General features: G+C 38.7%; 1 protein-coding gene across 1 annotated transcript; it reads left to right on the top strand.

The window, feature by feature from the left end:
- The first annotated feature begins 30,878 nt into the window (after positions 1–30,878).
- ADCYAP1R1 (ADCYAP receptor type I) lies at positions 30,879–142,461 on the top strand. Its single transcript, XM_065628354.1, has 16 exons — positions 30,879–30,998; positions 58,683–58,788; positions 87,882–87,989; positions 102,438–102,473; positions 103,114–103,155; positions 105,137–105,240; positions 105,797–105,894; positions 106,351–106,483; positions 108,650–108,803; positions 112,164–112,224; positions 116,533–116,602; positions 118,611–118,702; positions 132,820–132,903; positions 138,608–138,737; positions 138,964–139,005; positions 142,273–142,461. The coding sequence occupies exons 1-16, from the start codon at positions 30,948–30,950 to the stop codon at positions 142,459–142,461; spliced, it is 1,500 nt and encodes a 499-aa protein (XP_065484426.1). The 5' UTR covers positions 30,879–30,947.
- Positions 142,462–144,179: the final 1,718 nt, after the last annotated feature.

Genomic DNA, 144,179 nt, shown 5'->3' with positions numbered 1-144,179 from the left:
AGGATGGGTAAGGCAACACTGCTCCATTTTGATGAATAATTAAGGAATGCTATTCAGTGCCATAATGGGAGTTCAGAATAAAGTTGACATCTCTGCTTGAGTCTCGGTTGCAGTTCTCGGTTATGGTCTTCTACCTTTTTTTCCCTGTTTCTATGTGCCGAGGGCAATGGTTGCTGCTCATTCAGGACAGCTACAATTGATCTGTTATTGTACTGGCAATTTACCCCGGACATCACGAAGCGGAAGGTTTCTGTTATTTTGTTTTCTCCTACCGAAGGCATGTGTGTGGTGACTGGAGGGATAACCATCGGCACTGAACAGACTCCAAGGTCATGGGAGGCTTTATATTTACCTTTAAATAGGGAATGAGCTTCGCGATTGCTCCTTCGCTTCGGCGTTTCATCATTCATTGGAGTCCCTACAAGAAAACGAGGGCTCCTTCTTCCCTGTAGATTTAAGATGTCTGCTGTTTGTGTGGTGGTGCCACAGCCACATGGAGCTCTCTAGATCTGCTGTTGTCGGTGTATATGTGAAGCTCATAAACACGAAGGCAGAAGCTTTGTTGTGGTATGTTACCAGGGAGAGAAAAACAGAGATTTCTGAGATTGTGGGTTGCACTGTTGATCACGTTCAGACCTTTGTGCATCACATCTCTTTTCATTTGGCTGACTGAGCCAGCACGGAGATATTTTTTCTGAGGTTAAGTTCCATATGTGCCTACGCCTTTGATAAGTTGAGACCCATGTCCCCAAGCTGATTCATTTCAGTGCAGCAGATTTTGTTTTCCTTTCTTTCCTTCTGAGCACACTTAGTACAAACAGTCTAATTCCTAAATTAGCTCAGATTATCTTTTAATGAAAGCAGAATATTTGAGTTAAGAAGCATTGAGAAAAAGTAAACTCAGGACAGGATCATGCTGCAACTCATATTTGATGAAAAGACCTGCAGAAATATCAGGTCTTACAGTTAGTCCTGACTTAAGAAAGGAGTGAGTTATTTGCCACAGTTCTCAGGAGAGGTAAACTGATATCAGGACATAGAAGCCAGTGGAGATACTGAATTTCACTTCACTCCGCTACTTGGCCCATAGACCAGAGGCTCAACCTTTAAGTCAGCAAAGCATATTTTTGTGTTGGCTCATATTCCTTTGTTTCCATTCCCTGTCCTCCTTTCATATCCAGCCATCGCATACCACCTGTGAAGACAGCAGGGGTGGGATTTGTTAGACACTGCAGTCGACAGGATTTTGGAATGAATCTTCCACATCGGTGCAAAAGTAGAACAACTCTATTGAAAGAGATGTAAACGCACCAGTGTGGAACTCCCTCTTTTTTCCTATCTGCTACTTTAAAGTCATCTTTGCTGATAATATATCGTCAGGGATAGCTGTAACACCACTCTGAGTCCTCCTGCTACTTTATATATACAGCATTCCTCGACGAGATACTTTTCCAGTTCCCTCTGTGCTAAACTTGTAGTGTTTTTAAGAAATGCTTTGCATACAGAAAAGTATTTGGTAGTTTTCCACTACGCTAACAAGCACTAGAATTCATGTCTCTGTGGTGGCTGTTGAAACGCTGTTTGGATTGTAATTGAGTGGGCACAAACATAAGGAAAGAAAGGCAGAATTTTTGCAGAATGCTTCATGACAATGTCTAGTCCTCACCTCATCGCTTTGCTTGCATTTTATTCTCTGACCACCTTTTGCTCTCTCAATTTCTTGATCTGTCTTCTTAGGTTTGAACTTTTGTCTCCACAAGATAAAGAACTTGTGTAAAACCAGATTGTTTAAGTCTTACGTAATTCACTGCAATTCATTGATTGTATCCACATGCAAGCTGATGGGTTCATCTGTAGAGTAGCCAGATTAATAATTTCAGGGTAGGACTTCTTAAGAGGCACTAAATCATTCAGTCTCCCAAAGAAAAAGTAAAAGCATCATCACACAGAGCATTTCAAGGTAACATGGCTGTTGTGCTGAGGAATATTCCCTTGGAAAAATTCCTGCAAAAATATCCAGCCGCAGTTGCAGGGACTCCTGTCTGTCGTTCTGATTCTATGCTACTGTTGAATCCAAATTCTTCTGATACAATCACCTAATGAAATGAGCTGATTTGCATTTGACATTAGAGTTTATCTGCCCTGGAGACATCCTGACAGTCTCATTCCTGCTCATCCAGGTGTCACATTTTACTCTTGGGTGGCTTAAGGTAGGACTATGTTCTGCAACTGCTCTGATCTATTTATTTGACAGATTCTTTAGAAAAAAGAAATTAGAGGTATTAAAACTTCTGCTTAATGCCACTATTTAACGCCCTCCTCCAACAAATTAAAGCAATAATTCTAATTTTTGTTAGCGTAACTCATAATTCACTCTAACACTGACAGAAAAGGGGATACATGTTTATATGGTCTAATTATTCTTTTTCTTTATAGTAGTTATGGCAATAGCAAAAATAATAATTTATTTTTTAACGTGTTTGGAATATCAAAGTCTAAGAGCTCCTTACTGAACATACAACATTAAGCTTCTACCACATATGTTTGCAGGTTTGTCCATCCAGTGTCGAGGCATTTCACAAAAAGCCTCCATCACAGTGGCTTTTGCACTCCATTAGAAATGATTGGGTCACTATTGCTTGGGAGCTGCAAATGGAAGGATAATTATAGTCTGTTATCTATGATTTGTTGGACTTGCTAAATGGAGCTGAGGGTTAGGGCAGGAAAAGCCCTTTTAATCTGCAGGGTGGGTTAATAGCCTAGATTTTTTATTTTTATTCTTTAGTTCCTAAGAATGAGTCAAGTTTTGCTACTTTCTTTTCCTGCAAGGGAGAGTGTATTGTTCTATCTGATTGGGCGGGGATTCTTAAGGAAAAAATGCCTTATTGAAGGGGAATGTGACAGAATCAAGGTTTTTTTGCAGGGAATACATGTATCATTAGGTCCATTTCTGAGGAGTGAAGGAAGTAAAAATTGCCTCATTCTGAAGGGGAAAACTTGGCCTCAAAGGATCCCCTAGCAAAACTATCATTCATTTCATGTGGAGGAAGGCTTCCTCACTCAGTAGAAGTGTTTGGCAGCCTGGCTGATGTTCATCTACTCTCACTTAAACATCTGAAAACTACATGGTCACATCCCAGCTAATCACCCACAATTCACTAAATTATAAGTGGGGAGTGTGGATCATCTCATCCTGAAGTGGGTCAGACGAATCATCTTATGGATGTTCTTGCAGCAGCTGACTCAGAGATGCACATCCAAAATCAGTGAGATGAATCCTTCCACGGTATCTCAGAGATATCCCTATGAAATGTAATTCCTTTCTTGCTCCCATCTTTGCTCAGGGGAAGACTGGTAATTTCTTGCTAGCTCTTAGCAATAGCAGGTTGTGCTAGACGTTAAATTTTCTGAAAAGTCCAAGCCTGCTGTGGTGGCCCCCACATCTTCCTCACCCACATCTTCTCATAGAATCACAGAACAGTTTGGGTTGGAAGGGACCTTCAAAGCTCATCCAGTCCCACCCCTGCCATGAGCAGGGACATCTGCACCAGCTCAGGTTGCTCCGAGCCCCGTCCAGCCTGGCCTGGGATGTCTCCAGGGATGGGGCATCCACCACCTCTTTGGACAGCCTGTTCCAGTATTTTACCACCCTCATTGTAAAACATTTCTTCCTCATGTCTAACCTGAATCTCTCCTCTTCTAGTTTAAAACCATTACCCCTTTTCCTGTCATAACCCATCCTTCTAAAAAGTCTGTCCCCATCCTTCTCATAGGCTTATTTTAAGCACTGAAAGGCCATAATAAGGTCTCCCCAGAGCCTTCTCTTCTCCAGGCTGAACACCCCCAAATCTCTCAGCCTGTCTCATCTTCCCTTTATCCAACCAATGGCAGTCTCAGCCTGTCCCTTGCAGGGAGAATTCATGTCATGATGCCACGTGTCTCAGGCAACATCCTATTTGTTAGTTTCTCTTTTTTTTTCTTTTTTTAATTATTCAATTATTTTAGATCTCAGAGGTTTCCATGGCTTATCGACACTTTCTGTCTTCAGAGTACGTCCAGTTACCAAGAGGGATTTGTCAACTGAAGCTTGTATGTCATTTTGTGAACAGGTGGGGACACATCAACACAGAGGCACATGTAGGATGGCTGCATGATTTTCTGTAGGCAGATGCAAGCTTGCTCTGCCTGTTCTCCGAGCCAGCCAGAAGCTGTGCGGCGCTCCAAGCTTCATCTGATGTACCCAACTTGTGAAAAGCTACACGGTAAGCAGCTAGAAGATGGAGATGAATGCTGACCGGGCCTCATTAGCTTAGGGTTGGCATCTTCCTAAATACATTTGGGCCAGCTTGGAGCACTTGACATGCTTAGAATTAGGTGACCTAAAAGCCAGTTTTTCACTATAAATCAATACCTCAATGCTTTCTTAGTATAATGCATCCACCCTTTGTCCTAAGCTAACAAAATCCCACAGTCATTTGATACACAGACATAAATAACACCTTCCTCCTTAACTGTGGCCTTTAAAAATATTTACTGAAATCCAAACCATGCAAGAAAAAGTACCATGAACCTCTCAGAACACATTGATATGTAGGCTGAAATTAAATTTGTAGTAGTAAGAGATACACTTCTTCACAGCAGAATGAAATGGTATGTATTTGGAAAGGGAGTTTAAAATAGCCAATATATCCTCAATTATTAATTCTTTTTCCTGGAATGGTAAGGCTTTATTAAATCATAATATTTCTGTTTCTGCTCTTACTGACACTTTTTTGAAGTAAATTTATAAAAGGGTTGGTTTTTTTTTATTTCTAGCAAAAAATATAAAATGACACATTCCATGTGATAAGTAAAAATTATTTATTTTTAAAAAACTATTTTTGTAACAATGATATTTATATACGTATCTAAATTATTAAATTGATGTAACTAGTACCAAAAGTCAAATATAAGCTTGGGCTTAGTACATTTCTAAGATCTTGGACAAACAACAGAACTTTCTCTCTTAGAGTTGGCCTAGAAACCAATTATATAAAGAAGGCAGCACAAGTACATTTTATAAAGGCCCAAGTTAAAGTTAGTAAAGTTACTCATTTCCTGTGCTTTAGAGAGCTGGATCTTTGGATTCCTTCCAGGAGTTTTGTGCTCGAACTTAAGATGCAGAGATGAGAGAGCATCAGAAATACCACAGATGCTCAAGCTCCTCATGGCTAAGGCTGCGAATATGTCACAGCTGTCACTGGAGCCTTGGATTCCACAATCCACGCGCATTCATTTGAGTTGCATGGAGTTTTGACAGCATGGATGGTGTTTTTGTGTTAGTAAATGGGTTAGTTAGCTGAGATGATTATATACAGTGGGCGAACAGCTGGAACAAACTTCATTAGATAATAGTGCTTGATGACTGCAGAGGAGAGAGCAGCATGAAAAGCCATTATTAGCCATGTTGAAGTTGCTACTCTGCAGCATCCAAGTCTCTGGACACTGCTCTATATTCTCTAGTTTTTTTTTTCTTTTTCGGACTTGTTATTTGTGCCCCAGCTGAACGTAGTAATGATGGTCGTAGAAAAGAGCCTTCAGAGACTACCAAATTCTGCATGTTATTTAGAAGAGATGAATGTCACAGTATTTTTGGTCCCCCCACCAAGTGTACGCCTGACAGATTTTCACATTCATTATTCCACTCATTCCCTGTCCTCTGTATAGAAGACTTGTAGGTGTCTTTTGATAAAATAGTTTCCATCATGCTTACTAGAAATGGGATTTCAGCTCACTGATTAAGACACCTAGAGATAGGTGTGCATTTTGAAGTGCCTACCTGTATCTAAGTATATAAACTCCTGTTATAGTCAAAGGAGGTTTAGGACACAGTCCAGTCACCTAAATGTGGGTGTTAAGTGCCATCTGAGATCTAACAGAGTATCTAACATCCACTAGGGATCTATAGGTACAATGCTTATGTCCACCACATCTTTTACACTCTGTATGAGGGCTGGTAAGATATCGTGGGGCATTGGTGACACCAAACACCAGCGTTTGGGCTACTGATTCTGGCCCCAGGCCAGTGCCCATTAGATGTAGATAGATATGAGTATCTACTACAGAGTGAGCTCTGTAACTCTTTAGCCTTAAAAGTCTTCAATAAGTGCCACTGAGATGGTTTAATCTGCAGTCTGAACCCTGTTCTGCATTTCTGATCCCTCCTGATGGCTTAGAATGAGACTGATCAAATCTTGGCCTCAGTGTCTTGTCACACGACAAGTTGAGTTGTTTTTCATATAGTCTCACGCAGGGCTTGGAAATACCCATTGATATTGTTGTCTTGGGATATCACAGGTAAAATACCGAGGCACAAACAAATTCCTACATTGTAGGTGTATCTACTTATCTCCAGATCATTCCTGGAATTGTTTTCCGTGAGACAACCTTGAGATTGAATTCACCTTTCTCCAGATTCAGCTGCCACTGGTCATCCTGTGACTGAATAATCCAGAAGGTGTTTTTCTCCCTGTATCATTTACAGAAGAAGCGTTCTCACCTTCTGGTTTATCCTTCAGTATGTTGCCTGGTACAGCTCACTAGTCCATGCTGGCTCTGTGCTGTTCCCTTAGCCATTGTTCCTTCATCCGTGCATCATCACTGCCTTAATCTCAAGCAGAGGAAAAGGTCAATCCATGGCCGATGTGCTGGGGTCATAGCTATGATCGTGCTTTGTTTTCCTTAGGACAGCCTGACCGAATATTTTCACTTTACCCTGACACTTCTGTGTGTCCAAGACACAGGTCTTTCTTTGCCCAGCTTTCTTTCCTCTCTTGCTTCCAAGTTCTTTGAATATTTGGAATTCAGCAGCTTCAGTCTGGAATTTTTCATTGTAACTTCTTTTCTCAGCTTCCTTGAAATAGGTTCCCCAAGGTTTTTGCATCTTTGATGCAAAAACACATTTCCATCCAAGTTCCCAGTTTCTTTAGTGCTGTTGTCTTTTCTCTCAACTCTCCTCTTTGGAATGAATGACATCTACACATCTACTTTGGTGAAGGTTTGCATTGCCTTATTTTTTTTTTTTTTTTTGGCATGTTCTCTAGCTCCAGAAAACATGGAGCTGGGTCCAAGGTGATGAAAGTAAAACATGGCCTATTTAAAGCAAAACGCTTTAAAGCACCACACTTTAGTATTATTCCAGTAGGCCAAGCTTCTTCAAGTTCTTCTGCAGAGCTTTGTGTGCATCAGTTTGGAAAAATGTTGATGTATCTTCCCGAAAGAAGTTTTCTTAGCTTTTCAAGAGCCATTTTATCTGTAGCTTCCTGATCTGGCAAAGCAAGTCTCACATCTTCCTAGCAGAAACAATAAAAGTTTCTCCAAACTAAGCGCCTCCCTTTTGACTGTGTCTTGATTTTTATTTTTTTCTTCTGATAGCGCATTAAATTGACCTCTTGCTTTCCTTCCCGCTGTCTCTACTGAATTAGAACAACAAGGGCATAATTTAGTTACTCTACTATTCTCAAAGAGCTTCTGAGACAAACCTCAATAAGTAGATTATGTATATTTTGTAGCATTTTCATGTACATCACTACTGCATTATGCAGTACAATGGATGTGACCCATTGTCAAATCTATTCACAGCCACAGAAAGTTTAGTGTGTGAAATGTCATTAAAAATATGGGTATGAAAGCAACAATGTGATAGCTCAACCACACAGCTTAGATCAGATAATTTGTAACACATGACTATTTTCTTAAAAGGTGAAAAGGAAGCTCACATGAACATTAACTTTCCAGCCATTTCTTCAATGACTGGAGAAACTCTTACCTGATATGCTGCTTAACGAACAGACAATTTCATACTGCATGTCATATACCAAAATGTTAAAATTCCAAAATGCTCTCATTTAAATCAGCGGTTGTTTGAATTTTCAGACAATCATATATAATTTTACATTTTTTCCCTTTCACTTCTCTTAGAAGTACTTCCTCTATACATACGACATATTTGTGTTTGCAGATCTCTGGGTGGGACTAAATGGCTGTTTACTATATGCTGTCTTTATAGGCTGTGGAGTTTGATATCCTTTTACTCCAAAGTAGTTTTCTAAAATAACTTATATGAATTGGACATCCTTTTTACCTCCATTACCTCCATTTACCTCAGGTTATACTGGGCAGGGAATGCTGTAGAAGAGCCAGGTAAGCCAGACAAGACGATCCAGAAAAGTTAAATGAGATCTATCAACTTAATCTAAACTGGTCAGTTTGAACAAAATACACAGACATGTCCGACAGTATTGCCAAACTAATTCATATCTCTCCCTTTAGCAGCATGTTCAAACCTGCATTTTATAAATCAGTTTTTAGAACTTTAACTCAAAATATTACAGCTTGTGATTCAGGGCGTGTTCCAACCTGCAAAGTTTTCTACACTTTCTGCTGTGTCCTTGCCCTTTCCAAAGTGCATCACACGAGTGTGCTATTACTTCTGTGTGACTCTGAAAAATGACCAGCTTTAGTGCCTCGGTATTTACATTTAGCTTGCAAGAGGTAAAAGATCAGAGAGATCATAACCTGTGCTACAGAAAACAATGTGCTTTTGCATCAGGAATGACAAAGATGAAGAAAATAGACTTTAAATATAACTGAACCTATCTTGCTGTTTCACATCTCTCTGCAAATGCCCAAAATGTATAATAATCTCCATCTTTCCTCAAAATACATCTCAAGACCTGGCTTCCTTGGCTGGTGGAGAAATTTAGATCAGAAAGTTGTCCTGTCATCCTCCTGCCTTGCCTTTCAGCACTTCTAAACATTATATTAACCTTTGTGGCATTTGCTTCTCCTCTAAAATAAGAAGGCTGAGAAAAATGACTGAGGTAAGGGAACATGAAGAAAAGGAAAAAATCTAATGTGGTCTAAACTGAACTGATAGTAGTGACATCATCTGAAGCTGATTTTAGCCTTCAACAAAGAGCTAGTCTCTAAAAAGATATAAACTCCTCCAAACTCAGCAAAATGAACCACACTGATTTGCCAGCCCATTTAATAATCAAACGAGCAGAAGAGTAAACAAAATACCCACTCCCCCAAGTGCTTTCCTCTCCCCTATGTGCCATGTTTGTTCAGTACCTTTTTTGCTATGTGCCCTCTGTTCAATTGGAATTCAGGCTCTTATCAATACCATGACCGCAGACAACATTAAGATGAGATCCATGGCTGGCAGCTCTATATTTTCATACCTGGCTTTACGAAATGTTCTATATGACCCCATACCTTATTCTTTATCATCTATATCAATAGCCTGTTGTCTTTAGTGACCCAAAAGCAACAATACAAAGCAGGTGAAGTACAGTGTGACTTATACATTGCTCCATCTGTTTTGAGTTTTCGCCTCTTAGTTTCCTGTAAGCAGATTTGGAAGAGCTCCTACACAGTATTTTGCAATGAGCTAAAGGAGGGAACCACTGTTCTCTAATGTCAGTGATGTCGAAATGTTTATGAAATAGATTCTTCCTGCTTGTTGCAACTTGGCCTTACTACAATACCATTGAATCAACAGGAGATGACCCCCATTTCTTAATATGTCTCTCAGCAAATATCCTACCAATGTTGTTTGAATTCTTTTAAAACAAATCATTTAAATGAATCCATCTATATAGTGAAGCTAATTTGTTCACTTGGTGATTTTACTCAACAAGTTACTCCAATAGCAATGAAGCTCCATTGCAAAAGCACAACACCCTGCACGTGAGACATCTGGAGAGCTTACAGTTGAAATAGATTTCTATAATATATCTATATCTGAGACACATTTAAGAAGCTTAAGAAGATAGAGTTCAATACTTTTTTTTTTTTCCCCGAAGAAATAATTTAAAATAAATGAAATGACTTGTTCCCCAAAATGTCCTTTTTTCCCCAGCTGTCTATTAAGGGAGTCTGGGATGACTTGGTTATCTATAAATATCTACAAAATAGAAGTCTCAAGTTGCTGGACAGAAATCCACTTTGATTTGCATAAAAACATATATAAAATTTGAAGAAAAGCTAACACTTGAGTACAGTTTCTCTGAGGTTTCGTATACTGTTGCGATCAAAACACTCTTTTAACTCCCGTCATGGATTTACAAAACAAAGGCCTTCCATGTCAAGGATGGGATACCAGGGTTAATAGATTTAAAGTAAAAAAAAAATCAAAACATTTCCTTCATAGATTTATAGACTTTCAAAGTGAATACTTACCCCTCTTCTCCCAAAGGATTTCTTGAAAGCATCACTGTCATCCTAAATTGGTAGTTAATAAGGAATGATCTGTAGAAAACTCACAACCTCAGAGTTCTTAGGTGCTCAGAAAAGCACAGTCTAATCATCAAACGTTTATCAATTGCTTAGGTTTTGCAATGTGCCTTCTTATTTTTATGATATATAATGACAGAAATTTCTGTTGTCTTTTCAAGATAAAATAAATCTTCCTTGATATGGAAGAAACTGCTTTCAATAAGATCTGCTCAGCAATGGTACATTTGCTTGACTCAGCACTGGCATGCATATCAATTAGACTGGAAATGGTGAGGAAAACAGGAAGAATCTGTAGAAAGCCAGGAGAATATGATTTCCAAGTAAGTTGCTCTCTATGCAACATTTAATAAATAAGATATTTAACAAAGTAAGGCCTACACCACAATTACAGAAAATGCTCAAGGAAAATCATGGCTTAGAGACACTTCTCATAGACAGTTTGGATAAGGTCATTTTGATTTGTGGTAAAGCAGTTTATCAGAGTAGGTAAAAGTGATGACATATTACTTGACCTCAAGGCAAAGGAAGGGTCCCAAACTGGATGTATTTAGCAATGTGGTTGTAACATTAAAGTCCATTTCCTTTCCTTCCTCTGTTGTTAAACCACCATTGGTGGTTATTGGCTACTCAGTTCACTTCCTTATGCTCCTTCTTATTTGCAAACAAGTAGCTGACAAAACATTTCTGATACAAAGGTGGGTGATGATTTTTACATAAAATCAAAGACTCCTGGCTGCCTGGACAAATAGATTTTTACTTTGGTAGAGGATTGCTCAGTGGTTATTGAATTGTTGCCATTGACAGATGGATTCACTGTGGTCCAGCTGTTGACTTGGACAGAACAGCTTTGCTTTTAGACCTTTCAAACACTTTTGGTCTAGAGGCCACACAAAGGAGAGTTACAGAGAGCCAGATCATGCTTTTAAACAAAGGGGGAGGGAAATAGAAGACTAGGCACTGCAAGGAGCTGGGAACACACCAGAAGTAAACTTGTCTACAGGCTGATGTTCGGGTTCTTGGAGAAGCATAACAGTACTCCTGACACTGCCAGGGCACCTTAGGAAGTGGGGTTTGACATGGACACTTGTCATTGGTAATAAGAAATTATTTTCAAATTTTAAATGCCCTGAAATGATTTTGCATTAGCGAAGTCTTTCCACATATTCTATTTGTCCCATTGTCTTTACGTCCTGGCTGAGTCTCCAGTGATTAAAACAATTCTGTTCACTATTTGCCACCTGTTTAAACTATGTCTCTTTTCAATTAATTTAACCACCATTTGCTTCTTAGTCTGCAGCAGAACTGGTGACAGGGGATATCTGCATGCGTGCTCCTCCTTGAATGTATTTTAGCAAAATACATTGTTTATCAGGTTCTTTGGGACATAAGGGACTCTGTGAGTGTGGAATACATTAGCTATGCCAATGCTGAGAAATTAAAGACCAGAGAACATCCTGGACCTCTGGAATTTGGACACTGAGCTGTTATTAAACTATTATTAAGTTAACGTTAAATTATTTGCATGTCATGTTCCATGGGTTTGCGGACAGGTCAACCAACATTCGTATTTACAATGCCTGAGCACAGTTCAGAGGTTATCAAAGGTTATACATCATTCCCAGTAGGCTATTTGACTCTATACTTTGATATCTCATGTTGTGGCAAGTCTGGACTATGGCTTTTCTGGAGCATCTGAGTTCAGTCTCCATGTGAAGGACTCAGCTGAGGTAGAGCAGGAGAGGTCTCCCTTGGTGGGCAGATCTGGTTCTGCAGAGAGTTTAGAAGTGTCTTGGAAGAGAGAGTTGGCTGCACATCAAAGAGCCTGTATACTCAATTTGCAGATTCCTGGGAAGTCGTTTCCTTAGTGACAACAACAACAAGGACAATTTTAGAGTATTTTCTTTATGTCTGTTTTTAGTGTTTTCGATGTGTTCAGAAGTCAAAGAGTACAACTGGAACTTCCCTGCAGAAAGGGATTTTTTTTTTTAGTTTTCTCTTTTGTAGCTCACACTGGCACATACAAATTCTTGTTTATAATGAGGATCTGGCAGTCTTAATACTGTTGACATTTTTAAACCCACAGACACAGTGGGGGCTGAAAGAACAGATCTTGCAGGATTCTTAACGTGTCTTGTAAATGGTAGCATGTTGGGAGGTTATCTGTGCAATATGAGTGCTGTGGGCCATGTAGGGAAGACACACACCACACTCAACTCAAGTGAGATGATACTCACCAGCTCTCAAAACCAGGCTTGTAACTGGAAAAAACAGGAAAGCGAAGTAGAAAAAAAAACTGCAGAAAATTGTGTTTAAGAAAAAAATCTTGACAGGAGCCAGCAACCTCCAGATTTATCACTATACACATTAGATATTGAAAATTTTGGAACCTGATTCGAGGAAAAAAAAAAAGAGCTACAGAATGGGACTGCTACAGAGGATTAATGTAGCTCTGAGTACCAGCTGTATGTCCTTTGATCACCAAAACAGGGAATGAGTTACAGAGTGGGACTGCTCTACCAACGATACTAATTTTTTGTTTTAGTGTTTGCTGAAGAAACCCTGTAGGATGAACACCCACTCTGCCTCCTGACAATTAAAGACTCTGAGCACAATCAAAGGAATTTAACTTTAACAAGACTGATGGAAATCAGCACAAAAATGTGCAGTTTGGAAGCTGATAGAACTTTTAGAGGTCACAGGTGCTAGTGAAACAGAGGAATAACAAAGAAAAAGTGAAAGGACTTAAGATCTGTGACAGGAGGAATTCCTAAGAAGTAAAACCCTAAAGATGGTACTAAAGAGCAAACTCTATTATCGTGGCTGAATTGGGAGTGTAATTAGCATAGGCTTCATCTTTAACCAAAGAAGAGAGCTAGGCATCTGCAAAAAGTGACCAAAGTCAAAATATGATTCATGTCATGGAGGCATCTGGCTCTTTTTATTAACAGTAGAAAGATTTTAAAGTATCTCTGCTTATAATTTAAATGCTGATAATTAACTGGGGAGATTTCAAGCCCTGGTGACCAGGAGCAATATAGTCAGTTCACTAACACTACATGATACTCTGTTTATTCAGGACATCATGTAATTATAAATCTAATTCAATATCATGAGGAACTTTATTCTTCTTTCTGCAGTCAGGGCAGTGGGGCTTAGAACATTGGGTATGTATGCATTTCCAAATGTCTTTATAATTTCTGTTCAATTCGGAAACAGTAAATCATGGTTATATTATGAATTGTTATAAAGTAAATAAAAAAGCATCATATAGCATGGTCTAATATATCAACATTTATTTAAAATAGTAATTAAAATATGCACTTAAAGTCTTTCTTAAATACCTTCTCCAGTTGTCAAAATGATTTTCAAACTGTGTCGCAAATCAGTTATCACCAACCTTTCTCTGGGGGAAAAAAAAAAGCTAAAAAGTGTAAATGACAAATGAAAGTAGTGCTCATGATTAAAATATAGCTTGCCTGTTTGCTGTTTTAACACTTTTATTTGAACGATTAATTTTAATGGAAATCCCTGATAATGAAGCAGCAAGATTAATTAAACTCAAAGTCCCGCTTTGGGCTACTTGTGCTTATATCTACATTTCTCACCAGTGGTTTAGAACCAAATCACAGTCCCTCTAGTGAACTATTCCTTGCTGTTATGCAACTACTTTTTCCAGTTACTCACCACTGTTAAGTGGTTCCAGCCTAGACCTGAATCTTTATCCTTTCGTCAAAATGCTGATCAGGACTGACTCAGCTCTGAAACGCATGGATGATAAAATCTGAGATCACAAACTGTGCACTGCATGTGTATTTTACATTAAACCACTCAGTAGTATCTAAGAAAATTGAAGCGATTTTTCTTAGCTTCAACCTTCCGGGCTCTTTCATGGGTGAATATATTAGAGCAGAATACCAAATTAGGAATTAAAAGATTTACTAGGTTAAATCAGAGAAATCCCACATGGGATGCAAAATGATATGTTGGTTATGTATTGGGGAAGAGGGAAGTAAGTGAAATAAAAAAAAAGAGCCACAATAAGAGTTTTATAAATTAAACTGACAATGCACCATTTAATGTGCATGATAAGAATACATCAATTAGATGGCAAATGAGACAGTAGGAGAATTTGCTGCATATTTTTTCACTGAAAAATATTTATCCTCACAAAATTAGAATATAGGCATTACTAAGACCCATTTACACCTGCTCTGTCAAGAGCGGTGAAATTAATCTACCAGTTGATTATGAGCATCAAGAGTGAGGAATATTATGCACAAGAAAAAGGGAAAAAAAGTCAGTTGTGTCATAGGAAGACTTTGAGTTTGTGAGTTCTGCAGTGTGAAGTCTATGTGATTGCTGTGAAGTCCAGCAACTGTCTGAAGACACCAAATCCACCATCTTGGCACCACCTCTTGGATCTGCCAGTGGAGCTGCTTGTGAGACCTCTCCCTAAACCTGATTCTATCCCATCAACTTGGTTAGCAAAGCCTTATTATTCAAGCTAACCCAGTTTATTTGGAGTACATTGGGTTAGGCAATGCTCATATGCTCAGCTCACCAGACTGGAGGCAGTGCAGCACAGTTTAGTGTCTCTAAACTGTGTGAAAATAATGTTATTTTCAGTATGGCTATGGTTGTAGAGAGAGATATCCACAGCCTAATGCAGGTGTCAAGAGCTGACGGTTATTTCATAGAATCGTAGAATGCCCTGAGTTTGAAGACACTTACAAGGATCATCAAGTCCAACTCCTGTCCCTGCACAGGACAACCCTACGGTTCACACCGTGTGTCTGAGGACATTGTCCAGTCTCTTCTTGAATCACTCCTACAGGATTTAGACACCATGGTTGGCGTCTTATTTCTACAGAGGGTTAGTGGAAGGAAAGAATTGACGTGTTTTCATGAAGAAATCTCAATCACCTTTCAGCTGATGGAAACAATGTCTGTTAAGGTGCTGGAAAATATTTAAAAAGGAAAACATTGGGAAAGAATAATAAAGAGAATGTTGTGTTATTCCCTGTGTTGGTGATCAGAGGAGATACAGCTGGTACTCAGAGCTAAATTAATCCTATGTGTATCTGTAATACTGGAGCTATCCAGACATGGAGTACTGAATGCCCTCGTTTCTCTGGCAAGTCACTGGGAGCAGAAGTTGCTCCTTCAGTCTTCAGAAACGTAGGCCTTTCATTTGCTTTATGGCTTCATTGATATGCAAAATAGGAGTGGTAGTAGTGCAAATATGAGAATATCTTCAAAAACAATGTATTTGTCTTTGTAGGTAAAATAATCCTGAAAGACTAAGGTTGCCTCCAGGGTATTTACATGTGTGAGCAAACTGAGGTGTTTGGTTTGCTTTGGAAAACAGATTAAAAAGGCAAAGGAAAAAAAACCCAAACCACAACAACATTAGTTTCCATTATAGAGACATGTTGATCTGTTTTAGAAGACAAGGAAGATGCTGGCCTTTTGGATTGGAGCTGGATGACTGACACTGAATAATGTATTACAATACTTTGGGTTTATTCACCCATGTATTTATGACCTGTAAGTCCTAATGTTCTGGGGGTTTTTTGTGGTTTTTTGTTTGGTTGGTAGGTTTTGTTGTTGTTGTTGCTTGTTGTTGTTGTTGTTTGTTTTGGTAGACTTGTCGTAGTGTAATTATGTATTTATTATTATTATTATTATTATTATTATTATTATTATTATTATTATTATTATTATTATTATTATTATTATTATTATTATTATTATTATTTTCATTGCTGGCTTAAACATAATAAAGAATACCACCACTTCTTTGCAGAAGTTAAGCCAGAATTTTTTGTATAAACCCTGTGATCATTGCCCATCAAGGAAGATTTTGTGACCAGTTAGTGACCAGCCATGCTGCATGAACTTAAGCAATCCAAAAGATAGCTAAATCCATGCCACAAAATCTTGGTTTAATCGAAGTGAGTGAGATGCACACACCCAAAATGTGCAAAATATTATTGGGAAAAATATTCTCTGCCTCACACAGTGTTTTCATTTCATGGCTGTTTCTGAATAAGGCAGTCTTCAACAAAATATCCAGTTCTTTGTGTCTAATGGCAGCCAAGCTGTGCCCTGGAGAGTCCTCCAGCTCATCGATCAGTGACTGTGTACCATCCTACCCAGACTGCATCACAAAATTTAGCTGCTTGTCCAAAACAGCCTCACACTGCGCTGAATTCAGGTTTATTGCATTTTATTTGCCGAGAAGGGATCATTCTTTTCCTTTCCCTTATGTGTCCCTTCCCTGGTCTCCCCAGTGAGTTAGACATTTCAGAACAACACACACACTCATCCCATGCTTCATTTACTCCAGCTGGCAACAAACTCTGAGGGACAGAAGTGAACTCTGGGACATCGTGAAAGAAATAGCATAAAATGAGAACTCACCTTTCCGACTGCGTGTGGAAGATTGGGTTTTGTTTCTGTTTTTTGATGTTGTTCTTCTGCCTGGCGCCTCACATGAAATGCTGGTATTTGATGCAGAATATGCTCCCAGGGGTCAACAACAAAAGACCCTGAGCTGCCAGTTCACCAGACTGGGCTGAGCCAGAAAATAAATGTAAAGGTAATCCAGACTTTCTTTGTGCTACCACTACCTAGTTCCTGAGATTGCTTTAATATTTTAAAAGAGAAATATCTCAGAGGTTACCAGGCTAAAAGCCAATGCACAGATGAACCATTAAACTTTGGCGTATGTTTTACTAGCTGGTTCTCATATACCACTGGCGGTCTCTCCTTTACTTGTTTGTCCTGGTCCACCTTTCATTCTCTACTTCACCGGTGATGAGAAAACCCAAGAAGGCTACTTGTACGTAGCTCTTTGCCATCTGCAGGCATAAAAGTCATTAATAATGCAGCCCAGAGAAACGAGGGCTTTGGGACATCTTTATTTCTTCTCTTAATAAATTGCATCCTTTGGAGGCTGCTGGAGCAGGTCTCCCAGTGCTGGAGATCAATAAAGCTTTCTCTTTCTTAGGTTGCTTTCCTTTTTAAAATGTTTTTGTCAAATGCTGAATAGGATGGGCAGGTACTGTGTTTCTGTCAGAAACCAACCTGTGAAGCTGTGCCTGCCTACAGAAATGCTATTATAATTATTTTAAGAGCTTAGAAGAAATCCTCTCCACCGAGCAAACAAGAAAATAGGGGAATAGGAAAATAATGGAGAACTGCTGTATTATACACTACAGTGAAACTGTGAAATCTTTGGCCAGAATCCTTTGGCCTAATGGGTTTCCAAAGGGTCAAAGTTTATCTCCAAAGTGCTTGGAAGGCACATGATAATGATAGTCATAATAGAATTATACCAGTACTGTACCTTAAGGCCACCACTTTTATTTTGTTGTTTGTTTTGGTTTGGGGTTTTTTCAGCCACTAACCCAAAAAATCTTTGTCTTGCCTGATTGCTCCACCTGCTCCTCAAGCCACCATTTCTTCACTGTCATTTCTGCTGAGTTTAAATTATATATTAAACTCAAGGTGGGTACAAAAGAAGACCTGAAGAGAATTTAGAGTTGATCCAGTGTGAGGAAAATTAAGTTGGATCCACAAGAATAAACTTTATTACTGAACATTTCATGTTATTTGACCTTAACTTTCTTCCCAATGTGAGATGCTACTAGCCAGCTAAGTGTAGCTTTGGCAAAATTTTACTGTTTGGACTGAAATTTTTTATGCTGTGTGTCTGTCTCAAATATCTCTCTTCCTTCCTGTCACTCCCTCCCTCTCCCTTTACTGATAGAAAATACAGCAAAATAGGGCACAACTCATCTCATGCTTTGAAATACATTATTTAGGATGATCTAACTTGTGCTCTGAACTCTCCTGGCTGTGTTGGGTATGTCTCAGTGACTATATAAAGAATCTGTGGAAATTACCTCCGTTTTAGAAGTATACATTTTGATGAAATGACTCTCACCCAAGGCACTAAAAGACGACCCATGGTGAAAAGGAATTTTCACTGTGTCTTTAAAACACCAACCAACCTATTTAAAACTGAGCAGTGTGCATGTTGGAGACGAGGGGGATTTCAGCCTGATTGAATTTACATCATTATATCCTAGATTTTACTGGTATGCGTTACTATAAAATGTCAAAGCTATTCGATGGAAAGTAATAACATTTCAGCTGTCTTCTGAACCACATGAAATATTCTATTTCCAGATAATTTCTAAAGGAAAATGTGAATCATATCAAGTTCAGTTCCATCTGATCTCATGGTCATCTTGCCAATTTATAAACTTCATCATCACACATATTAATATCCATAATCAGGGTTTTTGGCTTTCACCTCAACAGACACATTCAATATAGCATATTAACCCAGTTTTTTATAGATCCCATTGACTCCTGTAGAACAGAAGAATTCTGATATAGTAAATTGGAGTTCCACACAAATAAAACCAATGCTACAGGGTGTTTCAAAAAGATGGACCCAATTTGAAATCTGTACTACTTTGAAATTGTGTTCATCTTTTTGAAACACCCTGTATAATGGATACAGCCAGTCTCTTCTAGTTGTGTTTTGGTGGTGTTCTTTTTCTTTTTTTTTTTTTTTTTTTGTGACACCTCTTCAGCTAATTAAAGAGGAAAATATATCACATCTCATCCAAAAAGTTTTACATGTACATTTATGTTGATGTGTGTATGTATGTTTATACTAAACTGGTTTGATCCTGCATTGTTCAAACCTTCCCAGGTATTCAATTAGAGCCATATTCTGCCACCTTATAGTGCCACTATAGGGTCACCTTATCTTCTAGAATTGTCACATGGAAATCCGTGAGCAGATCATGAAGATGAGTATAGAAATCATCGGTTTTAATCAGAGGCTGAGAAGGTGATTACATGGGAGTGAATCACTTCCATTCATTTATATTTACTTGTTTTCTGGAAGGGTAGTGGTAGTGCTGGTTTATTCAGAATAATAGTGAAGCAGTGGTGTGTGAATCAGCCTGAATATTTACATTTTCTAGATTTTAGTTTTTAAAAAGCAGTGCCCATAAGAAGTTTCAGTGCTGTAAGCCATAGGTGTTCATACCTTTTTAAGGCAGTTGGCACTTGGCACTCTGAAATGTGTCCTCAACTATGACATTGCAAGTGCTCTGAACCATGGCTGGCAAAATCAGTTTCATAGCACGGAATAATTTTGCAATGCTACCTAAGATATTAGGACTTCCTGCTTTTTCGAAGTGCAAGTTATCTAGAGACAAGCTAAAGCAAAGGGCTTAAAAGGTTGGGATTACCAGCAACGTCCTCATCATTGTGTCTTCTGATGTGTCCTTTCTTCATGAGACAGTGCAAAGGCCTTTGTAACTTGTCAAAATAAGGAAAAAAAAAAGAAAGAGGAATCCCACAACATTTTCTCTAGACTCAGTTTCATTTCCTGCTATTTCAGATTGAAGGAAAAAGGCTTGGATTGGTCTTTGTGTGAATAGAAGCCGCCTGTCTGTCCCTGTGTCTTAACTACAATCACCTTCATCTCATCACCCACTACCTGAAGAAGCTCAGCAGCCTTCACTGCCTCTAGATTAGTGGGAGCAGAAAAAGCCAAGAGCACGTTGCACTTTTCTCATTGCAGTTTTCTCTGAAACAAGAGTTCACTCCGTGCTTTAAAGCCGGCTGCATGGGAGTCAACTCAAAGTCAGAGGCTGTGTGATTGGGAACCCATGTCTGGTAGTACTGCAATAATCCACTTGTCAGAGAAAGTGGTTTACAAAATATTCACATTATCTGGAGTTCTTTGAAAAGTGTAACCTTTTTTTTACTATCATCTTATTTCTCGAAGGTGCTTCCAAGGCCTCTCTCCGCTGATGGCCCAAAGCATTCTTTTAAATCCCAGCTTAAGGTCTTCTTGTCTCAACACCGACTTTAATTTCAAATGTTTTTCTTCCTCCTTTGTTTATCCTTCTACTATGCTCAGGGCTGCCTCTACTCAACACAGGTTATTCTGTGCTAATCACACTGTTTTTCTGCTTTTTTAGCTCTCTGTTTACCAAGATGAGTAGCATGTTGTCCCAGAGCAAGGCAAACCCATGCGCTGCTGAGGTGAATTGCTCTTCTGTTCACTATAGAGGGAGCTGAAGGAAACTAACTTGGATATAGATGTTTCACTTTTAGACAGCTAAATTTATGTGATTTGAATTCCATCCCTGGTGTTGCAAGAACATGTGCTGTGGAAAGTCCTGATACTGTCTAAATGTAATGAGTTAATTATCCGCAAGATGGGATACGGCTGGGAGAACGTAGGCCATTCAAGGTGCAATAGAAAAGGAGGACAATAGGAAATGTGGGTGGAAAACAAAGGAATTATGCAACTTTCTAGTGCTTATGCAGTGGCTTAACCTTATCTTTCAGTGTAGGAATGAAACTGTTAAAAAAAAAAAAAAAAGCTTTTTCGTTTCCCTGACAGAAGAGACGCGATTGTAGTCCCAGACCTGTTCTTAGATACATTTCCCTGATAACTGAACAATATGCACTTGAGGAATCAAAAAAGTAAGGGAATAATTTTCCTACCCAGCAAGGAATCAGGAAATGTATTATATCTGTTCTTTTTTCATCACGATGGGCTGAACTTTGCCCCGTGGAAGCTTTCTATGTTGTTGTTTAGAAGTGTGGAGGAGGTCAATGGGTATTCATCTGGGACATCGCCATAGATTGCAAAGTCAAAGTGCTCAGTGAAGTACAAGCTGTTATACTCAGAATGGTTCTGCCGTTTGCATTGTACATAAGGCAAAGAAAGATCATTTGGTCATCCTCTCTGAACACCTTGGCAATTTTTCCACACTTCTAAGCATCTTCCTGTCAATTCCAAGTTTATACCAGACTGTTTTCTGCACACCAACGTCAAATATTTATTCATCTGGCATCAGGCAATTGCTCACTGTATTTACCACTTTCCAAAGCAACAGGATAGCTCCCTTTTATTGCTTATTTTATTACTTTGGTTCTGCTTTCAGATGGTGTTAGGCTTGTTTCCCAGAGACAATATGAGGTTGGTGCATTGTTCCTGGAGCTCAGAGACTGTGTTTTGCCCCTGGGTCCATCATCAGCTGCAGGGCTACAATTTTATCCTGTACTAAATAATGGAATGCCTTGTTATAGATACCCCTAGTGTTTCCTCACAGCTGAGAGAAGGCAGCACCTTGCACAGAGAGCAGCTTGGGTCTGGGAAGCAACAATAGCTTAATAATGACAGCTTTATCTCAAGATAATCAGTTCAGCACATCAACAGAGCTAATTAATGGTGTTAAGAGTGGCATCAGACTCAAGTAAATCTATTATTTCGAGTTAAGCAGTAGGTTTGAAGGTACTGGTCAAGTACTTGGGATAACCTTCAAACACAGTGGGAATGATGGGCTCTGGTCCAGAGCTTCATTTTTCTGCTCTAGCTCTTTCCTCTGGCTGTGATAGATGTCTGCTCAACAGTGATGCTGTTGAGCAGGCATCTATCCAGCCAGATGGGTTCAGAGACCGACGGCAATGTTAACAGATATGTAACAGAGTCCTTACAAGCTCCTACGTAATACTGAAAAACAATAGTTACAATGATAGTCAGGGCAGGAAATGGAGACCACCAGTCAAGGAAAGCAAATTAATCAAGTAGCTCTTGCAAAACTTTGATATGCCAGATAGCGAACACATTTTACTGGTTGTGGAGTAATGATTTTGAAGGACCTTGCCAAGCAGCACTTAAAGCTCTGCTGGAATGGAGCAACACGTAATTACCTTTATGATGCCATATTAGTTGCATATTAGCTATGAAGTACCACATACATCACAGATGCTTCAAAACAGTGATTGACCTACCTGTGAAGATGAAAATTTCTCATATCGTTTTTACTTTCCCTACTAAGGCTTCTGAAATGCACGATAGTTTATAAATATTTCCCTGCAACTGAGTATCCATGGTCTTTAGTTAAAGAAGTCATGCCATTTCAGCCAGTGTCTAGGGAATTCAAGAATGGAAGGGCATAATAAATCTGAAAGATAATACAGCAGGGAAAATAATGCCAATCAAGGCAAGAATTCCTGGATGAAGTTTATGAGTGACATCATACGGAAAATCTGCCAAGAATAGCAATCTTGTCCACAGGTAGCTATGAATTGTATTCCATAGTCTCTGCTTTCGTAAGTCTATAGCTGTTGTACTTGCAAAGATAACATAGAAAATCTTGACCTGTATATGAATGATCCACTTATTTCCATCTGAGTTTTCAGAGAGTCTGAAGAAACTGTTCCAACAGACTGACTTCCAAAGTCATTATAATGTCAAAATACTCAGATAACCAGAATACCCTTTAGATATCGATAACCCTCAATGTTTTATCATACGTGTACGAGTGAAGAAGTATAATACGAAGGAGAAGAACTGTCATATCATGAAGGTTTTTATTACTTATAAAAATGTGACATTTTAACTGGAATTTGTTTAAAAAAATCAAGTGTTGGCTAGTTTTACACACTATGTTCCAGAAGGGCATAAACTTTCAAAACTCAAGGAAGGCTGGGGTTTATGATCACACATATTAATGGTTGGGATATAGGGGAAAAGGATTTTCAAAAAGTTTTTGATGATGTTCTTACTGAAGAAAGATTCTAACTAGGAGGAAAGCAGACATCAGCTGAGATCAGAAGAACTGAGTAGCTTAAACATGACCGATTTACCTCAATTTAACAGGTTTCCACACATATACTGGCATGTGGTAACTTCTTGTGTGTGCTCTTTAACTATGGTGAATACAGCACAATGAAACTTAGTTTACTGATGAAACTAAACCAAAACTAGATTATTTTGCCTTGAATTTGATGTGAGCCAATAGGGGCATATATACTTACTGCGTATCAGCTGAGACATAACAACTTTGGAAGCTTTACAAATTTTAGCGTGTCTGAACTTTGAAAACAAAGCTGCAGGAGTGTATGATTCTTCGGGAAAATTAATAGTAAGTGCCACAAGGAGCTATGCTAGCCCAAACTGATGTAAGTGAATCTGAATCTGAAAGTGAACAAGATGTTACCAAAATGTGCAGGTGATCAAGAAAGGAGCCAGATGTTCAGAAAGTGTAAATTGGGATATCTTCCTTGAATTGGCTAGCCAACACATTTTAAAATTTGTTCTAGAAGATTTTTGAGAGGTATTTTTGAAATGTTAGGAAAATTCTGTAAAACTAGAGGAATAAGAAATACAAGAGCTGTCAGGTTACACAGAAATGATAAGGAGTGTACTTTGTAAGGACAAATTATAATACTCTTATATCACCAGGGAATTTCAATTTAATTGAAAGCACTCAAAGGAAAAGAGAAAAACACTCCACCAAAATTGGGGACAGCTGAAGTATGGAAGTTATTAGGCTGTGTTAATAAAAGGAATATAGTACTGAAAGTAAGAAAAGGCCATGACATAGACAGAAGTCAGTGCTCTCTTTTGCTTACCATGGGTGCTTTGGTGTCTTTAACTTTGGAGATGGAGTTTTCTTTATTCACCCTCATCAGACTAATTATGCAGAGGGGAAAAAAGGACTTTTTCAAAGCAGTAACTCACTTTGTCCAAAATTAGGCATCTATCATTAGGGTATAGAAATTGCTCCCCGAGGACACTTGCCTCTTCTTTACTGTCTGTAACGAGAGCCTGGGTAGACTGGGCTGAACTATAAAGGTCTAATATTTGGATGTGATCGATGTTGTTTAATGTTTTCATTAATGACCAGGATAATGGCGTAGAGTGCACCTTCAGAAAGTTTGGAGATTCTAAACATTTGGGAGGAGTGGTTGAGAGATCAAGTGATTGATTGTGTTGGTATTCAGAGCGATCTGGTCCGGTTGGAGAAATGGGCAGAGAGGAACCTCAACTTCAAGAAAGAGAAATGCAAAGTCCTGGACCTGGAGAGGAATAACTGTGTACCAGGACAGGCTGGGGATCAGCTGGGTGGAAAGCAGTTTTGCAGAGAAGGATCTGAGGCTCCCGGTGGAGATGAAGTTGATCCTGAGCCAGCAATGGGCACTTGTGGCAAAGAAGGCCAAAAACATCATCAGATGTATGAGGAAAAGTGTTGGCAGCAAGAGAAGGTGACAGTTCCTCTCTCCGAGCCCTGGTAAGATGCATCTGGAGTGCTGGGTCCCGTGCTAAGTACAAGAGAGACATGAACACACTACAGTGAGTCCTGTGAAAAGCCACAAGGATTAAGGAATTACGAGAAGAGACTGAGAGAGCTGGAGCTGTTTAGCCTAGAGAAAATAAGATCGGGGGGGATCTTATCAATGTGTAGAACTATCTGATGGGACAATGTAAAGGAGAGGGAGCCAGGCTTTTCTCAGTGGTGACCACCAACAGGACAAGAGACAACAAATACAAATGAAAATATAGGAAGTTCAACTTAAAGATAACACTTTTTTATTGTTAGAATAGTGTAGTACTGGAACAGATTGCCCATGGAACTTGTGGAGTCTCAGTGCTTGGAGGTATTTAAAAACTGAATGGAAATGGGTTTTGAATAACCCAAGTTACCTGCTCTAGCTGACTCTGCCTTGAGTAGGGAAGTTGGACTAGGCAGTCTCCAGAGGTCCCTGTCCACCTCCAGCTCTGTGGATCACCCTGATCAGTTATTCTTTCTTCTTGCAAAACCACATTGACCTGATTTCTTTCCTATCCAAGTCCTTGTGGAAGCTGATGAAATTGATAATCCTAATTCATGTAGAAACATTTGAACACCTGAACACTCATTTGCCTATGGAAGTCACAGCATCTGCAATTTACCATTCCGTATTTTTGTAATCACGCCTTTATGTTCATTTTTAGAAAGGGAGTTTTAGTAAAATTCATAGGTATTTTCTGCATGTTATGCAAGGAAAAAAGAAAAAAATCAACCAACCAACCAACCAAACAAAAAAAAACCCACCAGACCAAAAAACCCACAAAAAATCAACCAACCAACCAACCAAAAAAATAAAAACGAAACCAAAAAAGATTCTTCCAGATAGAAAAAGGACTATTACTGAGTATTGCTGACAGGCTTGGTTATTCTTTAACGCTGAAATGCTTAAGCCAGGCAGCAAGTTGAATACATTTCTTTCAACTATTTCCATGCAAAATTACTGCTAGCATTGTATCAGCTCTTTTTAAAAATTTTGTTTCCTGAAGTCAAAAGCAACAATTTTCCTTAACAGTGAAACCATTGGATATTAGAAATGACATCTGTCATTAATGGAGATTTCGCAGCACATGAACCTTACATCAGTCCACATGTCAGAAAGATGTCTGGATGGCCTGCAGGCTGTGTCCTTCCTTGTGGACAATTCTGTGATGAAATCCAGGTTGCTGGTTGCCAGCTCTTTCAGGCAAAGGTGTGGCATTTCTACCTGAGGCCCTCAAGACATTTACGTATAGCTGAAAAGGTCTGACTTGTCCCTTGTAGCGGTAAATCCTTTTTTGAAAATCCACTCCCTAGACATCCTGATGTAATCACCCTTCAAATCCTGTTTTGTCATTGACAACAGGCATGCTGAGTGGGAACAAGGGCTCTAGGAACATTTCCAGTTGCGCACACAAGGGGGGAAAGGTGAATAAATGTCTTATTGTTTTTTTAAAGGAAAGATAAAGCCAGATTCTCAGCTTCTGTGATCCATGCAGATACTTTACTGTCAATGAATTTAGGAAGATTAATGAAGTAAAAGAAAACAACCCAAAATATTTAAACTCTGAGAAATAATAAGTGGTATCCTAAAGACAGCAGAAAGGCCATGACACTGTTCTTTTTGCCTTAGTAGAGTTGCTCTTTAAAGACTACTTTCTATGGAACTGTTTAGAGCTCTTACTGTCTGGTATTCAGTTCTATTTTCTTTTAGTTTTTCTGTTACCTTAAATATTTCAGTATCAACTTACTGACGCCCTGAACAATCCAATTCCTTCTCAAGCCTTTGTGGTTGGTCAAACTTTACTATTTTGGGTTTCATATTGTTGATCTATATACTTCAGAAGAGACTGGAGGTGGGATTATTCTGTCCAGATTTAGAAACTCACAATGTAGATGTCAACAAATGAGCTAGTTGTTAAGAATTCCTTTACTGTCATGGGAGAGAACTAGAAAGTTTTAAGTAGACAGTTAAAATAGGTCACACAAATTGCTTTCTTCATATGTCTGTCTCTCCCCACTGACTATATAAGAAGAGACTTGAGAATGAGCTCATCTGTATGTGTCTTCTAGGTGACATGTCCTAGGTCACTGGAGGGTTGTTTCCTCAGTTCTGCTTACTTCTAGCAAGAGAGCCTCATTTGACATGAGGAAAGTTCACCCTGCCTTTAATATAAATTATGAAGCTGGTGGACTATGCTTGGGAAGTTTTAAGAGGGAAATGAGAAAATGCACTGGATTTCACACCTTGTGTTCAGAGCCTAAATAAGAGAGACAGAGCATCAATTACATAATGACCTGTTCTTACATAAACCAAATATATCCACCTAGCAAATTTGTGCCATAAACAGCTGTGGAATTCCCTTTCCTGGGGAAAACTTGGAAATGCAGAGAGAGTGGTCTGTGAGCCAGACTAAGTGGTCAGGGCTAGAGTATTTTCCTCAGTGTCTTTTTTCTTTTGCACCCCGTCATTCTCCTTCCATGTTTATTACTCATAGGGGAATACTCTTCGCGTCACTGGGAAGTACTGGGTTAACTGTGCATGGAGTGGGTGACTTTGCTGCAACGTATTCAGTTTGCAAAAGCTCAGTCGATCCTACACGTTTTCAGAAGCTTTCAGATTTCTACACTTGTGTGGTATCTCGGTCATGGTGCAGGAGAAGGATGTGGTGTGCAGCCCTGACGAGACGCTGAATTAGGATTAATTAAGTGCTCACATTTGATCACTGCTGGTCTAAGCCATTTAAGGTCAGCTTTGAAATTTATTGCTTTCCTTCCAAACCACTGGCTTGTGTCCCAGAGGACCATAGCAAGGAGCCCAGCAGATCAGGTTGTTTCTTTCTTTTGGGTGAGATCTCAATAATAGCTCATAACTGCCTTGTGAAGTCACTAAAAAATCTCTTTCATTTATCTTACATGGGTACACTCTGATGTGCTATATAACAATTCCACCCATTACTTGATATGATGAGGTTTGATCTTTTAAGTAGTGATTCCTTTATACCTCCCTGGATGTAGGCACGTCTTACTTGGAAAGGACTCAGTATCTGTTTCTGTTGGTTGCTGACATCGTGTCGTGCACTTGGCACTTAGGAGCTTCTTACGGTGTAATTCTCCTCACCAGGCTTTAGGCCTCCATAATATCGTCCACATATGAGCTAAGCTTTTAGATAAGGGAAAGAAATGGTCATGTGCAGCAGAACACGTTTTGCTGGAGCCTTTCCAACCTGCCGTTGAAGTACCTATGACTCTCCACTAAGTTACACAAAGTGTCTGCTGTGGTACTGAAAGTGATCAAATAAATCCACCTTCAGCGATGATGAATTACTGTCTTAAGTCATTAGCTGACCAAAACAAGGGTTTTTTTGTCATGTGTTGAAATAGAAGCCCTTCTAGGATCTCCCATTCCATTTTAGTAATAATCAACTGATTTTCAGGTTCTCAGACACTTCAGTATCCCTTCTGTTTCACCAGAGATGTTTAAATATTTTGTTATTTTGGGGAACAGTATTTTTTTCCTTTAAGGGTGCAGCCCCCATACTGTTGGCTATTCTGACTTCATTAATTTTAATTACAGTAGCAAATGCACATAAAACAACAATGTGAAGCACCAGCATCTCTAATTTACTAATGGAATTACAGGATTTGGCTATCAGTGACATCAAAAGACAATATGATAATTCAAGCTTCCTTTCAAATCCTATATTTACTCTTTTTTTTCCCTCAGTATGAATGGAAATAGAAATGCTTTATAGTCATCGCTCCTATTTTCAAAATGCTCATTTTTATAGTAAAATATAGCTGGTAGTACCTGTTTGTGAGATGACTAGCCTTTTATTGGTAATAGGTGGACTCTGCACCTATGTGTATCATACATGCTAGGAGCTGCTAAACCATATATACAGATTCTTCTGCAGGTCCAGGGCATAAGTTCACAGAACTGTTAGTTCTTATTACCTAATAAATATTTGGGTCTCTGTGGACAGTATGAAAGCCTCAGTCCGGTTTCTGATGCAGGTTTCCATGACGACCTTGAAGGCAAAAATGAAGTATATTTTTTTTTTCTTTCTCTGCAAAATGTGAAAGAAAGGCAATGAAATGATTTGCAGATGTTCTTGTCACCTCTTTAGAAGTTCCTTTGAAACTTAGACAAAACAGAAAACATCCGCTCTCCACTCCTGGAACCTAGTGAATGCTGAATTAAAATAAAACTGAGCCTTCAAATATTGGAAAGAGTGTATTCTAAAGGTTACCACTTCCCCACAGGGTATCTGTCTACCTGCTTACTCAGTCATCTTCCACCCTTCAGTTGTATTTAAATTGTATTTCTGGTGCATTACAGTGGCAGAATCCAAGGACAGAATTCAATTTCCATAACAGTCTCGGGCCTTTCTGGACAGGCCTGCACACAGGAGTGCAAATTATCAAGAAATAATTTAAAATCCAATGTCTGCTAATGCATCTGTCTGGTTTTCCGTTGCTTCTGTTAATGGAGTGACTTTCATTTTCCAACTCCTCAGTGCTGAATGTCACCATGGCTGTTTGCTGTCCTGCTCAGCTGAGATCTTATCAGTCCCTCATTATTTGATAAACCATCAGAAATACAGTTAAGTAATTAAATTCAGTACCAGAGCAGAGCAAGAGTGACTGATCGAATGAGGATGGAAGAAAGCAGATCAGTTTAGAGGGAATTTTATGAATCATTGTTCTCCATTTAGTCAAGGTCTGGACCAAGAAGACAAAGATTTAGAAAGTGCTTAATTCTCCTTTTTTAGGTTTTTTTTTTTTTTAAATTGAAAGACTCCTTTCTAGATGCTGATGTCTTTGACAGTATGTTGCAGTCAGCATAAAAATTGAGTTTCCCCTGGTTGAAAAAGTCATTTTACATTTGCCTTTGTCATTCCTTTATTTGCTTTCTGTCTCTGGTCTGTTGTATTTTCAGTCTTTTCTTCTTTGTTATATTTCCTCACATTCTCTATGATAATTTAAATGTTTTTTTCCAATATACCCTTGCTTTATTCTTTCTCTAATTGTTTGTGTGTCCTGTATCCTTGATTTGTTATTATCTATGATTCCTTTGTTTTTCTTTTTTATTTTTTTCCTCTTCTTTCAAACATTTACTTACCTGTTTTATTATAACACTTCTCTAGTTGTGAAGATGTGTCAGTTGTGTTTATGCCCACGGAGGTGGTAGGTGGTGGTGTGTAGGAAACCTAGATCAGACAAGAAGATTTTAAAAGGGGTCTCAGCATGCAAAGACTTAATTTACATCTGGAAATAAAGCAGATGAGAGATGATTCTCTGGCTCTGAGACAAACTGGTGTGGCAGAGATCGTGCCTATGGGGCTAAACTCCCATGCCTTCCTAAGCAGAGAGGTTGCACCTAAACTGCTATAGTCATCACCAGAGGACCTCTGGCCGAGCTTATCTTTGGAAGAATCAGGTCTATAGGGTAGAGGTAAGCTGAAGGGGGTCCGTCTCAAGTGATGGACAACTGGGGAAAGAAAATGAAAGTATATCTCCATGCTAAAAACCTGCTTGTATCTAGGGCATGAAACAAGACCTCCGTGTCACCAGGGTATCAATAGCTGAAGCAGGATTGTGTTTTAAAAGGTAATGAGGATTGGATCCAGCCAAAGATTGAGACAGAGAGGTTCCCTTGAGTGAAAAACTGTCTGAGGAATGATCATGGGTTGGACTAAATGGGAATTTTTGAACACTGGGTCATGGCAGGAGGTACTAGGACAGAGCTTGTGTCACGCAAGAAATTCTGTTGATGTCCTGACCACCTGCCTAGCTCCTTGGCAGAGACCAAGCAATGGAAGCCACAGATATGCATGATGCTTTTACCCATATAATTCAATCCCATCTGATGTCATCGATGAACAGTACAATTCATAGCTTTTCACCCCTATTGCTGGGCTCTCAAAAAGGTATTGGATTATTAACAACTCTGGTCATGGATCTTATCACCTGGACAAGTGATCTCTGGGAGTAAATCATGGTGTCACACAGTCTCCAAAAAACACCCAGACGGTTGTGCTTTTGAGAGACTACTGAAAATCATGACTTCAGAAATGAAGCAGACAGGTCCTTTTTCTCATTCAAAGTAACCCATCCTACCTTTTCCTCTGGGTACAATTTAGGTCTTTGTAGCTATATAACCTGTTTCAGTAGTTTCTATGATATATGTCTCTCAGACATGTTCTTTGGCTTTATATTAAGTGTGCAAGACCATCTATAATAGCTGCAATCCAGACAAGTAGTGTTGATTTCTAGTATGTGCAACACACAGTTAAATCTTGGGCTCTCTCTTTTCTGTCCATTTATTTTTCATTCTGTTTATGTTTGCAATATTTAAAATAGTTTTTCTTTTTTTCACTGCAGAGATCTGAGCCCTGATTTGAAGACCTCAACGAAAAGATCTTCAGACAGTGTGTGCTTCAGCCCTAATACTAGTGTTAAAAAGCAAAACTTGACTAAAGTTTAAAATTAAGAGAGAACATGGACATCATTTGGAAGATCTGCTTCTTCACCTGCGTATTGCTTCCCATGGTAAGGAAAGATATTTTTATTTGCATTGTACCAATTTAAATACATGTTCTCAAGGCCAGCACTTGCTAAGAGTGAAGGATCTGTTGTTGACACAGATTCTGGCTTTTTCTGTGTGGTCTCATAGGTTATATTAAGACTTTTACAACCTCCTTTGTGGATGCAATAGAACCATGATGACTGCTTGTCCTGTAGAAGGGCAAGTCAATTCCTTGAGCAGATTCGTTCACTGTTTGTATCCAAGATTAAAAAAAAAAAAGAAAAAATCAAGTAAAAAAAACATAGTGGGTCTTCTGTTTCAAATCCGTTGCCTTAAGATTATTTTTTCCAGGCAGAGGGGATGAATTATAGATTCCCATCAGCCCTGTAAAACCTAAGCCTTGAGATATTTCAGCCTGTGCTTTTGAATGCCACCACTTTCAGAAGGCGCATTTCAAGACACCATACAAGTGAACCTCTAAAGATACAGGCACTCAAACGCTATCACCACTTTTCTGGAGATCCTGGACTCCTTAAGAAGATTACAGGGGCTTATTTTCACCACAAATCTTAATTTATTAAGTAACATGCCATCCTATGAATCACTCAGTCTTAACACGTCTGGGGATTGTAACTCTATTCCTGCTCATTGTCCCCCTACCCATTGTGGCTGTATCTAGTTGCACATAAATGCCATAAGACCACTGAATAAAGCATGTTTTTTTCACTTTGTAACTGTGGGGAACAGTATACAATCCCTATAATAAACTCATCTTGCATTTCAGCTCAGTTTTTTGCTAGACTGTTGATCATAACTGTGCTTTTCATTACTTTTCAAGAAACATTGCACAGAGGGATACTGTGACAAACAGCAATAGTATTTAAATCTTCTATCTTGTTCTTATTAATAGCCTTCTATAACTTCCATGCAAATGCTTTACAATTGCTTAATATATAGCTATTCTCGCGTTACTGCACTTTAATAGCCAGGTATTTTAAGGCATTCTTGACATATATTTTGTTTTTATTTTTAAATAAGAACTACTTAATACAATACTGATGTGACTGGAGTACCTTTTAACAGTTTTCACTGAGTTGCTTGCTCATGTGTGTAGACTGTGTGACTTTACAAATACATTGTAGTCAGCATACAGGGCTTGTCTTTATTTTGGCAAACGAAAATACACATTCTTTAGTCTTCAGTCTTATTTAGAAACAATTTGAATTGACTGCATATTGGAAATGTAGCATTATTCAGCTAAATTCTGTAGAATAGGATTGGAACTGGTCATGTACTTCTGTTCGTCCAAATAGTATAGTCCCTTACCATAGAAATAGCTGGTGGTTGAATTTTTTTCTGATGCATGACTCTTCTGACTATTGCCTAGATTTTCTCGTCAGGTAGCAAGTATTGCTTATTAAGCAAGTGAGGATGTTTCATTTTTATATTGTATCTCTTAAACAGTTAAACTAAGACTTCCTCTAAGCTATTGGGGAGGGAAGAAACCTCCAACATTTAACCTGTTTTAGATGCTTATGTTAGTATGAGATTCCTTGACTATAAAAGGAGGTTAGCTCAAATTCAGATGCTGTGGTTTTAGACATGCATTCAATTAAATAAACACACCTTGTTGCTTCTGGTTTGAGACCCAGAAATGACAACTTTCAAGTCTCAGTCCCTTAGGAGCTCCCATCTTACATCTAAGCCTAGGACAGCCTCAATGTTTCCTCGTCTTTAAGTGTTGGTGAGATCCATCCTACACCAGGTGAGACTGGAAAGCTGATTGGTAGAGCTGCTGAATTCCTGAATATGGAAACATGTTTTTCGGAGAGGAACAAAATTAATTAAATGGTCTTATGAATGGAAAGACAAAATGCATTTTTTGAAATGACCAACGATCCTCAATGTTTCAAGATTTTTCGTGTTCATCTTGGGACAGCAAAGTGTCTCCTTATTTAGAGGTGAACAATTTTAATTAAGGGAAATAAATGTGACTGAATATATCTCTTGAGCTTTCAGATGAATGACCTTCCTGGCAAATGCAAAAGGACAGCAAATTTCCAATTCCTAGTATTTCAGGACATAAATGTGATCGCTGAGCTGGGTAATTAGTGATCAGCTCCAGCTTTTGGAAAGAACAGCTCTCTAATGAAATACGATGAGGCAAACCAGAGCTAATAAGAACAAATATGCTTTTATATATTCTGTTTCTGCAATGTTTATGAGAGCAAGATTTACTGTAGTCTCTTGCAGGAACTCAGGTACTGAAGTTAATGATTTTACACACATTAACTTGTGCATTTGCACACTCACTTCTTTGGTCAGTGAATCAACTTATGTCTGTGACAGATATTGTATTGTAATTTGTGGATGGTATTAATTCCTTATTATATCCCACATAATACAATATAATTAATGCAATATAATATTCCTTGTAATATTATTTTCACAGACTGAAGTACAGGAATGATACAATGTTATTTATGGTTCTTCCTTTGCTGAGACTCTTCTGTAATGCTTGTGGTAACAAATTTTCTCTCCTTTGGAACACACACATTCTCTTCGAACCACCCCTGATGTACTGTGCTGATGTCCTCAAATTGGTATTTTTCTGCCATGCAGATTTTAAGATTTTCTACCAAGAGAGTGGATGTGACTTTTAAAATAATTAGAGTAAATCCGAATGTCATCCTAGCATCCAAAAGTTCCTGGAAAAAATATTTTACACTGCTTTTCTCCAAACACATCTGGTACTGCTCGAGAAAAGTCCAATTACTCTCAAGGAGAACTCCTGTTCTCAGCAGTTGGGTTTGATGCGCGTTTTGTGGCACACCGCTCCATCCCTCACAGTCCATGCGGCTGCATTAGCTCCTGAATCTGTACACCTGCTCGGATGCACCGTTTTTGGCTTCACCAATGTGCAGACCCGTTTTATCCGCAGAAACCCAAAGCACGCAGACTAAAGTCTGCACTCATAAACAGGTTAAGAAAAGGCAAAAAAAGGACAAAAGGTATTAACAGAAAATTTGAGGTGACCTCGAATATGGATTCATAGCAGACAGCAAGAAAATAATAGGCTAATAAATAATTAGAAATGGGAATGTTAAGCCAATTCTAATTGTCAGAGACCAGCGTGGTTAGAATTTTCCTGTGTGTAACAGGCTATTCTGCATCTGCCTATCACAAAGGTATTTCACCTTCTTATAGATCACTTGGAACTAAAGGCAGGATCTAGAAGCATGATACCTGCTAGGCCTTTTAGAGGAATCCTTGAGCTTTATTTTTTCCCCATTTTAAGTGCTTTCCTAGCTTTAAATGTCTGTGTTGTTATTTTAGCCGGTTTTAATCCGCTTTTTATTAACTAGCCGCTTCTTTTCAGCCACTCTCATTCTTTTATTTGTTTTCTCTGAACATCTTTTATTTGTACATCAGTTTTCTTCATCCTAGCTATTTTTTGCTTTTGAATCCACTTTCACTGCCATTTTGATTGATTTCTCATTTCGTTCATCTATGATAGCAGTGGGCTTGATTTTTATAGGAAATATTAACAAAAGTCATCATAAAATTATTGAGGAGATAGGATCCTAAACCATCCTTCCTTTGTCTGGTTCCAAATGTACTTGAGAAACAATGAAATTCATGACTCACAATGTTGGCTTAGTATATGAACTGAATTTTAAATGTAACTGCAATGCAGGTGTTCTAACTGTCTGTAATAATTCAATCAGATGTATTTCTTTAGTTAATACTTGGAATTTCTTGTGGATGCATTTTTAATATTGCTAAACTTTGATGTTTCAAATTATAAGATATGATTTGTAGTGCTTTATTAGCTGGCAAACATGTCCACTGACTTCCTTTTTTTTTAAAAAAAAAAGAGATGGAAAAGAAAGGTGTAAGTGATGCCTTTTGTATACCAACATTGAAGTGTATGAGCGTCAGGTGGGCAAATACAGATTTGGAGATCAGAGAACGAAAACCTTGATCTGATTATGTTTTAGCAATTCATTAAGAGGCCAAGATAGAAACTAGACCTGTTTGCTCAGACCCGGTTTATTGAAGGGGATAATATTTCTCAATCTTTTAGGGATGTGTGCAGTCTACAGAGCAGAGAGCTGTCTGTATCCCCCATTATTCATCCCTAGCTGTCACTTCCAGTGCCAGGCTATGTTCAAATAGGGTCATCTATATTTCCATCTCTGTCATTTTTTAAAGATGGGAGACAGCGTATTCAGACACACTGTTCAACTAGTTTCTCTCCAACCCTGCTATGTTTGTTAGAGCATCCATTTTCTGCTGCAGCCCAAATATGAGGTTCCTCAGGCACAAATATAGATGGTTGTGTTGGTCCCTGCTCTTTAAGCAACCCATTTCTTCCATGCGGGGCTTAACGAGACAGCTTTTAATGAGTTTATTTGCCTTGTGATTTGTAATGTCTCATAACCCTATTAGAGAAGTCAAGTTCTCTGTAGGATTGCAACTGTCTTTAAAATAATGCACAATTATATGGGACTTCCCTGTTACTTATGTAATCCAAATAGGAACTTATAGAAATATAGCTAGGGAACTGCTGCGACTGTTCTTCAGAGGAGAAAAAAACTCAGCTAGCCAAGACATTACTGCTGCTACAGCTTTTCTTTTTTAATATAAGGAGACAGTGCTGGGAGCAATCAGAATGTTACAACCTCTTAAAAGCCTATGCCTTTTTAAAAAAAAATAATTAAAAAAAAATCTCGGGATCTATAATATTGGGTAAGGTAGTTTCAAAAAGAAGGTTCAGAAATTCTGGTAGGGTGTATTACAAAAACCACATGAGAAAACCAGTGTTGTAAAACAGTAACAGTCTCCTTGATACCAACAAAATTCAGGCACCTTTCAGAGGCACAAAAATTAAGATCCTGGGCTCCAGGTGGTCCTTGGGCTGTCAGCTGGGTGGGATAGGTACTTACAGGGAATGATAGAGGAATAGATATCTCAGGGTGATATCTCCTAAATCATAGAATGTCCTGAGTTGGAAGGGACCCACAAGAATCATCGAGTCCAACTCCTGTCCCTGCACAGGACAACCCCACAGGTCACACCGTGTGTCTGAGGACGTTGTCCAGGCTCTTCTTGAACGCTGTCAGGTTGGGGCCGTGACACCTCCCAGGGGAGCCTGTTCCAGTGTCCAGCACCCTCTGGGTGAATAACCTTCTCCTCATGCCCAACCTGACCCTTCCCTGGCACATTTTCCTGCCATTCCCTCGGGTTCTGTCGTTGGTCACTAAAGAGAAGAGTTCGGTGCCTGCCCCTCCTGCTCCCCTTGTGAGGAAGCTGTAACCACCATGAGCTCTGCCCTCAGTCTCCTCTTCTCCAGGCTGAACAAACCCAGTGACTTCAGCCGCTCCTCATACGGCTTCCTCTCCAAACCCTTCACCAACTTCATAGCTCTCTTGAGATACTGGGTTTTTCTGAGAAAGCCCCAGCACGTTGACACTCCTAAGATGCCTGAAGCTGGTGGGAGACCTTAATGTTGTGTTGGTGCTCTGTCTAGTACACTGGTGCTTGTAATCTCGCACTAGGCACATGGCAGTTATGGTTATTGCAGAAGTTTAAAAAAGACACAATTGATTAAAATGCTTTTGAGCTTATTAAGCCTATTCGCACAAAACATTAATGAAAATCAAAAAAAGAAAGTCTAGAAATACACATATTCTACCACTGCGTGCTTCACAGCGCTATGCAAAAAACCCCATGTACCTACATGCAACTTTCCTTATATAGGCAGACAAGATGTCTAGGTCTTAGAAACACATGACAACAGGTTACAAAGAAGTAAATGGTTGCCCTACATTAATGTGTTCACTTTTTTGCCGTATGCTAGTAGTAATAATTTCTGTGACAGGCAAATAATATGATGACAACACTGATTTAAGGGACATTAATATGATTCTTTTCCCTGCTGGTTTTGTATTCATGAGCTTGGAGAAGCATTGGATGAGCAGTCAAATAATAAATTGGGAAATTTAAAAAAAAGATCTTTTAGAAAAGGAGGCCATTAAAAAAAAAATCAGCATCAGTGATTTTTCATGTTGCTTAGATATTAATATCCAGCACCTGGAGGGATATTATTCAAGCTTCTAGCAAGTGTGCTGCTAGCTTGCTCCTCCTTGGGTTTGCTGAGTCAGCAGCCTAAGAAGGTTTACTGTGGAGTCAGCTTGAAGAGATAGCTGCGATGCAGAACCAAAGCATATTAAATATAAAGGAGAAATTGAAGCAAAAAAGCAGGAAGAGAGGAAAAGGATATGAAAAGAAGCACATTTGCATCACGGCATCGTTAGGGATTTGGTCTTTTATATGCTCTCCTGCCCCTCTCACCATGGTTTGTGCCATGAGGGCACCCTAAAATGACTCCTAGCAAACAATGAGCTTAAATCAACTTCAATTTGCAACTGAAACCGAAACCAAATACAGACCTAAACCAGATGATGGAAACCGATGAACAGCCAAGAGGTAATCCAAAATCAGTCAACACTCTGAAAACATTTCATAAACTGCAGGTTCAATATTTCAGTTGGAGATATGGTTACCATATAACCACACAAGAATGATCGTCTATGGCCTGGATGCACTCACTCTAAAGAGAAGCCTCTCGCTCAGGGGTACCCAGAAGAAATAATTGCTTGTCCAGGATGCGACAAAGGCTCACTCAAGGATATATCCAGCAAAAATAATCACTCACCAAGGAAAAGGTAAGGGCTCTCAATCCCAGGAAGTCTCGTTAAACAGGAGGGCTCCAACCATGCTCCCACTGCTCCAAGAAGACCACTCAAAAGGGGTCTTTGGCACGGGCTTCATTTAATAGCCTGGTCAGATCTGAGCTGTGGTGATTACGAGCATGGTCCAGAAGCTTCTGGGCCTGGGGCACCTCACTGGATGGGGACCCTGTTTATTGACCCCTCCTAGCTTCCCAGCCAGGGGAAAATGTATGTGACCAGAGTCACCATACCCTGTGAGAGACAGGACATGGTTGTTATCATCAATAAGGGTGAGAACAACCATGATAGGGCACAAAAGGTGCTAAAGAGCCATCAACCATCTTATTTAAAGCTCTGGACCTTATTGGGCTGTGTGCAACTGCCACAGCTCATAATAAATAATTTCTTCTGTGAAATAAATTCTCCTGCTTCTCGGAGTGAATGTATGTCCTACGGCAAGAACTGGGGTCTTCCCAAGGATCAAGTAGCTCTGCTGTAAGCCTGCCTGGGGGAGCACACAGGATCAGTGCTTGCTCCCGGGTTACACACCACAAAGCACTCCAGATGAACCGTCCAGAGGTTGCCTGTGCAGTAACCATAGGGTTAGGAAGTAGGTGCAAAGCAGAGCACACAGTGCTTCAGGCTGCTTCCAGGGCTTCTTTTTCAAAGCAATAGAGACGTGGCTATTTAATCAAAATCTATGAGGTCCATTAGAAAACACTGCCAACCATAAAGCCTGAGTGTTGTTGTCATTGCGGTCCCCAAGGGCACAGAACTCAACTCAACAAAACCCTCTTTGTTTCTCTGGGCAAGGGGTGAATAGCTCACTCCAGGCTAGATTGTGCTCATTCCCCTGAAAAGAAAGTTGAGTTTCTCTTAGATTCTTTTTTTTTTTTTTTTTTCTCCCCATGTGGAAATCACTTAGAAGTGAGGATTTGGGAGATGTGGGTCCCCTTCTGTACTAAAATATGGTAATCTCTGTGATATATTTATTCCATGCCATATAACATTAGTTGTGCCCCAAAACAGAGAACATCACCTTCTTAATGTATGGGACCTGCATCTGTGTTTTCCTGCGCATGTTAGAGCTGTATTGGGTACCTAACTTATGTCAGGAAATGTACTTAGGCTAGTATTTAATCATCTACATGCTGGATGTCTAGATTGAGACATTAACTTTTACTAATATGTACTAATGATGCTTCTACAGTCACTGGCAAGGGACAGGAACCTCCAGACATTGATATAACTCATCCTAACCCTCCCTAGTGCTCTCCTTACTGCAGGGTCATTAAAAATTAGCTTAGACTAGACTTTGTCGGTTTTTTTTAGTTTTTAGAAATCTCATCTTTATTGAGCAGTATGTTATACTTTATGAATGTCACGTGGATGATGAATAGATGCCAGTAGGTCTCTGTTGCCCAGTTGATCGTCGTGCATTATGAAAATCTTGGGACTCCTCTTCATAAGGTGGTTTGTAAAGTTATCACAAATGGTGTTTACTACCTGTCCTGGAATATGTTTTCAAAATCAAATATTGTATGTGTGTTCCTGTATGGGTGAGGGCAGATGCCAATGAATCATAGTGTCTGCAGTAAAAAAAAAAGAAAATAAAAATGCATACTATTAAATGCTTTGAGATCTTTAAGATAAGAAGGAAGACCCATTTTAGAGAGAACAGGAAACATATTTTCCCCACACAGTAACGTTTAAAAAATATTTTGTAGTACTTTGATAGACTTACTCTTTTTGGTAAAGTTTAAATAATTTAATCTCAATTTCAACCACTTTCCCCCTTTTACTTTACAAAATAACATTTCTAAACAAATGATGTTTTCAAACAAGACTTACTGTATAGAAAGGGAGAACTTGATAACTCTCCTCCCTCTTTTTAAAAAGGAAAAAATGATGAAATGATGGCTTTTTTTTTTTTTCCTATCAATATGGTTTAGACTGTAAACTTAATTAACATGTTGTTCCCTGCGGGGAAACAATCTTTCAGCCAAATTTCATTTGTGTCAGTTGGTGGTTTTAATGGTTTCCCAGCCTTTGTAAGCACTCACGATTCCAATATACTTATATATATATGTACACTTATGCTGAAAAATTCTGTCGAGGATTGCAAAGTGATAAAGGTGTTGCTGTTCCTGGCTTTCCAGATAACACATTCATGCAATGTCCTTTTCTGTCAAACATTGCTCAGTTGGCTTCTTTCGGAGTGTCAAATTCTTATTAATTATCTAAGAGTTTTAGATGGAAAAATAAAACACTTTAGCTTCTGTGTACTCTTTTCAAATGCTTTTCATCCTACGATCTCACTCTTACTCAGCAACTGTGGCAAAAGTGTGTTATTCAGGGCTTATTTAAGCTAAATACAGGCTGGTGATTTGATTGTTTGAAGAATCCTAAAAGAGTACATCAATAATTTGAGCTACTGGTATTTACAGATTTGAGAAGGGAAAGTACAGAGATAGATATATTTTTAAATTATTCTTACATGACAGCCACATCTGAGCATGTTACATATTTTGACATAAAACTGGTTTAGATCTTTATTTTAGCTTTCTTGTTTGCTAAGGGCTTGCCAGATAACTGATAATGCAAAAGGCATATTGGATAAGATTAGAGATACACTGAAGCTCAAGGGTATAAATTTGTTTACTTCCTCACAAATATTAAAATCGTGCTTTTTTCTTGCTGCCCTCTGGCTGAGCTGATTTTAGTTATTATATCTCTGTTAGCCGGTTTTATGGTTATTTACTCCATTACTTAAAAAGCATAACAAAATACACGTCATTTTTGCATTGCAATAGAAATGAGATTCTCACGCAATTACAGGCTAAGCTAGTCATTTTAGTTTCTCTTCCAGCAATGCAGATGTGCAAAATCTAAACCTTTTCGGCCATCATGTGTTGTTTCTCATGTCTGAAAGAATGCAGAAACACCAGTTGAACAAATTGTATGCTAATTTAAAATAACAGTTGAATTTCACTGCATGTTTTCATTCTATCTGCTTTGACATCAAAATTAAATTACTATTCTCCCTGTAGCTGGCCACAGCTGTAGACATTCCCTTGCAAATTCCATTTGCAAAGCAGCTCCAGGAGAGCCACAAATTCTGTACAGGTAGTCAATATTGGTGGGAATGCACTGTAAGATGCTGAAGGGCCTTTGATACCCTAAGGAAAGTAGACGAATGTGATCACATCTATGTGTATGTATTTATTTTTCCATTCCTCCAGGTTATCTATCAATATCTCCCCCAAAATTCTGAATGCTATGGGTGTTTTCAACTAAATTTGAAACGAAGACCACATTCTCAGGCAAATTAATTTTCTAACCGTTTCATGATAGTGTTTAGGCAAAGACAGAGATAATGTTAATTCCCTGCAGAAAAATAAACTTCAAGTTAAGCTTAAGCCTTGCTAGACAGCCGAGTATCCAAACAGGAGCTCATCTAGGAGACACTAATCCACATGATCAATGACTAAAGCCTTGTGTTACCACTCACTATTCGTCAGCTTTATTTATTCATTCATTTTAAATCTAACAGCTAATTCAGGTATCTGGCAATTCAGGATCACTGGCAATTAGAGCAGTAACCTAAGGCACAAGAGCCTGAAGATCAAATATTCTTAAAACCCCAGCTTAGTGCTCGATTTGAGCAATACTGCAGCTTCTTGTTTCTCGCTTCTCTCTGTGTCAAATGAGACCAGATGCACAACCCTGTCTCTAAAAGGTGTGGAAAAGATAAATCCACTTAATGCCAAGGTATGCTCAAGTATTAGAGGGAAGGTACCAAAGACAAGATGTGTGAGATATGAGAAATTTGGTTAATATCAGTGCTGCACTGTGGAGAAACACGCGCTGGTGAGTTGCCTGGAGATCTTTCCAGGGTTAAGGAGTTCTGTCAGACACTTGGCTTTCAGACATTCTGAGACCACTAACCTGAAAAAAAAAAAAAAAACCAAAACGGGCTCTGTATTCCACCTATTTTTGCAGCTCAACCCATAAGTAAATTCACTAGTCATGTCTGAGTGAAACACGACTTTATTTCGTCAGTTCATTGTACTGAGGTGCCAATCAAGCATCCCTCTTTTTCTGACATTTCTCTCACATTTCCTTTTACATGGCCTGGTATAGAGCTTATTCTCACCCATGAAATCCGTGTACGTGTACTGATAGCACATGGTATAGCAGCCACGTACCCTGGGTGGTCTGGAAAAGCACAGATGGGGATGGCCAAGGCACAGCCCAGTGCCTCCTGCTTTTCCATCACTGGTGTGCGGTCCCACATAAATTTTCATCTGATGAATGCCTTCATGTCTGCATTGACATACTTATTCCTTCTCCACTTCACAGGAGCTTATTTTTTTTCTGTTTATCCAGCGGTTTACTAGCTGCATTTTAAACTCTTAGGGATTTTTATGTGAATAAAAGGAGTAGATAGCGACCAGAAATGATAAGGTTTATTTTGCTTTGGTTTTCACACTGTAACCTATTTGTTGCCACATTGATTCTGCAGATATTTTATTACAGGACACAAAGATGGAAATTTGACTTTTTTTCCCTTTTGTGTCTATGGATTTTTCCTGTAAGTCTGTTAATGAAATTCAAAATAACACCTCGTGAATGACAATATTTGAGAGGCAGGTCATCTTGTACTGAGCTCAGCTCCCACTACATGACACTGCTTACAAAGGGAGGCTTTTGGATGTTGAGCAATGTGAAGTGACGATCTTCCAGCTGTGTTCATGGCTTTAGGAAAAAAAAAAAAACAAAACCAAAACACCAAACAGCTGCAGAAGCTGGCAGACGCCATTGTGAAATCACACCATCAAAATTATGGAAGAATGGAATCCTAAGTTTAATGTAATGTAACAAAAAATAAAAAGAAAGGTCTTGCATTTTGGGGCAGTGGATGTTATTCTGTTTATTTTTTTCATAAGTGAAAATGTGAAATATTTATATCTGTTGTCAAAGGTGTAATGTAGAAATTCTGAACACAGTAATCCTGAGGATCAAATAAATGACAACTATCATATATTGGAGTCACCCACAATAACTCACGAAGGACAATATAAGATAGGTTCCACCAATTTTGCTTTCAAGTCTCTGTTTACCTTAAGTATGACAGCAATTTGCTCTCATGGCGGAGGAATCTTGTCTTTTTCTCTCTCTTCAGTGTGTATTAGACATACAGTATTTATCTATGTTAATGTTTTCTTCTGATAGCAGGAAAACCAAAGCAATCTAAAATAGCTGCCCCCATTTCTGACCCTACCTTTCTCCATGGATAAAGAAACCATCTTTCTATTAACTTCAATCTGAATTAAATTAAAACATTACTGCAATTTAATGCTACCATTTCAAGGGCTCAGAGCTATACCTCTTTTTGTTGCATGTCATATCACAGTTCAGAAATAAGTGGAGTTATGAAAATTCAGACCATTTACCTTAGAGGAAATGCTTTGCACATCTTTATTCTATTGCACATATATGGCTGTAGGGTGGAAATAAGGTCCTGAACTGCTTGAGAGTAAAAATAGTATACATAGTGCAAGCCATTTTTCTTTCTGGAGGTAGAAATACATTAGCAGAAGATAAATTAACTTTTTGGAAGGAAAGGATATGAGTAGGAGCTGAAAATAAAGCTGTTAAGGTTAATAACTGAGGAATTCTGGCCACTTTAGGTCCTGCGCAGGCATTCATGTGGGTAAATTCACCTGAACCTGAGCAACAACCTTTTCTGAGGCTTTTGACTGACTAAGAACAACAACTGAGGAAAAGACAGACATGAACTCTGCACAAAGCCTCTTTTCTGAGGCCATATTTCATGTATTGCGTGGCTTTCAGCAGCTGCCACTGTTAAATATAGAGGCGAAATTTGGCTTCACCGTGGAAGCACTCCAAATCAACTCCAAGCAAATGATGAGCTTAAACCAATTCTAATTCACAACTGAAAGCGAAACCAGATGACAGACCAAAACCGATGATAAGCAAAGAGTGCAGTTATCCCAAAATCAATCAGCACTCCAACAATATTTGATAAACTACAGCTTTGATATACCAGTTGGGGATATTGTTACCATACAACCACACAAGAATGATGATCTACAGCCTGCACGCACTCACTCCACAAAGAGAAGCCTCTCTCACTCAAGGGTACCCAGAAGAAATAATGGCTTGGCCAGGATGGGGCAAGGGCTCATTCAAGGATATGTCCAGGAGAAATAATCACTCACCAAGGATGAGGTGAGGGCTCTCAGTCCCTGAAAGTCTCCTTAGATGGTGCCCCACTCCAAGGGGAGGGCTCCGATCACAGTCCCACTGCTCCGAGAAGACCACTCAAAAGGGGTCTTTGGCAGGGGCCCCATTTTATATCCAGGACAGATCTGAGCTGTGGTCATTACGAGAACATTCCAGAAGCTTCTCTGGGCCTGCAGAACCTGGTTGGCTGAGGACCCTGTCTATTGACTGAGGGTCTTGCTCATCCTCCTCCCCCAGCCAGGGGGAAGGTGTACGTGATCATAACCACTGTGCCCTGGGATGGGGCAGAGGGAGGTGATGGTTGGCATCATGTGATGCCTCACATGTATGTGAGGACAGCCACAGTGGGGCACAAAAGGTGCTAAAGGGACAGCAACTGTCCTATTGAAAGCTCTGGACCTTACTTGCTTGGGCGTAACTGCCACAGGCTTGCACCGCTGCGATGCATACTACACTATTTCAAGACACATCAAGATGTGTGAGAATCTAGGATGGCTGAAAATTTCGAACCAGGTATCGGTGAGGTTATAATGTGGTCATTGTCGCAGATGAAGTAGGATCCAGGATTTTCAAGCCCAAATACATAATATTAGGCTCTCTTAGTCAATATAGAAGGACCCTATTAAATATGGCATTCATAAATACCCCAGAAGAATACCTTTTTTCTCCAGGATGCCTGTTTATTGATGCTTCCACCCATTTAGCAAATTAAATTTGGGAAGAGATGCTTGAACGTATCAGCCAGGACTTATTATCTTTAGTGTATAGTAGTAACCTAAAATGCTCAGACTTTAAAGGTTTTGTTTGTTTGTTTTTGGTTTTGTTTTTGGTTTTTTTAAAAATTTTTCTCCTTTTGGTGACACTGAAGAATTGTCTCTTGTTTAAATATGCAAAAGACTCTGAGTCCTAAATGCCTGCGCATTGCAGTCAGCTGCAAACAGCACATCTGAAGCATCTGTTACCCTTGGACAAAGCCCCTGTGCCACCCAGTTCTGCATCAAGAATGTCCTTGTACCTGCCAGAGGAGGCGACTGGCTTAACACTTTAGATGCCTCCTGCATTTTGTTGGGGCTGAGAACAACAGGACATGTACCATGAGGGTAATAAAATCCTGAATCTGTCCTTATTCAGTAATATATCCCTTATCTGAGTAAATTTCTGTATAGTAACAGAGCAGAAAATGCTGGAACAGAATCTGGGTCATGACAAGACTCTGAAAGTGAGACCTGTGGCTTATCTGTCAGGGTCTGAAATACATCCAAGTCCTGCAGGTTTATTTGGAATGAAGTCACCCTTTAAGGGGGAGATCTGTTCTTAGAAGAAGACTATCTCTATCACCACATGTTGTCCCTCCTTAAATCAAATCATGCTCTGCGGTGATAGAGTAAAATACAAATCCGAGAGAGCGTATGTCATCTGACACTGTGTTTTGTTGTTTTGTTTTGTTTTCTAGTAATTTTGCGATGTTATTTTGTGACACCTCATATATCTGAACTTGAAACCTGTTTGAGGTTCAGCTCATGAAATATGGTATAGTCACTGGCAGGAATTTCTGACACCTCATGAACAGTGCACGTGTGATAAATTCATTGCTGTATGCATTTTATGCTGCTAACAGAGAAATTAGAGCAGGGTCTGGGTCCCACCTCTCTCCTACCCGCATGATTGTCTCATGGACAGTCTATGTGCAGTTTGTCTGTCCTCATACCAAATCAAGCAAAGCAATAAGATAAGACAAGCGATAGGATGAGGGGAAATGGCCTCAAGTTGCACCAGGGGAGGTTTAGGTTGGATATTGGGAAAAATTTCTTCCCAGAAGAGGTTGTCAGGCATTGGAACAGGCTGCCCAGGGCAGTGGTGGAGTCACCATCACTGAAAGGGTTTAAAAGATGTGTAGATGAGGTTCTTGGAGAGATGGTCTAACTCCAGAGTTAGGTGAACAGCTGGACTCAATGATCTTAAGTGTCTCTTCCAACCAAACTGATTCTATGACTCTATGAAGGAGTAACACAGGGATAGGAGTCCCACTTTTTGCCACAGATGGTAGCATTCTTGTATCTTGGTTCATAAGAACTTTGAATTAGTGTTTATAATGGCAGAGTATTCTTGATACAGTAATTGCTAAATAATAATATTAGCACATAATTTTTTAGGAAAGAAAAAAAAATTAAAAAGAGGAAACTTTGGGAAGGAAAAAGAGGGAGCTGTATGTCTAAGGCACCGGCAGCTAGAACTAGTCTCAAATGCATTCTTCCCTGCCAGCCCAAACCCTTTACACAGTGTGTTAACCTTTCAAAACACCATCTCCTTTTGGGGATCCTATCCTACAACAGTGTGGGGAAAAACAAACAAACAAACAAACAAAACCAAAACCAAACAGGAGTCTTCAGAGTTGGTTTCTAACAGGGAAGATGTACTGGGGTGTAAGAAGCCTATAGCTGGTCCACTGTTAGTAGGTAGCACTGATGAATATTCTGCCTGGTGTGTGATTTGGACTGAAGATCTCATAACGCATTGTTGCTTCTTATTTCTGTTCTCCTTCCATATAGCTACTGCTCTCAGCTCCTCAGAAAATGTATTTATGTTGGTGGGTCTGGATTTTTTATAGTGTGTAAAAAGAAAATCTCACTACATGTCACAGCTCATCTTAAGATGTTCTAGAGTTCAACTCTTGTGATTATAGAAAGGAATTGGGTGCGATTTTGTTTCTATATCTCTCAAGTTCCTGTGAAAATGTCAATTATTGCTGTCTGTCTATTGTGTTTTCACTGTGGCTATTACATGGGTCTCTGCTGATAGTGAGTCTGGGCATGTGCTTCTCCTTTATGGCATATATGAAAGCAATATATTTTTATTGTTCTTTTGAAAGAGCAGGAATGGGGAATTGAGGTCCAAAATTGTTCACTGCATGTTCTTGAGTGGAGCACATTTGAACTGCATTAAAAACACAGGGAATGGTCCTAGTTCAGAGCTGCATGTTCTCAGGTTCTGAAAATAGAGGTTATAGTGCTAAAGACAAAGGGAAAATCTCCCATTGCAAGGTATTATTTGTTAATATGCATTAGTTGAGAAGTTGAGTCGTTTACTTTCATAAGCCAAATACTACAGAACAGGTAATGTGGCTTCTTACATCCAGTGATGTCTAGGACATCTTTAAAAGGTATAAATTTTAAACTTACAATTGCCCAAGGCGGAAATACTGCATGTGGCTAAATTGCTATGAATCACAAATATGCCAAATACATTTGCTGCATCAATGGAGGGAATTGTGTTGGTGGAACTGATCACCACTTTGGCAATGATTTGTCTACTTAGAATTTAGTTATTCACTGTCATGATATAACTGCATATCGCCAGAGACTGTGTTTTCTGAGAATTACATTTAAATGTTACTGTTAAAGAGCTCTTGCCAGATATTTAAGTACTGATGATCAGCCATGATTAGATCCCGTGTCCAATGATGGTCCAATACTTCTGCTGGTCTATAAAATCTGGGATGATTAAGGTAGAAAAACACTGCACAGATACCAGTTTCCAAGAAGGATGGGGATGAGACTCATTCGTGCAATATCTACAGGTTCACAAGTCACCTTGGGCTCTCACTTTAGTTCCCAGCAAGAAGCAAATGCTGACACTAAAAGTCTCTCTCCATACCATGTTTTTCACACATATAACTTAGACCATAAACCTTGACTGCCAGAGTGTCCAAAACATTAACCCTCTGCAAGAGGAGTGTCTGTTGATGCTTTTCAGCAGCACAACATTGACGAAGTCATAAATACAGACATAAGGTATCCATTGCTAGGCAGATAATAAGAATAGGAACCCTATTTTATTAGATAACCTAATACAAGTAGCCTTAGAATCATTCTCTGTAGTATAAACCCAGACTGAAGGATTACAGCGGTTAATAACTTTATACAAGAAAATTTTGGAATATTCTATCATTTGGAAAACTCAGTTGTTTCAATATTTTTTATCATCCTGCAGGAGATGTTCATATAGCTAGACTTTTTCCTTTCTCCTTTCTCCTTTCTCCTTCCTCCTTCCTCCTTTCTCCTTCCTCCCTTCCTTCTCCCTTTTCCCTTCCTTCTCCCTTTTCCCTTCCTTTTCCTTTTTCCCTGCCTTCTCCATTTTCCCTTCCCTTCCCTTCCCTTTTTTTTTTTTCTCCACAGAGTAGACTGCATTACCTTTTAAAATCTGGATTCCAAAATAGTGAGATATTTCACACTGACATCTTTAAGCAAAGTAGAAACTTTCCTTACCCCCAAACTAGATTACTTGAATGACACCTCAGTTACTCAACTGATCAGTGCATCATTTTATATTGTATTTTGTATTCATATCAATGTTAAATGGCTGTGAATGTGGCCGAAACATGGGAAAGCACAGCTACATGTGAAGGGTCTGATGTGGAGCGGCTGAGGGAGCTGGGGGTTCAGCTGGAGAACAGGAGCTGAGGGGAGACCTTCTGATCTCTGAACTGCCTGAAAGGAGCTTGGAGCATGGAGGGGTTGGTCTCTTCTCCCAAGGAACAAGTGATAGGACAAGAGGAAATGGCCTCACGTTGCACCAGGAGAGGTTTAGATTGGACACAGGGAAAAATTTCTTCGTGGAAAGGGCTGTCGGGCATCGGAACAGGCTGCCCAAGGAAGTGGTGGAGTCACCATCCCTGGAGGGGTTTATAAAGATGTGTAGATGAGGTTCTTAGGGACATGGTTTAGTGAGAGTGTTGGGTTAATGGTTGGACTCAATGATCTTTAGGGTCTTTTCCAACCAAAATGGTTCTATGATACTGTACATCATACTCTTAGCAGTCATAAGTTGGGACAGCAGAGGAGGATGGCAGCTCATGAACCGCGGCTCTGCCAGCCATCCCCTTCCAGCCACTGCTGCACTTTCCTCCCAGGTAGTGTCTGTAGCCCAAGGACAACCAAAGCTGGTCATATATGCCTCTTAAGATGACTCTTCTCTTTCTCTGGTAATTTGGTGCTGGTGTTTTTGATGTGTATGGCCTCACTGACCATTATTAGGAAGTTTTCCTACGTTGCCTCTCTTCCTCTCTAATCCCTTCTGCTGAGCTCCACGCTGGCTTGTCTCACTGCTGCTGCTCTGACACACCATTCAGGCTGCTCCCTTCATTCCTCCATGAATATGTACTTTATTCCCCTCCATGAGTTTTCACAGTGAAACAGCGGCAAACCGCTCCAGAGACGGGAAGGAGAAAGAAAGGTTTGTTGAGAAAGCTACTCTAGGCACAGACTTTTGTGCAAAGCTTTGATTCCTTGTGGGATTTGAGTGGGTTTTTCTGTTTTGTTGGGGTTTTTTTGTTTGTTTTTGGTTTTGTGGGGTTTTTTTAAATTTTTTTTTCCTTCCACTTGGGCACAATATCTAAACCAATGTCTCTTAGCACTGAAAGGAGAAGGAGGGAAATTGAGAATGAGCTTGAGTACTTCCCATTACCACTGTTGTAATGACATCTTTGCCTCCGTTCTTCAGTATTGTCCCCAGTCCCAAAGCCCCTTTGGGGAATATTAGAGTGAGAGCTGTAGCACGACGCTTGCTGGAGCTGCCTGTGGGGAGGAGTGAAAGGGAGGAATGTGTGTGATAGTTGAGGGCAAATAGCTTTAATTTAATTAGTGGATTAATTAAAGCTTTCTCCCTTGGGTCGGGTATATGTGTGTGTGTGTGTGTGTAGAAAGTGTTTCTGCAGCCTCCTGTAGCTGTTCATCACGCATTTCTGTTCCAAGTGTGACTCAGATGGGGTTTCTATTGAACTTGCTGGGAGCCTGCACAAAACAAATTTCCTGTCTAAGATCTTTTCACTTCAGGGTTTTGTTTAAATGTAATGAAGTATAAATGGGCAAATAAAAACGAGTAATAACAAGAACTTGCCTTGCAAATGAATGTGGTATCTGGCAGCATAAGAAATGCAGAACTCCAAAAAGCTTCTGTTTCCCAGTGGCCCCACAGTGAGAGAAGTTTTATGTTAGCACAGGTTCCCTCAGCCTTCACTCAGTGAAACTCATCAAGAGTTTTTTTTCAATGTAATAAACCATTCAAGGATACTTGGTAGCCTCGACTCTGCATACTTTACACAGATCAAGAGGAAAGCAGACTAAGGCCAACAGTGTCCTGGGCTGTATTAACAAGACCATAGCTAGGGAAGTGATTATGCCCTGTACGCAGCACTTGCTGGACCACTTCTTGAATATTACATCCCATTTTAGGCTTCTCAATATACAAAATATGTTAGCCAATGAAAGCAAGCTCAGAGGAGGGCCACCAAGATGTCCTGTGAGGAGAGGAGGAGGAAAATGGGCTTGTTTAGCTGGTGGAAGGAGTGATGCTTTTGGAACAATCTGTTAGCAGCCTTACAGTGCCTATGAGGAGACCATCAAGAAGAAAAAAAAGACTCTTCATCATAGTGCATGGCAGAAGAAAAATGGACGACAGGCATAGAAGAGGCCCTTTTACCCCAAGGAGAGTTGAGTATTGGAGTGAGTTGCACAGAGAGGTTGTGCAGTTTCCATTCTTGGAGGTCTCCAAAACTCAGATGGAAAAAACCCTGAGAAACCTGGGCTGATCCAATTACTGATGCTACTTTGAGTGGGAGGTTGAACTGGAGACTTCTAGAGGTCCCTTCCAACCTGAACTATCCTGTGGTTCCATGATTCTGTCTGAATGACATGTCATAGATAGTTGCCATGGTCTTGCCATCAACAGAGGCAAGGATGTCTGTGCGAAGGCAAAGCTCTAAACACAAATTCTGTAGACCAGGAAAAAGAAGATTAAGACAGCTTTAGGCTATCTTTTATATCCTATTGGTTTTGGGTTGTTCTGACACCTGGTACAGCCTTCCAACTCTAGTTTAGGCAGGGAATATTCCTGTATTCCACTACTGCTTGAAGACTGAGAGTTATGCCTTTCCCAGAAATCCTCTGGACATAATAGGGGAGTGGAACAAGCCTTTCTCTGTTGCTGTTGCTCTCAGAAAAGACAACTCCAAGTATGGGGCAACTCTGAGGATGATAGTCAGGGACCTTCTTAGGTATCAGCTGGAACGCTCTAGTCAGAGTTTAGGTGGGAACCTTTAGGCTTCAGAGTAGACTAGGGGTTTTTTTTGTTGTTGTTGGTTTTTTTTTGTTTTCTTTTTTTTTTTTTTAATTGCCAAGACAGGAGACTGCTTTAACAGAGAAAATCCGGGAGCTGGACAAGCAAAATCATTGTCATGTACAAGCTTACCCCATTGGATCAGTGGTTCCTCAGATCAGATGAACAGTGTGTCCTAGAGTGGTCAAAATTAAAGAATTCCTCTTTCAGGTCCTTCATTGCTGGCCTTCATCTGAATCTGAACACCGTATCCCAGACAGCTGTAAATATAACTCCTCATTTCTCAGCCGGACATAATATGTTAACAAAGGCAGATCTTACTCTCCAACTTCCCATTCAGTCACTTTTAGGTATTCAAATCACCTGAACTGTTGTGCAGAATCTGCACAAAATGCAGTCTGACCACAGAGCCCAGAGAAAAAAAAATACTCATTACTTATCCTCCTTTACCAATCACAAACTCCACCAATTTACATAGGCAGTACTTGCCTGTAACCCCTGTTCAATGAATTTCTGGTTGCTGAGGCAAACACTCATGGAGGTTTGGCTAAAGTATGGATCTACACTGGCTTGCTCTATTGCCAACAATTCTGCCATGTTCAAGAGTTGGAGAGTGCCCTTGGAAGCAATTGACCATGCAAGCCCTGCACCACTGATGTCCCACAGTGAGTCCACACAACCCAATTTTGCTCCAAACTAAAAGCTCTTGGAGGGGTGAGAATCTTCCCATGAAGTTTCAGTCAGATTTGCAAGGGGGTAGACCTCGATTTGGACACTTACATTGCATTGCTCTTGAATACTTTTGAAAATAAGTGGGAGTTGCAATGTTGACAGGCAACTGTCAGCTTTTCAGCCCTAAGTTGACCTCCAAGGAATGAAGTAGGAAGACATCTAGCTTGTGTTATTGGGAGTTGCACTTCTAGGAGTTTTACCTTTGGAGAAGAAAGTCTGAGGAAGAATGGGAGAAGGACATTTTATGTTACAAAATAGCAACCAGAAAGGGCTATGGAACATTTCATTTCATCTCAAGAACATTATGTCTAGCAAGACTTTTAAACAGTTTTCCAATGAGTGGTTGCATCCTCCTGGTACAAGGCTTTGAGAAATATTGCTTGATATTGCCTGCTATTAGAGATAGAATAAAGGTGTACTTTTGTTTACTCCAAGATGTCAGCCCCTGTGGAAGTCATCAACTATACTGAGAATGCCTCACCATGCTCAAAGAGAGATTTTTCAACTGATCTCCAAGATAAAAAGCCAGTTCAGGCAGACTCAAAAATGGGTTTACCTCATGTTGCATAACATGCCTTTTATCCAGAATTACCACTTCAGAGGATATGCACTGAGTGAGGGGAACTGTTGGTTATGCTGCTACTATTTTCTTCTACTCTGCAGGGAGACATGCATCTCCCCAGGAGACATCAGTGTTAGAAGGTAACCATACCTTAAATTCATGTAAACCAGTTTGAAAGGGATCAATGCCTTTTTTTGGCAGTGTGTTCTGTTTGCGGGGTTTTCTTTGGTTGGTTGTTTGGTTAGTTTTTGTTTTGGTTTTGTGGTTTCTGTTTGTTTGTTTGTTTGACGTGGGGTTTTGTGTGTGTTTGTTGGTTTGGGTTTTGTTTGTTTTGTTTTGGCTGGGTTTTTTTGTTTGTTTTGGTTTTTTCTCTGCACAATTTGACTAAAGCATGGTGTCAAAACTGTGCTGCAGATTGTACAATTGTGCCTTGATTTGAATAAGTTTCTGGTAGCCTTACCCTTTCACTTGGTCTGAAGGGTTTTGCAATTACAGTAGTTTGGGTGCCATTTACACAGGCAGACAAAAAAGCAATCAAGTAACAGTGTAAGACCTTCCTGGAGACAACTTGTTTGACTGCCAAGCCAGTGTTGTGGGTACCAGTCATGATGTAAGTCAGTTCTTAAAAAATCCAGATAATCAGAGCTCCCTCCCAAACATCTCTATTTTTAACACAATGTTTTGCAAGTTTTGGCCCTGGTTTGACCAGTTGAATCATTGCTTGATAAGCGATTAAATCTAGTAATGTTGTTTTCATGACAAGTAAGCTTCTTTCTGTGTTGCTCACATGAAAATGTATCATTTTTAAAGCTAACTTTTTAAAACTGAAAGTCATATTCGAAATAGTAAGAAGTGCCATTCGGTATGAAGTGAATATTCTAATATAACTAGGGGTTAAACTCTTGCATTACTTTAGAGACAACACTTGGACAAAACATGAATCAGACTCTTTTTCATCTCTATATTGATGCAAAACACTTTTCATGAGGGATCTAATGAAAGTTTTTTTGATGTTGTTTTTTCTTTGCTTTTTCTTATCTGTATTTCTTTACCCCTCTTCTTATTGTCATGGTGTTTGATATGACATATCCTAAATGGAGTGAAAATACTCTCATTCAGTTTGCAAAAAAAGAATCAGGACTTTACAGGCATAATACAGAAATGCAGAAGAGGAAAGAACAGCTAATAATTCTGCATTGCTATATCTGACCAGGTCTTTGTAGAAAAGAAAATGCCAAACAAATTGCACAGTTCACTATCACATCTTTACAATTGCTTCAAAACATATTTTCTGATCTTGCAGTTTCTCAAGAATACTGGTGACTTTTCTCACTTCTGTGGATCGACTGGGTTTACTTGTGTAGTGAAATACTGGTTTAAAGCAATGGTGAATGTTCTTACAGAGAGTAAAATGAGAAGAGCAGTATTTTTTGAATGATTGTATGTAGTCAAAGGCAGTTCAGGTTTCTTGGTTAGACCGTTCTGCACTGTTGGCCCACAGGATGATTATTTCAGATAACACTGAGACCTCTTTCATGCCCAGCTTTGATGTGTTAAAAAAATTCCAAATCCTTCCAGCCACCCAACCTTCTCTCCTATCTGCATCTTTATCAATGACTATGCATGCGGCACAAGAATAATGTCCCATTCATAGAGAATGCCCTGGTTTTATTCTCAGAAGACCTGTATCCACTTGATATAACTGAGGAAACTGGAAATTATTCAAGTGCTAAAACATAAATGTCTTTTGCCATTAGATATAACCTACAGTGTCCAAAATATCCTGACAAAGGGCAAACATAAAGGCTCAGGCAGCCAGCAAGCAACTGGAGGTCAAGTGAAATGCCCAAAGGCACATCAAATGGTCTAGACATCTGTGCTTAGACTTCTGACCTGTTCACTTTGGGTATAGCAGTATGTTGGTGTCATATACACCGTGCATATCAGGACAGTTACCTAAGCATGGTGTTCCGTTTAACTTCATATCCCTTGTCCGGTAGTAGAAGTGTTTAGGAAGCCTCTTCTTAGTGTGGTCCAGTCCTGTTCTCTCAGCTGCCTAATCACAGCCTTGCTCTGTGCTTTATTGCCTTTCTAGTATACAGATCTTGGGGAAAGGAAGAAGTTGCTCTCGAGGTTACCTTCGCCTGCCTTGCTCCCAGCACTTGATATACTTGAACCAAAACAAGGAGAAAGAAAGCTTATTTATATTTCCGTCTGAAATAACCTGGCAACAAGTATTTATTTCCATGAGGAAGGAAGTGTCTGGTAGCCTACTGATCTGCGCGGTTCCTCCCGTGTGGTTACTTCTCTGGACCATCTATATGTTTGAGCAATGCCTTGCTTAAACACATGACTCCAAAATTTGATAATCTGATATACACATATAGCTAGGGCAGGTCTGGAAGCAGTACAGATGTGTTCACCTAGTTCTCTGCTCAGGTTTATGTATTAACAATGGCTTTCTTAATGGAACAGGTCACAATAAAGCAGCACCTTGAGAGTATATGTCAGAGAATATATATAGGTTGTAACATAATAAACTGATTGTTATTAACATTACCATCATGTCAAGGGAACAGAAAGGAGTAAAGTACTACAAGTTATGCACAGCACATGCCCTTTTATCTCTGTAGTGGCCACATTAGTATAAATAAATGAGGGAAAATGAAAACTCTCAAATTTTATTGCACATCTATATTGTCTTAGCTAGCTGCGTTTGTCTTGTTGTGTTCTTTCAGAACCAAACAGACATTGATTGTTTTTACAGTATTTGTATCTATACAAATACTTGCCTTTTCAAAACTGGCATGAGTCTATCTCTTTCACTCCATTAAGAGTATTTTTTTTTTTAAAAAAAGAGTGAATTTCATGCACTATCGCTTGGTTTCTTGATTTTCCTAGTATGTGTCAAAATATTCTTTAACTGCACATATCACTGATATCTTCTGGGAAACTGAAACCAGACTGTCTCTGCTGAACTCAGGAAATTGCAAATGTCCTTGAGGCAAAAGAAATGAAATCAGGAGGCCATGAAGTTCAAGCTTACGCTTCCATTTGAATTGTGCTCTGCTGTTCAGTTGTTGAAGAACTGACTCGACAGATTAAAGGCTCTACCAGCACATAGTTAATGGAGAAACATGAAACATGTGGATCCATCCAGGAAAACATGGTCACGTTAATGCATCTTTGCATTCAACAGAGAAACCTTCTGTTCTAAACAACACAAACTTGGTTTTATTATCTCAGATAAGGCATTGCTAGTTAGTGGAGATGGCAGGCAGCTTCTAATCTCTCCTCTGGTGCTGAGGTTACCATTTCCTCCCTTTCTTTGTTTTCTGTCTCAGTTTCTGTATTCCCCAATATTATTTTTTTGAAGTCAGCTGATGGAGACTATGTAACTCTATATAACATAATATCATAAAGATGGTTATGATAAGTCACATGAAAATATCCTGTCAATAGTGAGAGCTTAAGGAAGGCTGCAGGGATGGGTGAAGCACATCACTCCAGCGCTCTCTCTGTGCCCAGCAGTCATGATTTCAAATATCTCCTGAGCCAGAATTACTGAGATACAATTGACGAAATTTAGTCAGTTTAGTGAGATATGTATGACCAGATATGCCTGTCTGCAAGGAAAACAGTAAAATCTGAGCTTTTAACCTTAGGCTTTTTTTATAGTCAATCAAGTTCTGACTTTGATTTATGTCTTACTAAAGAAGAAAACAAAAGTTGTAAGGATAAATCACACTCCTTCATCCTTTTGCTACTGATTGAACCTAAACCTTCTTCTTAAAGGCCTAGGGTTACCCTATAGGGCATAAAAAGTTGTGCATCAGGGGTTTCTTGTTCTTAGAGTTTAGTATAGTTTGACAGCCTTTCCATACATACATACATACCTATTTATAAATGTTTTGAACTCCTTTAGCATGTAACATCCACAATATCAAGCTGAAAAGAGTCCTGCAGGTTAACAAGAAGTATGTGAAACATTTCCTTTTGTTTATTCATCTCCTCCTTGTATAATTATTAAATAATAATAATAATGCTAATTATTATTATTATATGACAGCTTTTCTAACTTACGCATACTAAACAGTATAGAAACTGCCACATTCACTTACTGAGACAACCACTGGACACTCCTTTCAGACCTAAGCAACTGCTAAGAGTGAACCAGTACTAGCAACGGAAGCCTGAATTACTTGATATTTCTCTTTTATCTTTTTAAAAGATATTCTGAGAACCTGAACGTCAGCCAATGCAATTTCCCTGATCTTTGGCAAGGTTTAGGAAATGATGTAGCAAAAGCCCTTATGTTCTTGGGAGATCCCAGAGACTGGTGACTATATGTATTTTCCAGGCTCTTGAGAGTCCTTAGAACAGAACAGTGTTTGTTTTGAAGATAAACAAATCTAATACGGTTATGCCTGGTATACCCCATGGGGAAAATAGCTGAAATTTATTACTGGGATCTTGGAGATGAAATTATAGCATTATCATTTCCTACAAATGGTGAGGAAACTAGTAAAGTAGGAGTTCATTAGGAAACCATCTCTCTCTTTGAAATAAGGGTGGTGGCTTTTAATTGTTACAAAGTCAAAAGTGTGCAAATGGCTCCCTGCCTCCTCACACACACAAAAGCACAACACAAGCGCCACCAAACTACCCTGTTTCCCCCAAAATAAGACCTATCCCAAAAATAAGCCCTAGCATGATTATTCAGAATTTTTGAGGATGCTCAAAATAGAAGCCCTACTCCAAAAATAAGCCCTAGTTACAGTTCATAAAAAAAAGCCAATTTAAATAGCGTCCAGGCAGCTATACATGTAAAAAAGTAATAAGTTTTGGAGCAAAAACTCATATAAGACCCTGTCTTATTTTCAGGGAAACAGGGTAGGATTATGCATGCCTTGGGATTTACTATGTGTATTGAGTATTGCACACAAGTAAAAGTAAGTGTGTGTATTTCAGGCTAGACATGAAGAAAGTTTTTACGAGGGTGGTGAGAGCCTGGCCCAGGTCGCCCAGAGAGGTGGTGGATGAACCATCCCTGGAGACATCCCAGGCCAGGCTGGACGGGGCTCTGAGCAACCTGAGCTGGTGCAGATGTCCCTGCTCATGGCAGGGGTGGCGCTGGATGAGCTTTGAAAGGTCCCTTCCAACCCAAACTATTCTGTGATTCTATGTGGTGGCTGTTCGATGCACTAGTCACCCAAACCATTCCCGTCATTCCCTCTGTTGGGATGTGAAGGAAGTTGAACTGTGCAGAGAGGGCTCCAAAATAAACTGAAGTAAACTGTATTCAGGTATTGCTTTCCCTGTGTGCCTGTTCCTACTTGTCAGTTAAGGGAAAACAGACCACTTCTGTAAAATACTCTACTTCCCCTCTAGTTCTCCATCATCAAGAGTGAAGGAAAAGGGGACGGGAAATATGAAACAGCAAAACTGGTTGCAGAGAACCAGGGTGACCTATCCCATCTTCAAGCAGTGCACTGATTTTCACGGTGCTTTCCATGGAGCGTGATTTGAACCTTAGCTGTGCCCCTATAAATGATCTAATAAAAGCTGAGATTGTATTGCCCTTGAATTGATATCCCCTGGCCACTTTCTGCAACAGGAATGAAATCTCATATTGATTTCTGGGAATGGGTCTTGTTCTTATTTTGTTGCCGCTTTGGGATTGCTTGCATTCTGTTGGCCGCAATTTTCCTGTTATAAACTCTTGATTTTTTAAAATTTTTTTTTTAAACTCACTTTTTTTTTTTTTTTTTCCGTCATAGTGGGCTGCCTTAGAGCCTTAAAGATAGGGGGAAAAAACGGATCAAGTCACTTCAGTTTAATTGGCATCGCACTCTCTTTTGGCAAGAAAGTTGCCTTATATTCATTTGGAGTAAAGGAAGAAGGAAACATTAAGGAACGGATAGGGTGAAAGACCTTTTAATTTGGATTTGAGTCTTGAGTGAGTTTAATGGACTGTGCAAGACTCATAAGAAACTGGTGTGAGATCGATCTGAGCCTTAATTGATTTCTGATTCCTCTTTAAAATATTGCTTTATTTAGAGATACCTTTGTTTCAGCCTTATATGAGGAAGGAATACAATAAAATAAAGCAAACATATTGGAAATTACACTTTGACAGAGAGACCAATATTTTCTCTCATCTCTAATGATGTTTTTGTTTCTTTTTCTTTTTGGAATGAGACCTCAATACTTAGTAATGTTTCAACATAAACTCATTAGCTATTTTAAGTTTGTAATTGTTATTTCTCCATATTTTTTTCCCCATGTTTCAGGTTACAGCAACCCATTCCAACTGCATCATTAAAAAGGAGCAAGAGACTTGTCTGGAGAAGATACGGAGGGCAGCTGCCCTGAACCCTCTCAATGACTCTTCTCCAGGTGAGTTTCAACTTGGGATAAATCATGTACGTTGAACTGATAGTTTCTAAACCTTTCCTGTCATGTCTGCAGGGCTTTCCAGCAATGTCAATGCAAACATCTTACTGTAAAAGGTGCAGTCACTGCAGTTGAATTGAGCATATACAAACATTATAACGACAAAAAAATCAATAAATGGGGATGTACCGGAACAATTGCTGGTTATTATCAGAGGTCAGGACTTTGCTTCTGTACTTTAGGTGATGCAGTGTCATGTATCTACAAAATTAATTCAAAAAGAAAAAAAAAAAAAAGTAAGAAAAAAGAAACACTGTGCCTGGAAAGGCCTTGATAATGTTGATGTCTTCTGCTGGTGTAGGTGACAACAACTGTCATGGACTGGACATAAGATTAAGTGCGTCACTGGTCTGGTGTGTAATAGCTCATTCTGCATCATCGACTCGGTCATAATTTGTGCCTCTCTCTCACATGATCTGAAGAACTTTACAGGGATTAACATTGTGATGACCGTAATCTTGATAAAGAATACTTGTGCTGTTGCTGAGATAAGAAACTGAGGCAGCAAGCAAAGAAGAAACTGGTCGTTTAATATCCTGTCTCATTTACCATTGACTGCAGCAGGAGCTTCCTATGGCCAGCACGAATGAGAGAAGGGCAAAGAATAACAAAGAAACTAATTGGATATCACGGTCTATTTTCTGAGTCCTGTCCAAACTGCTTCTGCAGTGACTAGAATTGGTAAAATTGTGGAGAAAAGCAGATAAAACACATTGTGTGAGTGAGAAAAGATGGGGGATTTTGCTTTTCCTCGCCACATATTTTAGCTCAGAAGCAAGGGAGGGCAGGATGCAGATCTGTGTGTTATCAGAGCATCCTCTGAAGCAAACCATTCCTGCTTTTTAGCTGCTAGGACTATTTCCATCAGAGTCCTGCTATTCATCTTATATATAAGCTCATTTTTGTTCAGCTTCCCAGCTTTGGGCAAAGGAACCGTGTGGTTTGGTGGAACTGGGGAAAGCATGTAATTCAGACAGTTCGTTTCAGCCTCAGGGATGTGCTTTTGAGTTCCCCTTTGTGCATTACAGAAGAGCTTCCTAATTCTTCCCAGGTCCAGAAGTGGCAAAAGCAAGGACAAAAGGGAAAAAAAAATCCTGCTTCTCCTCCCTTACCCCCAGAATGGTGTCAGAAGCAGACCATGAGTCCTACTTCTTATAATTATGCAATGACTATTATCTGGATTCAGGAATTCATAGCTTTTCCCAGGTCAAAAGAGACTGTTTCGCCAGCTGGTTTGTTCTTTATCACTCAAATCCAGAATAACTCTGGCAGTTGGGGGACTATTCAGACCGAACTCCTCCCCACTACCTATTCCAAATGCAAGAAGCACAGCTCAGAGACAGGAGTCCAGAGCCATTGGAAAGGCTTTTGCATCTCAATGTGATTAAAATGTGTCACCCACTCAGGCAGCAAGGGACTGAATCTTGTCAAGCAGCAGAACTCAGCTGCTCTTTATACTGTTTCCCCAGTATTTTTTTGATTGAATCACTCTAAAGAAGTTTTTCCCAGGCTCCCTGTGCATCTTTTAGTTGTTCACCACATCCTGTGGCAACACTTTCCACAGTTTATGTGGCTTTGGATAAAGAAGCCACATCCTCTCAAAGACTTTCATTTTCCAGTGAAGAATTCCGGCATATTTCTTGTTTTAAAGCCATTTCATTCTATGAATCCTATTTGTTGCCCTTTCTCTTTACCTTTTTGAAATTATTATAGACATGTTTTACATATAATATATTTCATTTCACCTCCGTGACTAGTTTATCCGCTTTAATTCCTGACATTCCAGACTCACCTTTCATTACATGGTACTTATTTCAAGGCAGATCCTGCCACACTCATTCCCAACAAAGCCTTATCTCCATAACTAAAGGACTGGACATCAACAGATACACTGCAGTATTTTGGAAAATACCACAAATACCTTCTTTCTCCAAAAGTACTTTTGCCCCTGCTCTGTTACTGGAATGGAGCACTATTCACCACAGCTGAACCTGGTTTTAGGTTAAGTTATCAAGCATCATTTGGAGAAGTTTCATTATGAAACTCCCTGATAAGTAGTAACTGCCCAGAAATTATTCAGTAATATATGCAGTGTGTTGACTCTTCCCAGTTTTCACCTGCTGTGGACAACCTATTTTTCACTTGGGAGAAGTGAAAATTGCCCAACATTTGAGTTTTGTTATTCATTTGTAACAGTAAGACTTACTAATGATGGCAGGCAGTGGGGAAATATGTTATTACCTTGTTTCCCTCAAAGAAAGAGAAACATAGGAAATAACTCCCTTGCTTGTTAGAAAGAGCCAAAGGAAGGAAGATGTCCCTCCTGGCTGGTGAGTAAACTTCTGTTTATTTGAGAACAAGGAGAAGCATAAAAGTACCTCTTCCCTCTTTTGACTACTTCTGCATGCAATTTTCTATAGAACAATTCAATATTTGAATTTTCTGAAGATTTATTTATCCTCAAAGGGGCTGCAAGGTATGACATGGGCTTTTGAGTTTTTAGAGTCTGTGGAGGCTCGAGCACATGTTCAAGTTATCGTGGCTTAAAAAAATTTCCATCAAATTAGCTGACCTACCGTAACCTCTGTAAGCAAGGTAGCTCCACGTTCTGTTGCAGGTGTCACAAAGTCAAATGATCATGTATAAAACTTGAATTTGGGACATGAACAGTCTTTGTGATCTGTATTTCTACAGGATCTAGAGTAATAATGTTACAGATAGTGAATCCTACTCCAAGGTACCCACATGGTGTAAAAAACAGTAAAAGTAATAGCAGGTTCTCTGCTCCTGTTTTGAGAGCTTCTCTTCTGCACTGATATTTCTCTTGCCTAAAAGTACTGTGTGGAAAGCAATACACTTCAAAGTCAACAGAGGAAGAACATCTTTTGAGTTCCTACATTTTTCAATAATTCAACTCTCTCGTCTTTGCTTTGCCCCCTTGCTGCGCTCAGCATCTGTGAACACAGACATAAACTAAATGGTTCCCCAGAGCTCCTCTGGGTGAGGTCCAAGACAAGCACAATGTTGATGCTGCAAGAGCAACCACAGCTCTTGAAAAGCAAGGCTGGCACTATATTATGGAAAGTATCCAGCCCCGACTTGTTGGTGCTCTGATGTTTTCCCCTTTCCCTCCCCCTCTACCTCTCATGCCCAGATGTTGTGCTCATTACTGTTTTATTCTTCACAGCACTGTTTTTCCTCCTTCTGCTGCTCTGTAGTGCCTATAATGCTTCAGAGACAATGATTGCCTTGAGATTTTCTGTTTGTTTCTTTTCCGTGGGTTTTATGATAGCTTCTTCCTCTTAAATGCTTTAAATTCTTCAGGAGCTTTTATATAAGAAAAAATAAGCAGAAGCTGCTGACCCTGTGTGTCCATCCCTGTTCAACCATCACATACAGGCTGAATGGAAAAGAGAATTTGAAGAAAATGAAATCTCAGCAGGACACAGATCTAACTCTTTTGCTGTGGAGGTGGAATTAAAGTGATAAAGTGAAATAATGAAAGCCAAAGGCGAAAAAAAAGAAAAGAGGGAGCGGAATGATTATTTCATACTCAACTTCCCCAGGCAGAGGAGCCAGGCTATTTATTACATCAGTGTTTCCAACCTCCTTTGCTTGAGTTTTTGACCTTGTTATAGCACAGAGTTGCCTCAGTTCCTGTTGGACCCTCTTCTAGCTGCCAGCAGTTCTCAAGGGACTTTCTATCTGATAAGAACTGATAAAGCTCACTGCTGATCCATATACACCCTTTTTCATTTTTATTTTTTCCCATCCAGGTTCTGTTGACCTGTTCCCAACCCTGGGGCTAGGAAAGAATGGCACAGGAGTTACTTAGATGCTGAATGACAGTTTCCTGGGTCATGTACACTTAGCATGGGATTCATCTAATAAAATGATGATGCCTGCAAATACATCTACACTACAAATGAGCAAGTCACCTTTGCTCATTTTGTAGCTCTGAATATCTAATAAGTAGAGTCTGAGACATGAATCATTTTATCTTCAAAGTAGATTATATGATGCCTTTTTTCTCTACAGACATGTATGGAAGTCAGGGTGACCATCTCAGCTATATATATTTACACTGTCGATATGTACATTTTATCAGACAAATCCTACCTGGATCTGTTATACTGACTAGGTCATTCTAGAGGTCTGGATTACCGCAAAAAATATAGACCATGATTTTTCCCAGGGGATGTTTTGATACATAGATGTCTTCATACCATCCACGTGCTTAACTGTAGTAGATCTACTTAGAGTTGAGTGAGCAAGTTTTGCAATCATTGCTTCCTTGAGTGGTGACCTCAAAAGACAGGCAGGTGTCCAGCAATCTGCACGTTCACACTTGCCACGTGCATGCACTCACTGAGAGAATCTCCCAACTGTCTTCTGCTTCATGGTGGGCTTGTATCTCATGGAATTGTAACTCCAAAGGCCTTGCACATTTCTTGCTTGGTCTGGGATTTAATGACCAGCTGCATCTGACACTGTCCATGGGGGCACAAGATCACAGCCAGGAAATATGCCACTCAGAGAAATCCTGTGATGGAAAGAGCCCTGCTGATGAAGTGTAGAACACTTCTCCAGCTGTAGATTGGCATAACAGAATTTTCCCACCCTGTTACCTGTCTTGCTTTCCACTGTTGGAACTTGATATTCCAGATTTGTCCCCTGAATGTGTCTCTCTCTCAAATGGTAGGGGGGACTTCCCTGAGTGGTAGGATGAGAGGTAATGGGCACAGACTGAAGCACAGGAGGTTGCATCTGAATATGAGGAGAAACTTCTTTCCTTTGAGGTGCCAGAGCCCTGGACCAGGCTGCCCAGAGACGTTGTGGAGTCTCCTTCTCTGGAGACATTCAAACCCCCCTGGACACATTCCTGTGTGATCTGCGCTGCTAAGAATACATCTCTACACCTAAATGTTTTCTACTTGGCTCCTCTTTGAGCCAGGATACTGACCCAGACAGCTTTGATCTGCCTGAATACATCTCTCTTCGGTCAAAGATGCTTTCTTTGCTGATGGATTTCTCCCTCTGACACAGCATAAAATGTATTCTATGAACCTCATGTTAGACATGGTAGAAAAAAGCAAGAATTTCAAGGCAGAAGTTAGGGATCACGTGATAACCAGGGTTAGGATCTGTGCTCATTTCAAACATCTATACTGTAGATGTCTCTACCTGAATAAGATACCTGTGCAACCATCAGTACCTGAGCTATGATCAAGCTTTACTTTCTCAGGCAAATACAAGAAAAAGAGCTTCACTGGTCTCTGTTTTCCAGTCATTGATTCATTCTTTAGCTCTTTGCTGAATGTCCCTAAGTTTATCAACACTCTTTTTAGAAGTCTGTTCATCAGATATAAAGGGTGGATGCATGCCACCTAACTATGGTTGTATATAGTAGAGAGGCCTTTATTAATGCTAGTTATTTAAACGGAGTTTATAGTCAATAGATCAAAACAAGTACTTAGAAGTCACTTACACTTACAAGTACTTACAGAACTTAAACTTGCCCTGTTTTGGACATCCATCTTACATTGAGAAGACTATATCACAAATGTCCATTTCTCTCCAATGCTTATTAAAATAATTATTATGGAGGTCTGAAGTTAGATGGCATGAATTCTGTCGATAATAATGTAGCAGTACTGGAATGAACACAACCTCCACAATCCAAGCATAAACCAAGCTTCAGGTTCTAGAAATAATCTTGTTCTCAAATAGAGGAACAGCAGGTTAAAGAGATGTTACGACCCTACTGTGAATTCAGTCACATTAGTGAAGCTGAAAGCCTGGAAGAGCATCATCATTTAAAAAGTTCAAGATCAGCAGTGACAAGGGAAAGAAAGGGAAACTGCTTTGAAATGATCTGCTGGAGAGGAGACAAACCTCCAATGGGTGAACCAGTGGTATGTTCCTATTTTTGGTAAAATTCTCTAGCTTATTTCTTTCTCATTCCTCTATAATATACAGCCAAACTATACTTATATATATGGTCTGCCTGGGAAGACTGATAGTATAATAACAATAATTTTTCTGGTGAAGGTTTCCTGGTAACAGGAATTAAAACCCCATCCACATTGTACCCTAGACATAATATGAAAATGCACATATTAATACCAGTTGAGCAGGGATGTTAATTTGGCATCGTAACTCTCAGCTGAGATTGTGGTCCTGGGTGCAGAAATAATTTGCTGCAGGGCAGTTCTGTGGTTGTCCAATCCAACAGCTTTTCCTTCAAGATCTAGCTGGGTTGCCATTAGATTTGGGATCTCCGTACTGTTCTTCATTAGGGATCACAGTGTCTTTGGTAATCCTATAATAGATATAGATACTTTAGTCTCTGTCCTAAGAGTCTTAACCCCAAATCCCATTACTACTTATTTACTCTTTTGTCTCCAGGGATGTGACTAGTCTCTATTGATTTTAGTAACTAACACCTAAATTGTCTAGTCTAAACTAAGTGACCACTGAAGAGCTGTGGGTCCTTCCTTAGAGCTATTCCTTTCAAACCGTTGTGCGTTCTTGACATTTGTGGGATAAGTTGTTCTCTGGAATGACCCTTTACTCTCTACTGACTCAAGAAAGAAGCTGGGGATCAAGTTAAACTATATGGACTGTCTAAGATAGTTAAAACTTAGGCGAGGTGATCACCAGCCTGGGAACGGTCAGTTAAGATGACTCAGAGAAAAGATGCAAAAATTGCGGTAATGGAGCAGAAATTTCTATTATCTCCTTGAGCAGCATGAACACATTCTGCCAACATGTTCAGCAATGTTTTGGTGGTTTGAATCAGGACTGCCTTATTTGCAAACTCTGCTCATAAGTCTCAGTTTAGTCATCTTTTCAGCATTAGCTGGACTTCCGTTCAGATGCGAAACGAAGGGAAGGGAAACTCCTGGAATTTAAGACCTCCAGCTCTGAAAACACTGTTAACTGCAAAGCATATGTATGAGCAACTATTCCCATCCCATAGCATATTCACTGTAATAATTCTTACCTGTTTTTTTCAAAGCTATTACTTTTGTAATCTCCAGAATTGCTGAGAAGTCCTTCTTTAATAACCAAGGAACATAAGTTAAAAGAAAATAAAAGATGGAATGGAATTTGTCCAGGCAACTGGCTAAGATACTAGAATTATAGAATCATTTTGATTGGAAGAGACCCTCAGGATCATCGAGTCCAACCACAACCTAACCTAACTCTAGCACTAAACCATGTCCCTAAGAACCTCGTCTAAGCACGGTTCTTACGGACATGTCTTATTGACATAGATAAAATTAATTACAGGGAGCAGGACTAAAGAAAAGTATTTTTCTGCAAACAGTATAGTCACTGAAAAATGCAGGTTCAGGTTAAATTTTTAAATAATTTAGGCTGAAATATAATAACAATTAACAAATTAGGAAAATAATAACACATTGACATTTCACGACAGAACATTTTTTCAGAAGTATTGCTAGTTAAATTTAATTAGGGTTAAAAAATAAATAAATTTTAAAATTAAAAATGAAAAGCTAAAAATGAAATTTCCTATCTGCCTGTCCAACTCTCTGCATTTCATGACAGCCAGAAAGAAGGAAAATATCTTATTTAATTGAACAGAATTTTTTTCCTCATTTTTGTTTTTTTTAACCATTGAAGCAAAGTATCAATTATTTACCCAGTTCCACTTGTGAGCTCCTTGTTTCTATGGTGACAACTAGTTCATTTTACCATGCCACTTATCTGTTTTTGTCTGTAGTTAAATAGTATCGAGAAGCCCAGTCTTACCTTCTGCTACCTGGCACACGTGATGTTCAATGAAAAGCTGATCTAGAGTAAATAGAGACAGCTTTTTTATAGTATATGTAGAGGTTATCAGTAAGTGAGAGTTTTCCCCATATACCTATTCACTTACTTTTATTTTTTAAATTACCATTTGCAAATGCATAGTGTGGTAGATGCATTTGCAATGGATTTTACCTGTGGAGCAGGGGGATTGTTTTAATCCATGCTGCCCTAAGCTGCAATTGTGAGCATTACATGTAATTGCAAGCATGATATACCAGGTCACTGCAGTCAAAAAATGAATGACAGATAGCAGTAAAACTTAAGTGATGAAATAAGTGATAGTCTTTCCTGTGCTGCCGTGATCTGTCGGTATCTTCAGAGTCATGGACAGCTGGATCTGTGACAATTTACAATAATTTAGCTTTTTAAAATCTATGGTATTGTGGCAGAAAAAAATCCCCAAAGGACTATTAACATGTCATCTGAATTATAACTGAGTGACCTTCTGTGATTTCAGTATCATTTTCATGAGATATTTGTGCCTCCTTTTAAACTGTGTGCTTTTGCTGTATCCCATCAGGCAGCTGCTGCAGTTTTCTGCAGAAGCGGATACATTTCTGTGCTGAATTCGAGTGGTTCCTTGCATGCAAACAGTATTTTCACAAAGGTCTTGAAAACATTATATTTCTGTAAAAATGAGTGAGTCAGGTGTCAGACAACTGGATATTCTCTTAAAAGATAATTCTGTGAAAATGCTCTTTTGTTCTGATTCCCATGGTATATTCTGCGGCTGTCTGCTGTATTTTCTGACAAAAGTGAGTCTTTATTGTTCCTTCAGCTTTTTAGTCTCACTGAGAAAAACAAAGAGAGTAAGTTCGATTCTTGCTGGAATCAATGACACAGTTGACTGGTTTCTAGGATTGTTACTTCTAGTGATGGAACACGGATTAAGACAGCATGGACTGAATTTCCCTATATTGCCAAAGACTACAGAGAAATCTTAAATGAAAACTAGACTTTGACTGTAAACTGCATTCTAGTGTTCAATAAATTCCAGAAGCAGGAGAATTAGGGAATGACTTCAGAGATTTTTAGGACTGGATTCAGGTGCATATAAACAGCAAGTGTCTCCAAGTTCCTTAGGCCATCAAGACATTCTGACCTGGGGCCTACAGAAGATCTCGATCTGTCTGGACTGGCAACTTTGAATCAGTCCTCTGAAACATCTCAAATTGCACTAAAAACGTATCTTTATGAAAATAAATTAAATTTTTACAGTGGAAATACCTAATGTAGCTACCTAAAAATTCCATTCTCCCTCAACAGTCAACGATGAAAACAAGAACACTTCTGAGTGCAGATCGTTACCCACAGACATCTTCATTTTATCACTGGAATTACTTTCACGACTTCAGTAAATATATTGGCTTTGTGGACCATAGTGGAACTGGGGAAAGGGTTTTGTTGTGTAGACACATATCCAGTGCCACTTGAGATGCCTTGGGTATCTGAGACACCCACATAAGGCTGGAGGATATGGCACAGACTTATTGGAGCAACAATATTGGAATAGAAGCAGGAGGTCACATAATAGCTCAGGTGGCCCTAATGGCATGAATTGAAGCAGTTGAAACTCACCTCAATTTGCATGCAGACGTATATATTTAGGTTTCTTAGTGTGAACCAAAAGAGCTATAGGACTCACTGAATCAGGGTGTTGAAACACTGGGACAAGTTGCCCAGCAAGGTTGTAGATTTCCCATCTCTGGAAACATTCAAGGTCAGGTTGGATGGGGCTTTTAAACAACCTGATCTAGTGGAAGATGTTGCTGCTTATGGCAGGGGGAGTGGACTAAATGTCCTTTAAAGGTCCCTTCCAACCCAAACCATTTTACAATTCTATGGTTCTATGAATCTCAATGGAAAGAGATAGGCATCTTCAGAGAACCAGTCATGTTTCCTAAAGGACTCCTCTGAAAAAAATTAAGGAAAGTTTGTTTGCTGAAGGATGTTAATCAACCTAACAAAAAATGCCATTTTTTTCACATTGATTGTGGAGATAGAGAAAAAAAATGTTAAGTATTCTGAGCAATGACTAACAGACACGTTTGGTTGTTTTTAACAGAGCAATCACAGGATAACTACACACACATCCACCAAGTTTCATTTTATTAATCAAACTACCCAAAGGCAAGAAAAGGACAATACAGAAATAATTTATGATCTCTGCTTGAGCTCATAAAAGCCTGTAAAAGATACTGGTACATATGCTTATAGTTAATAAAGACAAAATACAGATGTTGATCCTTTCTATATTCCTTAGGTTTAGGTTTCTGTTGCTAACGAATACATAAAGTAGGTCAAGTGGATATAATAAGATCTACTAAAACAGACAAAGTAGGATTCTTGGCTATGTTAAGGGTATATTTTATCACCCTGGTATGATGAAGGATCCATAATATATTCCCATTCTACCCCACAATAGCTCCCCATATATCATGATGTTTCCTGTTGCTAGCAATGACAGTCAGGATCCTTATTCCTTCTTCTGGCTCTGTGTTGGGAAGGGGCACAACAGGGAACAGAGACACTAGAGCAGAGACAGAGTCTATGACACTGGTTTTTCATGAGCTGACAGGATTATAAACTTGTGGAATGCACAAAGATTTTCCAGGAGAATTGTGTGGGAACGATGCTCCAGCCCGTGACCTGCTGCAGAAAAGTATGGCCAGACCCCCGCTTTTACATACACGTGGAGACTGTGGTCACCCAGTCAATCATTTGCATGAGAAGACTATGACAGTCACCAAGCAACATGCAGTGTCCTTCCATTTCTGCCTTGTTTCCATTCAGTCCTTCATTCAGTCTGTCATTAGAAGTAGATTTAACAGGTGACACAGCCCAGGAAGTAACTGGTTGGACACTATTTTCTGGACAAAATGGGACTTTTGTGAGCCTGCCATTATTTGAACTTCCTTGGTTATTCTTCTGTACCTTGATATGAAGATGAGAACAATATCAGGTAGGGTGTTGTTTTGTTTTGTTTTTCATAGAGACAGCATGGTGATTTTCTCATGGAACTTGAGATTTCTATGCCATATATATTTTTTATCTTGGCTCGTGTCCTGAAGCTGCCTTCACAATCAAAGGACAAAAGTTGGCTTCTTGAGGGAACGACTAATCAGACCTATTTCAGATGTTTGCTTTCAAACGAGAGACATTGTTCTCTAGGATTGTCTATTTCTATCTAATCCTACGAAAAATTTGAAAACTATCCAAATGTGGATGTTGGCAATTGGTCAGTTGAATCACACTCTGGAAAACACATTTGCCAGTTATTTCTTGCTTTGTTAATGGGAACGGTTGCCTGTACTTGGGCCACTAGTTGGGAGAAGAGTAAATGTGATGGGAACAAGAAGGAGTTAGAACCAACTCCAATGACTTTGCATTAATAAATTCAATGGGAAGATTTTCTGTACAGTCTGGAGAATCACCTCCTTTCCATCAGTGTATGGGCTTCTGGAGGAACATTCTGACATACCACATTTTGTACAGTTAGAATCACTCCTTTTGTTATATGCATTTATTGTAGTATCACTTGGAAAGCTCTAGTCGTGGATCAAGTGTTGCTAGACCAAAGACTCAAGAGAGTCTTCTTATCCTGTTCTTTACTGTGAAATGTTTTTTTTCTGATGAAACTTCACCTGGTACTGATGTTCTCACATAGGCGATCAATGACTAAAATTGCCCAATTGTACAGTTTTGTTTCTTGTTTCAGCTTATTCTGAGCTACATCCCCTACTTCTTAATATACTTTACAAACTTAAGCCAAGAACTTCATTAGAGGAAACTGCCTACTTAATAATATATGCAGTGGAATGAGTGTAATAATTTGGACTCCTGATGGATTGTGCATATTGATTTTTCCTCAGCAAAATAAAACTGAAAAACAGTAAGTTAAATCATCTTCTGACAGAGGAGCAAGTTACAGTACTATAACAAATTATTAACTACTCCATCTGCTAAGCAGTAGAAAAATATCTGTATGTATTCCTCTCACCATGGCAAAAACGGGATAACTCAGTTTTACTTTCCTTCAAAACCAGAAGTGCAAAATAACTTATGTGCATAATAACAACTTGAATATCAATTCCCTTAGCCCCTACTAAGCCCTGTTTTATTCAACAAAGTTCTTCATATTTCTCTTTCATTAGACACTTAAGCTATGCCCTTTCTTTTGTTGGAAATTACAATGGATCAGATTTTGATCTCCTCCACAGGATGCTTAAGAGATTTAGAAAGTGGAAAAAGCTCTGCAGTATCTGCTGAACTTCATGGCCTCTTCTGTCACTTGAAGAACAAGGCAGCAGGAACTGCATGTCCAATATTTGTACTTTTTTTAGTTTTTAGACAAGAGAGGGTGGAGGTAGGGAAAGGGAGATCCTTGGCCTTACCCATAAGCTGCTGGACAGCACGAGTGACTCCGAATGTGCGTGGTAATTTGCTCCTAGAAAAAGGGGAGCAAAGGAAAATGTGCAATTCCTTCCTCAAAATTATCCTGTGAAATAGAAGGAACAGGAAAGGAAAAAGGGAGAGATCTCTCCATTTCATGCAGTTTTCCAACTTTTTGTAAAATAAACGAAGCAAAGAACTCAACGCATTTTGTTTTGGGAGTCATAAAGCTTAATGGGTTGGAGTATTTCATTCTAGAGAGAAGAATTTTGCATGCTATACTAAAAAAATAAATTAACTTGGCCTATGCTGTTGTTATGCTTCCCAGCTTGAGATTTCATTTTCTAATTTGAATTCCACCACAGAAATAGGTTATTCTGTGGTGCAAGAATACTTCAACAATATCGCGCTGAAGTCTAAAGGTGAAATTAATCTCACATTAGTTGGTTGAAAGCAGAACATTTGCTTAAACTGGACATGTAGGCTCCTCCATAGGAGGAAAAAAAAAAAAAGAAAAAGGAGGATAAAAGTTCATTCCACCAGCCTTTCTTTAATATGTATTTTTGGATAATTTGTTACTTTCAGATACTTCAGAAGCAGGACAGTATACCTTCTCTCCTATTGATGTGTGACCTGGTTTTCCCACATTTCATATCTACAGGAACATTGAATGTTACAATTCAATGTTGTTTTGTTTATTTTTTCAAATATATGCATTATTCCTGCCAGATAGTTCGAAAGGAACATAGTTCAGAAAACTCACCATCCAGACATCGGATTGATCTCAGTTAAAATAAATGTCCTTTCTTCCTCTTCTCATTTCTGAATTTTGCTCCTGGATGCCATGAAGCTTCATGATTTTGACAGCTTGATGAACACATAATGTCTAATAAATGATTTACAGATGAATCAAAGTAATTACTTCTCTGTTGCACCATACTGTAAGCATGTAGCTTAGAGGCACTTTCGCTTTTAACATGGGTAGTTTTGTGCTTCAAGCCATTCGGAAATATCCAAATAGACTCAACGCCCAGCTAATAATATATTTACAGCTACCACCAGCTTGTTTTCTGAAAAGGTCACTAATAAATCACTTTTATGATTTTGAGAAGTCTTAAACTAAACACACCTCTTTTGCCAATATAAGTGCAACAAATACTCAACCTGCGGTGGGCGGGTTCTGCACTCGGCAGCAGGAGCAGTTCTTGCTCTTCTCCAGGTGTAATTCTGCTGCTCTCAATCTCCAACCTCAACTTCCACTGACTTCAAGAGCCATTTTTTGTACATGTTTCAGTAAAGACAACTGTAGTGGGCTCTGTATTTAGGGGAAAATGACATCCTTGGGGAAGAATTGCATCAGTGGATGTTAGGCATCTAATTTATGGGCTAAATTAGCTGGCTAGTCTCCCAAGACTCCTTGTACAGTTGATAGATACTGAGATTTACATTCTTTTTGCATATTAAACCACCTAAATTAAGGTATCTTAATATGAGAGCTGAGTCCTACTCTAGGGTGTATCCGTAATTTCAAAGTTGCCTGTTTCCTGTCCTGTATTTCCTCTTTCTCCATAATTCATATACATTATTTTATTTTCTGGATGTGGGTTGTTTCTTTGTTGTGTGTTGGGGTTTTTTGTTTGTTTGTTGTTTTCTTGTTGTTGTTCTTTGTGGGGTTTGTGTTTTGGGGGTTTTTTGGTTGGTTGGTTGGTTTGGGTTTATTGTCTGTTCGTGGGTTTTTGTTTTCTTTTGTTTTTCTGTGTGTGTGACATGTAAACCACATCTCTGAAGTTAGATGGTGCAGTTGCCACCCTTCAAGAACAGATAGTCGAGTCTCGTGGGCAAGCACCTGGACGTGCTCTACTTATTGATCCTTTTCCATGCTTTTCTGATTACCCTAAAAGCCATTTCAGATGTCCTGCATGCCTGCCATTCCAGAGCAGCTTGCACTTTTGATAATCAAGCCATACATTTTGTGTTCACACAGTTACTAGAATTGATTGGTTTGTTTCCTTTGGAGAAAAACAAATCAAAGCAAGAGCAGTGAAACAATGCAACTAGAAATCACAATCAAAACAAAAGACAAGGTTAGAATAATCCATAATTGAGTGATTAACCAGGACCTGTGTGGAAAAAAAAATACTGCAAATAGAAGTCAATGCACAATTAAATGCTTTAAGAGAGAAAAACAATTATTAGGTGGTGTAACAAGAGTATCTCCAAACCATGTGACAAGAGCAAAGCCAAACTAAAATAACGACCACAAACAATTAATTAAAATGCACTCAAGGACTGTTGTATACATTTTGAGAACATGCCTCATCTTTGTTCCCAGGATGTGAAAGTACTTGAATCTGCTCCAGGTTTTTGGTCATACAGCCAAATGACATATAATTCTACCTCTTCTCTGATAACCTACAAACTACTTAAAACAGAACCCATTGTTATTATAATTGAATAAGCTAGAACAAAATTAAATACAGTACCCCCAGTTAGTAGAACTATTTCATAATTGTCTTCATACAGGATATACCAGAATCACTGATTTGTTTCCCATTATTTTTCTGGATTGAGAACAGATAAATAAAATTTGAATGGCGTGATTACAACAGCTGATCATTCCTGTATGTAGGAATAAGATTTCTCACTTAATAGAGCATTTTTTGTGCACTTTCTATTTTTCCTTCTACCCGTACCCCTAAATAGTCTATGGACAGAGTAACCTATCTGAGGATATATATAAATATATACCTATACTACTGTATAAATATGCGCCTATACCTACAGATAACTGCTACATCTAATTGGATTTTACAGTAAGGGTTAATTTTCTATCTGTTAAGTAACAGAACAGGTGTTCACTCTGAGAATATCATGAAAAGTCTTTAAATATAACAATGATTCTATCGCGGTCTCTGCAAGTCAAAAATTATCAAATGATTAAAACATAAAAAAGTTTCTGGACCTTTACTCTATTACTCAAGTGTGCAGAATTGTATCCTGTAACATATTATTTTTATCCTTTGTCCAGAATGTCACAGAAAACGAGAAGTCTCAAACTTCCTTTTAGATATTTTAGTCGTGCTTTATTTTGCCTGGGTGTGTTGAATAATGTTTATGACCTCCATGGATCCCTTTAGCCTTATTTTCTGTTATTTTCCATAATTATTCCACAGTTCAATAAATGACACCAGTAAAAGAATATTGATTATATGCATGCAAATTTTCATAGTTATTTATTACTTCAGATAGGAGTGTAATTACCTGCCCACACATATTTGTGAGCAACACCACAGAACAATTTCTCTTCCTACTAGGTCTTTAACCTTTTCTAGTTAGAAGCGAGGGAGAAGGAACAATATACTTAAATAATTTTCATATTTATTTTTTTAACCCATCTCTAAATTCTCCAGACCAAATAGTCTCCAACTTATAGCAGCTTTATACATGGAGAAACTCATTGGCTTTGTTGGAATTAACTCCTTACTTATAAGAGTAAGCAAAAGGAAAATTAAGATCTGCAGACACTTTTTTTCCCAAGTTCTTCCCAAAATATCACTTCCTATAATGACTACTTTAATGGCTTTGATGGAGGTAGTGACTAAACCAGTAGTGTTGGAGGTTGGATGCATTTCTCTTTATGTCTGGAAGTTGAAACTGATGGTACTGGACCTCTACCATAAATCACCCAGTAGTGATAACATCTTCAGCACCCTCTGATGACTGCTTCCCATTGCTTCCTGGATCCTTCCAGTCTTTAGACAAAGAAAGACACATGTACCACACTTGTTCTCCAAGGATCTGATCTTAAGGCAAGCAAAGGGGAACTATCTCATCTCTAACAGTTCAGATTTTTCATTACCACAACTAAAATTTTGGGCCTTCCTGTGTCCACTTCCTATGGTTTTCTGGGCACTTTCATCTAACATGTTTCACGTACCTAGGACATCAGAAACACTTCTGTCCTTTTCCTCTGTCTCATTATGATGTTTATGAGTTTTATTTTTTTTGTAATTTACTACAGGCTTTTGGGACATCTTGTATTTTGTAGCCTACACAAATGTATTTGGTCTGGCTGAAATGGAGTTAATTTTCCCCATAGCAGCCCTCACAATGCTGTGACTTTTACTGGTGACTACAAAGGTGTTGAGAACACACCAGTGTTTTGGCTACTGCTGAGCAGTGCTCGCACAGAATCAGGGCTGCTCTCCAACATTCCCCCTCCTCATCCAGTAGGCTGGGGATGAGCAAGATCTTGGGAGGTGACATAGCCAGGACAGCTGACCCAAACTCACCAAAGGGATATTCCATACTGTATGGTGTCTGCTCAGCAATAAAAGCTAAGAGAAAGAAGCAGGAGGGGGGAGCTGTTCCTTACTATGACGTTTTTCTTCTGGAGCAACTGCTATGCACACTGAAGCCCTACTTGCTAAGAAGTGGCTGGACATCACCTAATGATGGGAAGTAGAGAATAAATCTTTGTTTTCCTTTGCTTTCATGCACAGCCTTTGCTTTTGCTTTATTAAACTGCCTTTATCTTGATCCACAAGTTTTTTTTCCTAGCTCATTTTCTCCTCACCCCATTTTGCTGAGGATGGGCGTGATAGAGCAGCTTGGTGGGCATCTGGCATCTCTAGCCTAGGTCAAGCCACCACAGTCCTTTCTGTTTCCCAACATGGGGCTTGAAACCACGACCCTGTGTTTAAGAGTCCTTAGCTAAGTTGTGAGTAGCGTGTACACATTTACTTGTTTTGGATTAAGTTTATGTGGCATCTGCTTCCTGGTGATAGCGCTGGTCTGGATGTGATGGCACAGTGGTTCCTTCCCAGTCTACATTCCATTCCATTTTTTTCCCCTTCTGTCTCTGTTAAAAAAATCTTTCCAGAAAAAAAAAAAAAAAAGTGAAAGAATCTACTGTTTATTACCAGGGAGATGATCATGATAGATCTTCATGCTTCACCAGCATCTCCTTTTTCCTTATTCATCATGCATTCTACCTCCATTTTCATCTATTGATATCCCTCACATGGTGTTTTCACTGACTCCAGATTATAACTTGCCCAGGTCAAAGCATATGTCTTTATTATATCTTTACTTTTGACAAGCAGGCATCTAGTAGCTGGGAACTTACTGGACCGTAATATCTTTCCTTTAGTCTCTTTCATATTGACAGAAATTTCTCAGATGTATGAAAATCCTTGTGAGGTTGGATTTCATTTATTTTTTGGTCTTATTTTTTCTACTCTCTGAATACATTGCGGGCAAAGTCAGAGAAATTCAATATGAAACAGGAGAAAGGCTTTGTTAAACTCTGACATTGTTATCAAATCACACCTTTGCTTCAAGGTTTCTTTTTAAGTTGCTCTAAAAGCTTGAACAAAATGCAGCTTCTGTCTTCCTGTTCAGGAGTATGAAATATAATGTGTTAACATGTCTCTTAACAGAGTATGAACCGGCTTTTTATAATTTATTTATTTCCTTTGTTTCCTATACTAGATCATAAGGTCCCACGGGCTCTAATAAGGAATTGCTTGACTCACCACTAGAACAATTTCCAGGAGAGATTATGGAATTTGCACACTGGAAGAAATTAAGTTATTTAATTCAGTCATTTCTCATTCTTAGAAGATTTGAATGAGTAAACAAAGAATAAATGCCTCTCAAGAGGATTCACATTGGCGTCACTGTGATTACATCAGGAATGAATTTGGCCCAAGATCTGTTATAACTTATATTCTACTACAGATATGTCTTTTCCACTGAGATAACTCTATTTATAAACTAGAGAAAAGCAAGAAAGTAGGGATGACAGGAGTCTGAATATAAAGGGACAACTTTCTTCTGAGCTCTGTTACAACTCTTGCTCTTGAGAGTCTTTAGCTTTCAGTATCACAATTTATTTTGGTTTGGTTCGTTTTTTCCAGCTGTAAAAAGAACAGAAAATCTTCTTAGCCCCAGAGCTACCATGAAACAGAATGATGATAATTTGTGAATACCTTTGAGGGAAGTTAATATCTGTGTAACAGAATTTCATATAAGTTCTAAAATTCTCCGTCATATAGACTTGGGGTCAACTGTTATTTTCAGTTGTTCAATGTCTGTCTCTTTTGTTTGGTCTACTTATCCCTTAAGAAACAAGTCAAAATTCCTGACAAATGTTATTAACTAAGCATCTGTTGATCTGAGGTTTTGCCTGAATAAGTCCCATTGAAAATCCTGTTCTGCTATGTTGGGATTTTTTAAGATTGGTGCATAACCCAATACCCAGAGAATGTTTCAAGGTTTGTGTCCCTTTTTAGCCCGACTTCAATGCTATTGTGAGACTAATTAGAAACTAACAAATCAAAGCAACATGTTACCATTTTTTTTATTCTGTGACAAAACAATTTTGAAGCCCTGAATTTATTATATTATTGGGAAACCTCAGTGCTCAAGAGAACTGCTACGAAATCTTCTCATCTTCTTCCATGCAATCAAATTCTCTCTCCACTTTAAAAGGAAAGTAGGCTCCAAAACACCAAAAAGACATGCTGTAAAAATTTCTACTTTCTCTGTATCCATGACAACTAATCCTAGTGATTTTTACAGATGTCTTCTTCACAGGCCCATGAATCTTATAATGGACCAAATAACACTACTCTCCATGGGTGGAAAAAGTAGATAAAGTTCAGCTATACAGTTTGGAAAGATTCTTTACCTACAGCCCTAGTTGAAGACCAGGGTTCTCCCTGAGGCACATTAGTACTTGTGGGGAAAATACATGTATAGTATTTTATGTATATTATATATATTTATATAATATTTTATGTTATATATATATATTTATACCCAGCTCCTCCATCACCTGAACCAACTGTAGACTTAGTTAATATTGTTAATTGAAACTCTTCAAAAACATAGGATGCAGCTGATAATGCTCCACTCTGGTGTTCTTTGTCAATCACTTTTTATGGGTAGGTTATGCCAGTGAAAGGGAGGGTCCGTTTAGGAAGGATGTGACAGAGAAAGGTAAGGCTTTCTGGAAGAGCAACACATCTTTCTGTTTCTTACTGCATTGCTTTCTTCTCAAACTCTGTCTTAACTCTGCAGACTTCATCTGGTATTTTTAGTCTGGTCTTCCTAGAAATGACTTTGATATCAGTCACTTAAGGATTAAGATTTGTAGTACTGTGAAATATGCTAAGCTTTCTAGGCAGTGGTGGAATAGCCTCCCTTTCTCCCTTTCTATCAGGTTGGAGAATTAATAGAAGACAGAACTGATAAAGAAAAGTGCTGGGTCCTGCACTTGGGACGTAACAACCCCAGGCAGTGCTATAGGCTCAGGCAAGAGTGGCTGGAAAGCTGCCCGGCAGAGGGGGATCTGGAAGTGTTGATGGACAATGGCTGAATATGAGCCAGCGTGTGCCCAGGTGGCCAAAAAAGCCACCAGCATCCTGGCTTGTATCAGGAATAGTGTGGCCAGCAGGACTAGGGAAGGGATTGTACCACTGTACCCAGCACTGGAGAGGCAAAACCTTGAATCCTGGGGTCATTTTGGGGCCCCTCATCATAAGGACATTGAGGTACTAGAGAGAGTGCAGAGGAGATGACAAAGCTGGTGAGGGGCTGGAGCACAAGTGTGATGGGAGCGGCTGAGGGAGCTGGGGCTTCAGCTGGAGAACAGGAGCTGAGGGGAGACCTTCTGATCTCTGAACTGCCTGAAAGGAGCTTGGAGCCAGGGGGGGTTGGTCTCTTCTCCCAAGTAACAAGTGATAGGACAAGAGAAAATGGCCTCAAGTTGTGCCAGGGAAGGTTCAGATTGGATATTAGGGAAAAGTTCTTCCTGGAAAGGGCTGTCAGGCATTGGAACAGGCTGCCCAGGGCAGTGGTGGAGTCACCATCCCTGAAGGTGTTTAAAAGGCGTGTAGACGAGGTTCTTAGGGACATGGTTCAGTGCTAGAGATGGGTTATGGTTGGACTCGATGATCCTGTGGGTCTCTTCCAACCAAAATGATTCTATCATTCTATGATCTCTTCTTCTCCTCCTAAGAAGGAAGGGAAGTGAGTCAGAATGGTGTGGTGCTGGGGCAGGACGATGACAGTTATTTCGGCTGCCTTCAGCAATAAAAGAAGTGGGGGGTACCAGCTGTTCCAGGCCAGGCAGCCTCGAGCACTACCCCATGATCTCACATAACCCATGTCCTGAGTGATGCCTCATTATCTGCAGCTGGTGAGCTTGGCACTGGCTCACGTTCTGGCAGCTTGTTAGTGTCATTCTGTCCTCCAGCAGTGCTGGCATAAAATCTCCCATATTTTTTTATTACTAATTTCTCAGTGTCTCTCTGCCTCCAGAGCAGCAAAGTGATGACTTGCTCATAGATGAATAACCAACTTTTTTTTTAATTATATTTAAACAAAGTTTTTAAAAAACCCGCGCCTCTCCATTTCACAGATTATTGGCTTTTTACTTTTCTGTATAATTAGACGAAGAAATCTTCCAAAGATTTTGCCAAACTGAAGTTGCCCTCTAAAACTCTCCAAAGCTTACCTAATGCCAACTGGTTGGCAGCACTTAAAGGATTCTGGAGATTTTCTTGGATGAGGTTTTCTTGGCAGGTAACAATGCAAGAACAGCAGTAAGTGTAGCTTAGAATAAATATCCTGTGATTGTAAAGAATCAAAAAGCTTTAAATGAAGAAAAAACATTTACACCTCTCTAATTATAGATAACAGCTCCATTCAAAAGCTGATCTTTGATATGTATAAAGTGTTCAAGAAAAAAACAAAATAATTTAGTATTAACATTTCTTTTTGAGATGTATTTCATGTGAGGCGTAGACAAGAACCAATCACCCTCTTGAAGAGAATAGTTCTAATGGCTGAATTTTTCCACAAACGAGATCTTCATTCTCTTTTCAGCTCTGAGACAGATTATGGTCAAATGGTAACTTGTGTGTGTTTTTGTATCTATTTTTTTCCCCACCATAATAATAGGAATAAGGATAGAGTTCTAATTTATAATTCATGTGGCTCATTCCTAAGGTGGTCAGAAGGTGAACCAATGTGCTAGAGTGATGCAGATCATGCGAAACTCTTGTCGAACTCTGATAAAAAAATACTTGCTCTCCATTCTAAAATATACAATTTATGTTTGGCAAATGCAAAGCACATGCACTTAATATTTTGAGAGCTAAACCCTGCTATCTTCAGCTCATCTTTTTCTACTGTTATGCTATAAACCCCACTGTTCCAATAAAAGAAAAAAAACCTCTCTGTTTCTTTCACTTTAGTTTTTAATATAATGTTGGATTAACTTAGTAGATAAGAAGTGAAATATCTCAACTAATTTCTTCCAATATACTCTTTCATAAATTAGGCTGATATTTCTTTGAAAACAGTGCTGCACTTAGTACGACTTAAGTCCCTGAAAATGTAATCTCATAAAACAACTCACTTTACTGATAATGACGTACCAGTAGAAAACGTTATCATCGTTTATACAATTGTCATTACATAAACCACAGATTCTAAATAGTCATAATATAGTGTTGAATAACTTTACACCACTGGCAGCAGTTATCTAGAAAAAGGTAATGGAAAGTATTAAGGTGGCTCAGCTGCTGGTAAGCTTGACAACAGTTTATTTTTCTTTACATACAGTCCTATCTGAGTCACTTGGAATGTACATGTAGAATTCCTCTGCTCTAATTCCAGCTGTTTTAAGCCTGAGATTCACGTTGCTCTTAGTGCCTTTTCTAATAAGTGGAAGAAAATATGCATCTCCAGGGGATAATTTATCTTAGAAAACTCCTAGAAGTGCCCTCTGGAGGTTTCTGTTTTTCTTCTTGTATTGTAAAAGAAATGCAGAAGAAGTTAGTTCAGAGTTATATATATACTGTTTATACTGTTAAAGTGAATGAATATCATGTTAGACAATGCAAGGTGCATCTCGCATGCGTCTTGGATAGAGGAACACATTATTAGTGTAATAACTGGTTCAGATCACTTATGCTGAAAGAATACGTAGACTTTGTCCAAATAATTCCCAAATCTCTTAGGAGCAGAACTAGGAAGGAAAACAACTTTCCCTTTTCTCTGCTCAGCTTCCCTTTGTACTCAATCTTTCATGCCTGCGTTCTACATAAGACATTTTAAGGAAGGAATGACTTTTTTTTCTTTTCTTGTGCATGATCAAGTATTCTCTTTTCCAACACAGAATGTCTTCCTTTACTGTTTTTTTCTCCCCTTTGTGTTTTTTCTTCCCTTCTATAACTTTGGAATTTCAGTTGTTTTTTTCTTTTTACTCTCTCATGGCCTGGATTTTCAGAAGAGACTACTCAACCTGACAGTGTTATAAGTTTGCTTCCCAACTTGAAACAACTACAGAATGACTATTTTGGTCATAGGAGCTCCTATAAGATACCTTTACTTTGAAATAACAATTACTTTTGAAAATCTAGGCCCCATACCCAGGCCTTGCTTAAGCCTTTATTTATTTTGGTATTTACTTAGATTTATGAAAGAACAGAGAGCACCTATCTCATATTCTCCATCTCTCTGAAAGGCTTTATATGTAGTATGCCCTTTAAAAGTTCTTGTACATCGCATAATTCAGTTTAATATGCTGGCTTGTAACATTACATTTCCTTTGATATTACTCTCCTGAAAGCAATATGACCTTGAAGGTGATATTTTAAACTAATAAGAGGAGAGAAACTGAAAATCAAATTGAATGTTGCAAGTCAAAAGGATGGATTCCCAGCTCAAGCCTTTATTTTTATATATGAAAAAAACAGAAGTATAACATTTATATATTTACATTTCTTTTTATTTCCCAAAGAAACAAATTTTATGCAAATTCTCGTCCATTCCCTTTTGTCTGTGTATAGATCCATAAATCCCTTTGTCCCTTGTTCTGCCATTCCTTTTTTTACTCCACCCCTTCACCCAATAATTTTGAGTCCACCGAATAAAGTCAGCAACATTTGACAGGGGTATGGTAGTCTCAAAGCTGAAATTTCCTGTATGTTTTGTGAAAATGGTGTGCTGAGTACAATAAAGATGTCAAGATAATTCTTTTCATGGAGAAGGGGACAGGTAGGACTTATCCCCTTTGTGAAGAGGACTGAATGAGTGAGCAGTGATTTAGTACACAAAGTATTGCCATGCAAAACAAATGTCTCTGCTTTTGCACTTTCTCTAACCAAGAGGTTAGCAAAGATGAGAAGGAGGCATGTTGCACTAGGTACAGAATAAGGACATGGTACAATGTTGTGGATACAGTTAAGGGCATTTAAATATAGTGAATGTAAATCAGGGTATTGCAGTAGAGGCACCACAAGAAAATAAGACATAAATCTATAGAAAAAGAACTATTTGTACATAGTGACATATTTGTACTGGTGACATAGTGACTATTTGTACTGGTGACATAGTGACTCTATGTTGGTGGAAGATAACAGGTTCTATTCTCAGTGGATTTAAAGTGAGTCCCTTCTTTGAACTTGTTGAACTTCAACTATGGGGTGGCCTAAAATCTGGTTTTATGTCCAGCCACTATTAAAACTAGGACTCTCAAGACAGCCCTAGACAGAGGAGAAAAAGAAGATAATGTATGGAAAGCAAATTCAGAAGAACTCTTTATCACTGCTATTCTGCTAGCATGGCTTGCTATATTTTTGGTTTTTTTTCTTGGTGCTTGTCCAGACATTTCAGGCAAGAAGGGAGCCTTTCAGCTGCCAGGAGTATCAGATTAGAGAGAAAGTGTTTTGCTCCTGGAGGCTCAATTTAAAGCGAAGGACAGGAACAAGGCTTGTGTGAACCTCCATGAAGGGAGGATGTCTAGAATGGTTTTAGCATTAGGTATAATTTTAAAATTGCATCGGAAGATTCTGCAATGATAAATATCCTTAGTTAATGAATATTTATAAATCCTCTTTGTTACAGAATTAGACCTTTCTCTGAAAAAGCTGTTCTTTTTCAGTTGCTGCCAGGTCATATCTATCCTTAGGTATATGAAGCACACTCCTCAGCTTCAACAATATTGAATTTAAGCTTAGGCATCATGGGCTTCATATGAAATTCGTATAAAATCCATATTGTGGATTCAGCTGAAACCAAGACTCTTGTTTTTTGAAGTACATTTCACAAGAACAGTACAAGGTGGATCCCGCCACAGGGAGCTTGCAGTCCGAACACGAGTTTTATCGCACTTCTATAGAAGAAGCTCGAGGCAGAGATGTAAGGATTGATCATGCGGCTTTTCATAAGCAGCTGCTGTGATTTGCCTGTGGTTTGAATTGCTCAGGAGCTGCACAGCTGTGCTGGCACCGTTCATAGCCAGCAGTAATATGTCCCCATCCTCAGCTAGACTTCTTCACTCAGGTTTAGAAAGTGGTTGAAAGAGTCTTCATAGCTACAGGTCAGGCCAGTTCTCCATGTCTGCTCCAAAAAACCCACACAGACACTATGGGGAACACAAGCTTCAGCCGTTGAATAGGCAGCTGTCTAGGCTAAGCTGGGTCTTAGCCTCATTCTACTGAGGGTAGTCACCATCACCTTAAAATGAGATCATGCCTATCTGGAAAGTGTCTCTTCATGAACTACAGAGGCAATTTTGCTTGGCTGAATGGGGTAAAAAGCCATCTGAAGAAAAAAAGTAATAATAATAATAATAATAATCCAGTACTTAAATGACTACTTTGTGTTTCCTCAAAAGTCTGTGGTGAGGGATACAGGCTCCCAAAGGATCATCCATCCCATCATGTTGTCCCCAAAACAGGGTTCCTTACCCGGAGTGTATACAAATAAGCCAAATTTAGCACACAGAGACAAGATACTGTGTTATTACAGAGTTGTGCAAGTCTGGATTCTTGAATAGAGCCAGCATGCCAGCAAGAGAAGTAAAATGCATTATATACAAAACCTTATCACTACGTTCACACTCTAAAGAGCCAATTGGTTACATATTTGCATATTGCATTACACAATCCTTTTAGCGTATAATGAGCAACATTCAGCTAAAGAACACTTTATCCAACGGTCTCGAGATATGTGTCAAAGCAAGATTAAATTAATTGTGCAGGCAAAATGTCTAAAGCTGCAAGGTCAGTAGTCTCTGTAGTTCATGATTAGGTGTTTTGCAAGTCACTTTTTGTTATATGAGCAGACTGACCTAGAACTGAAACAATTTCTATATCTTTAGTTTAGCAATTGCAGACAGGATTCATTCCTTTAAGTGATGACTACAATCAGAGAGGAGGTGACTAGTTGAATAAGATGAAGCACTCTTCTGCCCATATTACAAACAGGGTGTAAGTAGTTACTCAAGATCAAATGCCAAGATTTACATCGCTTATGTTAACTGAGATGAATCCTAAAAAGTTTACCAAACATTAAATTCAGCCTGCAGGTTGCAGCGCAGACACGGGAAGGGAAGCCGGAGTTTTGTGCCCTGTTTTCAAGACCATCCATTAGCAAGACCACCACTTTTCACTCTGTTCTGCACGAAATCTGATTCTTTAAGACTATCTGTTGTTGTAACCAATTTCTAACATGCTAAGAACCAGGAAAATTTGTCTGCTTCAAGCCGCAACTTGCTGCTTGCTGTGTCTGAGCTACCTCTTTTAAAGCTGCCTTGGACATCTCCGCATGGCAAAGGAGATCTAGTGCCAGTGCCAGAGGAGAACCCCGCTGTGCAGTTTCACACTCAAGTCACATTGATTTCCGTGGGCAGATTTCACCCAGCAGGAGTTGCTGGCTGTATCATGGTTTACAAATGTAAGGGAATTGTGCACGCTGGCTTTTATCACATTTAAAATATTGTCATCCTTTTCTTTACTCTTCTAAATGTTTCTGTGTTTTGTTTTAGTTTTGATTGTATTGTGTTTTGTTTTTTTTTTTCTTCCCTTTGTTTTGTGGTTTTGTTATTGTTTTGTTTGGTTTTTTGTTTGATTTGTTTTCCCAAATATGTTTTTCCAGGCACAACCAGGCAAAATTCTCATTGATAATGAATTACTTGCATTCTCCATCACTCACCTGTTTTAGTACCTAAGGCAATTTACTTGGCTTTCTGCTTCTCTATCCCTCTCTTCTAACATCAGCACATCAGTGCTTTTTAGCACAACAAACTTATAATATCTTTTTAAACGGGTCTATTTTTTGACTGTGCATAGTATTACTACAAAAATGGTCACCTGATATAACTGAATTTCATATACAGTGCTATAAAACATTTATTTTTGCGTGTCTACCCTTTCTTTTCTGCAGTATGAAGATTTCTTTGCATTTCTCTAGGTTGGTTTGCAGCATCTATTGCTATCTCTGTGTATGGAAGACAACCGATGTTGAAGTAATAACAAGAAATAAGAAATCTTTCCCTGTTCCTATCAAACCCATTTAATTTAAGCAAGAGAGGCCAGCAGGTGATTCTCAGAAGATCTCATTAGTCACTTTGATTGTCTCTAACACCTCTTGTAAGGAAATGTCTCGTTACCATGGATATTTACATATCCTTTAGTTTTGTACAGAGTGCCATACATCGGTGCACTATAAACTTATTATTATATGCCTTCAGATTTCCATGTTAAATACAGTATCTACTGTGTCAACAGATACACGCTATCAAAGACAATACAATCCAGTATCTCTTAATGTGATCTTGATTTTCATCTTTAGTAAGCTGATTGTATCATGAAACTTTTAAAGCTCTAGTCCTTGAGGCTTTTGGAGATATTCTAGTAAATCACAGTACTCACACAATGAGATCCTCATCCGTCAAAAGAAATGACCCGGGGTAGGAGTAGAAGAAAGAAAGGGGAGAGGGAAATGTAAAGGATTCCCTGTTTCCAGCTCCTGAGATGATTTAATGAGCCTTTTTTGCCGTAGTATTTTATTCTGGTGTGTCTGGCAAAAGATGAAGGATTTTAGCTAATAGGATCAGGATTTTATATGTTTATTAATTTATATTATGTAATCTGATGCTACATCCTTTAATTTGAAAAAAAAAAATATCAACTCCTTATCATATTCTTATCATATGCCATCATTACAACATCGTAACAGTGTTGTTTGAGACTGACCAGATTCTTCAAACACTGTACCACTCAGAACTGCCCTGTCCACCACACATGGTAGTATCTGGCTTATATTTTACGAGAAAACATAGGTTTTGATTCCTTAGTGGTGGAAAAAACACACGAAGTCCAGTCCTGTGAGCATACATACTCTACTGATGGAAATTTGCTACTATCACAAAAGTTGATGAAGTCCACACTGTTTTTGCAAGTCAGTCACCCAAACCTCACTATATTGTACTTCTGCCAGGCTGGAAGTGTGACACCTTGAAGTATTATCTGCTTTTACTGAAGATCTTATTTTTCTTGGCATATAGTCAAAGAGAGAGCTTATCAACAGAAAACCACTTGGAGAATCATGGAGCTTGGGGCTTTTAACAGCTGATAAGATTATGTGCTCGATCTCAACATCAAATGTAAATAAGTAGTAGAGTTATTTAGATTTAGTTTTTCTTTCTTTTCCTGCTGAGGTAGAAGACGATCGCCATTTGAGATTACTTCACCAAGTCATTTTTTTTAGACATTAGTAGGGAATCTGAGGGATTATTCTGGTATTTTCTGTACACTGGATAAGTCTTCTAGGTTTATGACCTAGTAAGATGGTGGTTTACAGAATTACAGGGGGAATCATGCAGATATAGCTGGTTCTTGAAAGCCAGTTGTAGTTTGCCATGTCTCTGACACGGTGATCAGAAAGAAGCAGGAGATGGGCTACTTTACTCTATTTCAATAACACATGGAGCCTGATTTTTTTCAATATCCTAAGAAAAGACACCTCCCATCCACAACCCCATCACCTCCTCTTCCTGCATGGTTATAAGAGGAAGTGGGTTTTTTACCACTCAGATCTTTAATTCAAAGCTTATTACCTGAAGTCTAATCTCTGAACTATTATTAAAGACGTAATTATGTCTTTAGTTAATACAAGAAATCCCCATCCCTACAAACATTCAGGCCAGCCTGGATGGGGCTCTGAGCAACCTGGTCTAGTTGAAGATGTCATCGCTTATTGCAGGGGGGTTGAAGTAGATGGCCTTTAAAGGTCCCTTCCAACCCAAACTATTTTATGATTCTAAGAAATGATTAGAGGTCAAAATTATCCTTTGGATGTTGTGAGTTTATACTCTCTAGACCAAAGACTGTGGTAAAGACAGTGAATTATATTATGATAGTTCTTTACTGACGCAGGACACTTCTGGTCTCAATTTTTTAAGAAAATGAAAAACACGAAAGAAGTGAGCTTCCCTCACATATCCACAAAACCGGCTATAACATGAAGCAGAATCTGTTTTTCAGATTTCTCCCTGGGTCAAATTCCAAAATGTACCAGTACCTGACCTTTGACAAGGATTAGAGGCAAGAAAAATTTATAGAATTTAAATCAGAGATGCCTAAAGGTTTAACTCGGCAATACTGAACGGTAGATAAGTGATACTGAAAGATAGATGGTGGTACATTTCGTGCTTAAGGGAAAATTTGTTTCTGGTGTATGTCTGAGTGATTTAACTGGGGCTGATCAATGTCATCTTCTGCCAGGGCAGAGTCTGGTCATTATTATGCCATGCAACTACCTCTTTTATGCTATTCCTACAAATGAAAATTACTTTATTCCAGGGAAAGCTTATTAGAAAATTATATTATTCTAAAAAAGCACATTTTTATGGATAGAAGAGCCAACTATGAAGTGCAATAAGAACGTGAAGAAAGGAATGGATTTCCACTATTACTGTATTTATCCCTTCTTCTCTTCTGTAGGTTGCCCAGGAATGTGGGATAATATTACATGCTGGAAACCTGCAAGTGTGGGTGAAATCGTCTTTGTCAAGTGTCCTGCACTGTTCAGATTTATCATCTCTGAAGACGGTAAAGTATTTTCACTTTGTTATTTGCCTCTTTGGTAAAGCTGCACATCCAGCATGAGCGTAATACCTCACTTAGCTACTTGGTGTGAAGCAAAATCATAAATTCTACAGTGGTGTGGAGTTGAGCTTCAGTTTGAAAAAAAAATACAGTAGGAAACCAGGATGCATAGATATGTGTATGTGTACAGAGGTGAGAGACAATGTGTGAAAAAAAGCTTTCACAGACTATACAACATGAAAACTTCACCAACTCTAATTGCTAAAGGGAATGTTCTGCCCTTGGGTCTCCACTGAAATCAATGAGACCTGAAACTGTGTTCGGGTCTTGGATAACTAATCATCACAATTCAAACCTGGTTTAGAAAATAACTAAAATTCAGACTCGTTTCTTCTTATGCCTAAGGAGAACATAGGCATGAGATGACCAACCATTAGGAGCTCCTATGCTGGGAGTCCAGGGAAGAGTCAGTGGGAACCAACGACTCCTGGAGAGATGTAGAAGGTCCAGCATGCTCCTTTGTGGTCTGTAGATATGAACCGTCACCATCCTACTGCCCCTTACAGCTGGTACAAGCAACCAAGAAAATAAATGAAAGATAGGAGATTTGGGCTGTTTCTGGTTCCAGCATGCATTGCTGCCTGACAGGGTTGTCTCTTGTCTTGCAAAACATACTGAAGATGGTCAGCTAGGCTGGTGCATTTTCTCTTTTTTCTCTTTCCTCTACCACTTTAAGGCTGGAAAAACAGTCCCATGCACTCACCGTGCTTGGTAACCAGACCCTATGAGATCCCAGCTTCAATCCCTATACAACCCAGCCGCTGCTCCCAAATGCATTACTATTAAAAGAAGAACCTACCTTAGTAGTGGTAATACTAATTATTTCACCTGGTTATTAGTATTATCTCATGCTTTTTAATGGGAAGAGCCTCTGAAAAAGCTACTGTTTGAGTGATGCCAAAACCTCCTTTTCCTTTCTCAATTTTCTTTAATCTTTGAAATACATGAAAATTTGCCGGATAAGAATGAGTGTGTGGACAGGAGAAAATAACTATTAAGTTGTTCACAGCAGATATATAGCTTGATTAGATGTTCTCTTGAAATCCCGTTTTTAAAATTTTCATTATTCTGTGAAATTATCTTCCCAGCTGAATGACTGAATGAGGTTAAGTCCTCCCATCAATGTTAGCTAACAAGAAGAGCTTGCTGGTAACTAAGAGTTTTCTCCATTTCCTCCTGGCACCCATCTAGGCTGCTTCAGATCACTTAGTTTGTACTCTCCTTTAAGGAACAAGTTCATCATTTTCCCCCAGGATCCTTTTCCCTAAATATTATTTTACCAATAAATTTTTCGTTTATAGTCTTGAGTCCAAAATCCACCTACCCTGCATTGCCACACACAGAACACAATCTGTGGGAGACGGTAAGTGTTTCATACACAGCTCCAGGACCACTAAATCCTCACCTTTAAATGCATGCATTTGAACTTGTCCAGACACTGAAGCAAGTGCCAACACTCCTGTGAAATGGAAAGGTATTTAAGGGTCATCTTTACCTCATCCAAATTTACCCATATGAAACTCGAGTGTTTTCTCTGTACAAGTCCTCTAGACTCCATCTGTAGTCAGTGAAAAGAAAGAGACCCACAGAAGACAATTTATGTTATTCCAAGCATTATGAGGTTAATTGTACCAAGGAGGTACCTTTCTTTATTCAGCAAGTACCAGGGGCACCTAATTTTTGAACGGGAAAAGATAAGTCCCTCTTCGAATTATTAGGTATAAATAAACAATTACTACTGTAATTCTATGTGCTTTAATCATAACCAGTATAATTAAACATAATCTTTACTGCTGTAATATTGGTTCAGTATTGACTCAGTGGGTACAGTGGCACTTACTGAGACATTCACGTTTAGTGATAAAAGAAAAAACAGTATCCCAGCATCTGCTGGGGTTTGTATCTGGCATGGGTAAGGAAATAATCTTCTCTCTTTCCGGTGTGTTTTTTCGTTTGTTTGTTTTCAATTTTCCATGACTTTGTAATCAATTTTCGATGACTACTTGTCATTCAGCCTGACTATCAAACCAGTTGTGGTCATCCTTTGCTCAGGATATACACTCAACTAGAAGTTTTCACTACCCAGTTTTCCGTGATGCATTCAGCCTGCAGGCAAAATACTTTTATGTTATTTATTGCGCATCAGCAGATGGATGATATACTGTTATTTTCTGATATATTATAACTGCAGGCAGCCTGCTGCTTAATACAGCACTTGTCTAGTTTTCCACTAGGACCCCTCTTTTTCTGTGGCTTGTAATCTACACCCCCTACATACCCTCTAGCTACAATGTGCTAACGTGGTAACATAATACAGCACTTTTCTTTCTCTCTCTGCCTGTTTTGGATTCTATTCTCAGGGATATTCCTAGTTTGATACTATGGAGAGTGGTGCCATGTACACCCACAGCACAGGAAATCTCCCTCACTACCAACCTGTCCACACACCTTTGCCATGGACATTTTAGCTATTCTTTATACCAAGAGTGTCTCTGATGCTTCTGTTTATACCCCACACAAATATGGTGCCGTTTTGCTTTCACTGATGAAATTTCTTTTCCATGGCGCTATCATTTCTGAAGTAATTAAGGCTAAGAGGGCTCTTGGGAAATCATGTAACCCATCTTCCCTCCTCAAAGACGAGGTTAGCTCAATACAATCTATTCTAGCACTTAACTAATCTGTTACTGGCTAATCGGAAATACTGGTTTTTTTAATAAAGAAAAATATACATTTTAGAAAAAAAATAAATAAAACCAAAAGCTCTACTGTAACTAGAGCTGTGTAAAATAAAGGCCCAAAATAATGTTTTTAAATTATTTGTCCAGGATTTCATAGAATCCTAAAATCATTTTTCTTGGAAGAGAGCCTCAAGATCATCAAGTCCAACCATTAACGAAACTCTGGCACTAAACCGTGTCCCTGAGAATCTCATCTATGTGTCTTGTAAACCCCTCCAGAGATGGTGACTCCACCACTGCCCTGGGCAGCCTGTTCCAATGCCCGACAACCCTTTCCAGGAAGAAAATGTTCCCGATATCCAACCTAAACCTTCCCTGGAATGACTTGAGGCCATTTCCTCTCGTCCTGTCACTTGTTACCTGGGAGAAGAGACCAACCCCTCCATGCTCCAAGCTCCTTTCAGGCAGGTCAGAGATCAGAAGGTCTCCCCTCAGCTCCTGTTCTCCAGCTGAAGCCCCAGCTCCCTCAGCCGCTCCCATCACACTTGTGCTCCAGCCCCTTCCCCAGCTCCGTTCCCTTCTCTCAACTCGCTCCAGCACCTCAAGGCCTTTCTTGGCGTGAGGGGTCCATTTCCAGATTTGTTTCCATACTGCACTTCACATCTGACCTGTAGCAGGGTGACAATGTGACCTAAGGGAGGAGCAGTCAGTTCAATGTAAACATATGTCCCACTTGCTTGATCTCCTTACAGGATCACTAACAAAAGTGACAGCTGTTACTTCTCGTAGTGCTGGGTTTGAGGGCTTTTTGGACATCTGTTCAGTAGGAACAAAACCAAGATTCATAGTTCATTAGGTAAACAAACAAACGTTTAATCTGGAGTAGTTTGAAATCTCTACAGATCTGGCTGGATTTGCACTGGTGACCCCAAGGTGGAAATATCTACATCCATAATCACTCTCCTGAGTCAATCAGCATGAGTTTTCACTATCATTGCTGCTAATTTTAATTAGCCAAGTGTATTTGTTTCAATGAGGGCTTAATGAAAAAGTCACATTTTATGATGGTTCCTTAAATAAAGGGTTATTAGATAAGTAAAATGTTTCTAAGGCAAGGCTAATCACATTTTATAGATTGTTATGGTGTCCTCTGCCTGTTGCTGTGTTTCTAGAATATATAACTAGGCTAGGCACTGACAGTAATATTTAATTATAGCATATTCATTATTAATAGAGCAAAATTTTTATATGGTCATAAATAATTTTTACAAACAGTAGCAATACCTTGAAATTATACTTTAAGAAGTTTGTCCTACAAAGCACTGAAGCACCTGTAGGTACAGCTGTTTGTATAACAACAGGGAAATCATACAATGGGGAAGTTTGAATCTTAAAGAAGGAGTAGAAGTTAACCTTGGATAACTAAGTTATATGTGGGTGTCTGAACTGATCACATGGATTTCTGGTTCAGTAAATGGAAAGCAGTGGGTACTTGTAGAAGATGTTTCCTCTGACCTATCTCAAATGGTTATCTTTAGATGAATGAATTCAGTGGAAGGGGCTGTTTGTTTTATAAATTTCAGAAAGGAATTTGTCTGCCTTGGCTTGGATGTCTGATTTCCAAATGCAGTAAAATGAGAAAGAAAAAAAAAAAAAAAAGAGAGGCTACAAAATAAAAATTAACCAACTAAACTGTCATCTGGAGAGATGCTTTGTTGAAAAACTTATCTATGGATTTAGCTAAAAATATAAGCTCTTGCTGTTTTTAAATTGCAAATATGCTCTAACCTTCACTGCAATTAAACTGAAGAGTAACGTTTGAACTCCTGTCAACATCAGACAGAAAGCCTGATGTTAAATCCTATGCATTGTGGGTTTTTGATGCTTCCTTGGAAAATTTCATTTCACTTCTCTATTCCTTCAAATCACCAGAATTTTTTATTTCCTTTTAGATGCAGACTGTGAACAAGAAAGCTATTCTTAAAATCTCTCCATGTTAAAAAAAAATATTCACTCCCAAGTCTTTTCTAATCTAGCAGGTTAAGGATTTACAGTGACTTTCCTTCTGAAGTGTTCCTAAATATTAATTTCTTTTCCACTTCAACATTCATTTCTTTGATTGATATCCATCAATTCACAATTTTATTTTCATTGGGAGCTATAACTTCCATGCTGTTACTGTTGTGTATTATACTTTCTCCAGTCCTTTCCCAGTACCACCTCCAGAGACAACTAATCTAGAATGGAGTATATTTAAAGCATTCCAAGGTATCCTACAAAAGGAAGAGAAAAATAAAGTGTGTCAAGCTGTGATGTTGTGTTTCAGTATGACATACTGAGACCTAGAGATGGTCCCACTTGAAAATTTTCTCTGTTTTGTTCTTTTTCCTTTTATTATTTTTTTTTTCCAGAGGTGATATTGCCTGGCAGTGGAAATCTACAGAAGCCAAGCCTGTGCTTTTCTTTCTTTGCCCTGCACACCAGAGATATTCTGGAACCTATAAAGCCACATTAGTCAAATGGATTATTGAAAGAAACCCAATAGCCAGTGCAGAAATGAGAGTATTTTTAGAAATTTGATTTGCAGTAGAAACTAATACAAATGACAATAGGTAGTTTCTGAGCATTGCCACACGCTCTACATTGAGAAAATGCTTTCATTCACAAATTCAAATAATAAGTAGGACTAGCTCTTACTGAATCTTTCAGCAATTCAGAATTTTATCTAGAGTTCAGTCTAAGACACTACCTGCTACACCCAAAAGAACAATACTACAAAGCGTGGTTTGCTATGTTAGAGAAAATGTACATAATTTTAATCAAACTCATAAACCACATCCTATGTTGAGACCACGATTAAGGCGTCCTAACTGAAATCCAGTAGAATAAAGAAGGTATCCAGGTATTATAGAGTTTAAGAGGGAATTATATCCCATTCTCATACTTCTGAAGCAAAGTATTTGACTTGCTGCTACTCTGAAGTTATATGATTTCAGTGTCCAGTCAACAAGCTTGATGGTTCCTGAGAACAAGAAATTGAAAATAGCCTGTTACTGATCCCACTAAAAACACTGCGAGACACTCAAGTACTTTGTTGCAAGAACACCAAGCCCCATTTATACTGCACTAGAGATATCACGGGTGGACAACAGGGTTTATGATTGCAGAGTTAATTGGATTTGGGAAGCCATCTGTGACTTTTTTCTCCTGTCTGACTTTAGATGTTGTTCTTAATCAAACAGAACAGGATGACAAGAGAAAAGTTAATGAGAAGGGAAATGATACTACATGTTCATATGCGGAAAGCCCTTCTGTGTAATTTTTGGGGAAACAGCCCTGGTAAAGTCTTTCAGTGCTGACTACATACCACTGTGAAAATGGTATATGACTCCCAACCCAAATGAAAAGACAATAAAAGTAATTGTCTTCCCAAGGTGAAAGTTGTTGAAAATATTTTCAAGTTACAGTTTCTAATACTTTTGGTTATATATTGATATTTTTTGATATAGACAGGAAGAAAAGGTGACTGTTAAAGATCAGGAGACTTCTAAATAACAAAAGGTATCTAGAAGATTCTGCACTTATTTTCTAGTGAAGTAGAAGATGCAGAATGTCTTTGCTACTAGCCGAAATTAAGGTTGGCATTGGAGCAAGCTGAAACTGGAAATTGCATTTGCCTGTCAAATAGACAAGGCAAAAGATCAGTGCAAAGGTCTAGATTTCTATTCAAGTATATCACCCCTGATGGGTATTTCAACATCTTGCATGAAAATGAGGGAAAAAAATCCCCCAAAACAAAGAGTAGTCTCTGAAAACCAGACATGATCCATCCCATAGCATTTCTATCGTGGGAGTGCTAATGATCCATCAGAGCTTAATCAGTCTTTGAAGCAATCAGGACTCTGCATACCTTAGTTTCATCCTTCACATTATATGAAATTCTATATCACATTCAGAAACATCTTCGATGCAAGGATATCTGGGTTTTTTTAATACATTTACCAGCTAAAGATTTTGGAGAACTTTCAAAGCTGTCTGCAGATTGCATATATGTTATTCTTGCTTAGTCTTCAGCAAGTCCTAGAAAAAACAGTGACATAAAGAAGGAGTACAAGAGACCTACTGAGTGTCTAAGTTACAAATAATAAGTCTCGCCAATAACCAAGATGATAGTGCTTACTAGATAACAAGTCATTTCCTGCTGGTTTTCATCCCCAGGCTTTCCACAAGCAGTAAAACTGTGGGATTACTTCAGCTTTTCCAAAGCGAGGAGGACAGGCTATAATTAAGCATGCTTCCTCAGTCACGGCATCACAAATTCTATCTGCAATGCAGAGGGAAATGGGAGGAAAATATTGCTATCAAAGAATACTAGCTCTATCTACATTTCCAATCAAGTAGTTAAGGCCTCATCAATATATATTTTTTTTACAGGAAAAGGACATATTATGGTCTTTGCCACCAAATTATGGGGACATAAGACTCAGTGCTTCTGATACTCAAATATACAACGTGGCCAAGAACATTTCAGCTCAAGATCAAGTCCTTGGTCCTTTGCAAGGTGCCATCCTGCAGTGGCCAGGGTAAAGCTGTAACACAGCTCAAGACCTTTGTCACTATGATCTGAAACCTAATTTGCCTTGGAAAAAAAAAGAAATCATGCTCTTCTGGGAAGCATGCAAGGGTGGAACATGCAGAGAGCTGCTGAGTAGTTTGGAGAACACTTGGACAGCAAAAGGTAGCACTTTGCAGTATCACTCTAGGTGCAACACAGGTAGATGCTTCAACCTTTACTAGCAGCCTTTGCCTTATACTTGTTTCTCCTCTTGACTCAAATAACTGAGAAAGTAGTTCCAGTTGACTGCAAGATTTTAGGTGTGGTGGGCAAACATTCATTCTTACCTTTAAGCAGGTGATTCAATATGCTTTCTTCTCTGGGACTTATTTCCTAGTTGATAATCTCCATTGGACAATGTTTTTTTTATTTTCTGTGTTTCCTGTTTGAAAAACATTTGCTTTTCTCTGAAATATCACCCATGCCCTCTTTGGAGCTAGGAGACCCTTTGATAGTATTTGCATTGATCTTGCACTCTGATAGATGCTCCTATGAGAGCCAGTCTCATAGGAAGGATACACTTAATGTTTAGATGATGCCTTGCAGTTGCTATGGTGACCTCGGTCCGCTGCTAGTTTCATACCCTTTGATAAGAAAGAGGAAGAAAAGAAGAAAATCATAATCTCCCTTATGTGTTATTGATCATATCTGTGCATCAGTCCTGCTTCAGCCAGCCTTACATACTCTGGCCTGTATGTTCTCCACATGGGACTTCCTTGGTATTCTCCCATGACTTCCAGGCATGATTCACTGGATCTTCTTGTCTCTATGTCATTAAACCATGTGCCCTGAAATCATTACAGGATATAGGAAGAAAGGACTTGTTTATCAATTCCATCACTGCCTTTACTGCAATGTTTTGCACAAACCACTGGGTAACAAAGAAGTTGCAGAAGATAGTTCACCTGATCCTATGGTAGATGTATAAAAAAAAAATGAGCCTCCTGAAGTGCCAGTTTCTTTACTCTTTATGGGAAGAGACTTAAAAAACAGATCAACTTATCTTTGGGTGACCAAATTGGGTGGGATGAATTTGTCCGACAGGATCAGTTCCTCAGATATCCTTAGGGACCAGTTCTCACTCAAACATCCAAATATGAACCAGTCTTCCTAACAGTACCCTTAATTTTCCTCTGCCTCAGTTTTCCTGTTTTCTAAATGCGGTGAACAATACCAATTAATTTTGTGCCGTCTTTTATGCAAGCACTATGCTCACAAGTCCCTTTGTCGAGGCAAATGTCAATATACCATGAATGCTAAGTGAGCCAACAACTTTCATTCTGTAGTTTAAAGTATTGTCTATGGGGCATGAGGCTGGAGAGACCAAAACCCTTGGAAGGAGCGGAGGGAAGCACTTAGCATAAGGAAAGCTGTGGGAACCTGTAAGGCCATGTACTCTCTAACCTTGCCTGGCTGCCACTTTCTATAAATCCTGTTAATGAGATTGTAAAGACCCAGCAGCTCATTCTGGATCACTTTTTTCCCCCAAAAAAGAGCAGTAATGAAGGAACTGGGATGACTGGATCGTGTGCATGTGAGATCGTGTGTGCCAACATGTCACGGAGGCAATGCAGAAATCAATTTAGGCAGGTGACAAGCTCTAAACAGACTTTATTCTAGCCAGAACTGTTTATTGGAGAACCAACTAGAAATGGGGTCTATCCAAAATTATTCGGCACTCTGACAACATCTAATAAACATTTAATAAATATACTACCGTACGACCACACGAGAATGAGGATCCTCAGTGTGCATGCACCCACTCACAAAAACAAGAAGCCTCTTTCAGTCAAGGGTACCCAGAAGAAATAATCACTTGCCCAGGGTGGGCAAGGACTCACTCAAGGATATATCACTCCCCAAGGACAAGGTGAAGGCAGTCAACCCTGGGAAGTCTCCTTAGATGGCACCCCTGATCTGAGCCAAGGGGTCTATTCACAGCCCCACTGCTCTGAGAAGACCACTCCAAGGGGGTCTTCAGCAGGGGCCCCGTTTTATAGCCTGGTTGGATCTGGCTGTCATCATTAGGAACATGGTCCAGAAGCTCTTCTGCTTCTCTGGGCCTGGGCACCTCCTTAGCCGAGGACCCTCCTTGTCTGTTGACCAAGGGTCCCATCCCTCCTGCCCTCCCAGTCAGGAGAGGTGAATGTGAGGAGTCACCATGCCCTGAGGCGGGGAGATGTGATGGTTGGCACCAACCACGGTGCATACATGAGGACAGGGACAGTGGGGCACAAAAGGTGCTGAAGAGCCATCAACTGCCCCATTGCAAGCTCCAGATCTCATCAGGGGTTGTGCAACCACCACAGAAGGCGCAGGAGTGGGCAGAGGGTATAAGGAGCAGCGGGCAGAGCGTGCAAGCCATAGCTGCGTGAGATGCTCAGAGAGCCCCCAGAAAAGCTGCTGAGCAAACTGCTGTTCCCGACTGCGGCTTTGCCAGCCGGCTGAACAGATTGCAGCAATAGGGAAGGGAGCGAAAAGGCACAGCGTGGTGGATGCTGCAGAGCCGGGCGTGAGAGCTGGCTGATTGATTTCGTCTTTATAAATTAAATGTTAAGCTTCTAATCAGTGCTATATAAAACAGAAAAAAATTCAAATCCTTGCCTAACCAGCTCATTATCCACATAGCTGGACAGCATGATAATAAGTGATCATAGGAAATGTTTTCTATAACCTCTCTCTGCCCCAGCCTCTGCACTTTCTGAAGGAAGAGAATTAACATGCAATAAAAACAATGTGAGCTTTGCACATTGATCTCAAAGCTGTTGAAATCCAACCTTTGGGGGGCACTACCTGTGTGAACCAGTCCTCCAACCCATAATACTGAAATGGGAACAACAAGAATAAGGGAAAAGTGTGGGGAGGCCATTTCAGGCCAGAATAGTTCTGGAAGCCTTTCAATTCCCCCTCCTGCCACTAATGTGGGACAAACGCTGGAACAAAAGGGTTAAATGCAAGTTGTGCTCAGATAAACAAATCTATGGGAGATAAAGCTGTTGCCATGCCAGCTGACACCGAATGCAGCCAGCACAAGTTTGGCACGAAGGGGATGATCTAAAAGGCAGCACTGAGCTCCGAGGCTCATGGTGCACAGGCTGTTTCTTGGCTTTGGCTTTGCCAGTCCTGTTCACTTTACATCAGAAGCAACAATTGCTTGCACCAAATTTCTCATGTGTTGGAGGATGGCAAAGAGGTACTTATGTTGTCTGTGACTCACCAAATGAAAATCAATGAAGAAAGTCATAAATGTGCAAGAAAAGGGCATGAAATACCTGGGTCTCTGCCACTAACTCCATGGGAATACACTGGCAAGTCCTTTGACTTTTTTGTTTTTCTTTTCTTCTCTTTCACTTCCTCATGTAGAAAACAGAAATAAGAAATATATTCTGTGTTTGGTTTCTCTGCTTGGTCTTTGGAAATGACCTTTCAGAGTTCTAATGGGTCTTCTGTAGGGTCTCTAAGTGGTAGTACAAATAACATCTAGTCAATAATGACAGTTAAAATATGAATGGAAGATTCACTTTATATCCCAAAGAGTGACACATATTCAGTCTGGTCAAATTGTGAAAAGCAATATTTACCAATATACTGGGTAAACCATCCTTTCTCAAGGATAACATTAGCTTCCTTGGGAGTTTGTAGACTGACATGAGCAATTATTGATTTCAAAAATGGTGTTCTAAGACACTGTTTAACAGCTGCTGTTCGATCCATCTTTCCGTACTGTGGGCTGAGCTGCTATTTAACTATATGTGAGGAGCACAGGTGCCAATGTAAGACATGACTCTAACCCTTGAATTAAAATCCTGAAAAATCAGTTTCCAATGAAAATGCAGATAAAAAGCATATTTTATTTATGGCTTATTTCTGGAAGAGTAGTGTGTTTCATCTACCCTGTTGCATAATCGTGTTGATCGGCTTTGTCTACTTCATCAGTGAAGTTCAAAGTGCCAATTTCTCATTTTTTATGTGCTAAGAATAAGGCAATGAGAGGACTCATGTGAAAGCCCATGCAGTGACATGCCCTGTAGTTTTGCCCATTACATCAGTGACACCAGAATAAGTTTGCTGAGGTTTGTCTAGAGTCAGAAAGGCACTCAGGTAAAAACCAAACAATCAGCTACCACAACCTCACAAAAATACAGTTTCAGGGTAATACTCTGAAAAATGAGGAGGACTGCTCTATGTCTGGACTTCCTACAACCCCAGCTCAAATACAAGCTCAGGCCTTGTCCCTATACATGTAAATGTGCTAAATGTTAAGCACAGAAATAATCCAGATTAACTCAATTGCGCGCTCATACATATGAGCAAACATAGCCATTGGCACAGTTATCTGTCACGTAAACATCCATATTCTGGTGCAGGGTGCATAAACATATGGTGTCAGAAAGATGGGCAAGAGCAGGATGCAGGAATTTAAAGCCAGATGGTGGGTGTATGTTCCCTCATTATGTGCTTTTTATATATATATATATATATATAAACACACACAAATATTATTCTATATGTATCTATGTTATCCCAACATTCATCAGCTGAACTTTGACTTCTAGCTGTAAATCAGAGCATAATGTTCAGTGGAAATCTAATTGACTTTCAGTAGCTTAACTTATTAGTGAAAATTAGGTTGATAGATCAAGCCTAAAAGCCTGTATAGTAGAAGGCTGCACTGGAACTTTCTTCAGTACATTATTAAGGACTCAGATGTAGAAAAATATGTTAATAAATCCAAGTTTGCTCCTACAGCAATCAGAAAATTACGATTGTTGAAAATGTGAGTCCCTTCATAACGTCTGAACAGTTAAAATGCAATAATAATTTGGGTATATAAAAAAATTATTAATATAAAAAGCCTCTTTTTTAACAAACCTACATTATTATAAATTTTCAACTGTTATTAATGATGCCATGAAATTCAAAATGAACTAAAATCTAATATTTTAACATCAGTGTAACCAACTACCAACCATATTTAGAGTGAAATAACATCAATTTTTATTTCTTCTCTTTTATATTATAGGAATGAAATAGCTAAAATTAAAACACTTCCATTTCAGAAAAGACACTTCTCTGATCAACCAGTGTAATGTGCCAGGGTTCCAGGTACATCAGGCTTCAGTCTACTTCATATTGACCTGGTTTCCTCCAACAAGAATTCTGGAAAGTTTGCAATACCACATTTCGGGATTTAAGCCACGCTGTACAACTGATAAACTAAAACTGGACTTTTATGAGTCAAAATGTTTTTTTGGAAGTTTTTTTGCATGTTCTTCTTACTCTGCTTCTGTGGGTCAGGCTATTGAGTGAGGTGACCTCATTTAAGGAACCAGTTCCATTGTGAGCTACTGAATTGGGTGGTAGCAGGCTGTGAAAGACACTATAGAAGACAGTGATCAAGGAAGAGTGGCTTGTTCCTTGATCTTCTGCCAGGTGAAAATTCCCACAGCATATCCTAAAGTTGGTATTCTGAATCCAGATTTTAGCAACATGAGTATCCATATCTGAGCTATATCGCTGTTAATAAGCCCGGGTTTTGGTAGGCTTAGAAGGGAAACAGGTCTGTCCGAAATATTTTTCAGAGGCTTCCCTGTTATTCTGCCAAGAATCTGGAGGACAGCCATAGCACGTCTGCAGCATCTGGCAATTTAGTCTGATGGAGCAGGTTGAAGGATCTTCGCTGGAAAATGTTTGCTCACAGCACTGGTTCCTTCCCTTCAGAATTAGTACACTCACCCAACATTTGCAAATATCCAATAATTCTCATATGGGAAATCTTAAAAGCAGCTGGAGTTGGGCAGAAAAGCCAGCAGACCAAGGGTATTCTCATCATGGTTTCCAGGAGGAACTCTCTGGAGTAACTGGTGGGTTGAATGTGTAGGTTTGATGATGAATACATCCATTCAAAGACACAGTACAGCCTACCTGAAGCTTCATCTTAGTTTTCTAGTGTCTCACCATCATCTTCACACTAAATCCTCTGTTTTCTATCTTAGAAGTTAAAAAAAACACATCTGATTTTTTTTTTTATTTTAGAGGAGAGAGAAATCAGTATGTTTAAAATTCCGACATAAGGAATTTGAAAAAGTATAAAATGCATTTTAAGCTCTGCTGAAAAGATTCTCTTTACTATTCTGTTTCCTTAGATTCTGTCTTTCTCCTTTCCCATAGGATCAAATCAACCTTTGTTTGGATTTCACTATTAATAAAAAACCCTCTCATACAAATTGGTGAATGCTTTTTCCAATCATTAGTTAAGACTTGGCCATATGCTCAGGGTTAAAGAAGAACAACCTGAAGCCCTGTGGTTACTCCAGGGGATTACAGAACTAAGCTACTCTAAACATTTAACATTCCATAGCGGTCAATGAAATGTTGGAAACATTTTTTCACTGGTGGGCAGAGCTACTTGCTGACATTTTTTTCAGGTTTTTGTCTGTGCATGATGCAGCAGCACCACTCGGTGGCTTAAGGCATCTCCTCATTACACATCCCCCAACAACAAGCTTGAGCCAAAATCCACTGAGGATTTGAGAAACTCTGACTTCAGTGCAATTTGGGTTAAGTATTTAGTAGGATAGATGGGAGAATGGTTTGAGATAAGCTAAACATTTTATTTTGGAAGGACAAAAGAAAGGAAAAGGAAAAATTTTAACACAACCCCAAACATTTATGATTTCCCATTGTAAATTCTGTATTTTTGGTATACAAATCAGCATGAATTTTGACACAATATTTCGAAAATGTGTGGGTCTTTCTTATTTCAGAACTTTCCTCCTGCAAAAAAGAAACCTAAACAAAATAAAACAAAAGCAACAGCAACCAAAACCACAAAAAAAGCTCCCTCATCTCTTTTTCATATCCCTCCTAGAGTTTGATGAAACTCCATGATAACCAGAGATTTAACAATACAATGCAATCAACCATCTTCTGAAAAGCACTTTTCACCCATGAATATACAGTGCTGATCTTGAAAACAAGATTTAAACAACATTTTCTTGTGGTTCTTCTCTGGCCACTGCTACATCCACTCCTCTTATGGGAAGCAAGCTATTATCAAGATCAAATTAATTATTTTTATTCTTCTAATTTCAGGTTGGGAAGTGGATAACTTGGGGCAAACCCATGCAGGTAAGAACCAGTTGTGTTCGCTACTTCTTATGTACCTCTGTTCTCAAGAATTGCATGTAGAGTACCTGATGATATCAACTGAAAAGTTGTTTGTGTGTATTCATTATGATAATGAATACATGTAGTTCATTATAACACTGATAAAAAGTGAAAGTACAAATCTGACAAGTTTCCGGACCTCAATGTGATCTAACCTAAAACCAAAAATCAAACTGTCTTACATAAAAACAATGTTATTGCTTTTTGTCATTGATAGACGGAAAAAATTTTCATGAATTCAGTGAAAAATGACCATACTTAAATATCTATGGAATATAAATGTAGATTTCTAACGAGATAATAACTTTTTATATTTTTACAATAAAATTGGGCCTAATTTAATTGTATGTGTTTTTTAACTATGTGCTTGCTGCTTGCAGTAGCAATTTATTAATTTTATATGTTCGAATTTGATTTAAACTCACAAGTAAAACTGTATTTGTTTCCTGAAAAGACAGACTCAGGTATTTATTGCCTTTGGGTCTGATCCAAACAAATCAAAATCAATTGGATTCTATTCACTGATTTCCGCAGAGACCAGTTTGGGTCTTAATAGAAAACACGATTGAAACAATTTCATACAAAATTTCCACTTTTATAGGTGATTATGACCTGCTGGAAAGCACAGCCCAGTCTCCCCTAGGTAAGAAACAAAACCATGGAATGTTTCTCTTTTTATTTTAGCTCTGTTAAAAAGGAAGCTCCAAGCTTTTTCTCCTGCCATTTAGGTATTATTTTCTAATCAGTTCTAATTATGGTGACACATTTTCTGGTGCATTACTTTTAGCATTATTATGAAAATTTATTCCTCTGCTATTGAGAATTGCAATCTAGTAAGTGTGTTGTTATAAATTATATCTACCTCCTTAACAGTAATTACTAAATGGTGTTAAGGAAAGTCAACACCATGATTCAGTGGTTATTTTCCACAGAAAACTGGGGATGAATGTGCAAGAGTAATTTACCAAAATTTGCCAAGTAATGCAATGTTCTTAAATGAATGCTGTGATTAAATAGATATATTCTTCCACATGGATGGCAAACAGATCCTCTAAAAATAAGGTCACTGCTGGTGTTATGAGCTACTTGAATAAACTGCTCTAACAATGTGAAGCAGCACAACCTTCATAAAAAAAAAAAAAACAAAACTAGAAATTTCCATCAATTTTGGTGAAGGTACAGCTCAAACTCCAAAAACTGTAATAGTTTGATAAATTGAAACTCTTCTGTTGTGCTGGAGAGGAATAAGTGCAGCCAGCAGCTCAGCTTTAATTTTCCAACCAGGTCACAGAGCTCTGGCAAGAGTAATGGTGCTTAACAAGAGCTCCATGGGGGCCATCCCACCTTGGGCAGCCTCGGCAACAAAGACGGTGTCAAGCAACACTTTTCTACCCCCGGCTCTTGTTTCCTGATATAGTTTTAAGCCTTTTGACTATGTCAGTGAAAGCCGTTTAGAAGCTAGTCTTTATATATGAGATTAACCAAACAATTAGGGTAAGAAGAGAGAAAAAGAGAAAGCGGTTTTCTCTGAGTCAGTTTTGAGTCTCCTTGCAAACGCTTGCCTTAGAGTAAGGTTATAAAATAGGATTGGAACAAATAATTGGCAGAGTGAGAAGCTCTGAAATAGGTTTGAAATTGTCACCTGAAGCCACACTGTAGATCTGAGGATGTAAATGAATGTGTGGCTATGGAGACAGAGACAGGGAAGAGATTCCCATTCCATCTTTCCTTTGTTTTCCCCCAGACCCTTCTCACAAAGTGATTCTTAGATTAGAGCCCAGAAAATCTAGAGCCTTGAAGACAAGGATGAGAGGAAATGACCTCAAGTTGCGCCAGGGGAGGTTTAGACTGGATATAGGAAAAATTTCTTCCCGGAAAAGGTTGTCGGCCATTGGAACAGGCTGCCCAGGGCAGTCACCATCTCTGAAGGGGTTTAAAAGATGTGTAGATGAGGTTCTTAGGGACATGGTTTAGTGCTAGAGTTAGATTATGGTTGGACTCGATCCTGTGGGTCTCTTCCAACCAAAAGAATTCTACGATCCTATAAATGAGTGGGATATATGTTATCTCACTGCAAGAGAGCAATCCAGTTGCCTCACCATAGACACATAATGGCTATTTTACATATCCTACAGTATCTTTGCCAGTCCCATACAGACGCCTCAGATATAGATCACCTTAAATAGCACAGACTGCCTACCTATAATTAAGCACTGGACTTAACCTTTTGCTCTCTGAAGTGTAGATGTCTACATCAAAGCTGTATTCCCTAGATCCTTTCAGAGTCAATGGAGAAAAGTGGATATTTAGCTGACTCCTGGTTTAGGTGCCCACTTGGGAAAGAGGTATTTGGTGACCTGGAGACACTGACTATACTGGTTAAATCTTTTTTGCCCTCTGGTGACCAGCTGAAGCAGCAGACATCCATAGGGGCCTATTGTAGAACTGGGTCATTAAGATGGCATTGAGCTTTCAAGACATCATTTAAGTCTTCTACGCGTAGCCAGATAAATAATACCTGCAATGGTACTGTGGGGTTTTCTTTGGTATCGTACCAGGGAGAGTGACGGTATGTCATGAGGATTGCCTCAGTAATGTCACATTCTCAACTATACTTGACGTAGGAGACATCAGCAGAAACTGCACTGAAGATGGCTGGTCTGAACCTTTCCCTCATTATTACGATGCCTGCGGCTTTGATGAAAATGAAACAGAGTCTGATAACCAGGTGGGAATTAATCTTATAATTAAAAACAAATGAAGTGGAGGGAGCAGGAGGCTGCTTTTTGTCCAGCTTCTGGTCGTGTTCTGATTTCACAGTGATTAGAATGAAACAGTCAGATATTTATAGGCATGAAAATGTGAGAATCAAGATTTAAATGCTTCCTAGCCCAGCACTGAGTATTTCCAGAATTTGAATGTTTATTATTGATACAACTTGTAACTTCTAGAAGCATGAGTTAGCCCCCAATTCTTCCCCTGTTGAGTGAAGAACCCCTTAGCCAACTATTTTTTTCCACAGGTACATTTACAGTGGTCAAAGAAATACAGACAGCCTTTGCTAGCTCACTGACAAATAATCTTCACGACATTCAGGCCCAAGGCTATTCCAAACACAGAGCAATGCTCTAATACACAGCGAGATCTCAGGGGAACCCAGGGGAGAAAACAACCACGATGCTCAAGAAACAAATCCTGCCTATGGTTCCCCCGGGCACCTTGACAGAATAAAGAAGATGTGACCGTAGATGAATTGTTTAACCGTGTTGTTTTTGCCTCCCAAGGATTACTACTATCTATCTGTGAAAGCTCTGTACACGGTGGGATACAGCACCTCTCTCGTCTCCCTCACCACTGCCATGGTTATCCTGTGTCGTTTCAGGTGAGTCGGGACACAAGCAGTGAGCTGTTCAGCCACCGAAGGAAAGAGCCTGGAGCTCATCAGCCCAAAACAATGTTTAAGCTTTTATCTTAGCAGATGTAGAATAACAGAGAGACAACTCTTTTAATAGAATTGTTCCTCCAGCTTGGACACACTCTCATAGTCACATTTCAGTAGACTCTAGATGCAACTGCAGAAGCTGAGTTGAACTGGGTCTATTTTATGCTTCCCTGAACGATTTTATAGGAAAATCCCCTAATCCTCCTCTTGGTCAGCTTTAGAGTCAATATTATGCACACTCCTGTTTTTCAGATGTTGCTATTGCAGCACCAAGGTGCTGTGGCCATGTGTGCAGATAGACTTAGTGTGCTATTTCCATGAAAGAAAAGTATTTTCTTTTTTCTTTTTTATTTTTTTTCCCTCTTCTTTTCCTTTCTCTTACTCTTGTCTCTCTAGGAAGCTTCACTGCACACGGAATTTTATCCACATGAACCTCTTTGTTTCATTCATCCTACGTGCAATATCTGTATTCATTAAAGATGGGGTTCTTTACGCTGAACAGGATGGCAACCACTGTTTTATCTCAACGGTAAGTAAAACTAAACCCAAAGCGTTTTCCTTTATTTTTTTTCAGCATGAGATAACCAAGAATAGCGAGACAGGCAGCAATCTGTTGAATATCATAGACAGAGATGCTATTGGGAGAGAAGGTAATTGGTGGTAAACTTCCCTCCTGGTTCACAGCAAAACTGGGGATGTTATCATCTCATGATGTCATCAGCGTCCAGCAGTCTGTCCGTCAGGACAAACCTACAGGTTTCAGTTTCTGACTCTACGCAGGTTGTTTCTCCCTTTCACAGATCTGCATAGTGAAAGACGGGATGAGAGCAGACACAAGCAATTTCCTTCATCTGAAGGTCTGTTTTTTCTCCAGAGCCTTATTTTTTCTGGCTGTCAGGCAGAGTCATGTGTAAAGAGGCTGACCACGCAGAAGCAGAAAATACCTCTGATGATCACACTCTCAAAGAATCATTAGTATCATCTACATGTTTGTCTCTGAAGTGTTGGGTTTCATGCAAAGCAGTCCCTTTCACAGATGCACTTAGCTTTGTATTACATATAAAACCCAATTCCTTTCACATTTAAGGCTAATATTTGATTTGATAAATCAGCTCAATAGGTGTAATTATGACGGAATTACAGTGAGTTCCCAAAGTGAGATCTCCTTTATCCATCCAGTTATGGGCTAAATTCCTTCTTAGTCACTTCCACAAGGAAAGTGCAGGCGTGCAGTTTCTCAGCCTTTACTTTGTCATTGAAACCAGTTTTTGCTTTTAATTCTTCTCTGTGATAAAACTGAAGCCGTGTTAGATCTGGAGTTTGTTGACACCACTCTTCTAATAGTAGCATCTGCCTCTTTGTTTTGAAACACTTGAAGCACAAAACACGTTAAAATCATCCATCTAATGACCAGAGCTTCAGCTGTGGTAGAACTTCCATGAAGAAGCTCAAGATCTGATGGTTTAAGTATCTTGGTTGCAGATCTGTCACATGAAAGGGTCAAAATTATCAGCATCCCACTGCCCCAGTCAGGAGCTTCCAGTTTATACACTGATTCTGCTCTGTTTTGTTGAAAAGTCCTACTTTTGAAGGACTGATGGGATGCTACAGTAGAAAGACAAGTATGTCTTATTCTCACTGAGTCAGGCTAGAGCTTGGTTTCCACCTAAGACTTTTAACATAGAATTATAGAATTGTTTAGGTTGGAAGAGACCCTTAAGATCATCAAGTCCAACCTTAAACCTAACACTACCAAGTCCACCAAAACAACATGTCCCTAAGCATCACATCTACACATCTTTTAAATACTTCCAGGGATGGTAACTCAACCACTGCTCTGGGCAGTCTGTTCCAATGCCTGACAACCCTTTCGGTGAACAAATTTTTCCTAATATCCAATCTAAACCTACTCTGGCACAACTTGAGGCCATTTCCTCTCATCCTATCGCTTGTTACTTGGGAGAGGAGACCGATATCCTCTTCTCTACAATCTCCTTTCAGGTAGTTGTAGAGAGTGAGAAGGTCTCCTCTCAGCCTCCTTTTCTCCAGATTAAATAGCCCCAGTTCCTTCTTTTTTCCCTTTTTTAATTTTGTCTGCTGCTTTTCACTCCAGCAAATGAATGAAAGCTTCTAATTTTTTAATTTTTTTTTTTTTTTTTTTTTTTCAGTAAATCACTCTGTTTTCTTTACACTTACGCTTACTTTCATTTTCTGTCCCTGAGTGACAACACCCACAAACGGTAAGGGAGTGCAATTCTCAGCTGCACACTGGGGGGTGCATCCTTTCTGATCCCACTCTCAGGGCTTTCCACAATCATTCTGCCATTTCACATCCTCAGGTTTCTCAATACACCACTGGATTCTTTTCTTCTCTACACTTAATCCTTGGAAGGGGGCTTAAATCTAGCAATTAGCATCCATTGACAATGTGAACTCCCACTAATGTAAGACATTCTCAAGCTGTCTGCAGACGTTTGTCGACCACCTCCCACTGGTAAAATTGGCTACCTGCCCTTTCAAGCTTCATTCTCTAAGTGCCACCTCACATTCTTATCAAGCTTTTAAAACTTTGCTATGAAAAGTGCATAATACCAGTCCCAGCTGTGTTCCTTCCTACAAAGAGATTTGGAGAGGTTGAAAGCATTTTAGGTGGAAACAACATGGAAATAACTTTGTTTTTCTTGATTCTCTGCAGGTGGAATGCAAAGCAGTGATGGTGTTTTTTCACTACTGTGTTATGTCCAACTACTTCTGGCTTTTCATTGAGGGATTGTACCTTTTCACTTTACTGGTAGAAACCTTTTTCCCAGAGAGGAGATATTTCTACTGGTACACTATTATCGGCTGGGGTACGTGACATTTCTTGTCTAAAATATGTCTCAATGTGCAAGATGACTCCACAAACCATCTAGTGTTTCCACATACAGTTTCAAAGTGTAGTTTTAGTCTTTGTATCGAAGAATGATTGCAGACCAAAACAAGTTGTGCTTTTTTGTCTGATAGAATTGAACGAAAGTCTTGAAGTCACGGCATCTCTTGCAGAGATGTAGATTACAACTGAGGATTGCATTCTACAAGATATGATCTTAATGCCAAGTTCTTCAGCTTAATCAAATCTGCAATGCTAAATCTAGTCCATTTGCTAAGACTTCATTTCTGCCTTTTTTTCCAGATAATAGCTAAATTGAAAACATATCCAAAGGGCGTCTGTCTGTGCTCATCATACCTGGGTGGGAAATGGAAACTTGCAATAGGAAGAAATAAGATTTGTTTCAGAAAGGCCAGTTGCAAGATGATAACCAGTGTAGTTATTTTTCATGTTGGCCTTCTGGAGATAAATTAATTCCTGAAACATTTTAATTCAAACAATTCTTTGCTAATGTTTTTGTACAGAAGTCAGGTGGTGAATACAGAAGAATAAGTTCATTTTAAATGTATCCTAAGAAGATTAAGCTCATTTTTGGTACATAAACCAACATAATTCTGAAATAATCTGGAAATAAGCCTGTATATTCATGTGTAAAGTCTACATACAAACTGTGCCTTAAAATATTCTCCTTTTAAAAAAATCCTCATGTAACCTGAACCTTCAAGTAATCTACTGAAAGTAGTTTTGTTTTTTCCCTGAGGCAGCTTTATATACACAAAAAGTCTCTTCTCCTGGCAAAGACTCTCACAATAGGAGCAAAGACACAGAGCTGAATGAAGTTATCAGAAGTAAACTATGGTGTATAAAGGCTATTGGAAAAGGATGGCTATTGGAAAGGGATGTTCCAAGTTCCCACTGTCATCCACAGATAAATAATCTCATTATAGCTGAGATACAAATCTCTTTTCAAAGAGAACTTGGGAGTTATATACATGAAAATATGATAATTCTAGAAGAGAACAATGTGTAAATCTTTGCAATCTGAACATAAATTGGAAATTGGGCTCCTTTAACTAGGTTTGCAGAAATTTCACATTTGTAGGTTCTTCTGAATATGAGAATACTGTAACACAGCATATTAACTGTTTAAAAAAAAGTCTCTGTAATGAAAGAACTACCCAGACACATTCATTCTATAATGCAACCTCAGAATATTTGATCTCGAGTTGAATACCATAAATAAGATCTAGCTGTTCAGTTTATACATATCACTTGCAGTATCAATAATACCCATTAATAATATTAAGAGAATCTCCAAGTGTGGAGATTTTTTTTTTTTTAATATATGAATAATTTCTCAGCTCCTGCCTGTTTCTGCAACTTGAACAGCAGTTCCCCTGACCTAGTAGGAGCAATTGGCACTTTGCAAGAACAGAAGCACTTCAAGACTCTGGATGCCAAGTCGTGTAGGGCACAAGCAGCCACTCAGCTCAGAGCTGCTGGGGAGGGAGTTGCATTGAAGCAGCAATAAGCAAGAGCTCAGTATTTTGCAGCATCTGGATGTTTATCTGTTTCTTAAAAAAGTGCTGAGCGCATCAGTGTCCTCATTTGAATAAGAGAACTACATATGGCTGTGTCGATCCAGGCATTTTTTTTCCCTCCTAAATATGCAATATGCTGGTAAGTTTTCTAATGCTGCCTCCTTACTCAGGGCAGAGACACAGGCAGCAAGAATAACTCTCTTGTCAGCCCTTGGGGCTTGTCTGCCTTTTAATGTTATTCCGAAACTGAAAAGAAGGTGATGAACATACAACATATATTTTGATCTAAAGCAAGCAACTATATGTATATTCATAGAGCAGGTGATTTAAAACTCCAAGCTAATCTGAAATGTGCTTTTTGAACTATATTTTTATGACACATTTAGTCTTAATTCTGCCTTCCTGCACATATTTCAGACTTGGAACACTATTCATACCATCAAAATGTATACAGTGCAAATCAGTGCAAACTAGACAGCACATCAGACTCATGATTGATATTTAAGATTATTTTCATTATCGTGCATCTGTTAAATGCACAAAGATCTCAATGTTTTCTAAGTATTCTCGTGTGAGAAAAGCGGGCTTCAATTTAAATTAAATCTGCATGATTTTTTCTCCTCGAAGCCCGTCATTTAATTTATTTTTATCGTTTTCCTTTCAAATATTTCGGTTCTTGCTTTTTTAAAGGAGGATGTCTTCATCAGTCATCTAGGTCTAATGGGGATATTTTTATTTCTGATAGCAGGAATATGAGATTTGACAGAGACTCACTTAAGTGGATTCAGCCAGATGACTAATTAATGTGACATCAACACAGCCTTAGAAAATGGATGAAACATAATTGTTCCTGTCAACTTATGACAATCTCATTCACTGCTGGGGTTATCAAGGTCCTTGTTTTGTTTGCTTTTTAGCACTTTGTCCTTCCAGTGGTGCCTAAATAGAAGTAGGCATTTTCCTAGTCAAAGATTTTGTTTGCCATAAAATATAGACCCAACTTACCCAGAGTTTGCTGGCAAGACTTTACTATTTTATAAAAATATTTCCACTGAAAAAAATCACCCTTTAGTGTTTCCAGAAAGGAAAATAAATCTAGGTTTCTCAGTGGATTCTTACTGTTTTGATTTCATTTGTGTTTTACATGCCTTATTTATAGAGTACAGAAATGTCTGATATATAAATGAAATTTTGCTCCCAATGTTCTCTTTTGGTGTTTTGTTTGTTTGGTTTTGGTTTTTTTTCATGAAAAAAATGAAACATTCCCATGAGTAAAGGAAAACTGTCCTCTACTGATTTCTTTTGGCTGAACAAGTGAAGCAAAATCAGTTATTTACAAAATAACAGAGAAAACGCAATATATACAAATCATTTACCACAAAGCCACATAAAAATACAAGTAATACTATAATGCCATCACAGCTCAACATCTGCCACTCTGCAATTATTGCATAATTGCAGTAGCTGTAGACACGTAAGCTGCTGTGACCGTTTTTATTTTGTACAGACTACGTCTTACTGTTAATGCAACAAGATGCAGTACAACAGCTTTGAGCAACAATGACATGAAACAGCATCATTCTTTCCCGTTATGTTTTCCTTCTGCAATTCCACCAGAGCCATCCTCTGACTGAGACAGATGGTTCTAGAGCTCTGAATTAACGTAATGAATTGCATTGTTTCATGCATGAGTGCTATTAGGAAATAAAACCTCAGTGCAGAGGTTGCAAAAAGTGCTCATTACTGAGTTACTAATTGTGCCTAGGCTGCTGATGATATTATCTTCTTATCTTTTGCAGGTACCCCAACAATTTGTGTCACTGTCTGGGCAGTGCTGAGACTTCACTTTGATGATACTGGGTAGGTATCACTGGCTGGGAAATAATTTCACATGCATTAAACACAAGGGCAAGGATGAAGCGGAAATATAGTGATCGCAGGACATGACTAATTTCTCCTTCCATTTCAGGCATCAATTTGTTGATGCAAGTAGTTTAGGTTCGATGTTCAACCTAGAGTGCTTTCCTGTTCATAATTTGATGTTTATGTCCCTATCGCACTGGTAAATTCATGAAACAAGATGTAGGCACCTACCCTGTAAACATCCAGCTGATCGAGTGCCCCTGTGTTCCCTAATCAGTTAAATTAGTGGAGTCCAGGATATGGGTTATCTCATCCTAAAAGAGCTGTCAAGTAAATCACACCTGTGGCTGTCTGCTCCTCTCCAACTGACAATGAAGACAAAGGTGATGAGCTCAGCTGTATGAATTATTGCAGATATCTTTGATGTGATGAGTAAAATCTGCACAAGGAGGCAGTGAGCTTTGATTTACAAAGGCAATTAGGAGTTTATCTTCCCATCGGAGAGTTTTTTCTACAAACCTAGTGAGGCAGATGAGTAGAGGTGAGACAGAAATCCACATTCTGTCTTCTGCGTAAAAAAAAATGAGGAGCTGCAATAATTTCAGAAAGAATTCAAGAGAATAGATTCCACCCAAATGGTCTCTTTTGGTAGGGAAAAATCCTGCAAATATCCTGTGTCCTTTCCTAAAGGGCCAGAGGGAAAGGCTGCTCACAGCGGTGGTCCTGCACATCTCAGTGGTCAATGGTTTGACTGGTCGGATAGAGCTGCAGACACAGCTGGTAGGAATGGCCATGTACGTACAACTCGAAAATCTGAACTTAGCAATATTTTCTTTCACGACATTGATGGTCGAAAATTTGATCTGAATGAAAGGCATCATTATGTACCCCAGTCCCATTTCTGAGAGACTTAGGCTTATGTTTTAATTTTGCCTTATGCTAGAGATACCTGGATCCAAAATTTGCACAAGACTTGCTGTTCCGTTGGGTTTTCTTCATCCTTGTTCTTCCACTCTCTTTTTGCAAAGCATGTAAAGCTCTTCCTCCACTGGGGATACCAGTGCTTTGACCCAGTGGTCTATTTTGACATTAAGACAAATTAAATCATTTATTTCTATGCCAGACAAGCCAGAAACCCCTGTTGTGTCACTATTATGATTACAACACTGGTCCTAAATGCATTAATTTCTCTTAGGAGTCTAAACAGCCCTGACATTTTGTGGGTGAAGGGAATGTTTTGCAGAAGGAAAAATAAGAAAGAAAACAAAAAACCAAACAAAACCCCCCAAACAAAACAAAACAAAAAAACCCAAGACCTTTACTTTAGTTAGGGAAGCTGTTTAGCATGCAACACATTTACACAGATTCTAGCTGAGTGTCTCAGTGGTTACTTTAAAAACCAGTAAGCATTGTTCTGGGGGTGGGGGAGAAGCCAGCATGAGCCTGAAAACACTGCAGAAATTACTGAAATGGGAAAACATAGTTACAAAGGCATGGACTAAAATACAGATTCTGAGTCTGAGTCCCCTCCTGCTTGCTCCTTATAAAACTGGCAGAGCTGCCTTGACTTCAGCTCCTGATTTGCATCACTCTAAGTGACAGGTTTGTGGCGAAAAATGCAACTGTCTGTTTATCCAGAGCTGCGCTCCTGAATTAAATGGAGTTATTCCAGATGTACACCAGAGATGTGACAGAGATCAGACGCCGGCTTTTTTCAAATCACATCCTTCCCCCATCTCTCTGACTCCCTTCCCTTCATCCATCCTGAAAAAGAAACCTGTGTGTCTGACCTGCACTGCAGCAATGCATCTGAAAGAAATTAGGGGGCCTGTTTACATAGTACAGCTTGTTGGCTGATATTACAGACTGTTGTGTTGTGCATTCCTTTCTTTTTTCCCTTCTGGTCATGTTCACCTGAGGAGAAAATGTTTGGTTTTTTTTTGTTGTTTTGTTTGTTTGTTTGTTTTTGTGGGGTTTGGGGTTTTTTTTGTTGTTCTTGCTATTTTGTTTTGGTTTTTTCCCACTACATCCATCCTATAGATGTCACAGGGACTGGACCAAAAAAATTATTTGAAAAACCTTTATGCGAGCTTGATGTGGCAACCACAAGATAGACATTGGAAATGGAGCTTTACATCCTGTAAAAGGAGAGGAATAGGTCTAAGAATAGGCATTTATAGGGGATGATGTATCACCCCAGAGCACACATTTAAAATACATCAGTGCAGGGAAAAAAAACCAAACCCAACCTCCAAGTGTCTCTTTGTCTCAACCAAAGTCTGGGATAATTAGCTGGGATGTAGATGTCTTCAATACAGATGACCGGAACTAGAGCACGTGGATTCCATCTCCTGTAATTTCTCTTTTCTACGCAGATAAATTGCCATACATCAACGCCTGTTTGTACAGCTAGATTAATGTTAGAATTTGCCCAAATTCTTCCAGTGTTGGTCAACTCACTGAAGACTTTCAGGGTAGATTTAATGTGAAGCTTGGAGAGGTTGAGCTCTGAAAATAGTGGGTAATTTTCAGAAGGCAGCATCTAATTTATAAATGTGTACAAAGAATTTAAACGATAATTGGTGATTTCAGGTGCTTTTGTTTTGTGGCATACAATTGTTGATAACTGAAAAGAGCCTGATTTCCAGACTGTGGATCAGAAGGAGTTCCCTCTTAATTTTTATCCCTTTACAAATATTTTAAACGGGACATTCCGAATGAGATAACTCAGAAATGTTACTGCACATTTGAAAATCTCAGCCGTCAGTCCCATAGATTTTGGAGGATTTTAAGTTTCTCAGCTTTGTAGACAAGTAAAAATATGTAATTTTGTGCAGATTTGACATCCCAGCTTTCTTCTCACCAGCTCTACCACACAGATCCTTGTTGGTTTTATAGGAATCCAATAAACAATAAAATGTTGTTCCACTGAAATATAATAATATTTTTCAAAAAATATAAGTTCAGCTGAAGTTTCTAAAGCAGACATGACTCAGCTGCTTGGGATTTCTCTCATATGCACTTTGATGACAGAATTTTAGCTCTGCCTCCTCACCCATACACATATATATAGTCTTGTTTAAAGTAAAGATTTTCACTTTTCCCCCAGATGCTATGAGTCTACCATTTAAATGACACAGAAATTGCATTAAGCTCTCATAAGATCAGCAGCGTTTCATTCCTGTGTGTTCTTTCAAATTGTTTCTTGGCATCTGTCAGCTGCACCATGACAACCACTGCTGGGACTTTTGGCTGTTGTCCCAGTGGGAGGGAAACCCTCCTTCTTAGAACTGCGGGTACAAAGTAGACGTTTTTCTGTGATTTTGTGTTTTCCAAAAGGAAGCATGAAGGGAAGAAAGCAGAGACAAATAATATATATTTTTAGCTGACGATCAAATTCTTAATGACTTAGGTTAGCAGGGGTGGTGCAGCAGGGGAAATAAGATTTTTTTCATTATTATTGTTTTTCTAGCTTTAAAAATGTGTGTTACAGGTAAAAACTCATATCTGTATGGATCCTTTAATTAGCTTTGTCTACAAATGTATGTCCAAATGCATCCATATAGAATAAACTTCAGCAGAATCCTTTGGTGAATCTGGAGGAAGATTTTAAATGCTGAGGTAGAAACGTTGCTTCATTTATGATGACTCCCTCCCAACATCTTGAAAAGGAGCTGACCTCAACAGTTTTTCAGTACTCGAACCTTTTTAGATGAATCCTTGCTCCTTGGTAGGACTTGCAACCGAATGACTGGAAAATCATTCCTATATGTGAATACAACTAGTCTCTAGTACCTTCTTGTGTACTAGATATGGGTAAGAATCCTCATGTCAGGGTCAGGAACCAATATTCATATTTATTTATCCTGGAAGAGTAAGTGAGACATCAAACTTTGGAATAGCTATCGCTTACCCTCTTTGAGGTTTGCCTGTCTTTTTGTCCCTTCTACTGAGAGTTTAGCTTGAAGGGACAATTTTAGAGTTGAACGGTCTGTAGACACAGAAACACACATAAAGGCATTATCCAAAATGACTAAACTGTTTGGTAAGAGGTACCATTGAAATTGTCACAAAAATACTTATTTTGCTTTCAGACAAGTTGTGTAAAGGTGGTAAAAGAAAGCTACAGCAGGGACAGACTAAAGAACTAGAACATTTGAACCCAAATAAAATAATTTCTCTACAAGATCAGTCTTCCACTCTCTGTCCCTTAAAAATTGTTGTGAGTTTATTAACTTCCTTGTTACATTTTTATCTTTCTCTTTCCTCTCTTTCCCCACCCCATTCTTTCATTAACAACTGCAGCTGCTGGGACATGAATGACAACACTGCCTTGTGGTGGGTGATCAAGGGTCCTGTGGTTGGATCAATCATGGTAAGTAGCACGTGGAAGATGTACTTCCTCAGCATTTCTGAGGGCAAATAGCTGACGTAACTGATGCAAACAGCTTAAAATTGCTTTACAAACTATGCTGTGTCAACTGTGCTGGACTACTGGACATCTTGTTATAAAGAAGGTTTAGTACAAGTTAAATGATGGTACGTTGCCTGTACTCAAAGACTATGTAGACAAGAAGTTGTTCAGTTGCTTAAACACAGATATCAAATGCCACTAGTAAGACCCTAGAGCATATGGACCATTTGCCTGGGGATGGCAGATATAGCATAAGATGTATATGAATTCTGTGCCATTTGAGGTGGCAGCTGAAGGCCAAGTGGGACAACTGAGGACATCTAAAACAATACTAGCTGCTAGTCACTAGGAAACTGGACTCTTGAATGGAATTCATTTAACAGTTACATTTATTTGTCTGATAGTAGCTTTATAAGAGTATTGTGGACATAGTGCAAGATGCTCAATTGTCAACAAGGCATCTAAGCTCTCTTTAGTTGATGAAGGTCTTGGATTTGACTCAAATGATGCTAGATACCTGTGTATGGATGACTGAGAGGTTCTAAAGTACCCTATTTGGGCTCCAGCTGCTGTTCCAAAAGAATATGGTAGTTTAAAAGAGTGTTGAGCTCCTCCAGTTTGGAAATTAAATTGAGACCCTAGACAATATGGCTAGAGGCACCTGAAAAAGTTGTTTGGCTGACCACATGTAGGTGTTTAATTCTGGGCATGCTAACTTGCTCTCCATAGTCCAGCGACAGTGCTGGTCAGGTCTTCACTGACTGCTGTGGGACTTTAGAAATCCAGCTCATAGGTAGCTGCATGTATTATATGTGTTTCCATCAGGTTTGACATTTCTCCTCTCAAGTATTTAGACAGCTCTCTAAAGTACAGTAACCTTCAGAGACACTAAAGGTAATTCAGCTAATAACACTGAAGAGTATCGAGATGGAGAGAGTCCAATGGTCTGAGGTTTTTGTAATATCGATGTATGTGAAATTCCACATTTTACAGACACATTCTATGCAGGAACACATTCTGGCTTTGGAGAATCAGTTATACCTGGCTTCTGTTGAAGGTATTAAAGATTCAAGCAAGTAGCAAGGGATGACTGGGCTTCTCCATTCATTTGTCATCCTCAGATCAGACAAAAAATTCTTCTGAAAGAGATACTCACATCTAGTTTAAGTTTTTGGTCTCCTTACAGGAGTATAATGTTGCATAAGGGACAGTTTTGGTTTGCTTTGTTTTTTTCATCACTGTTTTTTTCTGACGTTAAGAAGCTATGGAGTTGGTGACAGCCAAATCTGAAACTAAAGCATCAAAATAAACTGATTTTATTAATCTCCAAGTATTTAAATCTATATGTATAATTACATGATTCAATGACAGAGAAGATGCCCAGGATGACATAAAACTAAAAGACATGAAGATGAACATTAGCACGCACCCACCCACATACATCCTTCCCAAAAACATTAGAGGTCATCTCATCTGAGACCAGATTCAGCCAAGCACAAGGAAAGTGACATGACTTGGGATTTTCAAGGAAGTGTAGACACTAAATCGTGACCGACGGATACTGCTGAACTGAGAAATGCCTTAGTTTAGAGATTAGGAGGTAAAGATGCTTTTACTGATGAGATCTTTCCTATGTGGTTTTGATGTGTGGGGGTCTTTCTTTTTATTCTTTGCACTGGTTTATAATAAAAACCATTGAAACCTTTTTCCTTATGTTTGTCTTATGTGGTGTTTGGTACTGAAGAAATTCTGCCTTATTTTAGCTACTGCAACAGGGGGTATTTTTGCCTGTATAAAGGGCAATAAAACCCTTGTAAACTTCCCCATTACTCCTGACCCTATAAAACTTCTAGATGGCAGTTTGGAGAAGAATGAGGCAATGGAGCCAGCAGGTCACTGGGAATGTCTTATTCTCATACTTGAAAAAAATATATCACTGTCATAATTTTTTCCTCTCTTTTTCCCCTAGATAAACTTTGTGCTTTTTATTGGCATAATTGTGATACTTGTGCAGAAACTCCAGTCACCTGATATTGGGGGCAATGAATCCAGCATTTACTTGTAAGTATAAATAAAGCAGTAATTAATTAAGATTTCTAATATACACATAGGAAAAAAAAAAAAAGACAAATTCAAAAAGACAACTCAGCTGAAGTAAAAAGAATCACAGGATTTATTAAATTAATTTGGTTGATTTTGACTGGTTTTTAATCCAAAAACCACTGAAGTGCATTTTAATGTCAGCTTTCACCTTTCTTTGAAAGACCTAGGAAAAAACAAAACAAAACAAAAAAACCACAAACAAACAAGCATAAATACAAGATTTAAAACCAAACCCAAACAAACTTCTTTACAGGTCAGTTATGTGGAAATTAAGATACTGACCCGGAATAACAATAATTATACTAGGGGGACAGTCTGCTGTGCTTCATACGTTCCAGGGACCTAGTCCGAAGTTCACTGAAGCGATGAGATTTGACCAAAAAAATTCATTAACTTTGGACTGAATTCTAATTTAGGAAGATCTCCTGAGGCTGTTAATATTCATGTTTTTGGTAACCTTGAATGCACTCAACTTAAGCCAAGCAATTCCCCCACACAGCTAGAATTGCCCAAAAAATACACAACAAATCCTAAAATTTTCCTTCAGAAGCTGTAAAACTTCCTCTGTGATTTAAATTTTTTTAAAGCTGACATACTTTTTGTTAGTTTTCACTTCATTAAAGGGCAGAGATTGCCCATTTGAGATGCTCATCATTTTCATTTTGAGTGCATGCAGTCATTCTCCATATAAAAATTATAAAATAATTTAAAATAACTAGGATATGTGGCAGCACATTTAGAATTTTCTTGGCTTTTCAGCCTAAACTTCACGCAAATTTGCTTTGCATTTTTTGGTAGCTTTAGTGATTTCTAGCACTTGTAAACCTAGGTAAGACTATTTGATTTAACACGGAATTCCCGGTGAAAAAAAGCAAGTCATGCAAACCTTGAACAAAACCAAAATATTGGAAAGTAGGAGATCCTTATTTTGTAATACTTTTTTTTTTTTTAAAGTATCCAGTGATCAGTTTCACCCTGGGCAGCCACACTCATACTATAATGATTTCATCCACCTGAATGAAAATTTTCAGGGAAAAATATGTCTTTCAGTTTCTATTTTTCTTCCCTTCTTTCCTGTTGTCTTGTTTACACTTCAATGAAACAACAATATTTTATGCCTCACTTTTTCATCTGTGTAGTCAGCCTTCCACTTACTGAAAGTACTGCCCTTGAAGTTTGGCCTAAACTGTGTTTCCAAAGACAAAAAAAACCTCCAAATTTTAAATTCATTCTGTGGGTGGGTATATGTCAGAATTAAAACTCAAGAGAAGGCATAGTGAATAGGTCAGCTGTACACACGGTTTGCCTGGGACTTGCATGAAGACTTCCCATGTATAATATTTGCTGCTGGGAATTTGCTCACTGAATCTTAGGTTCTAATTAGCACCCAAGATGTGCAGAGCTAGCTCTAATTACGACCTGCTCCATGCATGCTTGGTGTCTGCTGCAAATATCTCACATATGAAGCAAAGCCATAGACTCCAGTGATTTAACTATAAAACAGCCTTGTCATTTTTGATCAACACGGTGACTGGGTTTTACTGATATTTTTCCTATGTGTATAGTTAGCCCTCCAAAACCAAGAGAAAACATCATATTTTCTGTTTCATTCGCTGCCATTATTTTTCATATTTCTTTGCAACTTTATAAATGGGTGTGTATAAATTGATCTTGCATTCATGTATGTGTTATGAAGTGGAGTGTTGTTTATCCAAACAGATTCGAGAACAGAAAAGTCACACAAAAATGATGAAAAGAAATTAACTGAATATACAGCAGGTACACACAATATTTGTCCGCACATATCCTGTAGAAAGAGAGCTGTTACAACGAAGAGAAGAGATAGAACAAAGTATGGTTATGTCACTGTAATGAAATCTCTGTGGCAGTTAGACTGTGATCCATACTATGCGTTTTCCATGTCCTATTTTGTTGTTTCAAACTATTAAACATCATCCCATCGGACCAATTTTTCCATCCAGGTCTTTATTCTACAACATATTGAAGTGTGTTGCCTTTAGTACATGAGGAAGGATGTTCAGCCTGTTTCTGAAGGGAGTATCACATGATTTTTGCAGTAGTGATTGGTATTTACTCTGATATCAATCTTCCACCCTCTAGCCAAGATTTCCATCATCAAAAAAAGAAAATAAAAGACCCTGCAAAAATTTGATTATTGATTTTGGGTAGGATTTGTTTTCTTCTTGTACGTATGGTACACGTTTATGTTCAGACCCTTCTAATGAATATTGTTGTTAGGAAAATCTACCTTCAGTTCTATTTTATAGACATTACAGTCATGGTTCTGTAAATTCTGCTTAAATTCAAAGATTAATTATCTATTGTTACCACTGTGCACTCATTATTAAAAATTTCCACTACTGAAGTTGGCTGCAAACTATGACAGGAACACGAGAGAAGAGTTCACTACTGGGGAACTAATGCTTAATTAATATAGTGTAGTCACTAGAAATTCTAAGACCTGCTTTTAAAAACAAAACAAACCAACCAAACAAGATCAATCAAACAAAAAATTCACAAAGAAACAAACAAAAAACTCCAACCAAACCAAACCCAGTAATTTGTATAATTTGCAGCACAATGATGAGTGCTGCAATTCCACATAAAAATCAGGCTTGCTTTTTAAATAACCTTTCTCATGATCATTATATGCAACAACCTTTGCCTTTAGGCAGAAAAACCTGGAAACATGTAGTTAATTCCCAACAACTACCTGCAGGAGTCAAATGCTATAGTGATTCTAAGGTTCCGTTTTATCAGCTTGTATTGTTAGTATTTCCTTACCAGTCTCATCCCTAATCAATCTTTCTTCACATATTTCATGCCCCCCCAAATCTGCCTACATGCTGCTGATCCCGTGTCAGACTGAACAGCTCAAAACACGTCAGATTCGAAAAGAACAGTAACTCCATCCTTCTTTTACTGATGTTTCAGATAGAAACTCCTCCTCATGGCTGAAATGTTTGAGGGCTAGATTGATTACAAAATATCTGAACAGCTGAGGTAGGAATTCAAAAGGAAATAGGAGTCAGCTTTTAATGTCAATTTTATGTTTTGGAGTTTGTTTGGGGTTTTTTGGTTGGTTGGTTGGTTGGGGTTTTTCATTTTTGTTTTGTTTTGTTGGGGGGATTGTTTGGTTTTGGTTGGTTGGTTTTGGTGGGTTTTGTTGTTGTTGTTTTTGGTTTGGTTTGGTTTTTTTTCTGAGAACCTTAAGCAGCTTTCATAATTCCTCCCAGCAGTCATCATAATCATTATTTATTTTCTATTGCCAGGAGTGAACTGCCAAAGGCATAAAAATGAAATAACTTTGTTTCTTGAACCGTGTTCTGGTTTCAGTTAATCTTGTGCCCATCCTGAATAATTCCACCAAATCAAGCATCAAACCAAAGCAAGCCTAGTGATGCAAATCCAATAGGTTTTTATCTGAATTAGAAGTGCTGAGATCCTCAGATGCTGGGGAAACATGAAGTGATATTGATTGTATTCCTAGTGTAATTAAGACAATTATCTGTTGTTCAGGCAGGTTTCTTGCCCCATCTGGTGTGTGAATTGCATAAACAACTGTGCCATGGTCACGGACATGACATATATAATCCTGTAGTACAAATGACCGTGTCTTGTATTTATACCTGTATATTCAATCCAGTTAGATTTTACTTAACGTGCTTCCAAAAAGAAATCATTGCCTGATTTCCATCAAGTTCCCACTGCACAGTTTGCTAGTATTTTGAAGAAGTAATAGATTATTTGGGGACACTGTTACACATATGCCGAGAGTCAAGTAGTACCACATCAGAAGTCCACGAATCCAATGCGTCCTCACAATTTTGCAGACTGGAAACAGATATTCACAACCCTAATAAGACTGACTCACCACACAGTGTGTCACATCAGGCCCACATTATTTGCATGGATTTTCATACTTGTCTGGAATTTTACAAAACAGAAAATAAATTGATCTGGAAAGGCTTCACTATTTTTCCTGCGATATATCCAGCCAATAGAGTGTAATGTGATATGTCAGAATCTGCTTTCAGGCATCCTGGTTTTGGTCAAGCTTTTGTAGAGAGCATATATTCACTCCCCCAAAAAGACGTATTCCTACAGAAATACCTAAACAAAGCTTAAATCCACAGTGTTATTTTAATGAGCATTGTTGCACTGCTGAAAGAGTCATTATAGACAGAAGATAATCTGACAGTATCATTACCGTAAACCACTACAGTATTTATTTAGTTATGTATGGTGTAGATGCATGCTGGAATAACCTTTAAGATTAAAAAGGCCTGTACAAGTCTTTGCTTATTCATTTTTTAAGATAAAACACATTTAAATGAAAAAGCTTCTTTTTTTTTTTTTTTTTTTTTAAATTTCCAGTTTATCATGAATTCATGAATAGTATAATTTGGGAGGGGGAAGCTTGTTTCTGCTTTTGCTTTAACAGATTCTTCATAAATTTTGTATCACACGTTGGAAACTCAATGAAAAGAAAATAAACCCCACATATATCTAGCTAATTCAGGTCTACGTCATTCCTCCTATCAGCATCTTGCTGGAAAGAAAGGAGAAACATGGCATATACCATAGGTAGGTATGATTTTACATATGGTGCAACCTAGAGGGTTAGGGCAGGAGAAGCAATGTTGTAAGACGAATGTTTTGGTAAACAACACTCCTCTACCGTTCACCTACAAAGTCACTGGACAGTCAATGATTCATTCTGCTACCGCTTTGTCTTGCTGCAAGTGCTCAGACTGCCAGCATTGATAATTATTGACAGGGTCTTCATGCCAAAAGTCTCAGTTTTGACAAGAAAATGGCAGATATTTGCCGAACCATCTATTCTTTAGCATGGCACTTGAATTTCTTAACTCTAGGTACTATCAGTTGAGTGCTGGAACACCCTCTAACCCAGCACTGAAAGGAACTTGTGTCCCTGGGCTTATACTTTTCTATCACAAGAAAATACAACAGAAAACACAGACGATGATCATTTGGTGTCAGTGCATGATCAGCAAGGACCTAGTTCTCATTTCTAAGAAATGCTAGGAGAGTAGATGTTTGCTACTTTGGTTGACACTAATCATTGACAGATTTATTTAATGGTCTAGAGAAAATATACTCATTCAAAACTACTATACTTTTAACGTAATTTCCCTAGAGAAATTATTGGTTTGGGTGTTGGTTTGTGGGGTTTTTTGGGTTTCTGTTTTGTTGGGGTAACTTTTGTTGGTGGTTTGTTTTCGTTTTTGTTTTTTTGAGGAGGTGTTAATTTGTGTCAGATCTTTTCAGGTAGGAATTGGAAAAAGTTGAGTGTACTCCTTAGGAATGTAAGTTCATGTAGGCTATTACAATAATTAGCAAGAATATTATTACACAGGGATTTGTTTATTTTTATGATAAAGTAATTGAAAACCTTTTTCTGATTTGGTTATCTATCTATAGATTTTCTGTGGTCTCAACTACAGTAAAATCAAACAGCACAGAGTATTTAGAGTGTTTATAATGTTCCTGTGAGGTGTTATACCTGCTGAACAGCTGAGGGTGCGATGTATAAAGGGACTACTCAAAATCCCAGCTGGTGCCCGTGGCAGGTAGAGCAACATGAACATACATCTTTCTTTGTTGAATCTATTTTCCTAACTTAAACTCTGTCCTTTCATCCAGTATGTATCTTTTTCATTCTTACAGTGGTGATGGGATCAAACCTAAAAATATGTCCACCTTGAAAGTGGCTTTGTTATTTCATGGGCCACTTGCCAGAGGGGTATTCCAGAAAAGAAAATCAATATTTTTAAAGGAAATTCCATCAATTTTCAGTGATATACAAGCACTTTGCTGAAGCTTTGGCAGGCTCTGGTTTTGAAATCATTGATCACAAAGCTTGTTTCTTGTGGTTGCAAGATCATCTATGATGAATGCCATGTTAAAAAGTGCTCTGCTTCTGTTATTTTTAAATCCTTAGAAGGTGGGTTAGATTGTAAGTTGATTGTGCCTTGATCTGCACAGGTGATGTCTGTATGATGGAGGCTGTTTCCTGTTATTTTCTATTTTGAAGTAATAATGAAAAATAGGATGACTTTGTCTTTAAACACTATTTGTGCACATTGCTGTAAGGTATTTTTATGGGCAATGTTATAGTTTCAATGGATATATGGACACAGGAAAGGATATGACACAGATTTATGTTGTTGATGAACTAGTTGACTTTTTTGAAATCTGCCTAAGTTTCATACTCAACAATACTCTAATGATGACCTAAAATTTCCACTTGACTACAGGCTCTGTGGTAGCATTAGAAAATAAGATTGTGTCTTAAATGAGCAAAGCACAGGCTGTTTTCCCCCATCTGTTAAAAGAACTAGCCACAAACTGGAAAAGAGCATGTTTGCATTAAAAGAGAAGCCACTGATAGATGGTCCTTCTCCAGAAAAATCAAGGAGGTGTGCAGTTTAGTGAGGGAGAGAACAATGCCATGTTATATTCAACAGTGTGGTTCTCTTTCTAGAAATGTTCCTTCCATTTTTTAAGAAGAAACAGTAACGCAAAGCTTGATGCACTCTCAACAGTTCTATCAAGTGTTGCATAAATGCTAACAGCCCTGATTTTGAGAAGGTTTATGCACAAAAAAGACTAAAGAGTGTCTTATGAATTCCCATTGAAATGTTAGTAGCATACATCTAGATGCTTAAGACCTAAACGTCTTTCAAAGCCAGTACCTAAAATATCATGGCTTGATTGCCATAGTTGGTATGGAACAGCACTCACCATAGCCAAAGGCTCAAGCCACAGGTGTGATTTATACATGTGTTTGTGTCTGTGCTTATGTACTTGTATAAATACAGGTCTTTGCCTACACTTGTACTGCCTGAAATGCTTTTTAAAAAGACACAAATACTTTAGCAATGTGCACAATATAGAGCTTCTTACTTTAATGTGAACCTGACTACACTTAACTAAATTCTCTGTAATATTAAAACTTTTGCCACACATTCAAGTTTACGGATTAGTAAAAATAAGGTAGCCTTTCTAGAGAAAATGGGGTGCAGACCTCAAGTGTGTTTCTGTCAAGTCACTGCACTTCATCAAAGTGAATAACTTAATTTTGATCTGTATTGATAAACTTTAGTTGTCATGGAGATCAGCAGGATAGAGAATGTCCAGCGCCTAAGGCTATGAGTCTTTACAAATTACCCATGGATTTGAATGCAGTGTTGTATCTTTATCAGAGTAGCTTACTTACTGGGAAAGATAATGGTTTTGGAGATTCAGCCAATTTTTGAGAAATCTCAAATTTAGAGCGAAGTTGGGAGCATCCAAATTAGACCATTCTGGTTGTTTTCCTTTTCCTTCCCGCATCGCTCATAGCTAAGTTTGTAATTTTGAATGCATTGTCAGGCTGAAAGGAATAGATCTGGAGTTTTATTTGTCCCTAAATCAGTTTTTCACCTTTGTTTCTTTGAATCAGGTACTTAGTGTAAAGATAAACGTGGAGTTGAAGCAACTGGTCATGCAGCAGTTGTTGCGAGACTGCAGACAATGGAGAATAATTCTGACATCTCTGATCCTGAACGTGCTTTCAACTTACATCAAAGCTTGATGCACACCTGCATCCATGGTCTTCCATTTACCTTTTTCTACCATTCACATTTTTGCCTCTACCATATGAGAACAAAAAGAGTTTAATTTCCCCTCAGTGTCTCTTCTCCTTGCCATTGATTTCTTGTGTTTCACTTCAGTAACTGACATGCTTCACATCCAGTGGTTTTAGTTTTATGCCTGAAGAATTATTAGGATGTACTCCAAGCAGGTACCTAGTCCTTAGAGCCTGAGGTATGGAAGGAGCAAGAAAGATGGTGCTGTCACAGTGAAGAAGGTTTTTGGATCTGGAAGGGTGAACGTCTCTTGAGGCTCTTGTAACTAATACTGTGCATAAAGGGAGCTGTGTGGTGCAAACTGTGTAACTAGTTAATTGTCCAGGAACAGATTCTTCCTTTCTTGGAGAGTACAATACACACTCAAAGGCTACCAAATTACAGTGACTTAATATTGAATTAAGTCTTCATGAAGGTGATTTAAACAAATGTATGCTACCTCAAGATTGGACGAATCCAAAGTTGTGCATATGGTTCACGTCGTAGTCTTAGGATGTCATTTGCTGTGCACCTGTATCATTACTGAGACACTTCCGAAGTGTAATTCCTCTTACATATTTCCAATGAAAACACTGGAGTTGTTCAGCTGATTAAATGCCTGCAAGCCCAGGCCTTTTCAACAAAGGCAGCATTAGGTTATAGGTTGAAACTCGGATCATTGTCTGCAGGGATATTGTTTAACATGTAAGACAGGTGAGGCAAAATGATGTAACTGAAGCTTCAGAACTGCAAACTGTATAAACTCATTGTAGCTATACTGATGTCGACCTCTGCCAGCTGACGGGACTAAGACGTGTCGATGATGCTTGAACATCCACTTCTTGCAACAGACTGTTTTGCTCATTTGTTTGTTTTAAGGACAATGAGTTAATCACATTGTCAGATATTTTATGTCTGGATTTGGACATAAAGAGTCTTCATTTCAAACAGTAACCCTATATTCAAAACCATTTAAGAATTCCATTTGGTGTGGTACATTTTCCTCACCGAATATTCTGTTGTCTTATACACGACAGTTATGTTACTGCACCTCCATCAGAATTATTCCATGATGCATGACATTAGTCTATGCTCTGAAGTCAGTGAGAATAATCTAGCTTGTTAAAGCAGGATCTCCAGAGTTAATGCAGAAGAAGGATCAGGACCTGTAACCTGGAGGCTACAGTTTATTTAAAGACTGTTTTTGATGGAAGCATTCTATTCTATACTACCAGCTTTCTTCTTTAGAGCACTGCTAAATATTAAGCTTTATCTTCATTATTTGATCTCTGATGGCTTTCTCCATCCTTGTATGTTCACCCTACAGAAGTTAGCAAAGCCAAGAATGAACACTGTAGAGATAATTTTTGGCTCTCTTTAATAATTCGGTTTCATCTTCAAGCCTCAGTTCTTCACAAAGGTCTGAATAATTGGACAAAAAGTTCCAGTTCAAATTACTATTTGTTAAACATTCCTTTTCAGTCTCACTTATAGTCTGCCATCAGTAATCCGACGTCAGCCTCTGGAGAGGTGATAGTGGTTTCCTCACAGACATACTGTTTCTGTGTCAAATTATTGTTGTAATTACTCTGCTAGATTTCAGTTACAATAGATTAAAGCTAACTTTGGTGGTATTAAAAGTGCACTCATGTAAAGTGTATAGAGGACATTGGATGTTCTCTATAGTGTGAGAGCTTTGAATTATGTAGAAGACCCTTTTGAGGTTTCCTAGATACGTCCTAGTTTTTAGCTTGAAATCCACTGAATTTACAATTACATAGACACAAAAAAATTAAAATCTTCTTTATGTTCCTCAAAATCACTGAAAAAATCCTAAACAACAATCCACTGAACTGTGTAAGAGACATCTAATCAAAACAGAGAAGAGAAAAAAAAGACCTCTCACATGTTAAACCAATGCAAGAGCCCTAAAAGGTAGAGACAAAAAAGTCAGATGAAGTAAAACTACTACCACCTATTAAAATCCACTTATTTTATTACGTTTCGTTTAAGGACTATAAAGGAGATCCCATACTTTCTCTTTTTTTTCCAACTTGTTTTCAGATTATTCCCACGTCGAATACCTCAGACCTCTTAGAGAGGTCAGGGGAAAGCATTTTTGGCTTGACGATGTTGGCAGTAAAAAGTAGACCTATAGGTAATAAGATTAAGACTTTGACAACAGGTGACTAAGTCAAGACTTTTGAGCCTGTTTTCAACTGAAGAGTAGGGAAACAGAATTGCCTTTCTTTTTTTTTTAATGAAGAGCACAGCAATGGTGGTACTTTTAGCAAGTCAGCATGGCACCCACCTGATTAAATAAGACAATCACACTCGGTTCATTTCACAGTCAGTAGAGATCTACTCAGTCCAGAACATAAAATCCTTGATACTACTTATTCCATTCTAGTCAAGATGTTTAAGATGGGCCAGATAAATCTCACTTTATGGTCTATTTCTCACCCTTGACTGCAAAGGTAACATGGGGTGACAAGCTAAAAGGCACAGAGCTCTACTCTGTAACTTCAAAAATCAGATGAGATGGACTTAAATGACAACTTTGCTGAGAAGCACCCATGCTTATTCTGTGTCTGGATGAGAGGGGCGAATGAGTCTACTTGCACACAGTGGGTCAGGGCTTACAGTCACTGCAGCACGATGGGATTGTTTAGTTTGTTTTCTGCTCACAGAATAAGTTCAGTTTTCCAGACTCTTTACATCTGATCTGTAAGTCCATGTTTTTTGTAAATGTAGTTGGTGTTTTATCCGAGAAACAAGTCTAGCTTCAGGAAATCCTTAGCTATTGAGTAGCAAGGAAAAGAAGTCCCCAATCTATAACGTCAGCTGTAGGTAAGTAGGCATGTAGCATAAATAATAGATGGTATGGCTGAATTTCAGTTTTCTCTCTCTCTCCCTTACAATTTTTCTACTTTCACTTTGGTTAACTTTTTACTGTATTTTCAATACTTTATTTCATTGCTTTCTACATTCCTTCTCGTACTACTACATGGTTCCAATCCTATTTGTAGTGAGGTTACACAGAATTACTTGAGCAGGGTGCACAAAGATTCTAAACGAGGCACAGTTTTAATTTGCATGAACCAAATTCTAGTTTTCTTGTGTTTCCTAAAGGACTCCCCTTCAGCATATTCAGAGACAATCCGCAAACTCTGTCATTCCCTGTGTGCTATTAGTGTCCTAAAGCCAGAACCCTGATCTTTTTCATTATGGATCTACATGGCCTTGGTAACAGAGCATAACTTCATTCTCCTGAATTAGCATGTTCATTTTACTTCTCTTAAGCACCTCTCAGAAACTTTAAAAGTCTTTAGAATTTAATTGCAACTACCTTTGCCTCAAGTTTGTGTACTCTCTCATTTGCATTAACTTTCCAGACGTCAAGGTGTTCGGTCTGACAACATGGTCTTCAAGCCACATCGTACATCACTCATTTAATCTTGGGAATGTTTAACTTTTTCTTTCCCCTTCCACCCTAGCACCCTCCCTCTTCCTCCCAGATGCAGCTGCAGTCCATGCACAGGACACATGCGGTGAGACTCAGCTTGTTTGCCTTTAGCTGTCTAAAGTCTCGTATTTAATCGAAGCAGTCTAGTTGTCCGTCTATGGTCAAATGGAGAGACCAGGGCATCTCCGTAAGACAATGCATCCCGTGTGTCCTAGATGCCTCTGTTACACAGGTCAGCTCAGCCTCTGCAAGTGCCCATTTCTTTCCATAATTGAGTTAAAGGTGACAGTTCAGTTTAAATTCACCTTAGGTACATCTAGTTAGATGTGACCAATTCCATTCTATGTGTGCCTACGGAGATCTGAGGATCCTGCCCTAATTCATGTAGTGTTTCGATATCCATAACATCATTTATTTTAATTTTCTCTCTTTTGGCTTTTTTTTTTTTTCCCTTCTTCCCATTTCTTTCTGGTTCCTGGCTATTCTGTCTTTTCTCTCTTCCTTTCCTTCCACCAATGTTCCTACTTTGATAATATAAATAAATAAATAAATAAATAATGGAAACCAAAAAAGTTGGGGGAAAAAAAAAAGGAAAGAAAATGTATGTCAGTTCTGTAATCTGAAGGCTTTGGGTCACTTCTCAATATGTAACATCAGAGAGGTGTTTCTACCTAAATTAGATAGGGTGGTAGAAAAAATGCTAATTGCACTAAAATATTAATGCTTTCCTAAGTGCTAGCAAAGTTTTCTATCACAAGTCTGTATGTAAATATCACCTCACTGAGTGGGGAGCAGCAGTTAATTCTTATATACTATTTTCAAAATCAAGTCCATCCTTTTTAATAATTCTAGTAAATATTAAGTGCTGTCATGTTAGTTCTACTCACTAGGAAAACCTGTAATGGAAATCAATGACTGTCAAATAAAATAGGGCATAAGCAGTAAAGCAAAAATGGGTGGTGATTATTTTTCCAGATTACTACAGCAATATTAAGTGTGTCGTTGAACAACACAAACCCCTACAACGGCCTATGACTAAGTTTTCCCAGTGATTATTGATTTTTAGATGCTTCATTTTCAGGTTATGTACCTTAAAATGCCTTCATAAGCACTGCTTTTCAACACATGCTGAGCAGCCCTCTTGTGGTAAAAATTAGTCTGATAAAATGTGTTTTGGTTTGGGTGATCAACAAATGAATGAGACTCTTAAAATCCTTAGTCACTTCTGAAAGTCTCAGTCGTAGTAAAAAGGAACTATTTCTAAAATTTCCCTCCTTGTTTTTGATCAATCTTAACTGACAACTCAAGTCTTTGAAAAACAGAGGCAGTGCAAAATTTTATCACAAAAGTGATACTATAAAAGGAACAGTCATTTTCATATTTACTTCTTTAGCACCATCCAAGAAATGAGATTCATTTTGCAAGTTGAAACATGATTACTAGTTCTATTTGCTGGATGTGTACATACCGTGATACTGCATTCTTTTCAGCTCTTATGCTATAATCTTTAATAACAATGCAGTTTTTAGGTTTTGATTAATCAAAAGGAAAGAAAACAAAACAAAACTTCAGTAAATTGGATTGACTTAAAGGAGTTAACAGTAGGGAGAAGTGTAATATTTTCAATTTATTCTCTTTTACTGTTCAGCTTATAAACTGCATCTTCCATCTATGGTTAGGTAAATACAAATCTTAGACCATGCATATTAGTAGAGCAAAAAAAATAAAGTTTTATTTGTTTGAATAAAGTTAGATGTTTGCCTTGTAGGCAATTCCTTTAAAAAATCATTGTATTATCCTTTATAGTTAAGAGAGATTTAGTCAGGGTAGTCAGTGGTACTTGGTATGCTGTTCATCCCACCCTAAAATGAACATCTAAAGTAGGTCAGATAAACCTTGACCAATAACTGTGTATTTCTCTCTCAACTACTTATTCTCTCTGCTGATTCTCAAGGGACTAAGGACGTCCATTTTACTTAGACACTTATCTATAAATATCCAGCCTTCCTTGAGGTGAATCCCACCCAAACAACCATGTGTTGAAAACAAAACAAAATGAAAAGTGTCTCCTCTAAAGTCAACAAGAAATCATTATTTTCAATTCTCACGTTTTTCAGCCTACCATAACAAATATGAAATCTCTACCCCTCAGATCTCTCAAAATGCCTTCTCGTGTTGTTTCAGATTACCTCTCCTGAGAGCTGATTTGAATTAGCCTTTCTCTAGTTAGTTGTAAATGTAAACGTCCCATTGTCCATAGCTGCTCTTTCTAGAACACAACATATAGAGGTCATGGTTCTGGTCCATAGTGTATGTGCCTGCCATTTCTGTGAGCACACCTGTCTTTGTGTGTGTGATAAAAAAGAAGCAGTACTTCTGAATTAGTGGTGAGACACGTAGTTTCCATACTGAACACCCCTCCCAATGCGTCAAGGAAACTGGGCAAAAAAATACTTTGGTGTCCTTACTCTAGTAGTCTTCACTAAAAAGAAGGGATCCACACTACCTGGGGTACTTACACACGAAAATGAGGAACACCTGATCCAACTTAATCTTAGCTTAATGCCCATCCTACCAGTTTATGTTACTATTTAATTGTTCTCCACAAGCGTGCAGTCAACTTTCATTTAATATATTGTTCTGTTACCCTCTGTACAATTCCAAACTGCAAAGGTCGTGTGTATTTTGGATACGTAATGCTGCCCGCCCGCCTCCAGGTTGTTCAATCTTTGGTCTGTCTGTGAGTCAACACATCACAATTGCCAGCGACAGCCAGTGCATTTTAATTTCTTTTGTTTATTTTCGCTTCAGTCAAGCAGCTGGTTTGTGCTGTAATTTCATTCTGTCATGTCCGCTTTCCATCTTTGTGACGTGTCTCATGAAATGTGTTGAAAGTGACCTACCTTGGCCTGTTCAGAATATGCTGAAAAAAATGCTAATCTTGTCATATTTAGCAGCTGCGTTCAGAAATGCTACTGTAAGCCTAAGAGGGCTAACCAGCACTCTTGCAAGATGTCAGAACTATCAACCATTACCCTGTAAGTGTACGCAATCCTGTGACATTACTGTGTTTGTATGACGCATGTTGCAAGTAAATGAATGGATATTAGCAGAGGGGTAGTAACCAGAGGGCAAGCATTCATTTGGTTCTTGTTGCATGTAGAATTTTTTGTTATTCTATGCTTTTGCTGGTGCACCACAGTCAAGGATTTTAAGATTTTTTTTTTTTTTAATTGTAATTATGGCTGATGCTATTTATGGTTTGGGGTAGTGTCTGTATAGAAACTATTAATAGTTACAAAGACATGAGCATTGGTAATACTGAGAGTAAATATTTCACCCGAAAGTTACTTATAACAACAGAGACAGGGCAGGATTGAGTGAATCAGACTCTCAACCAGTGTAAAACTGAGTGAAGTAGAGCTATTATATACCCAGGAGTAAGGAAAGGTTAAAGTTAACCTACTAGCAAAATATAATTTGCTAGTCAGAAGTCATTGTCAAAGATTTGCCTATGGAGACTGAGGCATCTAGAAAAGGGAATAAATGCCATTTAGTTTAGAGACCTGTGAATTAATCACTTTCTCATAGTGGACTTCACTCTCTGTTACTTGTACAAGAAGCCCACAGGATTCATTTAGATGAGGCGTACCTTTCAGAAATGTATTATACAGAATGTTTCCTGATGAACTTTCCCCTGAATTTCACAGCAGTCTTAGGAGTGCAAATCAACACTCTCAGAGATGTCCTGTCACACAGACCTGACACCCAGCATTTGGTTGAAGAATGCTTAGTAGATATCTTTGAGATCACTAAGGAAAAAAAAGTGGTTTTGTAACTTATAGTTGCATATGTTGTTGTTTGTTAGCTATGAAAACAAAACAAAACACAAAAACCCAAACAAGAAAAAAACACAAACAAAAACCAAACAAAAAAACCTCAAAACATTTAAAACATGAAAATAATTTTTCTCTTTGATTTTACATCACCTCAAGGTATTTAAGAAATAGACCACTGAAGATGGTCAAAAGATTCAGTCAACAGACTGACATTGTGCAAAAGCAGATACCCTGTTTCCCTGAAAATAAGACAGGGTCTTATAATAATTTTTGCTTCAGAACTTATTACTTTTTCACATGTATAGCTGCCTGGACACTATTTAAATTGACTTTTTAATGAACTGTAACTAGGACTTATTTTTGGAGTAGGACTTATATTTTGAGCATCTTCAAAAATCCTGAAAAATCATGCTAGGGCTTATTTTCAAGGTAGGTCTTATTTTCGGGAAAACAGTGTAGAAGAAATAGAGAATAGAAGAGCAATCAGCAGGTCCATATTTTACATTGAGAGAAGATTCAAGTCTAGGAATGGTTAAGTAAAACCAAGACCTACATTTAGGAGGAGATAGTTTAAAATATGAAGTTCACTATTTCAAGTACCAACATGATGCAACACAGTCTTCATGTTGGGCCTTTCCAGGGAAACAAATTTCACATTAAGGAAGTGCAGTGTTTCAGAAACATGGCAGACTGATAACTCTCTACGGTGAAATCCTCTAATGAGCCTGACCAGGAGCATGGAAAAACTCTGTACGCTTCCAATAAACATAATTAAACCTTATTTTTTGTGTTAAAATATGGAAGTCTCAGTAAGCTTCTACTGCTTTTCAAGTCCTCAGGCTGAAGATTTGATTTATCCATGGGAAATTAAAAAGCTATGATCAATGACTGTGTTTAGGTATTATCTCAGGTCTTGGAAAGTGATCCTACGGACCTCATTAAGCTTTTGGATAAAATATGTACCTGTCAGGAAGATTACTGAGATGCCTGAAAGTCACGCATTAACTATGTTTAGCATCCTTTTGATAAAATAGATACTTTGGTTTATTAAACATCAGCTATATTAAGCATTTCATCATTAATGACATCCTGTATCTTCATGGCTTGCTTTCTATCCTTCTATTTGAAATATTGTCATGATTATTTTTTGTACGTATTCATCAATTGGTTATGGCCAAAGAGATGGAATTCCTCTAATCTAATCTTTACAGGCCTACAGTGCAGGAATTTATGACAAATTCAGTCCAGCGTCCCTTTGGACAATGGAGAGACTTGAGGTGTGATAAAACCTTCCTTAGGGGCAGATGATTTGTCCTTGAGCTTACGTGCCTCTTAGTCTTAATTGAGGATAAAGGGAATGTAAGTGTGGAATTAGTTTAACTAAAAATAGACGTCATCATTGCAGATATCTCGTAACTTCAAGCTAGTCAATATATACATCCATAAATGTATTCCATAGATACCCTGGGGGTGTTACAACAGAAGTCACCTTTTCTTAAAGAGACATCAATAGCAGGCAAGAACTATGCCTTAGAAGTGCATTTTTCTCTACAGTGGCATTAGAACTACGATTTTAATAATTTCAGTATAGATATCTACAGTATGTGCGTCCACATCTTGATAAGATGAATATTGTTCTACATGACTACCACTGACCTTGATGTCTTCACTGCAAAAGTTTATATTTGATCAAATGAATTTCACTTAAGACTCACAATTTAAACCAAACTATTCTCCTACTTTGAAGAGGCAGGCCTAAATAGCAAAACAGCTACATAGTCTTCCTTCAAAAGCTATAGTTTTGAAGATTTTTCACTTCTTTTGACGGTCTGTGATATTTTGTCTCAAAAAAAAGTTGGGTAGTGAGAATCTCAAAGACCAAGGCAACAAACTCTTTGCCAGAGTAACAGTTATTATGTATTTTGTCCTTAATAGCCCACAGTATCATCTGTCAAAACTTATGTAAGTTGCAGTGGCTTTTTTGATCTACATTACTTTGGAACATCTTCAGTGCAAGGGAGATACCTGGAACTGATGGGGGAGTAAGCCCTAAGTTACAGTTCTCACCTCTCTCTGAGGCAGAATAAAGATTGACAAAACCACAAATTTCCTTACGCAATTGCTTCTGAAACTTTGGGTCCCCTGATGTAGAGGACCTGTGTTTTCATTTCCAATTCATGCCCAGTTATGTCCTATGTAATATCCATAGACACTGCAGCAGCCTTTTTAATAAATGTGGATGTGCGATGGAAAAATAAAGACATAGTTCCTTCAGAGAGTAGTCAGAGTTAGACAGCCTTTGTACTTTTTATTCCATTTACTATAAAAATGCTTTTCTGTAACTCAATACAGGAGTGAGGAAAAACAGAGAACCATTATCTGTGTCTTTTTATGGTAATGCTTTATAGAAAGGCCACATTCATAGCCATGCTATTGGAGAAAATCTTGTATTTAAGCTGTTTTTAAGGAAAATAACAGCTGAAAAATAGAATCTTAGCCTCAATAAAAATTGAAATACAACTTACTTTTTATTTTTTTTAAAGCAACCTTAAGACATTCTTTTACCCGTTGGAGTGTAAACAAGGGTTTTGCTAGGCCTTTTGGGGAACGTGCCTCTTCTAAACAGCCAGTTTAATTCCGAGTGGTGATTGCCCTCAAAACCTTGGATCAACTTCTTGCTTGCCTGAAAGAGTGTGGGAAGAACAGGATGAGTATCTTGGGCTCTTACACTTCTGAGAATTTTGTTGTATTCTTTAACATCTTCATTTCACCATTGCACGTAAACTTACATGTCTCATAAGTACCGCTTGAAGTCTTCTTTCTTCCTAATGCTCTTGAAACAACACCATCATCATCCACACAGTCATTAGTATGTCTCAAGTTTTTCTTATCATTAAAATCTTCTTTTCCTCTTTATAGATCTTAATCATCTATAAACTTCAGAATGTGTTATTTCTTGCATTTCAAGTACTTTCTTCCTGACTTTTCTGATAATATTGAAGACAGTATCTCAAATAAGTTGATGACATTATATTTCAAGGTCTTACAAACTAACTGTATGATTAATCAGACATAATTAATGCCAGAAAACTGACAATAGAAAAAGTCTTGCTTCTCATCTTTCCCAAAATTAATCACCTATGACTGTGGTGAGATACAACATACTAATAGATAATTCTAGTCTGACTTTTAAATCAAAATAACATTATCCTTCTGTCATAAATTCTGAATATAAAGGGTAACAGATTTTGAGAGATTATACTTCTTTGCCCTTACTTCTTTGCACTTACTAACTTAATTTGATTTTTTTTCTTCCATGTCTAGTTTAAGACACAGTCTTTACATAATTTTTGTCTAGAGAGATTGTATTATTCTACAATCTTTTTCCACAATGTTTCTGTTCCTTTTCATTAATCTGATTACCTGTCCATAGAGAAAAAGGACTAGAAGGGACCTTGAAAGGTCATTCTTGTATTGCTTATTTTTTCTAGTGATCACCAAAGTTGGAGACTCTTTGTGCTCTTCATCAACCTGTTCCAAGGTTGTTCCTCTCCTGTTGGAAAACTTTTGGTCAATGTCTAACTTGATAATTCACAAGAACTGTGTTCTCTGGTTTGTGGCGTCTTTAACCAAGACTTGAGATTTGGTGTGCAACAGACTAAAGAATCCTCTGTATTTAATACAATCTCCAGGCAAGGGTTGAGATATGTTTATTATCATTAGTGTACAAAGTATGACTGAGGAACATCTGCAATGGACTGATCTCCCATTTCCAGTTTAGTATTGGATGTAACAGCATATGTTCACAGAGTTCCTGGAGATATATTAATTAAGTCTTCACTTTCAGTAAGACAAACACATCATTTTTGGGATGTTGTTGAGCATGTACCAACAAATACAACTTTGTATGGATATAAGCAGAGTGAACATTTGAATTTGAAAAAGTATGCTGCTCTTCCAAAAATCTCTAAGGTCGTTTAGCTTCCTTTGTCCTTCATCTGCTTCCTTAACTTACTTGAAGGAAATCGATAATATTTTTTGAAAATGTCCTGGAGGTTACTTTGGGCCACTTTTTTATAATAAAGCACTTGCCTTATTTTCAAATCAACATTTACTTTCTCTTGGGTCTTTTTTGCTGCGTAATCAGCAAATGACACTGGCCAAAACTGATGTATAATTCTTGGCTGGACCCCTGCTTTTGGGGATTTTTGTCCATACTCAGTTAAGTGGTTACAGGTACACACATTCATTTCTAGCCCTTTTGCTTATACCTACTGAGCTTGATTTCCCTCTAAAACCTCTTCATTCTGAAGCAATGGAAATCAGTTACATAGTGGATTTACACCTGGGTTTCCAACAGCATAAATGAGACCAAAATCAAGACCTTGAGGAATAGTCATAAGTACAAAATAACATATGAGGGGGTGGGGAAGGGTTAGCATTATTTGTGTTGCTGTTTTGGAATTTTTTGCTATGCAAAAAAAAAATCACACACACACGAAAGAGATTTCAAACACTCCACTGGGATTAAGCAATTGGGTGAGAGGTTTATTATTGTGTTATGGTAGCAGTCTGAATCCCTTAGCAAGATTACTCTCCTCATGTTTGGCACAGTAGAAAAAATCTCTGCTTATAATAATGCAAATTAAAATAACAGTACAGAGTATTAAGTGTTACTAATGTGCTATTATTGTAGCAATGTGAAGTGGGAGCCAACTACAGTGTGTATGAAATCACTGTTTGGGAACAAATGCGAATGTTGTATATTTGTTTGTATAATTACACAGTGTACGTATTTCCCAAAAGGGAGGCAGCAAAATATTTTCTGTGTTTTCTTCTTTAATTAAAGCACAAGTTGTTTATTACAAGGCTGCATTAAAGTTCTTTCACTTTATTATAACAGGAGACTGGCTCGCTCTACACTACTGCTTATCCCCTTGTTTGGAATTCACTACACGGTGTTTGCTTTTTCTCCTGAAAATGTCAGTAAGCGGGAGAGACTAGTGTTTGAATTGGGACTGGGATCTTTCCAGGTGATTATACAGTGAATTCTCCTTTTGTTCAAAAGAAACCTCTATTCATTATAACTACTTTGCATGCACAGTTCTCAGACTGTGTGTTTATTCATTTATGTATATGTTTGCTGCACTGGGATTTTGATTTTGTTTTGTTTCTTTGTTTGTTTTAACTCTAGTAATTTTCTAGCATTTACTGCAGGATTTGCATTACATTATTTTTTTCTCTCTCTCATTTACCTAGGGTTTTGTTGTTGCGGTTCTCTATTGTTTCTTGAACGGGGAGGTAAGACTTTTAATATTTAACCTCCCCCATCCACTGTCTCCATTCCATTTCCTTGAGGGAATAACTGCTATTCTAATCCTTCGCTGTAACACATCACCTACCAAATTCCCTAATACCTTAGGCTGAATCTCACAGTGTCTCAGCAAAAGAAGGCAGATGTTTGATGTCTTTGTTAAACCAAAATATTGGCCTTTCCAGAGACGATGGCTCAGATTAATGCTCCCCAACAGAGGTAGGGACTGTACTGGTGTCTTTGGTTATGTCATCCCAGACGCAGAACTTCGTGCCTGCTTTTGTTAAACTTCATGCAGCTCTTGGTATCACGCTCTTCCTGCTCAGTTCTCTCTGTAAGGTGGTTCTCTCTTCTGACGTGTCCACCTCAGCACCCAGGTTGGTATCATCAGCCAACTTCATAGGGATGTTTTCAATCCCATCATCCAGATCGTTTATGAAGGTGTTGAACAGTGTGGGGTCCAGTATCAATCTCTGGAGGACCCCACTAGTCACAGGCTGCCAGCTTGAGTAAAAAAAGTTGTTCACCACTCTCTGAGTTTGGCCTTTCAGCCAATTTCCTACCCATCTTGCAGACACCCACCCAATCTATATCTTGCCAGTTTGCCTAGCAAAAGGATGTGGGAAAGTGTCAAATGCTTTGCTGAAGTCCAAGTAAACAACATCCACTGCTCTCCCCACATCAAGAGAAAATATTATTTTGTTGTAGAAGATGATCAGGATAGTCTGGAATGATTAGCCTTTGGTAAATCCTTACTCGCTTTCTCTAATCACCTGTTTCATTTGGTTTGTGATAGTTTCTAGGTGTTGTTCCATTATTTTCAAAGACTGAAGTAAAACAAATAGGCCTGAAGTTTCCTGGATCCTCTTTACAAGAACAGAACAGAATAGAACAGAATAGAATAGACCCTCTTTAGCATCCTTCTTCTAGATTGATATGACATTTGCTCTCTTCCAGTCGTCAGGGTTACCCCCTGCTCTCCATGACTTTTCAAATATTATAGGCATTGGCCTTGAAACAATGTCAACCACTTCCCTTAACACCTTAGGATGGAATCCATCTGGGTCCATAGATTTATGTGGGTTGAACCTGTGCAAGAGACCCCAGACCATCCCTTCCTCCACTAGTTTGGGTCAGCACAGGCATTGTCGTAGGTACTTGATCCTTTGACCAGGGGTCCGTAAAGACAGAGGCAATGAAGGTATTGAGAACCTCTGTCTTGGCAGCACTATTGGTGACTAGTTTCCCTGTACTCTTTAGCAATTGGCCTATGTCTTCCCTGTGCTTCTGCTTACTGCTCATAGATCTGAAGAACCCTTTCTTGCTGCTCTTGAATTTTTGGCCATTTTCAGTGTCAGCTGAGCCCTAGCCCTCCTGACTGCATCTCTGCATGTCCTAGTAAGGTTCCTGTAGTCCTTGATGGGTATTTGGCTACCTTTCCGTAGAAATTATGCTTCTGGTTTTTTTGCTTTTAAGCAAAAGCTCATTATTAAGACTGCTGGTCTCTTGTTCTGCTTTCTTACTTTCATTTTTTAAGGGATGGATTCTTCTTGTGATTCCAGGAAGCTGTTGTTGAGCCTTCTTCTCAGCACTCACAAGCTTCTTTGTCCTCCATGGACATTTCTCATGGAAGCCCTCACAGCTGGACTCTGAGTATATTGAAATGTTCTCTTCTAAATTCCAGAGATTTTTGTCCTACTACTGGTCTTCTGTATAGTCAGCAGTGTTGTTTTCCCAACAAATGTCTGGGTAATTTAAGTCACCCATGAGAACCAGGTTGTGTTTGTCCAAGACTTCCTTAAGCATCTGAAGTAACGTTTCATCAGCTTCATAATCCTGAGTGGGAGCTTGGTGACACCTAACAAAAGATCCGTCTTGGTGACAATACCTCTAGTCTTGATAAGATAAACACCTTCCATGCTAACATGCACAGTGTGTCAGACCTCATGTAACTCCTTGGTGGGGCAGGAGGGTCGTTCTTTCTTACATAAACTAACACAATCAGATTAATTAAAACCATTTTACCTCTCAATATGTTAGAGAATGTCTTCTGCCTCCACTAAATTGCTTAAGATAAGAAAGGGTTCACCTTTGGTATATTACTCTGTCACAGATGCAAAGGCTATTTTCTTTTTACAGGTGTAATATGCCTTCATACTCTTTCTAATCTATACCTATCTATACTTTAATCAAAATAGAAATTTAGAGGTACTAGAAGGGGAATGTAAGACTTCCAGTTGGATTTTTCCTCCCTGCAATTAGTGTCCATACTGTTGAAGCACTTGTTTAGCATTTTGACTTATACTGATCCATTTTGATAATTGTATTGGTCTAGGAAAATCTAGCAATGACTATTAGAGACAAGAAGAACTGTCTTTGGCACAGCAGCTCATTGGAGACTGGAAAAGTATATTGGGAAAAATATATTTACATATTTCCTTGTTCTTGTGCTATTTCATTCAGAAATATGCTGCAAGCTCCTGTTCAAGAATGAGTAACAGATGAAGGAAATGTTGGTCTGAGCTAGTATGATCTTTCTTACTTTAAAGCCTTACTGTCTTATGTACATATGTACACACATGTGCATAGACCTAGCAAGGTTGCTAGGAAATCAGTGATGAATTAAAAGTAGAAATGGTCTAGAATTATTTGTTAATTTTCTATTTGGACTTCTGACCATGGATTGGTTTACTCTTGGTGATTTACTGTGGATGCCCATGCAAAAAGCATGAAAGGAGGAAAGGAGGTTGTCATGAATGTATATGAATCCCAAAGCCTTCATCTGCATAGAGGTGATCTGAAAGCAGGAGGTAAATTTTTCAGTAGACATGCATCCATTAACGACAGGTGAGAGACAAGCTGCCTTTGTGGACAGGTTATTTCATTTACTTTCTAGTATCTCTTGCTTGCTGGTCTATTTGACTCCTTGTTATGTATTTGATACTGGCCATCGATGAAACAGAATATTTTTTCCAAGAGCTGGTGTTGAACAAGTGTTCTATGAACCTCTGGGTTGATTCTAAATTATCTGAATTCAGAGACACAAAACCCAGGCTGTTATTCCCACTGCGTGCCTGGGCCTCATTCAAACATGGAGAAGTTACTTCAGGTTTTGCTGAAGTGAAGATTTTATTAATAGTCTTAAAAATTGTTCTGTCAATTTGTGGGGCTTTTTTCTAAACTTGATAATATGTCAGCATGTCCTCAGGCGGCGAAGTACATAAAAAATGACCTTTTGAAGTTTCTCCCTAAAGGTGCAATCAGAAATAAAGAGAAAATGGAGGAGCTGGAAAGTCAACCGCTATTTTGCTGTGGATTTCAAACATCGTCATCCTTCTCTAGCGAGCAGCGGAGTGAACGGGGGGACACAACTCTCCATTCTGAGCAAGAGCAGCTCTCAGATTCGGATGTCCAGCATAAATGCGGAGAACCTAGCGACATGAGCAGCTAAGGAAAACAAATTGATCAACAAACAAACCAAAAACCATCCCTTTAAAAAGAAAAAAAAAATCATATTTTTGGTGGTGGCATAGGTCCCCTTTCCTTTCCTTTCCTTTCCTTTCCTTTCCTTTCCTTTCCTTTCCTTTCCTTTCCTTTCCTTTCCTTTCCTTTCCTTTCCTTTCCTTTCCTTTCCTTTCCTTTCCTTTCCTTTCCTTTCCTCAATGTTTCTAGAGGTGAAAAAACAAAGGAAATGTGTGTGTATATATATATATCTTTTTAACAATCACTGTAAATACCCAACTGTACTCAAGGCCATTAATGGAAAAATGTTTAAAAGATAAACAACAGGCCAAGCCCACCCACTCAATGATTTACATTTCAGAGCATCCGCAAATAATCTGTTGTCAGTCAAAAGTAACAAGTGATTGCTGTGCAGTTGTGATCCTTGGTTGCCAAATTGATACTAATCTATGAATGGACATGACCATTGTTATTTTTCAAGTTGGTTTCCATTTTGGTTTGGATTTGCCTCTTTTTTTTTTTTTTTTTCCTTCCTAGTCAAACATATCTCAGTGTGTCCCTGTCTTTTGGCATGTGAATTTCTGCGGTGTTTCTCTTTTGAGTCTTAGGATGGAGATGATATGCTTGGGTTAATCAAACCAGCCGATTCAGGAAGAACTCCAGAAAATTGAGTTCATGACTGGATTTAGTCAGACGTTCCCAGTGGACTTAAAGAAACTGCCGTTCCAATGTGAAGCTGCATAGCTACCATCGCTCAGTGCGAGGCTCCAGGCAAGATAGATGGGATCAGCTGTCTTTCTATACCCAGGGACACTTCTGAGAATGCTTTATGTTCTAGCCAAGCTGTGAATTTTCTAAAAGGGCCGTGCAGTTGAGATATATCTATATTTTTGGCATTGAGTGGTTGATCAATAGATTGATTAATTGGATTCTTTGAACAATAAAAATAACTATCCCCTCCCTCCCACCTTAAGAGCAAAATTCAGTTCTGGGATGGTCTTTCCCTCCAGATAACCTTGAACCCTTTGCATCCATGTCCAAACAGGACATGTTTTTGGGTAGTGCTGTCGCACAGAGCGCGGTGCCTTCGCAATCTGGTTGACTTGTGTGTGTTGACTCTTCCCTGCCAGAGCCAGAGGCACAAGAGCGATCTGGCGTGATCATCTTGGAAGGTGAAAGTCATCTACATTTGGTGAGCAACTGAACCGAACATTGAGGTGGTATGGAAGGAAAAGATAAAGAGTTTGGATGACTTCCCACACCTGGCAGTTTTTTCTCTCTTTGGATATTCTGTTTGTTTAGCCACCAATGGTCTTACTGCTTTTCCTCAAGAGGAACTAAAATGTTCTCTCAGCCTTTGCCTTGTAGTTAAAGCCACGACTGGTACATATCTGCTTCAATCAAATGTCAATGATGTCAACTCTTAAAAGTCTTTATACAGTGCATAAAGGCTTTGAAGACCCTCCTACCATTCACTTAATTTTGGATTTATGAACTGATATATATATAAAAATATATATATGCATGTGGACATATATGCATATATTAAAAAAGTCAAAATAACTTTTTAAATGTGAAGTTTTGAACTGAAACTAATAGTAACCAGGAAATTCAAAATTCAGGCTTGTTCTTCAGTGTTAGTTGACATGGTCATGTACTAAAAAAAAAGTTAAAGACTTAGAATTTTAGTGTCAGCTGA

The sequence above is a fragment of the Caloenas nicobarica genome, chromosome 2 (assembly GCF_036013445.1).
Source record: "Caloenas nicobarica isolate bCalNic1 chromosome 2, bCalNic1.hap1, whole genome shotgun sequence".
In the NCBI taxonomy this organism is placed as follows: domain Eukaryota; kingdom Metazoa; phylum Chordata; class Aves; order Columbiformes; family Columbidae; genus Caloenas; species Caloenas nicobarica.
The sequence above is the reverse complement of the archived record's forward strand: the minus strand, read 5'-3'. Positions and strand labels throughout refer to the sequence as shown.

What these genes read in the sequence shown, in the direction of transcription:
- ADCYAP1R1 (XM_065628354.1), top strand. Translation starts at nt 30,948, where the DNA reads ATGGACATCATTTGGAAGATCTGCTTCTTCACCTGCGTATTGCTTCCC. An exon ending in CTTCACTTTGATGATACTGG is followed by an intron (nt 112,225 to 116,532) that starts GTAGGTATCACT and finishes TAACAACTGCAG; the next exon opens with CTGCTGGGACATGAATGACA. An exon ending in CTGTGGTTGGATCAATCATG is followed by an intron (nt 116,603 to 118,610) that starts GTAAGTAGCACG and finishes TTTTTCCCCTAG; the next exon opens with ATAAACTTTGTGCTTTTTAT.